The following is a 142,308-nucleotide window of genomic DNA, read 5'->3' as shown; positions in this document are numbered from 1 at the left end:
CCATCGCTCCAGAACCAGGTGCCCTCCTAGAAGATTAGAGTTCAATCAACATAATACAATTGACAGTAAGTTTTTCTTGTATATCTACTTTTAGATTTAGTATTATCAGTAATATACCTGTGCTGCATCGCAGCCTCCAAGCCATGCGAGAGGATACCCTGAAGTCTGCCTCTGTATCATAGTCTGAATCACGTGCTGCTCATCAAAGCTGTGCACTGATGCAAGGTTTCCACCCTGACTCTGACAATATTTCTACACAAGGGCAGAAAGATGTGCCACACAAATCATTCATTGCATATCAAGTCATACAAAGACACCAATTCAAACCATCCTCATTACCTCGGCATTGGCCCAGGTCATGGTAGATGGAACGTAGAGGAAACAGCGAATACTGTAACTCGTCCAACCAGGAGGACAAGATGGCATCAACTCTGCTATGCTGCTGGTGACTGAAAACAAATTCAGCAAAGAGCTGAACATGGGAGGCATCGAATCAGGTTGTATTAAAGGTAGGTGCTCAGCTTCTGACCGTACATAAACATGTAAAGCACCCATTATCCTGATAAATCCTGAGCTCCATCAGAGCAGTCAGAATACATTTGTTTCAGAAGCTAGAGATTTCCCTCTGTCCTGTCAAGTTTATAGCTGTAGCTTTTAGATTTGCTGCTTCAAGTATGCCACGATATTTGCTGCAGTGACATTACTGCACACATGGAAACATTTAAAATGACTGAAAGCTATGTAGGAATATCTTAACATCAGAGTAAAGCTCCCTTTAAATAGCAGGAAATATACTGCACCAGGCTTGTGTTGGTCACTTTCTGCTGCTTCCTCTGCAGCCACTGTAGGCTATGATAACATACTTTAATGTGTGAAATTGATGGAGTTACCTTTTAAACACTTTAAAGGGCATATCCTGAAATTATTAAGTCAATTTGCAGAAAGCATTTTTGTAAAATAAGAACAAAAACAAACTTGCCTTCTGGTCCTGAGTTTAAATCAGTCTCTCCTTCTGGATCAGCAAGAGGTTTGACATGAAACAAAGTGACTCATTTAATTTGCTGTTATACAATAATAGCACACAAACTGTGCTCTCGCTCTCTTTTCAGTTTAGAAGAGAATGAGATGTATTTTTAAGGAATTACTGATTGTTAAAGCTACAGTTACAGCTACAGTTCACCCCCCCCCCCCCCCCCCCCCCCCCCCAATGTAGATGGAAAGTCTGGCGCCACCGCAACTCTGGACAAGCTGTACGGAGCTATGTTTTATTTATTCAGTGATTCAGTAAAACAAGTGCCCATCTACTTCAGGAGAATGCTGCAACTGTGTTTTTCTGTGAAGCTCCAGAAATGTTTGGAGGACTACCAAACTTCAACGTGACTTTCCATCAGCATAAGGGTGAGCAGATAATGACTAAAATGTCATTTTTGGGTGAACTTTTCCTTCAGAGTCTTAGACAGATAAATATTATCTGAGGTTATTGTACTCACCAGCAGCTCTGGTCAGAGCCATCATGGCACAGACAAGTAGAGACACGGTCAGCATCTTCGTGTTCGAAGTGATGACTATCTTCAATGGAAAGAAACAGACGTGCTGTAATAGTTCTGACTTGAGGACAAGATGAGTGGTTGTTAGAGGAAGGATAGAGGACAGAGCAGAAGAATAGATGTAGCAGGTAAAACAAACCTTGTGGAGGATTGTCCTGTCGCCTTCCTCTGTGGATAAATACCAGCTCTTTTATACAGTTGCTTACGTAATTTATTTATTTCAGGTAGAAACCTTGACTCACCTCGGGTTATCTGTAAAGGCTTATCCAATTATTTGTTTCATCATATAACATCATTTCCCGCTCTTGTTTACTTTAAAGTGTGACCAAAGTTTAAGCAATGACATAGGCTTCTACGGAGTCCCAGACATGACAAAAAAATTTAATTGTGGCAACAATATAGCTATTACGTGCGCATGAAATACTAATTCGTGGCCACGAAATAGGTATAATGTGCACACGAAATACTAATTAATAATATTAATATCATTCCTGGCCAGCTGGGTAAGCAAATCAAGCACACCTTCTCTAGAAGCTGCAATAGCCGACGTGATGTCCTTAGCGTGAGTGTCTTTGCTTATTCTGTTCTCGTCACTATCTTGGGGGGGCAACTGAAGGCATGTGAAGTAGTTGTACACAGACATGAAACAAGTCAGATATAATAAAATAGACTAGATAATTAAGAAAGTACAGGAGCCCCCTCAGGAGCTGGTGTCCTCAGGTGAACCCCTCCGATTCTTGGATCAGAGCGTGGGAGGAGTCCTGAGGTCCTGCGTGCTGTCCTCAGTGTTTGCTCCTTGCACATGATGGAAAGTGCTCTGACCAGCAGTCCAATGGCTTGAGAGCAGACTTTGATGTTTGCAGAATTATGGAGTGGAACCAGCCGGTGATAGAGAAAGTGATGACACTCTCAATGAAGGAGAAATAAAATGTCCGTAGAATGTTCTTATCAACCCCAAAAAGTGTTGAGCTTCCTCAGGAGATACTGCCGCTGCTGGCATCTCCTGAGGATCTCGTCAGTGTTGGAGGCAAATTTAAGTGCAATTTCAAAAAATAGTACCCAGGTATTTGTATTCCTACACAAGCTCTACATTCCTCTTGTGGATCGTGCTGATGGCAGCTGCAGTCGGCATCTGCCTGCTGGAAAATGTCACCATGATCTCAAAAGGTCGACATACCAAATACTACGATATTCTGAAATTCATGGACATTTTTCTTAGTTTTTAACTTTTCACACAAATTTTAAACTCGTTATTCATAATGCAAATGAAATGAAATTTTGAAAAATGTTTTGAAACTAAGAAAATAAACATTTTTTACCTTAATTTCAGGTCAGTTAAGAACACATGCTACCAAACAATAATAATAAAACTAGTATTTGTTAAAAAACACCCATCATCAAATTGAAGCACGACAACAGGTTAAAATTGAAAAATAGAGAGCCGAGGTCAGTTTTGGTATCTGGAGAAAGACAAATCCTTTTTTCAATCCTGTATGAACTGTGTCATGAATCACACGTAGGATGTTTATCAATTTAAAACAGATATTTTTGTGAGTCAGTGAAGTTGCAGTTTGTTGTAATTAAAGTAAAATACCACCTTATTTTGCGATAAATCGCTCAGTGAACAACATCATCTTGTTCAATACACATAAAAAGATACAAAAAAAGATGAAAATCACAACATATCTACTTATTTTGACAAATGCAGTTATGTGAAACGAGAGTTCTTCGTGCACACTAAGATTGGGGAACAACTCTACAGCGTTTTAATTTACGGGTTTTAACCATTTAGCAGAACGACGTCACTAACATGATTGTGTAGTCTTAATAATGACTGATTTTCAGTCTGATATTTCATTCGTTTCATGACACACTTCTCAAGTTGGAAACTTATGATAGATCGATAGAATTACATTAATGATCCCAGACTGGGAAATTATTTTGTAACAGCAGCAGTGGGTCCTCAAATAAAACACTCTGTACATAACATAAATAGAAGGCAATATATACATATATACGTATTTATATATATATACATATATATGTATGTATATATACAGTGCACAGTATACTATAAACAATAATAATATATACAAACAAACAGTAGAGCGATCAGAGTTCTCTTGGTCAGGTGAGAGAGTTAATTTGTAATGAAATGGCTTGTGGCAGGAAAGATTTCCTGTGTCTGTTGCTACGACAGCGAAGCTGAAGCAGCCTTCCGGAGAAGGTGCTCTGCTGTCTGACCAGTGTGAGTTGGAGAGGGTGGAGAGGATTATCCATGATGGATAACAGTTTTTTCAGTGTCCTCCTCTCCACCACAGTCTCCAGAGTGTCCTGTTTACAGGCAATCACAGAGCCAGCCTTCCTGATCAGTTTGTTGAGTCTGTTGGTGTCGCTGGCTCCGATGCTGCTTCCCCAACAAACTACAGCAAAGAAAAGTACACTGTCCACCACAGACTGATAAAAGATCTCCAACATCTTACTGCACACGTTGAAGGATCTCAGCTTCCTCAGGAAGTAAAGTTGGTAATGTGTTAATGATGTTTGAATTGACAAACATCATATGTGTGATTAAAAGCCCCATTTTAATAAAATAATCACATTTAAAAATAGGTCCCATGATGGAAACCGGAAGGGGCGACACAACAACCGGAAGTCGTTGCGATTCTGTGCATCCAGGATTTTCTTCCGGCCGACAGCTTGAAAATGAATTCGAGCACAACAAAGCTGCAAGATATGTAAGGGATAATGCCCGACGTAAGATTCTTATGCAACGGAAACGTTGTTCACTCCTCCAGTAAATAGGACGGATCATAGATACGACTTGGCAACGGGAGATATTCTAGTCCGCTTAGCAATGAGCCAGAAAGCTAACGTTATGCTAGCAAGATTCAAAGTCAATTACATTGCGTACGGTTGACAAACAGTAAATATATTTCGACAGTATGCTAGCTAACACGATTAGCTAGCTAACCAGTCATGTCATTGTCCCCAAATCAATATCAAGATTTTCACGAACAAATGATCGGCCGTGTGTAACGTTACTGTGGCCGCAGCCTGAAGCAGAGAGCTGAACAGCCAACGGGATGTGAGATTATTCGCATATCAGTAAGTTTAGAAGGGAAGTGAACTTTCTGCAGCTTGTGTGTTACAGTCGCCACCCTGTGGTGTTCAGAGGATAAGACACTGAAGGACTGACGAACTGCACTCAGTGCTGGAAGTAAAATATTCAGATTTGATACGCCAGCTAGCGCATTAATTTACAGCGGTGAACAGTCAATTTGACTGGAACTACTTAGCAGGGTGTCCATATATCAGGGGTTAATGGACACCCTGCAGCCAATCAGAATCGAGTATTCCCCCAGACCATGGTATAAACACAAATAACGGAAGGTAGGAAAAAGAAAACGAAGTTATAACAACACAGAGTTAACCTGAACCCTATTTAGTACATGCTTGTGAATTCCGGACTTTCCTGAAGACGATCGTTAGTTAGTTTAGCCAATAGCTCTGTTTGGCTTGCAAGCGGTTCATATCATAGGTTTTAAAATTAAAGACTTTTTACATCACCACTGTTTTGTGCTTGTATTTCAGTGTGAAACTCAGATATATTGACATCCTTATGGCCAGTGACGGCTGGGCTCAGGCCTGTGAGTCGCATTAAACATGCTAACCTTAACTGCTAGCATGAAATGTATGTTGACCTACCTACCCACCGTTCATTACAGTGTGCTAGCAATAAATGGTACTTTGCAGCATTTAACACTCAACCTGTTTGTGATGGCTCGACCGGCTTTCTCACAACATCTGTATTGTGGATCCTTATCTCTGTTTAGATAAAGTTGGGATACTTTATCCTGCGTTCATGTCATATTTTATTGATAGTATCCTCGTTCTGACGAGAGAAGAGGTAATGCACAGAAGTACCAAGAAATGTAGATAAGACATTAAACTCTCATTTGATCAAGTGGTCTGATGGGATGTCCTAACGATGTGACGTCATGGCATTGTGCATAGAGTTCAGAAAGGATACTGGTGTCTTGAGACCATGCAGATGTGTAGTGGAAGTATTACCTGTTTGGGGAAAGGCGTTCCAAACCTTATTTTGGGGGTTGTTTTTGGGTTCAGTATCTCACCCAAGGACACTTCATTATGTAGGTGCAGGGCATCAAACCAGCAACCTTCTGATGAGTGGACGACTGATCTAATACCGGAGCCACAGCCGACTTGTGAGTGTGTGTCCCCATTTGTGTGCATGAGACTTCCTCCGAAGCAAATGCAAGTGCTAGCCAGATCAGGATCTTTAAGACGTGATGTGTTGGTGGTCATGAGAAAGAGTCTTTGTTCTGGGAAACACTACCACATTTGTCAACAAATAAAAGTTTCTTGTAGTTACTTTAAAAATTTTTGTGTGTTTTATGTAACAGCTGTTGCCAAACCTCAACAGTTTTCACCAGAAATGAGCAAGGAAAGAAAATGAATGAGCCTCTGCTTGTGCTGGATGTTTTCTTTAAACAGCAGTGACCTTGTTTTCTCTCTTTATCTGTGTGTAACCCACATGGTTACTAAACCCATTTATGTCATTTAGAAGAGTTTACATGCCCCACCACAAGGCTGCGCATCAGCCCTTGACTCATTGTCATGATCACACAGCGTGTGCTCACTCTGAGCCGAGACGCAGACCAGAGCAACCACCAAGTTACAAGCTGACGAGCCCTGGTGAGAAAATACAGTGTAGAAGCCACAAAATGATTATAAATCCCTTTGAATCATATAACCAACCAGTCGCTTGCTTATTAGGAACGAGTCTTGTGTGTTATTCTGGATAAGAGGAGCCGTTTCACCGTGTGAACCCTCTGAGAGAACTCCGGTAAGCGTGGCTGCTATATGCTAAGAGGTTGGGCCTCGTTGTTAGCTTGTAGATGTAGCTTGTTGTGTGAAAATGCCTTCTATTGAAATACTTTTCTTAAACCAATCGGAGCTACAGGAGTGTTTCCTAATGTTTGAACCCACCGTGGTACTCTCTGTATCATTGTGAACGATGTAAATTGACCATAAAAAGATTGCTAGCTAAGTTAGCGCGATGCTTACGCTAATCGCAAGTGGTGCTGCCACTACGCTAGCCAGGTATGATCTGCAATATGTAAAGTGAGTGCTAACATGTAGCTGGGTAAGCTAACATGCTGCTACTGTGATTTATGAGAGAAATAGAGACAGCAGACGATGATATTTGTGTTGATAAGATGTCAGTTTGTGATAATTAATGTTCTCTGATAACTGAGATGTAATGTAATGTGTTTATTGCACTGAAGTTGTTTAAATATTTATGTTGGTTAAAAAAAAGAGATTTAATACTGTTCATTCATGGTTAAAAAGGTTAAAGAGAGAAAATAAGTTGCAGTTAAAAAAATAAATAGTGATTAGAGGAGCTGTTTAAAAATATAAATAGTGCTTTGTGAAGATGAATAAGTGCATTTATGTTAAGATATAAGTATATGGTGTATCTGTCATGCTAAAATACTCATACTGTACTGTAAATGTATACAGACTCATTTAAGTTGATTTGAATACTGTATATCCTGCATCTGGGTATAGATATGGAAGCTATTTAGAGTGAAACGTGAAAGTAGAATGTCATGTGATTGAATAGAGAGTAATGGTTATGTTTCTACACTCTATGTGCAGATTGGTTTTTTATTTGCCAGAATAGGAATTGATTCAGATTCCGAGCCCGTGGAGGTTTGGTGGCGAGCTAGGAAGGACGAGCGACTCGGACGGAGTGGAGAGCGGTGTGGCCAGCCATGAGACCTACTCTGAGAACTCCAGACATCATCTCATTTCATTCGTTGATACAGATAAGAAAACAACACAAAATCTACCCGGGTAGTAGTACATGAACAGAACATTACATACACACCCCGCAGAACGGAACTGAACTATTAACTTCTAATATAGAAGAAAGGACACTTTTATTTGAACTTTTCCTTTACATTTTTCTTTATTTCTTTTGATGAAAGAGCTCTATTTGTTTTGTATTTTTTTCTTTTCTTTTCATACACTGCCAGAAATAGGCAGGTGAAAGCAATCAATTGTCAACTTTCAATTACTTGTTCCCTCATTTGAATAATTTAGAAGCCCAACTCCCCGAACCTAGAAAGAGTGTAAGTGTCAATAGTGTGTCTTCTAGTCAGGCTAAGGGCGCTACATGTGCTTTGTTGCTTTTGCCTCCTCTGTGTTTCTTACTAGTTAAAAGCAACAAGTGAAGGTGTGATTGTGTCTGATAGAAAGCACCTGAGGGGATAACTCCAGACAAGACCTTCCAGATGACGGAGTCGACCCATCCGTGAAGCTGAAGCCCAGTCCCACTCAATAACCCCTCCCTTTGTTTGTGGAGCGGGGAGCGGAGAGTGCGAAATATAGTCGGAGCGCAGAGCGGGTTTTAATCCAAAGGCCAGAGCGATGGTTCCGTTTCACTCCAGTTCCGTTCCGATACCGCTCTCCACGAGTCTAGGGCATACACAAGTCCACACAGATTCATGTGTGCCTTCAAGGGTTACAAGGCCTACATCAGAGGTCATTCGTTCAGAGATGGAGTTTGTAAAATATTTCATAGCAAGCAGAGAGGTCATATAGGTGCAACATCAGGAATTGCTCCCTCTTTTAAATTTGAGCGAGCTCGGAGCGATTTCACCAGAGCTGAATGAAATCTTAGGTGAGCGGAGAGCGGTCCTTGAGCGGAGCTGTCTGGTTTAACTTTGAGCGATGGAGCGAACACCCACGTAAGCGGGGAGCGGAAATTCTCGCCGCTCAGCTCCGCTCACATGCTCTAGTCCTCTACTGAGGGCTGTCGGGGAGCCATGCGGGATTGGTGTGCATGCTGACTCCTTGTGGATGACTCAACTGAAAGTCCAGCTAGGACTGACGCCGATAAATTACGCTCTTGCAGTTGGCCGCCGAGCTGCAAACATTTTTTAGCCAACTCCCAACACACCAGCTTCACCTCACGGTTCACACACTCACAGCTCCCTGAGTCACTTCTACATTGTCTTAATGATCACAGTGGCCAAAGAAGGGGAACAATAAAGCCAAATTGAGGAAATAAAATGCTCAGTGACGTGCAGTGAGAAGTCATTTATGTTCATAATAAGAGCAGGCTGTGCACAGACATGGGGGGACTTCTGTTGCTTTTCTATTTATAGTCTGACCCACTGGGCTTCAGTTATGTCATATACGCATTTAGGGAGAGAGCCTGTGTGCTGTTATGGGAAGTATGCTAACTTCAGAAACCTCCGGGGGAACAGAAGGTAAAAATAAGACGGTGGACTTCAATGTGTGTGTCTGGTTGTGTAGCAACTGTGACTGAAGACTGCAGGTCTGTTTAACTGGATTACTAAATGCAGACAGGTTAATCAATATCTAAAGGGCTTGGAGGGCGGTCCCTTTGTTTTATTCACCTGACCAAATTTAAAAAGCATGACCAGAAGTGAAAAGAATCGATTAAACCCTCAGTTGAATCTGTCTCCTACCTCTTCCAAAGGCAGAGGCAGCAACACCTGTTCAGAACAGAAACATCCAGCCTGTGGATGGACTCATCACACAAAGATGCTTCACTACAGGTGTGGTCGCTTGGAAAATGGCTTGGAAAAGCATGTTTTGGACAAAACAGCAAAAACTTAAAATATGCGTCATAAAAAGGCAAAAAAAAAACAAAACATCAACATCAGTTGCTCTTTCCTGTTCTTTGTCAGGTGAATTTACAGACCAGTAGCTCCAACCAAAACACCAGATTGTGTTTAGGACATCAGTTATTTCTCATCCTCAAATCTTTGTCTTGTGTCAAATTGAAGCATTAGCAAAGTATAAAAAGATTTCTGTTTTCGTACTGTGCCACAGTACAGAGTAAACAAAAGCCACAGCAACACACAAGCACTGCTGCTGCTTCAATCACATGTTTTCGACATGGATCAGATTTCAGCCCTCCTCGTTTTTATCCCTTTTCATAAACAATAACTCGGTCAAGTGTGATATTTTGTTAGATTCGTCGTTAGCAGATGGTTAAAGTTGTATCTCAGTCTCAACGTTTTCCATCATATCAATTATCGATGTTATAAATGTTCCTCTCTCACATGACTCCAGAGCTGATTGAAGATGCCCGAAGGAAACAAAGAACGAAACGTACAACTCTGACAATCACTGAAGGATGGAGATTCTCCTCCATCTCATGTGTTGTACCGAATGGTTTATATGTGTTTAATGTAGGGTTTGTCAGACTCACACACACTGTTTCTATTACATAATCTATCCCTCAAATGCTGAGCTAGCTTGCTGCAGTTAATCTGTCAGTGACTAGACGCCATTCCAGGCAAAATCTACAGTAATGAGATGTCTTTTTCTAACCTGCAGATGTGCTATGCTAAAACAGAAATCTTTTATATTTATATTTATACTTTTAAATGTTACATCAAGTCTCACATTTCAGCCCTCCTCGTTTGTATCCCTTTTCATAAACAATGACTCAGTGTCAAGTGTGATATTTTGTTAGATACGTCGTTAGCAGATGGTTAAAGTTGTTTCTCAGTGGCACTGCCTGCGTTACAACAACGTTTTTTCCATCATATCAATTATCAATATTATAAATGTTCCTCTGTGGAGACGCTGATGTAATCAAATTTCCTCTCACCTGACTCCAGAGCTGCTGGAAGATGCTGTTGTAATTAATGGTTTATGTGTGTTTATGTCTAATGTAGGGTTTGTCAGACTCACACACAGGGTTTTTTCAATGCTTGAGAACTTTAATTGTGTTAAAGACAAGAAAAAAAAAATCATCCTATCATACACCCATCTTCTGTGTTCATGATAGGTATGTGTCTCTGCCGTCCAAAGAGATGTCACAGATTTTTGGCGCAGACGAACGACCTTAAGTTGTCGCAAAGCTGATTGGCAAATTTCTTCCGATCTGTAAAATGAAAGAGTTATTTAGGGATAACTTGATAATAAATCAAAATTTATTTAATTCAATTACAGCTGGTGTTTGTTGTACAATAGACTGAAAGGTTTTGAGAGAAACTGGATCAACAAATGTGTCCTGATTGATCCGATCACAAAAGGAAAGCTTCAAGCTCTTCAATTCACAGCTGGCACTCAGATGACCTCTTGTGATCGGGGCGCACTTACACACTTGCTCTATATACATTCTGACACAGAAGAGAACAACTGCTGAATTAAGAGAGAAGTGTTTCAAACTATACATAAATTTACCTCCATAGTTATCAGGAGACAGTTTGCATTATCAACATTATCAGGCTGTCGTGTGGCCCAGAAGTTGAAACCAAAGTGTGTACCATCGCTCCAGAGCCAGGTACCCTCCAAGAAGATTAGAGTTCAATCAACATAATACAATTGACAGTATGTTTTTCTTTTATATCTACTTTTACATTTAGCAGAATCAGTAATATACCTGTGCCGCATCGCAGCCTCCAAGCCATGTGAGAGGATACATTAAAGTCTTCCTCTGTGTCATACTCTGAATCACGTTCTTCTCATCAGCTGTGCACTGATGCAAGGTTTCCACCCTGACTCTGACAATATTTCTACACAAGGGCAGAAAGAGGTGCCACAGAAATCAGTCATTACATATCAAGTCATACAAAGATACCAAACTGAAGAATATGCCAAAATCCAAACCATCCTGATTTCCTCAGCATCGGCCCAAGTCATGGTAGATGGAACCTACAGGAAACAGCGAATACTGTAACCAGTCCAACCATCAGGACAAGATGTCACCACCTCTGCTATGCTGCTGTTGACTGAAAACAAAAAACACGTGAGGCATCGAATCAGGTTGTATTAAAGGTAGGTGGTTTTCACCCATTATCCTGATAAATCCTGAGCTCCATCAGAGCAGTCAGAACACATTTGTTTCAGAAGCTAAAGAGTTTATAGTTTATAGCGGTAGCTTTTAGATTTGCTGCTTCAAGTGTGCCATGTATTTGCTGCAGCGACATTACTGAACACATGGAAACATTTAAAATGACTGAAAGCTATGTAGGAATATCTTCAAATCAGAGTAAAGCACCCTTTAAATAGCAGGAAATATACTGCACCAGGCTTTTGTTGGTCACTTTCTGCTGCTTAAATATTCATCAAGATGATAACTTACTTGGTGGAGTTACCTTTTAAACACTTTAAAGAGCATATCATGAAATTATTAAATCAGTTTGCTGAATGCAATTTTGTAAAAAATATGAACAAAAAACCAACTCATCTTCTGGTCCTGAGTTTACATCAGGCTCTCCTTTTGGAACAGCTGCAGGTTTGACACAAAACAAAGTGACTCATTTAATTTGCTGTTATCACTCTACGTACACAATAATAGCACACAAATTGTGGTCTCTCTCTTTTCAGCCCCAAGAGGGCAGTTTATCATGTTTAAACCAGCCAAGAGGGCAGTTAAGTGTGTTTTGCCAACCAAGAGGGCATTTTGGCATGCTTTTTTGGCTCCCAAGAGGGCACTTTAGCGCGCGTTTTGGCTCCCAAGAGGGCACTTTAGCGCGCGTTTTGGCGCCCAGGAGGGCACTTTAGCGCACGTTTTGGCTCCCAAGAGGGCACTTTAGCGCACGTTTTTCAACAATTGGGCCACAAGGGGGGGCCCAAATACTACGATATTCGAAGTGATGACTATCTTCAATAGAAAGAAACAGACGTGCTGTAATAGTTCTGACTTGAGGACAAGATGAGTGGTTGTTAGAGGAAGGATAGAGGACAGAGCAGAAGAAAAGATATAGCAGGTAAAACAAACCTTGTGGAGGATTGTCCTGTCGCCTTCCTCTGTGGATAAATACCAGCTCTTTTATACAGTTGCTTACGTAACTTATTTATTTCAGTTAGAAACCTTGACTCACCTCGGGTTATCTGTAAAGGCTTATCCAATTATTTGTTTCATCATATGTCATCATTTCCCGCTCTTGTTTACTTAAAAGTGTGACCAAAAAAACCCATCATCAAATTGAAGCATGACAACAGGTTGAAACCGAAAAATAGAGAGCCGAGGTCAGTTTTGGTGACTGGAGAAAGACAAATCCTTTTTTCAATCCTGTATGAATTGTGTCATGAATCACATGTATGATGTTTGTCAGTTTAAAAGATATTTTCTCAAGTCAGTGAAGTCGCAGTTTGTTGTAATTAAAGTAAAATACCACCTTATTTTGCGATAAATCGCTCAGTGAACGACATCGAATTGCTCAACACACATAAAAATATGAAAATCACAATAAATCTACTTATTTTGACAAATGCAGTTATGTGAAAGGAGAGTTCTTTGTGCACGCTAAGATTGGGGAGCAGCCTTACAACGTTTTAATCTACAGTTTTTAACCGTTTAGCAGAACGACATCATTAATGAGACTGTTAGCTGTGTAGTTTCATGACACTTCTCGAGTTGGAAACTTGTGTTTAAATTGACAAACATCATTTGTGTGACTAAAAGCACAATTTCAATGTTATAGCTGCTGTGCAGCGATGGGTCGGGTCCGGGCTATTTTTTGGCAAATTTAGGCAATTCTGAGCAACAAACAGGAGAATAGAAAGACAAGACAGTTGACAGCAATGTTCATTTTGGACGACTTGACGCTTGAACTCACAACTTCTGGAATCAAAGACTGTCATCTATCGCTCTGAGCTATTTGGCAAGTGGCGTTATAACAGTGGCTTCACAAATTGAGTAAGCCATTCACTGTTGTGCAGGCAGATTTGAAACCACTGTAAAAAATTCAGTTATCAAGACAAAAATCTGAAAATACACATATTGCAGCATGGAGATGTTGGTAATTTTTTTTAACAATTATTGATTTGCTCCATAAGTGAATAACTGATGTTTAAAAATGCTTCTTGCATTGACTGCAATTATTCACATGAGAGCAGAATTCAAAATGTTCTCAAAAATTCAGTTTTTTAGGTAAAATTCTTATATTTTCAAACATCATCTACCATGACTCTAAAAAATGTTCAATTTTTTTCATGAACATTGAAGATTTATTGATCAATTTGCAGGTAAATGTTTACAGTAGTGTTCACAGTCAAACATTTTCATGCACTGTAGGCAAAAATTGTGGGAGGAGATAGGTTTTTATAAGTTTTACAGTTTAAAAAAAAGAGTGATGGACTTCATAATTTTTAATAGGTTTAAATGTACAAACGTTTCTTTAGTATTGGGGCTACAGTTTGATGAAAGTGTGAAGTTCTAGCAGGTTGATTTGTTTTAACTTTAGACGCTTGCTGTAGCGCCACCATCAGGACTATGGACTTGGGTTTACAGCTGAAGTAATCTGGCATGAGACTGGACCTTTATGCAAAATTTGGTTAGCTTTCACCCATGGTCCAGTCCAAGCTATTTGTTTTTATTTAATTTAGAGGCTTGCTGTGATGCACCATCAGGACAATTGTCTTGTGTTTCATGTTAAGGACATCTGACATCTGTCATCATCGTCCTTGCTGGGTCTCGAACACACAACCCCTGACACCAAGAACCAGCTCCTAACTCACTCACAAAAATGGTCAAAATGTCAGAAATTCTGTTACCTAAACAAAAGTCTGATAAAACATAAATTGCATATTGACAGCATGGAATTGTTGATTTGTTTTCAACTCCAAGTGTTTTGCTTCATAAGAGAAAATCTGATGTTTAAAAATGCCAGTCTTACATTGACTCCAGTTGTTCCCATGAGAGCAGAATTCAAAATGTTCTCAAAAATTCAGTTTTTGAGATAAAATTCTGATATTTGCCAAACTTCATCAACCATGACTCCAAAATATTCTCAATTTTTTTCAGGAAGATTGAAAATGTATTTAGCAAGAATTTGATAGTATATGTTTACAGTAAGGGTCACGTCAGGATTAAGCAGGACCTTCCCACCCGCCAAATCATTCCCCAGGATGAAAAACCCTCCCCCCCACAGGAAACTCATCACTGACCCCGACAACAACCAGCCCGGTAACTAACTGAGTCCAGGTACATGGTGTGCAACGGAACCCCCACAGATTTCATGTCAAACCCACGAACTAGTACAGCTGACTCAGTTGAAGATGTTTCAGACAGGGGCAACACTCCTTTCAAAATAACAGACTGAGAAGCTGCACTGTCCCTCAAAATAACAACAGGAACTTTCAGTCCACCAGCAGTCAGCGAGACTGAACCCTTCATAATGAAAAGGCAAAAACACCTCATCAGGTTTCTCCGGAAGAGACTGTTCAGAAGGGGAGAGGGATGAACTGGACCTGCTGTGAAACTGACCCAGTGAGTGTTCGGTTTTCAACAGATTGACAGCTTTAGGAGACAAGTTTTTTTTGTTCAAAGCAAAACAGTAATCAACAGTATGACCACGCTTTTTACAAAAAAAACAAACCCTGTCACTCTCCTTAACCCTTGACGTCACACCCCCATCCAGACTCAACTTCTGTAACACAGGGGACCTGGGTGCAGAGAAACTGCTCCCCAGGGGAGGTTGCAGCCCATCATAACTGTCCCTATGTGTCAAAACGTACTCATCCGCAAGCACAGCAGCTTCAGACACATTCAGTGCCTTACGGTCATTGATGTGTGTCACAACCCGTGCAGGCAGGCAATTTTTAAAGTCTTCCACAAGCACCAAATCACGCAATTTATCAAAATCGGAAACTTGCAGAGAACTACACCAGAGATCAAACAACTTCTTTCTCACGGCCAAATTCCACGCATGTCTGGTCATCCGACTTTTTAAAAACGTCGGAACTTCTGACGATATGCCTCAGGCACCAACTCATACGCCCTCAGCACCGCCTTTTTAAACTTCCTCATAATCCAGGCTCAGCTCTGATGACAAAGACGCATAAGCATCCTGAGCTTTACCTGTGAACACGCACTGCAAAAGTAAGGTCCACACCTGTTTGGGCCACTTCAAGGTTTTAGCGACACGTTCAAGCAAGGTAAAATATTTATTAACATCTTTATCATTAAAAGACGGAACAAAACGGATGCATTTACAGACGTCAAAACCACTGACGGAGGAGTGAAATGGGGATGCGGTGGACTGCTGCAGCTCCAGCTCTTTCAGTCGAACCTGCCTTTTTGTTTCTTGCTCCATCTTCCTCATCTCCATCTCATTACTCAACTCCTTCTCTTTTAAATCTAAACGGCGCATCTCAATCTCCAACTACTTGAGACGAGCCGCTTGACCCACATCATAATCTGCACCCTTCACAGTCTCTTCACTCAGCAGAAGACCCTTTTTGGACAATACAGACGAGATTTCAGCTTTAATAGATTGTTTCTTCATTTGCTTTGTCACTGGAATTTCAAGGAAACTAGCCAGAGAAATTAAATGCTCTTTAGTACATGAGTGAAACTCCTCTAATGTGGGATGAGCGACAAATTTCTCGGCATTGAACTCCATAATGGCGCAAGAGAGAAAAAAAAAACACCAGCCAAACAAGAAAAAAAAACAGCACCCAAAAAAAACATGGTGCACGAGTGCGCAGCTTGGCAAACACACCAAAACACAGGTTGTACACACACTGCAAACCAAACAGTACTATGAATGATAGTGCCCACACACACATTACGACACGGCTTGAGCAAAACCAAACCAAGAACAAGCCAAAAAAAAAAAAACATGTGTCAGCAACAACAAAGGCACACCACAAAGTCACCCAGGTACGGCATATAAAACCTGTACAAAAAAAACACCGGCACTCGGTTGGACTCCACAAAAGAAGACCCAACATGGAACAGACGAGCCCCCAAATATGTTATGGCCCTGAATTAAACAAAACAAAGACTCGAACAAAAGAGGCCAGTAACAAATAAAGGATGCCGACTCAGCACAGTCAATATAAATGTGTTTAATTAAAGAAAGGAAAAAGGGCAGGAGTTCCTGGTCAAACTAAAAAAAAGAGAAAGAAGAGACCCCAGACCAGCCATGGCTGTCACATCCGGGGAATCCTCCCGACTAAGGCTGCCTAACAAAAGAAACAACTAACCTATTAAGAAAAAAAAACATAATGATACGAAAACAGGACTACCAGGAACTCAAACCCAAATTAAAACAACAAAGGAGAAAAACAGCAACAAGACTGTGAGGCCAGCACAGCCTCCCTCCTCCTGCAACACACCTGTAATGAGAGAGAGAGAGCCGCCCTGATACTGCCTCCTTTTATCTGTTCAGGTGATTGTCCACACCTGAGCTCAGGAAGGCAGAACAGGGTGGAGTCAGGAAACACACACACACACCCCTGGCCACACGTAACACTGAGTGATGGACTTCATAATTTGTAATGAGTTTAAGCGGACTAAAGTTTCAGCAGTATTGGGGCTACAGTTTGGTGAAAGTTTCAAAACTGTAGCATGTACTGTTGATTTTGTTGGTATTTTTAAATTTTTTTAATTTAAACGCTTATTGTGCCCCCCCCCCCCCCCAGGAGGAATATTGACATGTCCTTGGAATTAAGTAAATCTGGCATGGGGCCGGACATTTCTGTAAAGTTTGGTGAGTTTTCGCCCATGGGAAGTATGATTTCCTCGGAAGAAAGAAAGACGAAGAAAGAAAGAAAGAATTCCTAGGAATGCAATAAAATAAACAAATTTCGAATTGGTCGAATGATGGAAACCGGAAGGGACTTCAGCTAGTCTTCGAGCGACCGTGCTTTTACTCTGAAAGCTCGACACAACAACCGGAAGTCGTTGCGATACGTGCATCCGGAATTTTCTTCCGGCCGATAGCCCGAAGATGAATTCGACCATAACAAAGCTGCAAGATACACACAAATAACGGAAGGTAGGCAAAAGAAAACGAAGTTATAACAACACAGAGTTAACCTGAACCCTATTTAGTACGTGCTTGTGAATTCCGGACTTTCCTGAAGACGATCGTTAGCGGCTGCTAGCAAGAGCCCGAGAGGCTAGTTTAGCCATTAGCTTTGTTTGGCTTGCGAGCGGTTCATATCAAAGTTTATAAAATTCAATACAGACTTTTTACATCACTATTATTTTGTGTATGTATTTCAGTGTGAAACTCTATTAACAGCCTTATGGCCAGTGACGGCTGGGCTCAGGCCTGTGAGTTGTATTAAACATGCTAACCTTAACTGTTGGCGTGAAATGTAAATATTGACCTACCTACCCACCGTTCATTACAGTGTGCTAGCAATAAATGGTACTTTTCAGGATTTATCACTCAACCTGTTTGTGATGGCTCGACAGGCTTGCTCTCAAAATCCGTATGGTGGATCCTTATCTCTATTGTGATAGAGTTAGGATACTTTATCCTGCGTTCATGTCATATTTTATTGATAATATCCTGGTTCTGACTTAACATGTACTACCCAGGTCTCAAAGTATATTTGGTGATCCATCAGAGTTTTGGTTTTGTTTTTCTATCCCTCCAAGAGAACAACATCATTTGAGTTGACAGTCTCCCTTTCCTTTACCTTACCTTACCTTTCTGCTGACGTGAGAAAAGTACATCCAGCAAAGTCTGTAACACCAGAGAGAGTAGTTGTATAACACACATCCCGCCCCTTCTCTCCAAAAAGCCAGTAGTCTGCTTTGTCACAGCCATGTTTCACTGACATAGGTGGACAATTGAGATTCACAACAGTTTCAACTGATTTAGTGCGGCTGCAGACAGATTTATCAAACTAATAGGCATGGGAGAAGAGGTAATGCATGGGATTACCGAAAATGATGTGATGTCACATGGCACTGTGCATAAAGTTCTGAAAGGATACTCAGTGTTTCCCACAGGATTTTGTGAGACTGTCGTGGGTGGATGTTGGAACCTCCAGGGGGATTTTTTTTAACATTTTAAAGTTAAATGCATCAATCTGGTGCACTTTGAAAGCAAAATTAAGAGGCTAGATCTATGAAGAACTGTGTGCTCTTGTACACAGTTTAATCACAAACACATTGGTTGTATAGATACGAATGGTGAAAACACAAAATCAAGTAGAGCATACATCTGAGCCATCAAAGAAATAAAGCAAAAGTGGTTACCTGTGTTGAATTAGTTTATTTTTTAGTAAATTTTTTTTATAAATAATTAAACTGTAAGCTAAATTTTAATAAAAAATGAAATGGATTCGGAGGGTACATCATCAATTCATCATTAGTTGCAGCCTTAAGGGGAGACATGGCAGGCGAAAACATTTTGGACTATTTTGCTTCCAAAACATGTCTTCTTTCAGACTAGTGGAAAAAAACCATCCAAAATACACATTTATACAACTCTCCCTACATTCCACTCATGCCAACGATACACCGACAGCTTGGTCACTCACTGCTGCGAGCGCAATTTTTTACTTTCACTTTTGTTTTTGGAGCAGTTTGGTGCTTCTGGTCTGGATAGAGTGACCCCACCCAGTGCCCCCACTCAGAGGCAACCTACTCTTCGGGCTGTTTTTGAGCAGCATACAAAATATGTTCATTAATTAGTTAATTAATTAATATGTTATTGTTCTAAGATTTTCTATTAAAATAAAGTCAGTAATGACATTTTTTGCCTTCTCTTTTTATTTGAAAAAGTATCGAAAAGTATCTAAATACATGTTGGTACCGGTACCGATACCAAAATGTTGGTATCGAGACAACACTAGTCTGTATGTGAGAATTTAAGATAACTGTTAAGTCTTGACTGTGGAGGGCAGCATTACCCTCCTTTGCGTACAGCCTGCCGGAATTCTATTAGTAGAAGAAGAAGAATCTGGGTTGTTGTGATACTGATGTGCCTATGCTGTTTTGCTGAGACACACACAAAACGAAGTGAGTCATTTCATCTGCTGTTATCACTCTATGTACACAATAATAGGAACATAATCAATTCAAAAGGACTTTGACCCACAAACTATCCATGCTCTTCAACTCCAGCAAGTGTAAAAATCATTCAATCAATCATCTACTCACTACAATGTAGATGGAAAAGCTTAGTTCCATATAAATGCACGGATAATTTGTTGTTTGTCGTTAACGAAAAACAATATTGACCTTGAAGTTGGGAGCCTCATATAAGAAACAACACTTAAATCAAAAGCGGTAAAACGAGAGATCTCGCGTGGATAGTGGTTGCCGGAAGACAGGAGCGTTCCACATTAACTGTCCTCCATGTTACGTCACATTCAGAGATTAACACTTCTCGGAAAAAGCAACTGCTAACTTGAGCTGTTCAAAAACTTTTTTTCTTTTAACTCTGTGTACACTAACAATGTATATGAGTAGAGAAACTGGTGATACTACGAGCAAAGTTTAAACCAGTCTCTCCTTCTGGATGGAGATCCTTCTCCATCTCATGCTGTTGTAATTAATGGTTTATGTGTGTTTATGTCTAATGTAGTGTTTGTCAGACTCACACACAGGGTTTTTTCAATGCTTGAGAACTTTAATTGTGTTAAAGACAAGAAAAAACAATCATCCTATCATACACCCATCTTTTGTGTTCATGATTGGTATGTGTCTCTGCTGTCCAAAGAGGTGTCACAGCTTTTTGGCACAGACGAACGGCTCTCTGAAGTCACAACGGTGATCGTCAAATTTCCTCTCATCTGTAAAAAGAAAGAGGGAGTTATTTAGGGATAACTTGTTCATAAATAAAAATGTATTTAATGAAGCCAAGTATATGTAAGTGTAACGATTCATCACAGCTGGTCTTTGTTGTACAATAGACTGAAAGGTATTGAGAGCAACCAGATCAACACACGTCCTGATTGATCCGATCACAAAAGGAAAGCTTCAAGCTCTTCAATTCACAGCTCACATTCAGGTGACCTCTTATGATCGAAGCTCACTAACACACTTGATCTATATGCAAATATACGTTATATACGTTCTGAAACAACAAAAGAAATAATTTTATGTAGAACAACTGCTGAATTAAGAAAGAAGTATCTCACACTATACATACATTTACCTCCATAGTTCATTGAGAGACAGTGTTGTGCAAATAGAAAATTATCAGGCTGTCCTGGAGCCCAGTAGGTGAAATGAAAGGGTGTACCATCGCTCCAGAACCAGGTGCCCTCCTAGAAGATTAGAGTTCAATCAACATAATACAATAGACAGTATGGTTTTTTTTGTATATCTGCTTTTACATTTAGCAGTACCTGCATTGCATCGTAGCCTCCAAGCCATGTGCGGGGATACATGAAAGTCTGCCTCTGTATCATAGTCTGAATCGCGCGCTGCTCATCAAAGCTGTGCACTGATGCAAGGTTTCCACCCTGAGTCTGACAATGTTTCTACACAAGGACAGAAAGAGGTGCCACACAAGTCATTCATTACATATCAAGTCATACAAAGACACCAAATTGAAGAATATGCAAAAATCCAAACCATCCTCATTACCTCGGCATTGGCCCAGGACATGAGAGATGGAATGTAGAGGAAACAGCGATCATTGTAACCAGTCCAACCACCAGGACAAGATGGCACCACCTCTGCTGTGTTGCTGTTGCCTGAAAACAAATTCAGTAAAGAGCTGAACATGGGAGGCATCGAATCAGGTAAAAGTTTAAAGGTAGGTGGTTTTCAGCTTCTGGACCCTCGTACAGTAAAAATGTAAAGCACCCATTATCCTGATAAATCCTGAGCTCCATCAGAGCAGTCAAAACACATTTGTTTCAGAAGCTAGAGATTTCCTTTTGTCCTGTCAAGTTTATAGCTGTAGCTTTTAGATTTGCTGCTTCAAGTATGCCACGATATTTGCTGCAGTGACATAACTGCACACATAGAAACATTTAAAATGACTGAAAGCTATGTAGGAATATCTTAACACCAGAGTAAAGCACCCTTTAAGTAGCAGGAAATATACTGCACCAGACTTGTGTTGGTCACTTTCTGCTGCTTCCTCTGCAGCCACTGTAGGCATTGTTCTACTTGTTCTAAATATTCATCAAGAATATAACACACTTTAATGTGTGAAATTGGTTACTTTTTAAACACTTTTAAGAGCATACCATGAGATTATTAAGTCAATTTGCAGGATGCATTTTTGTAAAAATATGAACAAAAACCAACTCACCTTCTGGTCCTGCGTTTAAATCAGTCTCTCCTTCTGGAACAGCTGGAGGTTTGACACAAAACAAAGTGACTCATTTAATGTTTTTTGTTGTTATTTTGTTGATATCACTCTACGTACAGAATAATAGCACACAAACTATGGTCATACTCTTTTCAGTGAAGAAGAGAATGAGACATATTTACCTCCAGTCACAAAATAATCCCACTATGCTCATTTCAAAAGGGACTTTGACCTGCAAACTATCAAAACTCTCCAATGTCCAGCAACTGTAAGGGGGGGGGGGGAGACATTGACCGCTTTTTTAAGGAATTATTGATCGTTAAAGGTACAGTTCACCCCCCCCCCCCAATGTAGATGGAAAGTCTGGCAGCACCGCAACTCTGGACAAGCTGTACGGAGCTATGTTTTATTTATTCAGTGATTCAGTAAAACAAGTGCCCATCTACTTCAGGAGAATGCTGCAACTGTGTTTTTCTGTGTAGCTCCAGAAATGTTTGGAGGACTACCAAAATTCAACGTGACTTTCCATCAGCATAAGGGTGAGCAGATAATGACTAAAATGTCATTTTTGGGTCAACTTTTCCTTCAGAGTCTTAGACAGATAAATATTATCTGAGGTTATTGTACTCACCAGCAGCTCCGGTCAGAGCCATTATGGCACAGACAAGTAGAGACACGGTCAGCATCTTCGTGGTCGAGGTGATACAGATGTTCAGAGTGATGACTATCTTCAATGGAAAGAAACAGATGTGCTGTAATAGTTCTGATTTGAGGACAAGATGAGTGGTTGTTAGAGGAAGGAGAGAGGACAGAGCAGAAGAAAAGATGTTGGAGGTAAAGCAAACCTTGTGGAGGATTGTCCTGTCGCCTTCCTCTGTGGATAAATACCAGCTCTTTCATACAGTTGCTTATGTAATTCATTTATATAAACAAGTAAGACCTTAAACCACCTCAGGTTATCAGTAGAGAATTGTACACAGACACAAAACAAGTCAGATATAACAAAATCGGCTAAATAAATAAGAAAGTACAGGAGCCCCTCAAATGCTGGGAACAGAGCGTGGGAGGAGTCCTGAGGTCCTGCGTGCTGTCCTCAGTGTTTGCTCCTCGCACACGATGGAAAGTGCTCTGACCGGCAGTCCAATGGCTTTAGAGCAGACTTTGACTTTTGCAGACTTATAGAGTGCAACCAGCAGGTGATGGAGAAAGTGATGACACTCTCTATGAAGGAGAATTAAAATGTCTCATTAACCCCAAAAAGTGTTGATCTCCTCAGCATTGGAGGCAAATTCAAGCGCAATGTCAAAATTAGTGCCCAGATATTTGTATTCCTACACAAGCTCTAGATTCCTCCATGGATCATGTTGACGGCAGCAGCAGCCAGCTCCCTCTGCCTGCTGGAAAATGTCACCACCATCTCAAAAGGTCAATGTACCAAATACTAAGACATTCTGAAATTCATGGACTTTTTTTTAACTTTTCACTCAAATTGTTAAACTCGTCATTCAGAATGCAAATGAAATATACATTTTAAAAATGTTGCATTTGATACTAAGAAAATAAATAGTTGTTACCTTAATTTCAGGTCAGTTAAGAACACATGCTACCAAACAATCATAAAACTAGAATCTGTTCAAAAAACCCATCATCAAATTGAAGCATGACAACAGGCTGAAACCGCAAAATAGATAGCCAAGTCAGTTTTGGTGACTGAAGAAAGACAAATCCTTGTTTCAATCCTGTATGGATTGTGTCATGAATCACACATATTATGTTTGTCAGTTTAAAAGATATTTTTCAGGTCAATAAAGTCGCAGTTTGTTGTAATTTAAGTAAAATCCCGTCTTGTTTTGTGATAAATGGCACAGTGAACAACATCATCTTGCTCAGCACACATAAAAAGATACAAAAAAGATGAAAATCACAATAAATCTACTCATACTGACAAATGCAGTTATGTGAAAGGCGAGTTCTTCGTGTACGCTAGAGTGGGGAGCAGCTCTTCAACATTTTAATTTAGCAGAACGACATCTAATGAGACTGTTGGCTGTGTAGTTTCTAACAATTCTTGAGGTGGAAACTTGTGTTTAAATTGACAAACATCATTTGTGTGATTAAAAGCACAATTTCAATAAAATAATCAAATTTCAAATTGGTCCCATGATGGAAACCGGAAGAGACGGGACTTCAGCTAGTCTTCGAGCGACCGTGCTTTTACTCTGAAGGCTGGACACAACAACCGGAAGTCGTTGCGATACGTGCATCCGGGATTTTCCTCCGGCCGACAGCCCGAAGATGAATTCGAGCACAACAAAGCTGCAAGATATACACAAATAACGGAAGGTAGGAAAAAGAAAACGAAGTTATAACAACACCGAGTTTACCGGAACCCTATTTAGTACGTGCTTGTGAATTCCGGACTTTCCTGAAGACGATCGTTAGCGGCTGCTAGCAAGAGCCCGAGAGGCTAGTTTAGCCATTAGCTCTGTTTGGCTTGCGAGCGGTTCATATCAAAGTTTATAAAATTCAATACGGACTTTTTACATCAGTACTATTTTGTGTATGTATTTCATTGTGAAATACTATTACCAGCCTTATGGCCAATGACGGCTGGACTCAGGTCTGTGAGTTGTGTTAAACATGCTAACCGTAACTGCTAGCATGAAATGTAAATATTGACCTACCTACACACCGTTCATTACAGTGTGCTTGCAATACATGGTACTTTGCAGGATTTATCTCTCAACCTGTTTGTGATGGCTCGACAGGCTTGCTCTCAAAATCCGTCTGGTGGATCCTTATCTCTATTTTGATAGAGTTAGGATACTTTATTCTGCGTTCATGTCGTATTTTATTGATCGTATCCTGGTTCTGACTTTACACGTACTACCCAGGTCTCAAAGTATATTTGGTGATCCATCTGAGTTTTTGTTTTGTTTTTCTATCCCTCCAAGAGAACAACATAATTTGAGTTGACAGTCTCCCTTTCCTTTACCTTACCTTACCTTTCTGCTGTCGTGAGAAAAGTACATCCAGCGAAGTCTGTAACACCAGAGAGAGTAGTTGTACGACACACATCCCTCCCCTTCTCTCCAAAAAGCCACTAGTCTGCTTTGTCACAGCCGAACTTGGAATCATATTAGCTAATGGTGGTGTTTCGCTGACATAGGTGGACGATTGAGACTCACAAAAGTTTCAACTGATTTAGTGCGGCTGCAGACAGATTTATCAGACTAAGAGGCATGGGAGAAGAGGTCATGCAGGGGATTGCCAAGAATGATGTGACGTCATGGCATTGTGCATAGAGTTCAGAAAGGATACTGGTGTCTTGAAACCATGCAGATGTGTAGTGGAAGTATTACCTGTTTGGGAAAAAGCATTTCAAATCTCATTTTGGGGGTTGTTTTGGGTTCAGTATCTCACCCAAAGACACTTCAATATGTAGGTGCAGGGCATCAAACCAGCAACCTTCTGATGAGTGGACAACTGATCTAATACCGGAGCCACAGCCGACTTGTGAGTGTGTGTCCCCATTTGTGTGCATGAGACTTCCTCCGAAGCAAATGCAAGTGCTAGCCAGAGTGTTGGTGGTCATTTGAAAGAGTCTTTGTTCTGGGAAACACTACCGCATTTGTCAACAAATAAAAGTTTCTTGTAGTTACTTTAAAATGTTTGTGTGTTTTATGTAACAGCTGTTGCCAAACCTCAACAGTTTTCACCAGAAATGAGCGAGGAAAGAAAATGAATGAGCTTCTGCTTGTGCTTGATGTTTTTTTTTAAACAGCAGTGACCTTGTTTTCTCTCTTTATCTGTGCTTTGTTGCTTTTACCTCCTCTGTGTTTCTTACTAGTTAAAAGCAAGAAGTGAAGGCGTGATTGTGTCCGACAGAAAGCACCTGAGGGGATAACTCCAGACAAGACCTTCCAGATGAGGGAGTCGACCCATCCGTGAAGCTGAAGCCCTGTCCCAGTCAATAACCCCTCCCTTTGTTTCTTAACTTTTCAGCTTTGCATTGCGATCAGCATATTGTTCCCCTTCTCCTGCTCCGGACCCTCCTCGGGACCCCCCTCTAAGTAGAGGAGCCCTCTACTTAGAGGGAGCCACGCCGGATTGGTCTGCATGCTGCCTCCTTGTGGATGACTCAACTGAACGCCCAGCTAGGACCGACGCCGATAAATTACGCTTTTCCGAGCTGCAAACATTACAGCCAGCTCCCACCACATCAGCTTCCTACACACCTACAACACCACCCTTCTCAACTGCTTGGACCATCAATCTCCTTAACCTTCTCAATCTCCTAGAACACCATGTCCCATCACCTGTATGATCCCTTTGACTCTGAGAACCAAAGCTCTACCCAGGGGCAGTATGGACTCCACAGTCAACAGGCAGAGATGGACCCTCGGAGAGGAACTACTCGTCTTGGACCTGGGTCCAGCTTCAGTTCTTCTGGAACTTCCTCTGTGATGCCTAACAACTCCGGAGGAATGCTCCCATCTCTGATGTCTCAGTCAATGAGCTACAGGCCTGAACAGGGTAGGGCCATAATGGATGTGGACATAGAGAGGTCCATAGATATGCATATTAGTAGAGCCAGGGAGGAGTCAAGGGTTCCCAGTAATCCGGTGCAGCGGCCTATAGACCAGGACATTCGCTTTACCAGCACACAAAGAGATGAGTTTCGCTCCTCAAGTACCGGGATGACCTCCTACACAATGCCCTCGGCCTCTGCCTCTCTAGGACATAGACACTCAGATGTTGAAAGCAGCAGAGGCTCCATGGACTGGTCGAATTACAAAAGGCCCACCGCGGATGACTCTACGTTTTATTCGTCATCTGCTTCTTCTAACTATGCAGGTGGTAGTGACGGTAGGTTTCATGCCCCAAGTGAAAGAGAACGTGAAATGCAGCCCATTCCAGGGTTAGGTGGTTATGACTACCCAGGCCCAGACAAACCTGCGGCCCCGACAGAGTCCAGTCGACCTAAATACACCTCTCAATCAGCTGCTAACATCCTTATGCACTTTGGACTTGAAAAAGAAGACTTGGAACATCTCATCTCTTACCCTGAAGACCAGATCACCCCTGCCAACCTGCCATTCATCTTGCGCCAAATCCGTATCGAGAAGACTAAGAAGCCTACATCTGCAGGTCAGTCAAAACCGTACCCTGATCCCCAGCCCACCAGAAGTGTAGGTCAAAGTCACAGTTTGAGCACTTCTGGGGGGTCAGGGAGACGCCAGGAAGAAATCTCTTCAGCTGTTCTTCAGCCAAGTAAAGTGATTGACTACGGACATACTGGTAAATATTCAGGAGGGGTTGGAGATGAGATTGGAAAAACTGGTGGCAGCAGGGCTAACAGTGTTGGGAGTGGAGGGATGTTGCTGATGGACAATTATGACACTACCAGACACAGTCAAGAACCACTGCCAAAAATGACAGCAGAGGTGAAGAGCAGTTCCTTGGGTTCTTCCCGTCAGCAGGCAGGTTCTGTCCCCAGTACCAACTTTTCATACACTTCAATACTGAAATCTGTGGCTCCCCCAAGCCATGATCATACGACAAGATTGCAGATACAACCAAACCAGACCTCCCAAACAATCCCCAGCTCTTTCTCTCTGCCAAATAAAGACACAGACATCAGAGTTCTCAAGACAGAAGCCTCCATACCTGGTCCTTCGAAAGAACCAATGTCGGATCGCCAGTCAACATCAAAAACCCAGCCACCTGTCAATTTGCTCCGTGGTGTGCATCCCAGCCGAACTGGCCTAGTGCTCTTTGATAGTAATAACAAGAGTGGCACTAAGGATCAGAGTAAAACTCGAAGTCAAGGGTCAACAGTTGCTGAGCAGATGAAAAAGCAGCAGTCGCAGAAGCAGCCAATTCAGCAGAAGCCACCAGTGGAGCAACAATCAAAGCATCAGATGCACCAGGCACAGAAACAGCCAGCGGGGCAAATGATGTGGCCTCCAGCTTTTTCTGCAGCAAAATCAGTTCCTTCTGCTGCCGTTATCACCAACATCACTGATGCTCCACGTGCCATGCAACATTCGATGTTTATCCCTGGTGCCCCTCGTCCCATCGTTATTCCTCCAGCTCTGCCTCAGCTGATCCCGCCCCTGATGACCTTCAATCCAATGGTGCTGACAGCTTCTAACCAGAAGCCTTCAACCAAGGTGGCAGTCTCCAAGGGTCGTCCAACACCAGCCATGATGCATGACTATGCAGCCGCCTCGCCGAAAATCTTTCCACATACCTGTTCTCTGTGTAACAAAGAATGTACTCATATGAAGGTGAGTGGAAGAATGCATCCATTAGGAAACTGTCCGTTGGTTATTTCAATATCTAAAACTTTTGTTTTTTCTGTTTGTAAAATACCAATTTTAAATGGGTCATTTTTTGTTTTTCCACTCTGTTGTTTCACGCACAGGCATGAAAAACACTTGAACAAACAATCCATACACATGAATTATAGTTTGTAGAAACATGAGATCAAGGGGGCTGCCTCATAGTGACGCACCCCTAGCAGTAAGGGGTTCAATGCCTTGCATTGGCACTGCTCCAGCTACCAGACCACACTATGTGCTGACTGGACTGTGCTGGACTTGAAATGGCCTTCCACTGGTTTTCAAGCCAAGAAACCACAAGGATTTACGTAAAATATTTATTTGAATTATAATTCATCAGTAATTACTATGGAATGCTAATAAGAACCCCGTCACAAAATAAAAGCTGTGTGCCGTTTTTCAAAAACAAGTTTGGATGGCAAACTTTGTGAGAGTCTTGAAACATTTTGGAACAAACTAAATGTCATGCACCAAAATAGTTCCACAATGCTGATCACAGCTAATGGTTTAATGTTGTCTGGTCCAAGGAGACTGTGTCTGATACATTTGACTTGACTATCTTTAGACTTGCTTAGAAAATGATTGTCAAGTTTGAACAGATGAAATTGTTGGTTCCTAGTGGCCATCGGCAGATTTACAGCTCCTAATGTCTGTTGCGGCGTTGACAGTAACTGATGGGATGTGACCAACTCCTGAGACTGTTGTTAAAAAAGGAACCGGGGCTTTGAAGTCGTTATGAGGAAGAATCTGCATCTGAAGAGCTGGTGCATCACAGGATGATGGAAGATGGCTGCCTCCCTTTAAATCAGTTTTTTTTTTAACCTTTGTCTCACAGTATATTCAGTTGAATAATTTGAAAGAATTGTTCGTGAATATATAGTTTTTCTTTTTTCCCGCTTTTGGAGCTGTCAAGGATGCATTTTGTTACTTCATTTCTGGGAGTTGGTGTCACTAGCAGGGATTTCTTTTTTTTTTTTGGACCATCTGTTTTGGATTATTTTCCTCCTTTTGGAACAACAAATTCCTCCCCAGTTTCTACAAGTTCCTGCGTCTCCTCCAGGTGTCCCGGCCTGTGTGTTTTTGTCCTGATCCATACCTGTGACCTCTGCTGAGATGACCTTCGCCAAACCCAAAGAAAACCAGGGGATAGGCTACCACATAGGACTGAAAAACAAAACATTGTACTTTCAAGAAAAGCTTTTTGTTTTGATTTTGTGCTACCACTGTTTTTGTTACATTCCATAATGAAAACTTGTTGCCCTGAACTCAACTTGACTATAAAGTGACATGTAATTACAGAGGAGGATTTGTGTTATCAGTGACAAATGATAGTTGAGATGCTGACGCTGATGTCAGTTTTAAGGATATTGAGGCCTATTCTAAATGCTGTGTCTGTTCTGACTACTAGGATTGGATCTCCCACCAGAACACCAGCCTTCACCTTGAGAACTGCACACTCCTGCGAACAAGGTAAATCCTTTTATAGGAAAATTATTTGATTATCAATGTCCCTTTCTTCTTCTTTTCGGTGGAATCCAACCAGAATAATGTAGAGGAAACACTGGACAGAAAAAGAGAAGTTGCAGTACCATGAACTCTTTCTCAGGATTGTACTTGAACCATTGGTGTCACCTCTGCAGCACAGTGGCTGCGTAACTAACTATTAAGGGTATTAAATTGTGTTCCTTGAATGGTCTTTTTTTGAACCCCCATTATTCGGAGGCTAGTGGAACTTGTGCCAGAGTTTAAGGTTTTGTTTTTTTGTTTTTTTGAGAATGCATTTGTCAAGATAAACTACAGTCAAAAAGTATGAGATGACTAATTGTCGATTGTTTTATAGCTATAGCCTGTACAATCCCTTGTTGCCCTTCGACTTTAAAGACATCACCAAGGAAAACTGTTACACGACCCCCTGTCGTGTTGCAGACACCTTCAGCCTTTGTTGGAAAAGTATTGCCCCTTTGCTATTTTAATAAGTGTGTTTGAATTGACTTTTTCTACAGATACCCAGAGTGGGATGGTGAGATAACAACCAGGCCAAGGTAAATATTTTATGCTGGGAAGTCCTGCCACTTTTATCTTCAATGACAATTTAAATATTTATACAAGATGACTGTGTTCTCAGTGTCAAGAGAGATACAACAGATTTGCACAAAGTAAATCTGTCTATGTGAAAAGTAAGAAGAAAGAAGCCACACAATCTGGAATCTGAAGACCCCTGATCAAAACTTCTGGCAAACCAATTATTCAGTTGTCTGAGAGGTAGCTCGTTAATTGTGTCGTTAAAAAGTGATCAGGTGCTGTGACCCTACTCAAATTGCCTGTCATACAACAATTGGTCTGGCAGAAATGCAGCCTTGCTCTAAGATTGGTGTGGGTCACAGTCTCAAAGCTTAAATCTGTCTGAATCTGTTCGGTGTTTACCCCGATTTAGTTTAAACACACCAGTTTTCAGCCAGTTCCCTACTGATCATTTTTTTCCTTCCTGTTATCCACCTTTCTTTTTCTTGTCCATTGCCCTCTACAGGACTGCAGGTAAAGACACCAAGGCCTCAGCCTCAATCTCTGCACTGACCTCCCAGCATCGTCACCAGAGGAGCAGACATGACAGTAGTTCCCGCTCCCGTTCCCGCTCCCGTTCATCCAGCCCCCGACACAAACGTGGCTCGGAGCGTAGAAGGGAGAAACGCAGTAGCCGATCGCAATCGCCACGCACCTCCAGACACACTCGCAGGTCTGTCAAACATAAATTCTGTTCTTAGAAATAACATTGGTGAACAGAAGAGACATTTGTCACTACCCGTTTGTGAATTTATCAAAAATAAATTCAACAGAAACATCTGTTTCAACATAAACATGTATTTAGTCTCTTGGGATTTGTCACTTACCAATCTGAAAATCTAGACTTGGGTGGAATAGTTTGAATCTTTTAAGAAATTATTTTACCCATACTTCTTTCAGGTCCAGGTCTCGTTCTCATGACCGCCCGACCTCCTCCCGCTATCGCTCACGTTCAAGGAGCCCCGAGAGACGATTCTCGCCAAGAAGGAGAGATGAGAAACGGTCTTCACCAAGGAGAAATGATGACAAACAATCATCTCCCAGGCGGAGCCGTGAGAGACGATCGTCACCAAGGAGGAGCGACGACAGGCGATCGTCACCAAGGAGGAGTGACGACAGACGATCGCCACCAAGGAGGCGTGATGAAAGACGGTCGCCACCAAGGAGGCGTGAGGACAGACGATCGCCACCAAGGAAGAGCCGTGACAGCCGATCGCCACCAAGGAAGAGCCTTGACAGCCGATCGCCACCAAGGAAGAGCCGTGACAGCAGATCGCCAACAAGGAAGAGCCTTGACAGCAGATCGCCAACAAGGAAGAGCCGATCATCCACAGAGGGGTCATCTCCTCAACAAAGAAAGTCGAGCATTGCAGAACGACTGGCGAAGAATCTACTAGAAACATCAGGTTTGAAGATTACAAACATTTTAGGACCTCCAGGACCTGAGGAAAAACCTACTTTTAAAACCTACCTTATTAGTGAACTTATCAGCACCTGTGTATTATGGTTACATACTGTGTACAAATGCATGCCAAAAATACAAACTCTTTGATGTGTAGTTTTATATCTGATATTTAGGGAATACTTCCAACCACCAAACTGTGCAGTTTTGTATGATGTGTTCCATCTTCATCCCGCTAGCTGTCCAGTCTCTGTCAAAACGGTCTGACCTGGAGGCCATGGTTAAAACTCTGACTCCTGCCCTCCTGGCTGAAATTGCCAAGTTGGAATCCTCCTCTTCCTCTTCATCCTCCACAGCCAAGAAGGAGTCGTCTACAAACTCTAAAGCAAAGCCCAGCCTGCAGAAGGGCAAGGCAAGTTCTACTACCAAAAATTAAGGGTGGTGTGTGTGTGTAATTCTACATAGTTGACAGTATACATTATAAATTGTAAAAACATGCATTTTTCTCTTTCGTCCATCTGTGACGACCAACACTATATTCAGTCTAAGTTTGTGTTTTTCTCTCTCTTTCTTAATTCAGCCTGGTAAGTCTTCAGCTCCAACCATGGTGAGACTAGATGGGGTTGATAAATCACTCTCACACAGTGATATGGCTGCCCGTATTGGGCAGTTTGGAAAAACCAAGTCGATTGTAATGCTTCGGGCTGTAAAGCAGGTATGTATTTCATTCAGTTTGATGAATTAATTTACTACTAGCTTGATTATTAAATTGTGTAAAATGTCAAAAATGGCTGTCACCACTGAATTTCTGACATTTTTTTTAGCAAGAATTAGAGAAATTATAAAAGGATATACTATAATTTGTCCTACAGAAACAGGAACTGGAAAGATTACAAATAACTAATTCAGTCTGGTTTTTGCCTTACAATTGTTTGAGTAATGCAAAGACATGCGTATTTCTATGTTCATGTGTGCACATGTAGGTAAACGTGTGTTTTGAAAAGGAGGAAGACGCTAAGAAATTGAAGAGTGCAAAGAGCTTCAAATTGAAGGGATTTGTAATTACTGTTGCCGGAGAAAAGGTATAACACATTCCATCTTTCAGTATTAATATTGTGTCTGCTCTGGTGTTGTAATGCTGTCAAGTTAATTTAAAAAATTAAAATAAAATGTACTTTGTTTGCAGGAGACTGTTACTAAGGAGCAAAAGAAGCCTCCTCTGAAGTAAGATGTGTTTTACGTTCGTTGATCTCTTTTCCTTGTTTTGTCAATGTATTACTTTAAATATTCAGATGCTATCCGATTGGAAAATCATTCACAATCAAGAACATATAAAAACCTGCATATAACTCCATTTTGCTCACAGAAAACCTGCAACGTCCACCACAACTACCAAAACAGGCAAAGTCACCAGTCAGAAGATTGCAGCTAAAGGCTCAGTTAACGCCCTAACGACTGTCACAAAATCAAAAGCCTTGGTCTCCAAAGCCAAAACCATCTCAACCAAGCTCACTAATACATTAAAAGCAGGAAAACTGCCGGTGAAGGGAGGTGTGAAAAAGGTTGTGGTGAAGCAAAAAACATCCTCCGTATCAAAGTCCACAGGTCCTAAAAGTCAGCCTGTTGCTGGTCACTCCAAACAAAAACCTGTACCTGAAAAGTCTGGGACCAGTGTTAAAGAATCTGTTGTGGTGCCGAAAGAGACAGCGGAGGGTGATAAGCCAGCAAACAAGACTGTTGCTCAACCAAGTAAAGGCAAAGTCACCGAAGCGAAGGTTAGGGCCTCTAAAGCAGAAAAGGCCTCAACTACCCAAAAACCCCAAACCACAGCAGACAAGTTGGCTGCAGCAGGAGGTGCGGTAAAGGAAAAGGTTAAAGAAACATCTACAAAGGCTGGGAGTGTTCCTTCAGAATCTACAGCTCCAGAAAGTCGGCCCGATTTGGAAAGTTCCAAACCTAAAGAATCTGAAACTAAGGTCAAAGGAGATGTGGTGCTGCCAAATGACACAGAAACCGTGACAGATTTGGAACCTGAGCATCAAGCAAAACTTGACAAAACCAATGACACCAAGGATGTAGAACCAATGCAGCCTGGGGAAACAGGAGTTGAAGCGGCAGAGCCCATGGAAGTTGAGAGTGCAGTCGAGACCCAGCCATCAGAACAATCTGTCCAAGAGTCTTCTGAACAAGGACTAGAGACCAAAACAGAAGCTTCACAAATACAACAGCAGGCTGGAGGAAGCCCAACAGTCGAGGCAAAGCTGCCAGGTGGAGGCGTGCAGACAAAAACAATGCACAATGGTATGTTGGAGACCGGATGGATGGGCAGCCAGTGTTTGCATGTGGCATGTAATGATTGTAGAAAACTTCCAAACAACACATTTAGTTCCACTGAACATTACTTTTAAGTAAAGTAACTTCTGTTTATCCTTAACCTTAATTACTCAAAGTAATCTTAATTCAATCTGATTTTTGAAGACCCTGTGACGGACGAAGCACCAACCAAGGATTCCTCTGCTCCAACTGCTCCAGTGGTCAGCGAGCAGCCATCGGCAGCGTCGACACCGTCTTTGACTGAAGTTACTCCTCTGACTATCGGGGAAATGGTAGAAAAACACCTAAATACACATAGAATAGGTAAGACGTCCAAGAAAGAGACTGCATGTTTCCGTCACAAATGTCTGCGTGTGATCATGAATTTAACGCCTTTTTGTAAAAACATTTTCTTGGTCTCTCTTTCAGTGTGCCTCAAGTCACAAACCCTCTTCTCACCAAGAGTAGGTTCCTCTTAAATCCTTTGTATGAAGTAGTACAGTATTCACACATGTAGACTTCTTAATGTTATAGATTAAACTCTGAGTTAGGAGGTTGTCCTCAGCTTCTGCCATCAAATGATTAACAAATAATGATAAGAAAATACTGAACTGTCCTGATAAATGGTTGTTTGACATTAACACAACATGAGCATGAATACATGAATTGTTCCTGTTCCTTTATTTTTAATGTCAGACTAACCTTGACATTTATTGTCCTTACCTCTCTTTCTTTGCTTAATTTTTCCAGTTTTTCCAACTCCATAAGAAGCATGTGCTCATAACCAGACTGCCGAAGTATGAGGATGGTCTCTACACAGAGGAGGACGTTGCTGAACTGCTCGTTCCATATGGGTTTGAATATACTGATGAAAACATCAATATTGTTCCTCAAACACAAATGGTAGGCACCGGGTTATAAAACTGCCTTTTGGCCTTGCAACCTTACATTGGTTACACCAAACTGTGTAAAATTATTTTGAAGAAGCGGTTAAGAGGGGGAAATAAATGTTCTAATACATTCCAATCTGGTTTTCCCGTCAGGCCTTCATCCGGATGCCATCAATGGAGACTGTGCGCGACTTAATGACCAAAGTCAAGGAACAGAAAGGCATTGTGTTCAGAGGGTCGACAGCCCGTTTCAGTGTACTAGGAAGTGACATCGCGATGGCTCCGGTAACTCCATTTTTTTTTTTTCATCACTGAAAAACATGTATATTTGTTAACAAGGAGCAGGTTCTTACATTTCCCCAGAAAGCAAAACCTGTAGGACAGGGGTTGCAGGTTGGGAAACTAACAAAACAATGTACAAAACACAAAAAGGTTCAAAGTAAATTGGTCCCTTGTTGATGCTATAAAAATGATAAAAGGATAGGACCCAAAACCAAAGGTGACGTGGAAGTCACTGAAAAGTGGGGGTGGGGGAACAAAATGTATGGAAACTGGCCGAAAGAAGAATCCGGAACATACTCACCTCAGCTTTTCATGCAAACAGAAAAAGAAAACCAACTGATGGTGTTGACTGATCAGGGGAACTGCAACCTCCTTGTATAGCCTCCTAACTGACTGACTGCAGTCAGCTGAGGGAGAACACCACAGGTGCACCCAATCGCTCCTGACGGCCTCCGAAGTAGATCTCGGGGAAATCTCTGTTCACAACCAGACCGTGAGGAATCTGTCCATAACATTTGTCAAAACTGAAGACCCCGGCCCAAATAGCTAAATATTATTGTTTGTTTCTGTTGCAAGATGTCGCTGATCTCTATGGTTCAAAGTAGTTAATGTCCTCTGGGGATCATTAAAAAACACAAGGACAAGAAGGAGAAAACTGATGTGAAATTCATAGTTTCTCCAAAGTGTTTATAATCAGTCTTTCTTTAGAGTTCAATATTTAAAAGGCATCTTAAAATCCAAAAGCCCACACAAGCTCCATTTATATTCATGCTGTATGTATACAAAGACGCATTCTTTGATGCGCTAACGCTGCCTCCTCTCACATTTCTGTTTTAGCTTGGCTTTTACAAATTACTGATGAAGCTGATGAATTCCGTAAGTAATGTGCGCACGCACACACACAAACACACACACACAAACACACACACACACACACACACACAACACACACACACACACACACACACACACACACACACACACACACACACACACACACACACACACACACACTTCTCTAGTTAACTGCTTTGAATTTTGTGTCAGAAAAACGCCCCCTACTGTCAGATCTGATTTCCTGCATTTGTCTCACCAATATACTGTATATATATATATATATGTTCAATGGAAATAAAAGCCTGTTCAAAATGTATTTATTCTAATTAAATTACTTCCTGTTTTTGACACAGCCTGTCCATAATGATGGAACAAAAATAATCTTCATCAGTAACATTTCATCGAGCAACACCAGGGAGCTCAGAGAAACTCTGAAACAAATGGGTTCTGTCAAAAACTTCCTGCCTCTCCTCAACAAGGTATAAACAAACACTTTGAACATACAGGTACTTTTAAAAAAAAAAAAAGACTTTCTGTTAGTCTTACTAGTTGTGTGTGCGCTTGTGTGTTCCAGGTTTATATAGAATTCGACGGTGATCGCGATGCAGATCGGCTCGGAGTTTGGTACAGTTTCCTGAAACAATCCCCTGGACACAAAGTCCACAGGCTGGAAACACCGAACGGCACCTCTACATCGCTGCGTAAGTCGGCCTTATAACATATGAACAATGTACACATACGATAAGAAAAAAATAACAGCAAATTTACTTTTCAAAATATATTGAAATGGCTCTGTATTTATTTGTTGTTTGGGCAGCGCCAAAGCTTCCTGAGAACGCTGTGCCGGATGGCAAGGACGCAGTCGACGGAGCAACAATCCCACTGACCAAATTCGGAGTTCCGGAGGGCAGCATGTCACCGTTTTGGATCACGATGAAAACGAGTCCCTTCCTGTTCCCTACCGTGTCTCCTTGGTTCATCATCCCAGGTAAGAGAGACAGTTGCAGGTTCGATGCCGCCAAATGCATCATATTGTCTCATTCAGTGAGGTAACTGTGTCTGTGTTCATTTTTCTCTCCAAGAATACCTGACAGTCAGAGGAGAGAAGGACATCGAGGTAAAGTCTTTTCCTCTTTATTTACCTGCTTTAATTCTTGTTGTTCCGCTCAGTGTAGAAAACATTTAGTTAGCAGCCAGAGCCGACAGTCGCTTTCACTGGTAAAAATGACAAACGCTACCGAAAGCATCACACAAGTAGAAGTTCCAAACAATTTTTGATATCCATTGAGTGTGTACAGCTGTAATATCTGCATCAGGTTGGCTACGGTTGATTTAAAAACTGGGATTCAGTTTAAACTTGAAGTATTAAATGTTGTGTTTTAAAGGAGGCCAGTCGTGGTTCCATGTTCCCCACAATCATGCTGACCGGTTTACCAGAGGGAAACTACAAGCATGAGGACGTCGCCAGGCTGATCTGGCGGTATTTGCCAAAACACAGCCTCCACTCCCTGTACTACAACGTGACGGTGTTAACGCTGCAGAGGAGGGTGAGGAAAAGAAGCTGATGACCGTCACAGGCGCAGATATTTTAATTACACTGTTCTCAATCAAATCGAGCTGATGTTGTTTCTCCATTTCTATTGTTCCCCCTTTTTTAAACTCCAGGCTTTTGTGTTTTTCGCTGATTGGACTGCCTGCTGCAATTTCGCCCGAGATCACATCGAAAATCCTGTTTCTGTCCAAGGCTGCACACTCAGTGTCCACTTCGTCTTGCAACACATGGATCTTGAATCCAGTGAGGTACGAACACTGAGAGTCCTCTGAGTTTTAACACTGTGCCAGGAAAAAAAAAAACTACTTTAAGAACAGAATTCAAGGAAAAATCAAGATGAATTACTCTTTATTTTGTCATTAAAATGTTCAAACGGCAAATATAACATAAATGTATTTTTACAGCATCACTGGCAATTCATGATAACTGTAATCTCTTTGCAGGAGACGATGTACAAAACGCTGATGGAGTTGAGCAACGCTGTAAGTCAATCATTTATCTAAGTCTTTTGTTAAGAGAAAGCAGTTGTCTTCGCATCTTCAGGCCTTGACACCAACGATTTCTTGTTCTTCAGGGAGTTCCCGACCAAAACTCTCTGGAGGAGCGGCTGCTGTGTGTGGAGACTTCTGAGACGTCTGTCGAAATCACCAGGATGGTCATAGAAGTGGTGGCATCCATTGCGAGCTTTGTCAGCTTCCTGCCGCTCGCTAACAGGGTACAAGAACACAAACACCTGCACGTTTTATCCATCCCGCAGATATAGTTGAGTTCTGAAAACTTAGAACTGTGTTTGGATTTTCTTTCATTTAAAGCGAATTCGTTGCACCCCTTTTGCACACAACCAATTCACCTTCTTCATCTCTTCCTCTTCTTTGTCTTTTTACTCTCTTTGTCCACAACGGTCGCTCTACCTCAGATATGCATTGAGATGGCCGACTCCAGTGGAGTAACACAAGTGGTGGAGAAACACACCTCTTTCTCACCTGGCTCTCTAGTTTGGTATGCGTGTGTCTTATTATTGCTCACACCTCATGTATTTGATTTTTTCATCCAACCCCCTGTTCTTCACAACTCAACTGACTGATCCTTTTTTTCTTGTCTCTGTCCAGGAGTAAAGTTCTGCGTTTTGAGACGTGAGTATATCACTTTGTAGTTCATTCCTGAAAGACAAACAAGTTCATGACTATGATTATTATGATGGGTCCAGTGTTATATGATGGACGGGATACGCTCGAGGCCCCATGTCACCTTTCATTGGACAGATTTATGTGGACTATCAATGAGTTCAAGAGTTGCAACAATTGGTCCATTACTAGATTAATTCATTTACTAGAAAATAAATGGGCAACAATGTTTTGAATCTTAGTCACGCAGACAAAAATATTCTCTGGTTTGGTGGGTATGTCTGTTTTTAAATCATCATAAACTGAATGACATTGTTTTGGATCATTAAGTGGAATAAAAAACATGGATATTTGATCATAGTATGACTTGGAGGAAATTTGATGTACATCTTTCATTGTTTTAAAGACCAAATGATTAATATTAAGGGTAGCTACAAGTTGCAGCACTGAAGTTATTACAGGTTATTACAAAAGAGGGATTTTCATTTGATAAAATAACTCACTGCCATGTATTCGTTATAAACAAAAAGCAGCTCAATGGCGATATATGAGAACATCCCTCTATTTAATTTGCAATTAACAGTTCTTTTCTGTTTTTTTAACACTTTTATTTTAGTTTGAAGAGCCTAAAAGAGCGTCTGCAAGATGCTAGTGAGATCAACATTGAACCAGAACCCATCAGTGTCAGTGAAGCCAAGCCCTCAGATGTGGAACAGCAAACCCAGCTGCCTCCTTCTTCTCCTCCTCCTCCTGCTCTGGAAACCAGTGGTCCTGCTGAGGAGCCCGTCACAGCAGAACCAAGTGCAGCTGCCTCCATAGATGTAGCAATGGAGGGGGATGTTGAGAAACCAGGAAGTGAGATCACTGCAGACTCCGCGGATGTTCCCGAGGCAAGTGAAGAGGTAGAGCAGGTAAAGGTCGAGGAGGAGACACTAACAGGTGATGTGATCTCAGCCTCTGTGGTCAGCAGTGGGAACACAGTCCCTGCTGATTCCAGCCTTGAGCCCTCAGACACAGCGCACAAGCCTGAAGAAAACTTTGCAGAGTTTTCTCAGCTGAACGAGGACATTTTCGCGGCCCTGACGGCGGCAGTTCGCCAGCACAGACTCACCCGAGGGAGCAAGACACAGAGTGAGGAGGAGGTGAGGTTGATTTTATAGCTGTCCCATACAGTCACAGAGGTTTACTACGTTTTGAAAAGCTGCTGATTATAATTGTGAATGTTCATTTATTTCATGTGTCACTAATCCAGGATAACTGATTTATTTTTATGTTTAGGGCACCAGCGAAAACAACACAAGCTCCAAAGCTGAAGAGAAGCCTCAAAGAACGGTACATTGCTGTGATTTATATTCCAATAAACTTCGTAGTCCTTTTTATTGACTTACTTTAATCTTCTTTTCATCTGTCCAAGGAGACGATCCTGAGTGCCCTGATAATATGATTTTCTTTGAAAATGTTCCCTAGTCCTTTTCAGTAGTACTTGATTAACAATATCTTGCATTAAATTGATATGTGGACAGTTAATCAAACTACTTTTAAATAACCTAAATGACTTTGTTCTCTATCCAGGGTCAGGATGATTTTACAGATGATGTTTCTTCAGACGCCGACCTCCTAGATGAGCAAAATTTTGACCTGGACGATTTTGTCACTGTTGATGAAGTCGTTGATGAGGGGGAGGTTAAAAGCTCCGAGGCTCATCGCTCCCCCTCCTCATCCCCCTCGACAGCAAGAAGAGAGAGGCAAAGCTCAGGAGTGTCTTCTAGTGGCAAAAAGACCTCAACAAGGTCTTCGAAAGAATCCAAGAACTCATCCTCCTCATCAAAGTCAACTAAAGGCACAAGCTCCTCTGACTCCAGCACTGGGTCGCCGAAAAAGTCGAAGGGCTCATCTGAGCCCCATAAATCCCCCACAAAAACCTTGTCCTCTGCCAGTGTCAGTAAGTCCTCCTCCTCCTCCTCTTCTCGACGATCCACTGAAATCTCATGCTCACCTGGTCAGAAAACACAACCGAGCAAGACAAAATCTCCAGCAAAATCGTCAAGTACTGCATCCTCTGGTCGCAGTACCCGCTCATCTTCTGCTGCACATGAAAGGGAAAAGACAACATCAGCCACAACTGTCGAGGCTTCAATAGAGACGCATCCAGAGCTGCTTAGAGAGGCAAAAGACTCAGAGGGTGCAGTGGCAAAGTCTGACCACACAGTGTCAGCAGAGGGCAGTGCTGCAAAAACTGTTGAGTCAGAGACAAAAATAGAAACATCAGAGATGCATCCACCTTCACAAGGACATGGGGAAGAGTCGAGCCAAGCCCAGAGTCTGGAGATTGATGTTAATATCAGTACACGGAAGAAAGGAAAACGGGAAGGGAATGAAGATGATGTTGACAAACACACCGAGGAGGAGGACGACTGTGAAAACTACCAAATCCTTGATTCAACTGATCAGACTGATAAACAGATGGATGATGGGGACCGAGACGGCAGCTCCGAAACCCATCTAGCTGTACCTGAGGAAGGCCAGACTTTGCGTGAGGAAAGTTATCAGGTGTTGGACAGTGTCGATGATAAAGGCAAAGCTCGACCAGAGGACAACAGTGAAATGGAAATGGACGGTTCTTTCCAAGTGTTAGACAGTGTTGCCAAAGACCAAGCAGCAACAGGTGGAGAGGACAGCCATCCGGTCCAAGATGATGGTTCCACAGTAAAGGGACAGTCTGAGGAAAATACAGTGCCAGTAGTCGACAAATCTCTTGAGAAATCTGCAGTCACAGATGCAGTTGGTAAAGAACAGCAGACAGCTGACGAAGATAATATCCAACCATTAGATACAGGTTGCAAACCAGCTCAAAGGGGTGAGGGAGACGGGAAGAACAGAAATGAAAAAGGAGATTCCAAAGATTTGGAAAATCCTGCTGCAGATGAGCCTTTTCAAGGCAGTGACAACAAAGAAGAAGATACTGAGCAAGAAACGTTTGAGATATTGGACTCAATTGATGATCAGACTGCAACAGAAGATGGCAGCCAAAAACTTGAAACTGGCATTGACCAGATATCTAAGGAAGACATTTGTCCCATAGAACAAGAGGACACATTCCAGGTAATTGATTCTTTGGAAGATCAGCCAACGACTACAGAGAATGAGCCAGAGACAGACAACAAGGAAAAAAGGACCAGGAAAGTGGAGGCAACTGCCAGAAAAGATGGACCTACAAGGAGGAGTGGCCGCACAAACACAGCACCTAAAACTGAAGAGAAGGAGAAATCTCCAAAGAAACAGAACAAGGCGGTTAAAAAATCTGAGACACGGACAAAGATGGACACCACTGCAGGAGTCTCTGAAAAAGACAAAGAGGTCAAAGAGGCCTCTGAGGAGATGATGTATGAGATAGTAGATTCTGTTGAAGACGAACCGGTTCAAGATGTGGCCATCCCAGAAAGGTCTAGTCGAAGAAGGAGTGCGAGAGGGAAGACGGAGGATAAAATATCATCAAAACCTACAGAAGTGTCTGAAAGACCTGTCAGAGACGAAGAGGCTACATACGAGATTTTAGACTCTGTGGAGGAAGAGACTGCTGAGGAGGAACCAGCAGTCACCACAAGAACTACGAGAGGAAGAAGGGAAAGAACAAGTAAGAAAGATGCTTCCAACGAGAAAACAACCAAAGAGGACACCCCAACGAGAAGGAGGCACAGTCCTGCTGGTCAGTCACAGGAACGAAGGGAAGAAACGCCAAAGAAAGAGGAGAAAGCCTCTCCAACAAAGAAGAGTGGCATAAAAGAGGCCAGTGAGGACGATGGTACCTATGAAATATTGGACTCTGTGGAGGACGAGGTTGTGAAGGATGATCGGCCCGCTAGAGGGAGAAAAGGAAGAAGGGGAAGACCAAAGAAAGAAGTTAAAACAGCTGAAAAAGATGTCACAGTAAAGAAAGGCGACAGAGATGCATCTGAAAAAGTGGCGGAGGAAGAAGAGGCAACATATCAGATTGTAGATTCTGTGGAGGACACCACCGACGGTCAGCCCACATCAGGACACTCCAGTAAAAAAGACCTTTCTAAAAATGATAACAAGCAAACTACGAGCAGTGCATCATTCCCAGGATCAACCAGTAATGAGGAGGAGGAAGAGCCCATGTATCAGATTGTAGATTCTCTGGAAGAAGAGGAAGAAGAGCCGACTGCCACAGAGGTGCCGAAGACACAAAGCAATGAAGAGCCGTCAACTGAGAAAGGAGACACCCCAACACACGGTACAAAAGCTCCGGTAGCATCTGGAAAACCGATGGTCAAGGAGGACTGTCTGAACGAGGCAGTTGTAAAAGAGGATCCACCTGCTGCAGAAGAGGAGAGCACATCCAAAACAGAAATTAAGAAAGAGGACAAATCTCCTCAAAAGTCCCAAAGTGATACTGAGCTACCGGAGGTGGAAAACAAACAAAAATCAGCAGAGAAAAACGACACGACGAGCACTCTGGTGAACCTGGACGAAGTGAGCGAGGATGAGGAGGATTACCCCGACGACACAGCAGAGGAGGATGAGCTGAGGAAGAGGCAAGACGCCACAAGAGGGAGGCAGATCACCAAGGAGAAGGAAACGAGGACGACCAGGGAGAGGGAGGAGAGGGAGCGAAGGAGCAGCAGCAGCAGCAAAGGAGGAGGTAGCAGCTGTGGACGAACAAGGAGGTCCAAGGAGAGGGGGAGGGAAAATGAGGAGAAGGTGGAGGTTGACACCAAGGACCTGGTGACTCTGGATGAGGTGGGGTCAGATGAGGCCGGCGAGGAAAGACCTCCAGAGAGCCGAGAGAGGGAACAGGAGATCACGGAGGGAGAGCTGCAGACACTCGTCACTCTGGATGAGTTCGTAGACGAAGAGGAGGATGTTAAAGTGGAGCAAACTACGCCGGAGTCCCGCCCACTCCTCCAGGAGGACGAATCGGTGGACTCCTTCAACCCAGAGGTAAAGATTCAGATCTGAGCACTTCAACATTTTATTTTACTCCATGGGGAAACTGACTGAGAAGTACTGTAAAACCCAAACAAACAGAGAAATACTGATGATGAAGATCTCTTGTGTCTGTGTTTAGACTTTAGTGACTTTAGATGAAGCAGGCGGTGATGAGGAAGAGAAGCCCGACGAAGAGCAAGCGGAGGAAACCTCAAGATCTGCAAAACGCAAACATGATGACGACACAGGTGTGTTATTCTGTCAACACATAATACAATACACTTCCAACATACGTTAACATACATACATATACCTACAAGAGAACCAGTGATACCTGGTTTTATTAATTGTGTAATGTTAAACCATTGAACTTTTTACCCAGCAGATACTTTGTCTTGTGAAAGCAGGAAAAGCACAAGTGTTAGTAAAGATATTGATTCCATTAAGTGCTCCAGGATGTCTTGTCAGTGAGTGCAGGGTTTACATTAGCTGGCATACTCTGGCTCTTTACCGGAATCACGTGTGGTCCACCAAGAAATATGCCAAATAAATTCCTGAATACTTCATTCAATAACATATTGTTTGACACATAATATATTTTGCCACAACAACTCAAAGATAAGCTTAGGTAACGCAAAAGATTTCTTCCAGGTAAAACCAAAATATACATACACGAGATTCAACATCCTGCCGGTGCGTTCCTTAGTGGGGGTTTTGAATCTAATGCCACGTATGAAAATGCGCCCGTCCACACTGCAAAAGCTTTTTAAGGAGAGTAACATGAGCTCAAGGCATCAACCTGGGCTCGTAGGACCCCAAGTCCAATCCATGGAGGCCCTACTGTGGATCCAATTGGTTCTAACCCATCAAGGCATGGACACGGGATCTCTGGGGGTGTCCTGTGGTGTCTGGCAATTGCTGTGACTCCTTGTGAGTCCCGTGGGTTGTGATGTGGGGCCCTTAGATGAATTTTGCATGACAGGTCCACACCTTGAGCTCTTTCACGATTCTCACGCCATTCCTGAGCAGCTTTTGTGGTGTCATCGATCTTGGGATCCATATGAACGCCCACAGGTTTCCCAGCAGAACATTTGCTTTTTCTGTGTTGGCAGGTGGGAATTCTGCTGTGGAATGAGGAACATTTCTGCAGGATATTGTCTGAAAATGTCCTTTATTTTTCCTTTTTCAGAGGAAAGTATGAACTTTGTGACAGTAGATGAGGTGGGAGAGGAGGAGGAGGAGGAGGAGAAGGAAACGGTTACAACCAGGACAAGAGGTCGACCCAGGAAGAGAACCAGACCGGCCCCCGGTAACATAAACACATATTAATCTTTGATACGATCATGTCATTACCCTAAATCGAATCTATAGACACCAAAAGGTATGAATTTGCAGTTTTCTTCTGGTTTGTTTACGCAACCACTTTATTGTCTTTAACCACAGTGAGAAAATCTGCCCGAGGCAAAAAAGTGAGCGCAAAAGACATCATAGAAGAAGAAGAGCAGGCGCTTGATGCCTCCTCGTCATCGGACAAAAATCCATCTTCGTTGTTAAGCGACGTTCCACCAGAGGTCCAGAAGAAAGAGGAGGAGGTGGAAGCAGCGAGACAAGCCGACATCAGTGCCTCCTCTGCTGGGCAGGAGACGCAGCCACAGCTCCCTGAAGTCCAAACTCCTGAGGAATGTGTGGAGGAAGGAGAGGAAGAGAAGGAAGGATTGAGCAGGGCGGACACTAAAGGTACGGAGAGCTGAAAGAGGGAGCGACTGAGGTCATTTCAATCTAAAGTTGCTGTGTGGTCGTCAGGGCATTGATCACTTATTGATTATTACATGTTTCGTTCTCTTCTTTAGCTGTGAGTAAACGCAGGAGGGAGCTCGTCGGACCTGAAGCTAAGAGAGCTCGTTCTCAGTCTCCATGTGTCTCTGCTGACTTCAAACTGCCGCCGTTCAAACCCAACAACCCCCTCGGTGAGACACACACTTTAACATACTCCCAGATATTTGAAAAAAAGACACAAGATGCAAATATTTTGTTTTCTCCTGTTTCACTCTCACTGTCTCCCTCTACAGGTCAGGAGTTTGTGGTCCCTAAATCAGGGTATTTCTGCAACCTCTGCTCTGTTTTCTACCTGAACGAGAGCACGGCCAAGGACGCACACTGCAGCAGCCAGAGACACTACAACAACCTGGAGGTACGCACACACACCTGCACGACATTTAAACACACAAGAACACGCAGTTGGCCTCACGTTGTTTTGTGTTCTCCCTCTTCTGTTTTCAGAAACATTATAAAAAGCTGGAACAGGAACCATCCAGAAGTTCTCAAGGCTCCGTTTCGGATTGATCCTGACTTTTCACCTACTGATTTTTGTGAACTGTACAAAGCTTAGAAACTCAATGAATTGCTTTCTGTGCTACAGTGATACCTGATCAGTATTTTAGCATGAATTGTCTCAGTGGGATTCAGCGCACATTTACAAGTCACAAGTGTGGAAGAAGGCAGGTGACATCGCTGGTGAAATGAAAACATCTGATCTGTACGAATTAAGGAGGCAGAAATGTCACATTTCAATGTTATCTGTATGTATATATGTCGGGAACTCCTCATATCCATGTTTGCTATCGTGTGTGTTTTGTTATCCCTTCGGTTCTCATGAATTATTCAATTAAATAATAGTAAAAAAGAACTTTTAAAAAAAACCAGAAATGTCTCAGTTCTTTCATGACTGAAGAATCAGCGCCACCAGCTGTTCATCTCAGAAATGGCTGCGACATAATGCTTCAGGGAAACTCTGACCGTTAACGTTACATCACCAGTGCTGTTTATCGACCTTCTTACAGGTTTCAGACCATTCTGATATTCCTCACCTCTGTCTATCAGAATGGCCCACCACTATCAAAGCAGTTAAAGGTAGCAATGATGGGGACATGAGTGTCTTGACCACTGTCTTCGCAGACTGACCCTGGTGGGGAAGGTAGTGAGGTACCATGTAGACATAGCTGGGCTCACCTCCATGTACAGTTGCTGGTTCTGGACCCAAACTCCTGAAGAAAGGCTCGTTTTCCAGAGTTGTCCAGGGAGAGAGGCGCAGGACAATCCTTACCCCGGCTGAATGCTGCAAGGTTGGCAGCAAGTCCCCAAGAAGAACAATAAAGTCACCAGATAGAACACTTTCCAGGACGCCAACCAAGGACTCCAAGAGGACCGGGTACACTGAGCTGCTGTTTGGTGCGTAAGAACATCAGTTAGAGCCTTGGGAGTAATGGCCTGCTTGTTCTGAACCTGAATGGTGCTTTATTACTGGACTTTGGTGCTTGTCACAGAATGTTCATAACGAAAAGTATGTTTGAGCATAAGGATTTTTCTTAAATGGAACCAGACCACCTTAGGCCAAAAGTCAGTGTTTGACTTTGTGGTTGGATCATTAGATCTTGGACACCACGTGGTGGTGAGTTGGACCAGATGGCGAGGGAGGCTGCCGGACAGACACGGTGAACTGGGTACGTCGGGCCAAAGACCCAGTCCGTCTTCAGCTTTCACCTCTGGAAGAATTTTTCACTAACCCCAGAGGATGGTGGGAGCGTGTAATCCAAAGGGAGCCATGTTTAAAGCCTCGATTGTGGAAGCGACTGCTTGGAGGTGCGGTCAGAGGTCACTGCTCCTAAGAACCTGCTGGTGGACATTAGTGGTGAGGGAAGCCGTCAAGCTGAAGCAGGAGTTTACAGGCTTGGTTGTCCCATTGGTCTTTGAAGGCAGCATAGAGAAGCCCTGGAGGTCGCTGAAGCAAAAACCCAGATGTGGGAGGAGTTTGGTGAGGCTGTGGAGACGGACTTTCACCTCCAGGGAGTTCTAGCTTTGAGAAAGACGTACCTCTTGTTACGACCCTAGAGGTCAAATGTTTGTCTGTCTTTTAATAACCCTCTTTTTACCTGAGTGAGAGGGTGTGTGTGTGATTGGGTGCAGGTGTGTTTGAGTGGTTGCAGGTTGCCCAGGGAGCTGATTGGTTCCTGCCTGACAACAAGAGTTTAAAGGCAGGCTCTGCCCAGTTCCTGTGGACTCTCCTCCATTGACCCAGACTGCCAGCATGCATGATTGTTGAAAATGTGTTTGTTTTGAATAAAACTATGTTAAAACGCTTGCTGCTGGTGGTGTTTGGGGAACAGGAAGAGGGGAGTCTCAATTTCTTGTTGCGCCAGGGTTTCCCCTTTGGTCGTAACACTCTATAAAAGTAAATTTTCAGAGGTAGGTCAGTTCAGTTGGATTACATGTTTAAAGGATCAGGTTACTGTTATTATGTTATTGTATAATTTATATCATTCATACAAAAAAAGGCCCAACAATTAGTATATTTTAACCAAATATTCAAACTTTATTTGCACATTTCTTTACATAATTTTCTCACATAGAAAATAAAATAAAGAGATCCTCATGATCTATTCATATTAGATATCTTTTAACAGATACAAATCTCTGTGGTCTTCACCTGTAAAACGCAACAGTCATAAAAAACATTACAAAATCAGTCAAAGTCAACATGTTTGTTGTGAGGGGTCGTTATTTTTGAGATTTTCAGTTGAACTCTAAAATAAATAAAGAAAACATTCATGCAGAAACAGAACATACTGAGCAGCTCATTTCTGGCACGTGTGGTTCAATAAATCAACTGTTTTTTTAGGCATATGTTGTTGTAACCAACTTTAGCAGAACTGTAACAATACTGTAATAAAACCTGCATGAATTTATTCAGATTTTAATTTTTCACATTTTCAACAAAAATATTTAAAATTCAGTCGATGTAGTCTGGATCAATCACAAACGGAACTTCTTGTCAAACTTGTTTTTCTTGCTCTTTGTTGTTCCTGTTGAAGCTTCTGATAATGTTTCTGAAAACAGAAGAGGGAGAACACAAACAACGTGAGGCCAACTGTGTGTTCTTGTGTGTTTAAATGTCGTGCAGGTGTGTGTGCGTACCTTCAGGTTGTCGTAGTGTCGCCGGCTGCTGCAGTGTGCGTCCTTGGCGGTGCTCTCAGTCAGGTAGAAAACAGAGCACAGGTTACAGAAATACCCTGATTTAGGGACCACAAACTCCTGACCTGAAGAGGGAGACAGTGAGAGTGAGACAGGAGGAAACAAAACATTTGCATTTTGCGTTTTCGAATAAAACTGACGGCCCTTTTTTTTAATGACGATAACGAGACGATGACAAGATAAACATGGCCCTTTGATGACCAAAACATAACGAGACGTGTGTGAGTTTTCGTTGACGAGATGAGAATGGACGTAAATGTTAGTGGATGGTCTGTCAGACGTTCAAAATGCGTGACATTTCTGCTGTCTTCGTTGTCCGCTTGTTGTAGCCGTAAGCTAGGAACGGTCGCTACTTTCACATTAAAAGCCCCCCGCTAAGAACCCAGTTCTAAACTCCAATGGGGTGCAATGTAAAGCTCTTATTTTGAAGACAAATTCGTTGTCACTGTTCACTGCCCAACTTCGAGCTTCATGTCACGTCACATGTTTACGCCTACCCCCACATATATGGACGTATTTTAAATATAATCCATAAGTATTGGAGAGTGCTGTTGGACAGAAACCTTTTATCTCCATATTTCAACTTTTCAACATTTTTTCCAACATATTTCAACTGTTTTTTTCATGAATTGATGCTCTACTTCATCATAGAAGAGTGTCACACATAAGTTGTGAAAATAGCAGATCTACAAGGTCAACACATTTCAACACACTGTAAGCTTGTAGATCTTATGTGACCTAAATTAATCTATTAAAAGACTTTTGTTTTTTTAACTAAAACTGACTAAAGCCTGTTTGAGTGTGACTACAACTGGACTAAAACTATCATATATAGAAATTACTAAAATTTGACTAGACTAAATCTAAAATGGACTGCCAAAAACAACACTGGTGTGTGTGTCTCACCTCGAGGATTGTTGGACTTGATTGCCGGCAGTTTGAAGTCAGCAGAGACACAAGGAGACTGAGAACGAGATCTCTTTGCTTCAAGTCCGACAAGCTCCCTCCTGCCTTTACTCACAGCTACAGAAGAGAACAAAGCAACAATCCATAAATCATTGAAGCTCTGACGACCACACGGTAAGATCGGATCACAAATAAAGGACCTCAGTCGCTCCTTCTGTCCTTGTACCTTTAATGTCCGTCCTGCTCCTCCTGTCCTCCACACATTCCTCCAGTGTCTGGTTCTCAGCCTGGCCTGCTGCTTCCTCCTCCTCCTCCTCCTTCTTCTTCTTCTTCTTCTGGACGTAACTTGACAACATAGACGGATCCAATGACAAGGAGGCATCGAGTGACGTGGTCAGTGGTTCATCAGTTGGTTCCTTTTCGCTCACTTTCTTCCCTCTGTTGGATTTTCTCACTGTGGTGAAAGACATTGAATTGGTAACCCAGAATTTTACTTGATGATAAGATCATATGAAATATGTTTGTGTGTTTTACCAGGAGTCGGTCTGGTTCTCTTCTTGGCTTGGCCTCTTGTCTTGGTTGTTACATCCTTCTTTTCCTCCTCTTCCTCCACCTCTCCCACCTCGTCTACTGTCACAAACTTCATGCTTTCCTCTAAAACAGGATAAATGAAACAAAAACAGATGTTTTCAGATGTTTGTGTGGTCTTGCTGGCCTCAGCTGCACCACTGGTTTTTTCTTTTGTTGTTTTTTTTTTTAATAAAACTTTTCCGGGAACTTCTGCTTTGCGTTCGACATTTCCGACTTGCGTCAACTGTGGTCACATTTTTTTGAGTAGCAGAATGAAATGCTCCACATTACTAAACAATCGTGCGTCCCAAGACAAAAAGCCAGAATCACAAGACTTACTTGAATGGAGCCATCATCAAAATGACTGTTTACACCTGCGAGTATAAAACTAACACACCTGTTTAAGTATATTTTTCTGTGTAGACAGAATAACACACACCTCTGTCATCATCAGGTTTAGCAGATCTTGAGGTTTCCTCCGCTTGCTCTTCGTCAGGCTTCTCTTCCTCATCACCGCCTGCTTCATCTAAAGTCACCAAAGTCTAAATACAGACACAAGAGATGATCAGTATCGGTGTTTCTCTTTTTGGGTCTCACAGTACTTCACTGTAATTCCCCCATGGCACAATAAAACGTTGAAGTGTTCAGATCTGAATCTTTACCTCTGGGTTGAAGGAGTCCACTGATTCGTCCTCCTGGAGGAGTGGGCGGGTCTCCGGCGTAGTTTGCTCCACTTTAACATCCTCCTCTTCTTCTTTTTCTTCTTCTACGAACTCATCCAGAGTAACGAATGTCTGCAGCTCTCCCTCCGTGATCTCCCGTTCCCTCTCTCGGCTCTCTGGAGGTCTTTCCCCGCAGGCCTCATCTGACCCCACCTCATCCAGAGTCACCAGGTCCTTGGTGTCAACCTCCACCTTCTCCTCATTTTCCCTCCCCCTCTCCTTGGACCTCCTTGTTCGTCCACAGCTGCTACCTCCTCCTTTGCTGCTGCTGCTCCTTCGCTCCTTCTCCTCCCTCTCCCTGGTCCTCATTTCCTTCTCCTTGGTGATCTGCTTCTCTCTTGTGGCGATTTGCCTCTTCCTCAGCTCTTCCTCCTCTGCTGTGTCGTCAGGGTAATCCTCCTCATCCTCGCTCACTTCGTCCAGGTTCTCGAGAGTGCTCGCTATGTCATTTCTCTCGGTTGATTTTTGTTTGTTTTCTGCTTCTGGTATCTCAGTATCACTTTGGGACGTTGAAGGTGATTTGTCCTCTTTCTTGATGTCTGTACGCTTCTCATTTCTAGAACCAGACTCGTCAGAAACTGGTAAATGATCTTTTCCCTCCGCTGAATGGCCCTCCTTATTGGTCACTCTTTCGAATGATTCCTCAGCTGTCGCACCACGTGTTGGCTTGTCTCCTTTTACAGCTGATTCTTCTTCTTTTGCTTCATTGTCATTATCCTTCCTCTCTCTATCAGACTGCTGTTCTTCATCGTCTTCCACAGAATCTACAATCTGATACATGGGCTCTTCTTCTTCATTTCTGGCTGACACTGAGAGATATCCTTTACTAGAACTCTCAGAGTGTCCTGATGTGGGCTGACCGTCGGTGGTGTCCTCCACAGAATCAACAATCTGATATGTTGCCTCTTCTTCCTCCGCCACTTTTTCAGATGCATCTCTGTCGCCTTTCTTTACTGTGACGTTGTCTTTTTCAGCTGTTTTAACTTCTTTCTTTGGTCTTCCCCTTCTTCCTTTTCGTCCTCTAGCGGGCCGATCATCCTTCACAACCTCGTCCTCCACAGAGTCCAATATTTCAAAGGTACCATCGTCCTCACTGGCCTCTTTTATGCCACTCTTCTTTGTTGGAGAGGCTTTCTCCTCTTTCTTTGGCGTTTCTTCCCTTCGTTCCTGTGACTGACCAGCAGGACTGTGCCTCCTTCTCGTTGGGGTGTCCTCTTTGGTTGTTTTCTCGTTGGAAGCATCTTTCTTACTTGTTCTTTCCCTTCTTCCTCTCGTAGTTCTTGTGGTGACGGCTGGTTCCTCCTCAGCAGTCTCTTCCTCCACAGAGTCTAAAATCTCGTATGTAGCCTCTTCGTCTCTGACGGGTCTTTCAGACACTTCTGTAGGTTTTGATGATATTTTATCCTCCGTCTTCCCTCTCGCACTCCTTCTTCGTCTAGACCTTTCTGGGATGGCGGCATGTTGAACTGGTTCGTCTTCAACAGAATCTACTATCTCATACATCATCTCCTCAGTGGCCTCTTTGACCTCTTTGTCTTTTTCAGAGACTCCTGCAGTGGTGTCCATCTTTGTCCGTGTCTCATTTTTTTTAACCACCCTGTCTTGTTTCTTTGGAGATTTTCTCCTTCTCTTCAGTTTTAGGTGCTGTGTTTGTGCGGCCACTCCTCCTTGTAGGTCCATCTTTTCTGGCAGTTGCCTCCACTTTCCTGGTCCTTTTTTCCTTGTTGTCTGTCTCTGTCTCATTCTCTGTAGTCGTTGGCTGATCTTCAAAAGAATCAATTACCTGGAATGTGTCCTCTTGTTCTAAAGGACTAATGTCTTCTTTGGATTTCTGTTCAAAGGGAGCTTCAGGTTGTTGGTGGTCATTGTCTGTTGCAGTCTGATCATCAATTGAATCCAATATCTCAAAGGTTTCCCGGTCGATATCAATGTCGGCATATTCAAAATTGTCTTTATTGTCACCATCTTCATTTGGGAGATGACCATGAGAATTTTCCACATCTTCAGGGATTTCTCTTTGGTTTCTATTCTTTCCATGTTCTTTCTCCTTTTGAGCTTGTTTGCTATCTGTGTCTAACACTTGGAAATTATCTTTGCCATTTGTCTCCTTATCTTTACCTACTGCATCTTTAACTGTAGATTTGTCGACTACCGGACCAGCAGCTTCCTCAGACCGACCCTTTACTGTGGAACCATCATCTTGGACCGGATGGCTGTCCTCTTGACCTGTTGCTGCTTGGTCTTCGGTAAAACTGTCTAGCACTTGGAAAGAACCGTCCATTTCCATTTCATTCTCATCTTCTGGGCAGGCTCTGCCTTTATCGTTGACACTGTCCAAGTCCTGATAGCTTTGCTCATGCAATGTCTGGCCTTCCTCAGGTACAGCTGGATGGGTTTCAGAGCTGCAGCCTCTGTCCCCATCATCCATCTGTTCTTCTGTCTGATCATCGAGTGAATCAAGGATTAGATAGTTTTCAAAATCATCGTCCTCTTCCTCCTCCTCTGTGTGTTTGCCAGCATCATCTTCATTCACTTCCTCTTTGCTTTTCCTCTGTTCTTTGGGTGTATTAACATCAACATCAACATTAACCTCCAGACTCTGGGTTTGGCTCAACTCTTCCCCGTGTGCCTGTGACGATGGATGCATCTCTGCTGATGTTTCTACTTTTGTCTCTGACTCGACAGTTTTTGCAGCACTGCCCTCTGCTGACACTCTGTGGTCAGACTTTGCCACTGCACCCTCAGTGGAAGGTGAGTGAGTAAAACAACTAGAAGATGTGGTATTTGATGCTTGGATTGGAGACTTTGTCTCGTTCTGTTGTGTTTTCTGACCAGGGGAGGAAGATGTTCCAGTAGATTGTGGAGAAGACGAGGAGGAGGGCTCACTGACACTAGTGGAGATCTGTTCACCAGCAGGTGGCCTCTCTATTCTTGCTCTGGAGGTTGGGCAGGAGCTATGAGGCTCAGGGCTCAAGACTCTTCTGTGACCATCAAATACATCAGTGACAGAGTCATTCATGATGGATTTTTTCTCATCAAAACGGCAGGTATCAGGAAGACCATCACCTGTAAAGTCTACTTGACCCTGAATGGAGAACAAAGAATGAATCAATGACTGAAACAACATCCAATTGCTTAATTGCATGCAAGTGTGAGGAATCTGCTTTTCTACCATCTTCCCAATGATCAGAGGTGTAACTGCTGCATCTGTTGACTCGGCTGTGACGGATGAGTCCTTGGCTAGTATTAAAAAAAAAAAAATGAAGGATGTTTTCCAACTGTTATACAAATTCAAGAATTTTCAATTTGAATGCAATTTTAAATTCGTCTGACAGGACAAATGGACTGAAGGATCAAGTGTTCAATCATAGCTTGAGAACATTTTACTTAATAAGCTACTGGGATTTTATGTAAAATAATTTCAAATTGAATAACAACACTTTCTACATTATATAATACGGCACATTCTTGTGTGTTTCCTATGACATAGACTTACGTAGTGATGTGGTATTGTAACTGTCTGGTATTTTCAGCCTGACGACTCGGTGTCTACAGGGTTGTTTAAGGAGACTGTACCGAACACTAAACCGATCAGCATCATGAATGGACTCAAACTCTATAAACACCTGGAACGCACAAGCACACACATATGTGACAGGTGAGATTAACAGGAAGTATTTTTAAAAGCAACTTAAACATTTGTACTTGTGGTTGTTTATACCTTGTTGAGGAGAGGCAGGTAGTTCCTGACGGAGCCAAAGTTTTTCAGGGCTTTCCTGATGTTCTCGGCCTCTCTCTTTAAAATGTTGTTGATTACGACTACTTTCTCTCCATCGTCAACCACAGGCTGCATCCAGAACAGGAAGTGAACATCAAAACCAACAAATCAACAAGAGGACAGACTCTCAATGTCATGGCTTAATTTAGAACCAAAGTAGAAAAAGTGGAAAATGGAGATGTAACAAAATTTGAAGCATTTTTTATTGTTTAATGAGGAGGAATCAAGTGGGTGTGAGCATTACTTACAGACTTCATCAGCTCCATCAGGGATTTATAAAACCCAAGCTAAAACAGAAACATAAGAGTTAATAAATAAGCATGTTTTTCTGGAAAGTTTTAGCTGTTTTCCATCAGTATAAACAGTGTTGTGTGCATCCTTACTGGCGTCTCTGCACTGAAGCTGGATACAACACGGAAATGGATTTTAGACCCTTTGAAAAACATGCCATTTTTCCCCTTGACTTCCATTATTTTGTGCACAGCCTCTGCTGTTGGCATCTGGACGAAGGCCTGAGAATTAAACAAAGGATTAATGCAGCTTTGTATGTACTTGTTTTATCATTTCACATCTTTCAATGTGGTTAAATAAGTCTGGTGAGCGTCACATACACACAAAATCTATATAAAACAAAAAATCTCAAAATAAATGATTCAAGGGATTTAAAAAAAATAACTTAAAAACAAATTCAAATGTTACATAGCTCGTCTTTACAATAGTGTATTTATAACCTGGTGCTTACCACGCATGACTGAGGAACAACATAGATGTTGTCAGTTTTACGTCGAAACCCCAACGGAACGAGCAGCTTGGTGATGTTATCCTCTGTGTAGTAGCCATCTTGGTACTTCGGCAGTCCAGTTATGAGCAACAACTTCTTGTCATTCATAAAAGACTGGTTGAAAATAAAGACAGAGAGGGAGAAGAATAGTAGTGTTAGCTGCAGGTCTGACAGTACTGAGTGAAACTGCCTCCTGCAGTACAATCTGATGTCGGTACCATGTTACATCTGTCAAAAGCCCACAGTCACATACAAAAACATTTAACTGTCTATGACAGACAAGAAAAGGTATTTGGGACGTAACCATTTATTAAGGCCCCCACACACCGCCCAGACTCAAACCAACGGCAAACTTCCTTTATCCAACCACTCTGTTGCCTCTCATCTGACCCGTTCGGCAGAAAAGTGGCATTGAACACACCGCTGTGACGGCTACCAACTCCAGAGTAGCGTGTACGCTCTGCGCTTGCACAAGATGCAATAAGCCTCCTTAAGGGTGGCGCTAGTCTCACGCCAGTAATCCAAAACGTGAAAACAGGAAATGATGGAACGGAGTGCAAAGAAAAATAAAGGGCACACCATAGAGTTCAGTGGCGCATACAGTATTCCACCCCTCCCACACACTGCGCTGATTCGCTAGCGCATCGCCAATCAGAGTATCCAATGGCTCAAATGGCCAACAGCCAACGTTCTCAGATTTCACCAGCTGAATCGGAGCAGACGCTGTCCACGCGGTTCCAAAATCTTCCAATGCAGCTGAACAAACTGAACAGATTTGTTCCCGAACTCATCCGAGTCTCCCCAAACACTTCAGATGGCCAACGGTTGGCCTGGTGTGTTTCAGGCTTTATGCATCATTGGAGGAAATGAATGATAGTAGGTCTTGTTCTCATTTATAAAAACAGACTCCGAGTTCAAGTCATATCTTTACAAAAGCTACATGGGTAAATACTCCAGTAGTTCATATAGGTGATTTGAATAAACCTACTTTTTGGTCGTGGTTGTTTTCCCAGTCGAGGCACTCTGTGACGGAGAGACAAAGAAAATGTAAAAAGAAAAGAAAGATACAGATAGATGTATAACCACAGTCTCTGACTTGGATTTCTTACCTATTCTGTTTGGATCCAGGTGTTTTTCTACCATCTCCCCAACAGTCAGGGCGGTAACTGCAGTCGCTGCTGGTTGCTTTTCGCTCACTGCTACAGCTTTTGGCTCAGTTATGACAGATTCATCCTTTGCTGATGCTGCATCCGTTTGACTCTTTGTTGAAGTCTCAGGACCTACAAAAGATCAAATTTGATCAAGAATAATGACAGTATTTTATTTTATCAGTCTTCCCTCTCCCAACACTTACATGTTAATGTACAGCTGCTGTCTGGTGTTTTCAGCCTATGGACTTCATAACCAAACTCTTGTTGGACTGGACTGTACAAAACTAGAAACCGATCAGCATCTTGAACAGACTCAAATTCTATAAACACCTGAAACACACAAGCACACACATACATGTCAAGTAAGAGTAAGAGGAAGTCTGTTTCAATGCCACTTAAACACATGTGGTTTTTACTACCTTGTTGAGGAGAGGCAGGTAGTTCCTGACAGCGCCAGCATCTTTCAGAGTTTTCCTGATGTCCTTGGCCTCTTTATCTAAAATGTTGTTGATTACGACTACTTTCTCTCCATCATCAACCACAGGCTGCATCCAGAACAGGAAGTGAACATCAAAACCAACAAATCAACAAGAGGACAGACTCTCAATGTCACGGCTTGATTTAAAATCAAAGTAGAAAAAGTGGAAAATGGAGATGCAACAACATTTAAAGCAATTTTTTATTTTTTAATGAGGAGGAATCAAGTGGGTGTGAGCATTACTTACAGACTTCATCAGCTCCATCAGGGATTTATAAAACCCAAGCTAAAACAGAAACATAAGAGTAGGCAGTGTTAAAACACCAAGACAGCATATTTTTCCAAACTCAGTATGTGAAATGTGTGTCTCTTTTAGTGTTAAAAAACTACAATCTGTTTTCCATCAGTATAAACAGTGTTGTGTGCATCCTTACTGGCGTCTCTGCACTGAAGCTGGATACAACACGGAAATGAATTTTAGACCCTTTGAAAAACATGCCATTTTTCCCCTTGACTTCCATTATTTTGTGCACAGCCTCTGCTGTTGGCATCTGGACGAAGGCCTGAGAATAAAACAAAGGATTAATGCAGCTTTGTATGTACTTGTTTTATCATTTCACATCTTTCAATGTGGTTAAATAAGTCTGGTGAGCGTCACATACACACAAAATCTATATAAAACAAAAATCTCAAATAAATGATTCAAGGGATGTTTAGTGATTTTTAAAAATGACCAAACAAGTTACAATGTTACATAGGTCGCCTTTACAATAGTGTATTTATAACCTGGTGCTTACCACGCATGACTGAGGAACAACATAGATGTTATCAGTTTTACGTCTAAACCCCAACGGAACGAGCAGCTTGGTGATGTTATCCTCTGTGTAGTAGCCATCTTGGTACTTCGGCAGTCCAGTTATGAGCAACAACTTCTTGTCATTCATAAAAGACTGGTTGAAAATAAAGACAGAGAGGAAGAAGAATAGTAGTGTTAGCTGCAGGTCTGACAATACTGAGTGAAACTGCCTCCTGCAGTACAATCTGATGTCGGTACCATCGCAGTTTTAGTGTGCTACATCTGTCAAAAGCCCACAATAACATACAAAAACATTTAAGTGTCTATGACAGACAAAAAAAAATATTTGAGATGTAACCATTTATTAAGGGTTTTACAATGCTTTTTTATGCATCATTGGAGGAAACGAATGATAGTAGGTCTTGTTCTCATTTTATAAAAACAAACTCTGAGTTCAATTCATATCTTTACAAAAGCTACATGTGTAAATACTCTAGCAGTTCACACAGGTGATTTGAGGAAACCTACTTTTCGGGCGTGGTAGTTTTTCCAGTTGAGGCACTCTGTAAAAGAGAGACATAAAGAGACGAAAGACAAATGAGAAAAGATACAGATAGACGTATAACCACAGTCTCTGAATTGGATTTCTTACCTATTCTGTTTGGATCCAGGTGTTTTTCTACCATCTCCCCAACAGTCAGGGTGGTAACTGCAGTCGCTGCTGGTTGCTTTTCGCTCACTGCTGCAGCTTTTGGCTCAGTTGTGAGAGATTCATCCTTTGCTGATGCTGCATCTGTTTGACTCTTCATTGTAGTCTCAGGATCTACAAAAGATCAAATTTGATTAAGAATAATGACAGTATTTTATTTTATTAGTGTTCCTTCTCCCTCTTCCAACACTTACATGTTAATGTACAGCTGCTGTCTGGTGTTTTCAGCCTATGGACTTCATGTCCAAACTCTTGTTGGACTGGACTGTACCAAACTTGAAACCGATCAGCATCTTGAACAGACTCAAATTCAATAAACACCTGAAACACACAAGCACACACATACATGACAAGCAAGAGGAAGAGGAAGTCTGTTTTAACGCCACTTAAACACATGTGTTTTTTACTACCTTGTTGAGGAGAGGCAGGTAGTTCCTCAAAGAAAACATCTCTTTCAAAGTTTCTCTGAGGTTCCTGATGTCACCCGACGAAATGTTGTTGATGAAGATTGTTCTCGGACCATCATCAACCAACGGCTGCATCAAGGACAGGAAGTGAAACACCCAAACCAAAGAGTTAACAATAGGACACAGACACAAACAACTGCACTGCTTGTTACACATACATATGTAGGTATGTATGGATGGATCTAGATCTGTCTATAGAGATTCAACACTGGTTTTCCTCCTCACCCCTAACGTGCAGAGATTTCCACAGATTTTTTGACGTTTTTAATTCCTTTAGGAAACTAAATATTTATTGACAAAATGGCAAAATTCGAAGCAATGCGCAACAGGAAACGGAGAAAAAGAAAGAGGGATTGACATGTAGGGCTACAGGCTGGAGACTGGACCCTGGACCGCAGCGACGAGGACACAGCCTCTGCGCATTGGACAGGTTCAATCAACCGGACCACCAGGGCAACCAAAGAAACACTGTTCTAAGAACTGTTCTTAAAAACCAGTATGCATTAGGAACCAACAGATTCACAGAGGATGTCATATCTGCTGCCTTCCACTCAGTATGTACACACTTTGAGAATAAGGAACGTGTTTAAAAACCATTCAAAACACTTTCATCTAACAACCCTAGGTTATGACTAGGGTTGTTAAATGAAAAATCAATAAACAATTTACCATTATGTTAGAAATTGGAGATCTATTACTTGGTAGTAAGCACGTGTGTGTTGGTGTGTGTACTACTTACAGACTTCATCAGCTTCATCAGCGATTTGTAAAAACCAAGCTAAAACAGAAACAGAGTAGGTATTGTTAAAATGTAAAGATACTGGTGAGGGGAGATACAATACAGGTCAAAATCAGCTTTACACAATCAGCTCCTCCATGTTTTTAACTCGAAATGTTAAGCTCTGCGTTTGTTGGCTCTTGAACTTAATGGACATCTATAAAAATCTATCAGTTAAAATAGTGCCCACAGTGTACACACTCACCGGTTTCATTTCAAAGCCTTGGCTTAGAACACGGAAACGGAGTTGAAACCCTTTGAAAAAAACGTTTTTCTTATCTGCATCCCGTACGTCATGTTCTACCATTTCTGTCGACATCTTGACGAAGGCCTGAGAGGAAAACCAGAAACAAACATGAGTTCCTTTAATTTAATCTTTAAACATCCCTTTTAACCACATCCTTTATGTGGTTAAATTCAGTCTCCTAAGGGTATCAAGACGTGATTTCGCAAGGCAATGAAACTTTAAAAAAAAAAATTCAAGGACTTAACACTGGATTATTAAACCAAACTAATGCAGATTTATAAAATGGTGTGTACCAGTCTTTTCTGAGGAACGACATAGATTTTGTCATATTCATATTTAAATCCCAGTGGAATGAGCAGTTTGGCAAGGTCATCCTCCGTGTAGTAGCCATCATTATACGCCGGCAGTCCACATATGAGAAACTCTTGATCTCGAAGATGATAAAACTGCAAAAAATTAAGAAAAAAAGCAGACCAATGGGTCACATTAATGAGGACTAATGATGGTTTCAGTTAGTGTGATTCAAGTGCATGTATAAACAGCATTTACACACCTTGTAAACTCTTGATTTCTATTTTTATCTTTATCAACACACTTGTTAACAAAAGTTAAATCAGGAAAATACAAAACTTTAAAATACTCAAAACAGTTTGAGAATTATTTTACAGAATTATCTCCAACATTAATTTATATCTTTCCGGAAACTTCATGTATAAATACTGTCGAACTTCGTACAAGTGATCGGACTTACATTTGGAGGGAAGGAGAGGTTGAAGGACGCTGTAGAAGAGAGAAATGGAATGTGTAAAGAGAAAAAAAAGAAAGAGAACTTAAAAATTATGATCAAGTTATGACATTTGTGACAAACAGTCTCTTTCTTGGATTTCTTACGTATCATTTGTAGAGACAGGTGTTTTTCTAGCATCTCCCCAATGGTCAGGCTCGCTGGTGCTACCTCCATTTGGGTCTTATCTGCAGTCACAAGATCTTTAAAGAAAGATGAACAGAAGTACTTCTTAATTTGGAATAATGTTCTGTGTAACTGAACGTGTTTGTTTGTAATGACAGGATTGTAAGTTAGATGGCGGAGCTATAAATAATCTCATGGAAACACAATTTTTTTTACAAGTTTAGTGAAGAAATTAAACAACCCTGATTCCAAAACAATTGTGACATTCTGATTAAGATGTTAAACATGTTTTACAATCCTCACATGCCATATCTAAATTGACTTTGTCATTAATCCAGCTTCCAACATACCATTTTGCTTCGTTTTTGTTGCTGTTGACAGGGTCTCACTGGTTGTCGGTCGAGTCCCACAAGGTTTGTCTACTGAATGTTCTGGCACAGCACCTGTAGTTGATGGTTTTTCGACCATCGCCCCAATGGTCAGGCTCGCTGGTGCTGCATCCATTTGTGTCTTCACTGCAGTCACAGCATCTTTAAAGAAGATGAACATAAGTACTTCTTAATTGAGAATAATGTTCTATGTAACTGAAAGTGTTGTTTGTAATGACAGGCTTGCGGGTTAGATGGAGGAGCTGTAAATAAACCTATGGAAACACAATATTTTTACAAGTTTAGTGTTTTTCAATTGAAATAGAAATTAAATAACCCTAATTCCAAAACAATTGGGACATTCTGAATAAGATGTTAAATATGTTGTACAACCCTCTCATGCAACATTTAAACTAACTTTTTCATTTATCCAACTTCCAACCTACCATTTTGCTTCATTTTTATTGCTGTCAACAGGATCTCACTGGTTGTCGGTCGAGTCCCACAAGGTTTGTCTACTGAATTTTCTGGTATAGAACCTGTAGTTAATGGTTTTTCTAACATCTCCCCGATGGTCAGGCTTGCTGGTGCTGCATCCATTTGGGTCTTCACTGCAGTCACAGGATCTTTAAAGAAGGTGAAACGTTAATTTGGAATAATGTTCTGTGCAACTGAATGTGTTGTTTGTAATGACAGGCTTGCAGGTTAGATGGAGCAACTGTAAACAATCCTATGGAAAAAAATGTTTATACAAGTTTAGTGCTTTTCAATTGAAATAGAAATTAAACAATCCTGATTCCAAAACAATTGGGACATTCTGTTTAGGATGTTATACATGTTTTACAATCCTCACATGCCACATTTAAACTGACTTTGTCATCCATCAAGCTTCCAACATACCATTTTGCGTCATTTTTGTTTCTGTTGACAGGGTCTCACTGATTGTCGGTTGAATCACACAAGGTTTGTGTTCTGAATGTTCTGGTACGGCACCTGTAGATGAAAGTTTTTCTACCATCTCCCCAATGGTCAGACTCGCTGGTGCTGCATCCATTTGGGTCTTCACTGCAGTCACAGCATCTTTTATGGAGATGAAATGAAGTACTTCTTAATTTGGAATAATGTTCGGTGTAACTGAACGTGTTGTTTGTAATGACAGGCTTGCAGATAAGATGGAGGAGCTGTAAATAATCCTATTTAAACATAATTATTTCACAAGTTAGAAATAGAAATTAAACAATCCTGATTCCAAAACAATTGGGACATTCTGACTAAGATGTTAAACATGTTTTACAATCCTCACATGCCACATTTAAACTGACTTTGTCATCCATCCAGCTTCCAACATACCATTTTGCTTCATTTTTGTTTCTGTCGACAAGGTCTCACTGGTTGTCGGTCGAATCCCACAAGGTTTGTCTTCTGAATTTTCTGGTGAGGCGCCTGAAGTTGATGGTTTTTCTAGCACTTTCCCAATGGTCAGGCTCACTGGTGCTTCATCCATTTGGGTCTTCACTGCAGTCACAGTATCTTTAAAGAAGATGAACAGAAGTACTTCGTAATTTGGAATAATGTTCTGTGTAACTGAATGTGTTGTTTGTAATGACAGGCTTGCAGGTAAGATGGAGGCGCTGTAAATAATCTATGGAAACACAATATTTTATACAAGTTTAGTGCTTTTCAATTGAAATAGAAATTAAACAATCTTGATTCCAAAACAAGAGGGACATTCTGATCAAGATGTTAAACATGTTTTACAATCATCACATTTAAACTGACTTTGTCATTCAGTTTCCAACATACCATTTTGCGTCATTTTTGTTTCTGTGAACAGGGTCTCACCGGTTGTCGGTTGAATCACACAAGGTTTGTCCCCTTTGCCATGAGCACCACTTCCAACTTCAAGCTGCAAAGTTTCTGCGTCTTCAGCATCATTGGCTTTGTCATGTTTTGCTAGATAATTAGGTTCAAAAACTGTCACCAAATTTTGGAACTGTCTTGCTTTCACCGTTTGAGATATCCGTTTTGTTAAGATCTTTTTCGCTTTGAGGCCCAAGACTTGTGAGTTAATGACAGCCGTTCGTGCTTTAACTGAGCCTACAGTTGGAATCTTCTGAGTGGTAGGTTTCCATGTTGTAGCTGTTTGGGCTCCAGAGGGTGAAGGTCTTGGTGAACTGTAAAGTTGAGGCACGTTAGGTGTAGGGAGAAGAACCTTTCTAGAGGGAAAGGCGGATGGGACGGCTCCGACACGTTTTCTGTGAACATAATAGAGTTATATTGGTCATGATCAATGTAAAAGATGAAAAGTCCAGGCCCCAGTTTTAATGTTTTTATAAATTCTTGCCTATATGATCAAACCCTCCTAGGACAATTTTTCTTCAATGCGTTTTCCTTTACAGGGAATGGACAGAATATTTTGTACAAAAAGGTAGTGATAAAATCTCTCTTTGTGTATTTCTGGACAATACATGAAATTGCAGAGGTGTTTTTAATATTGTGTCGATCCCCTGTCAGAAATTATAGCCAATTCTGAATATATGAATTGAGGTTTCTTCTTCTTACTGAGCATGCAAATTAAGAAAGCAATTGAATATTTATACTGATACATTGCCATACAAGATACAGTACAATGAACCAGTCGCTGTTAAAAAGAGGTCTGTGTGAAACATAATCTTACTTTTTAGGAGGCCTCTTCATAGAAACAGTCAACTATAAACAAACAAATTGAGATATGTTGTGTTAGATTAATCAGATAATTGACAGCTTTACCACACTACCACACTACAACAGACAATCAGACAACCTAAACAAAAATAGAGGGAAAAACACAAACTTAGACCAAATAAAACTACTGTAACGGGTTGTGTTCTAAAGTTGTGAGGAAGAGAAATATGTAACGTGTTTAAAATGTCCTTACAATTAAATATAATTGGATGTTTAGGCTTTAATCAAAGCTTTCTGTGGATACATTTATTCATTCATCCATCCATTTAAAAATGACAGGAGAAAGACAGTTTACAAGATGATAAAACGGTTGCCAAATTTCCTGATATACAGGTACACAAACACCAACCTTAGTTTTTGTGGCAGAACTTGCCTCACTCTTCTTCTTCAGGCCGGGCTTTCCTTTAGAGGGCTTTGCAGTACACTTTTTCTTGGCTGTAGAGGAGGAAGAGGAGGACTTCATCTTGGCGAGCTCCGCAAGTAAAGCAGGGGCCAGAGTTTTGACCATGGTCTCCAGGTCAGACTGTGTTGACAGAGAACGGACAGCTAGGGAGACCGAGAAGAAAAAGGTGTCAGAAAAATTGCATTTTGGTGGTTTCATACCAAGTCTCTATCATAGGAGGAACAAGACCAAGGAGAACAATCTTTGTATATAACAAACAATCATACAACGTAGTGAAACTGGTTCTCTCATTCTCATCACTGGGCAGTCATTGTACAGCATGCAGAGGATAACCACGCGAGCATGGGGGGAAGTCGTAAACTCCATATATAAAGGCTTTGCCCAAGCCAGGATTCGAACCACCAGGACCGTCTTGCTGTTAGGCAACACTGCAAACCAATGCGCCACCAAATATTGCAGAATATTCAACTGTTAAACTCCTTCATGTTGGCAATCGTTTTAGGCAAATGTCAGCCTTGGTAGTGGCCCCCCCAAGCAGGACAATGTGCCTTGCCACATGATAAAAACTGCTCAGGAAAAGCCTGAGGAACATTACAGAGCTCACAGTGTGGACCTGGTCTCCAAATGCCCCAGATCTCAATAGGTTCAAGCACCCAGAACAAGTTCAAACCATGGAGGCCCTGCCATGCAACCCACAGGACTCAAAGGATCTGCCACCAACACCCTGGTGCCACAAAACTCAGGACACAGCAGGGGTCTTGTGTTAATGCCTCAGAGCGAAGTATGATCTACAGTGGAACCTCCAAGGATTGGACATCTAGCAAAAGCCAAGATGCCAGTCCACGTTGATGACTTGAGCTATTTGTCAAATCCAGTTCCATGTACTTTGGTGTCACTGTGTTTGGGTCGAACTTGACTGACAGGTGGCAACCACATAAATGCCAGGAACCAAGGTTTCCCAGCAAAACATTGCATTGTCTGATAATGATCTAATATATTCCCTTCAACTGTCAGTAGTAATGTTAGGGCTGATCATTATATAACAAGTGCAGATATGATTAGAAAGATGAAAAGAAGATTAAAAGCATGAAGGTCTTAAAGTGATTGCAATTTCTCAAACCTGATTTCTTCAGTAGTTTCTTAGCCAGTATTTTTGCACTGTTTGACTTCTTTTGTTGAGGGGTAGATCCTTTTCTGGATGATTGGCTCTCACGGCTCCCCCTTGGTGGTGAATTTCTCTCTTCACTCCTCCTTGGTGGAAATCGTCTCTGGGTAACCCTCCTTGGTGGCGATCGTCGCTCGTTGACTGTCCTTGGTGGCGATCGTCTCTCATCAACCCTCCTTGGTGGCGATCGTCTCTCCTCACCCCTCCTTGGTGGCGATCGTCTCTCCTCACCCCTCCTTGGTGGCGATCGTCTCTCCTCACCCCTCCTTGGTGGCGATCGTCTCTCCTCACCCCTCCTTGTTGGCGATCGTCTCTCCTCACCCCTCCTTGGTGGCGACCATCTCTTCTCATATCTCCTTTGGGATGATCGCCTCTCATCTTTTCTCTTCGGTGAGGATCTTCTTTCAGAGCTCCTTGAACGTGACTGATAGTGGAAAGAGGTCAGGTCATCATACCAAGGGGAGTGAGAACGAGAACGAGACCGAGACCTGGTGAAAGTATGGTTACAAGCATTTTACAATTTAATTAACTTGTTACCGATAATTTCAAAACCTGGTGGTGAGAGGTATCTGTTCTTCTCACCTATGTAATTCCTCATAACAGAATTTATGTGTGACAGACCTGCGCTTGTATCTGGAACTTTGCGGCGATCGTGATGGGCTACTGCGTCTCTCCCTTCTACCCTCCAAGGCATGGTGGTGCGGGGGGCTGGACGAGCGGGAGTGAGAATCAGAATGGGAGCGAGAGTGACTCCCATGCCTTGTTTTAGGCCGACGATGCTGGCCAGTCGATGCAGAGGTCGAGGTTGAGAGCTTGGCATCTTTACCTGCAGTCCTAAAAAGAGCAATGCACAAAAAAATATGATATAAAACTTAAGTTTGCCTTAAATCAGACCGATAATACCGTCTTTGAACGGTCACTGGACATAACTAATATAGAGGTCCATCAACTTATCTCCATTGTGTATGAGTATGAAGGTGGCCAATTCTGGTCATGCTTAAAAGGCAGATTCAAAAAGGGCAGTCTGCTTTTACACAACGTGCAAAATTTATATAAACAGTGTCTCCAAAAGAAATTTACCTGGGCACAACTGCTATCTCCCCATCCCAGTCAGGGTATCTGTGGAAAAAAGAACAATACAAACCAAACTTATAAAAGAGCAAAGAAGCCGCATTCTGTTGTGAAAGTCAAAAACAGTAGTATTTGGATGATGCTTTTAAAAGTCAATAACAAGACATAAGAGAAATTGTATCATTCTGCAGAACTTGACTAAAAAATTCGAAAGTTCTGCTACATTATTTATTTTATTTTTGTTTGTGTGCCAATCTGAACTTTTTCTCAGCTTGACTGAACAAGTTCAAATGTTAAATGTCATTTTAAAAAAGTCTGTTAAATGTTAAAAGTCTTGAATAAAGACATTGGTTTAAGAAAGCATCTGTCTGTACTATTGTCACTGTGACTGTACTATTGCATAATCATATTGGTGCAAAATCTATGCACAATCCAAAGCCTGTTTTCATTCCAGCTCAAAAACTCACTATATCGGTTGCATATCGGCTATCGGTGATTGCACCCCCTTTAATATCGGCTATCGTTATCGGGCCAAAAAATCCCTATTGGTCGGACACTACTAAAAAACAACAGGAGATTTCTTGAAGAACACACTCAAACATTTTATGATGTCTGTGGCATTTTCCACTAGCCTTCCAACAATAGGGGTTTTAATAGACAATGAGCTATGCCATCACTTTTTCTGTCCAGTGATTCCAAAACAGTATTTTGGCACATCCATGGTGGGCAATTCCCCAACAGTATTACATTGAATATAAAAAAGTAATTCTGATAAACAAAATCTATAAAAGAGAAAGTTATAAACAAAAAGACTGACTGTTTTCGAAGACGGGTGCAGCTCTCAAGGTGAAGGTTGGTGTTCTGGTGGGAGATCCAATCCTAAAAGTCAGAATCACAGACAAAGCATTTAGATAGGCCTCATTGTTATCAACACTGCCACCAGCTTCAGTATCTCAACTACTGTTTGTAATTGACAACACGGACATTATATTCTACATTACAGAAGCCTTGAAAGTTCCTTTAATCTTGAAAGCACAACACAACACATTTCTTTAAATCTTCAACCAACAGCATTCATCCAAAAACAAACAACTTTCGCCCCAAGTAAGGAGCAGATGGGAAAAAAGTTCAATCTTCATGGCTTTGCTGTTGTAAAAACACATATAGCATGTGTACAAAATCACACAGGTGACACAGTACATGGTCAACTCCTTCCTCTGTAATCACAGCTGACTTTATAGTCAACTTGAGTTCAAGGGTAACAAGTCCTTATCATGAAATATAAGCAATACAAGAGTGCTAGTTACAGACATCCAAACATTCTTTCTGCAGAGGTGAAAGGTATGGATAGGGACAAAAAGCTGAGACGTGGAGTATACTCATGAGGATAAAAAAAAGTAGGGAGAGGAGGAAAAAAAATGTGTGTTTGTTTTTGTTTTTTTTAATCCACAAATATGTTAAAGTTATTGTCCCAAAAGGGGGAAAATAATCAACAGGTCATAAAAATACAAAATCTCTGCTGAGTCTAGAGTAATTTTAGTAGTGAATAAAGTTCCTTGTTGGGACACAAAAGCACATTAGAATACGCAAAACAAAGTTTGTAATAATATTACAACAAAAATATAGCTACTGTTATACATTAAACTAATTAAAGTAACAAAATGCACCCTCGACAGCTCTGACGGGTGATAAAATATACAAAATTATACATTCACTTAACAATTATATATAAAAAAAAATCAACCTGAATATACATTGTGGGACAAACTCCCCCCCACCCCCAAAGAAAAAACTGGGCCCGAAGCGTAGTAGCCATCTTCTGTCATCCTCTGCTGCACAAGTTTTTCAGATTTGCTGATTCTTCCTTGTCACGTCTTCAGAGCGCTTGGGTCAGTTCTCAGTAACATTCACAGAAATTAACAGCATTTCATCATTTTATACTGCCACAGTCATTAAGCATCGTAAATCTCACATTAGCCATTACACATCAATGATTTCTTCAGGTGAACTAGACAATGGTTTTCTAGACAGGTTTGAAATCATTCAATTCAAATGTAAATCAGTCTCTGTAATCCTGAATTACAAACTGAATATCAGAAACATATGGTTTGTAACAAAATGTTTACAGTCTCTCACAAAGTTTACCATCAAAGCTTGTTTTGATTTGTAACTTAAATAAAGTGACAGGCTCCTTACAAGAATTTCACAACTAATCACTGATCCAACAGAAAACAGAGTATTTTACCCAAATCTTTTTAAATAGGTTATTGAACACTTTTGGGGCAGCAGTAGTTCAGTCTATGGGGACATGGCATGGGAACCAGCTTTTAGCCGGCTTAAGTCAAGGTCAAACTAGTCAGTATGGAGTCTGGAGCTGGGGCTGGAGATCCCCTTACTGCACGGAAATCCGTAAAAGTTCCTGTTTGTCCATGTTCAAGTGAAAAAAAAATGTAATCTCCAAAGAGGGGTTAACAAAAGTAAGCCGTTTTTGTTGGATTTTTAAAGAACATTAAATGAATGTTGTACGATTACATCTCCACGAAATAAAAAACAAAACACTTAAAATTGACACTTTATAATCAAAAAGAATAACAATTTATATATTGAAAGAAACAGATAAAGCTAAAGAGAACAGAGTGCATTCTTCCACTCACCTTCATTTGAGTACAATCTTTGTAACACAGAGAACAGGTATGTGGAAAGATTCTTGGTGAGGCAGCTGCATAGTCCTGCATCATGGCCAGTGTTGGCAGACCCTTGAAGACTGCCACGTTTGCTGGAGGCTGCCAGTGAGAAGTGGGCATCGTAGTGTGATTGAAGCTCATCTGGGCTGAGATTGGCTGAGGCAGAACTGGTGGAATAACAATGTGGCGAGGACCACCTGGGATAAACACCGGATGTTGCATGGCCCGTGTGGCATCGGTGATGCCAGGTACGCTAGCAACAGGAGGAACTGATTTGACCGCAGAAAAAACTGGAGGCCACATCACTTGTCCTGCCTGTGAAACTAGCTGCTGCAGTGCCTGCTGCTTCTGTTGCTTTGATTTTTCATCCACTGGTTGCTTCTGCATCTGCTGCTGACTTTGCCGCTTTTTCATATGCTCCTGACTCTGCTGCTTTTTCATCTGCTCAGCGAATTTTGAACCATGACTTCGGGTTTTACTCTGATCTTTAGTGCCACTGTTGGCATTACTGCCAATGAGCACAAGGCCAGGTCGGCAGGGATCCACACCACGGAGTAGATTGGTGGGTGGTTGGGTTTTCACCACTGACTGTTGATCAGACGTTGATTCTTTCGAAGTAACAGGTTTGGAAGCTTCAGACCTGACAACTCTGAGGTCCGTGTCTTTCTTTGGCACAGAGAATAGCTTGAGGAGTGTTTGGAGGGGCTGGCTTGGTTGGGTCTGCAATTGTTTGGTCTGATCATGGCTTGGGGTACCACCAAAGCTCAGTGCTGAACTGTCTGAAGAGCTGCTGACAACAGAACTTGCCTGATGACAGGAAGAACCCAAGGCACTGCTTTTCACTTCGGTTGTATGTTTTTGTAGGGGTCCTCGACTGTTTTTGCTAGTATCACAAGTGTCCATCAGCAACATATTTCCACCCCCACCACTGTTTGCTTTACTGTCAGTCCGTCCAATCTCATTTCCAGCCCCTCCTGTATATCTGCCAGTATGTCCATAGTCAATCACTTTAGTTGGCTTGAGAACAGCCGACGTGATTTTTTTCAGGCGCATCGCTGACTCCCCAGAAGTGCTCAAAGTGTGACTGTCCATTCCACACACACTTCTGGTGGACTGGGGTACAGGGTAAGGTTTTGACTGCCCTGCAGTTGTAGCCCTCTTGGCCTTCTGGATACGGATTTGTCGCAAAATGTATGGCATGTTCTCTCGAGTCATCTGGTCATCAGGGTAGGAGATGAGATGTTCCAAGTCCTCTTTTTCAAGCCCAAAGTTTTGAATGATGTTAACAGCGGATTCAGATGTGTACTTGGGTTTACTGGACTCTGCAGGGGCCGCAAGTTTGTCTGGCACTGGACAGTCTTCAACACCTAATCCCGGAATGGACTGTAAATCATGCTTGGATGATGAATACAATTTAGAGTCATCAGCAGTTGGCTTTTGGTAGTTCAACAACCAGTCCCAGGAGCTTCTGCCACTTTCAACATCAGAAGGTCTATGTCCTAGAGAGGAAGATGATGAGGACATCGGGTGGGAGGTCATCCTTGTACTTGAGGAGCCAAACTCATTCCTTTGAAGGCCGGTACAACCAGTGCCCTCATCTATGGACTGATGCATGGGTTTGCCAAGAGGCTTCACCTCCTGTCTGGCCCTGCTAATATGCATCTCAATAGTTCTTTCTCTATTCTCATCCATTCTGGCCCGTCTCTGGTCAGGTCCATAGTTCATCAACTGAGACATCGGTGATGAGAAAATTCCTCTGGTGTTGTCAGGAATAGTAGAAGAAAGTCCGGAAGAACTGAAACTGGACTCAGGTCCGAGACGAGGGGATGCCCTCCAAGGGTTCGATTCCACCTGAGGACCTTGGAGTTCATACTGCCCCTCAGGAGAACTTTGGTTCTCAGCCTCAAAGGGGTCATACAGTTGATGGGACATTGTGTTTGCTGTCTGCAGTAGGTTAAGGAGACTGATGGCTGAGGAGCTGGGGGGTCAGAGGTGTTGTAGGTTTTTTGGGGAGCAGTTGTCTAGTAGCTGCCAACAACGAGAGCTGCCAACAGTGAGAGCTGCCAACAGCGAGAGTGTTTTTGATTTGCGTCAGTGCTAACTGGGCTTTCAGTTGAGCCAGCCACAAGGAGACAGCTTGTTGACTTATCAGGAGCAAACTCCCTAGAAGCCCTCCGAGTAGATGGCTTGTTAGTTGCCCTAGAACAGGAGAAGAGGCACAATGCTCCGATCGCAAAGAAAAGCTGAAAAGTCAAAAAACAAAGGAAGGGGTTATTAGATCTCAGATTCTATGATGGGTAAAATCCATTATGTGGAAGGTTGTGTCTTGAGATTCTTCTCTGCTGCCTCCTGTGAATACACATTCAGATTCTTGTATTGAACCTCGTGGTCTTCACTAGCAAGAAAGAAAAAAACAGAAGAGGCAAAAGCAACAAAGTACAGATAAAGAGATAACAACAATGCCTTGCAACAGCAACAGGCTAGTCATGCAAAATAAAGTGCAACTTAAGTGTAAGGTCTGATATAAAACACCCAAGTGAAAATGTATGTAGGTGTTAGGGTAAGCAACACATCTCAAATACCACTGTCAGAAATAATAGCTACCTTGTCGGCAATGAACAGATCAGCCCTCTGTTTCACTGCCCCGATATATCTTCTCCAATCTCTCAGCTGTTGGCAGCGATGGAAGCTTGCACACCAGCCTAACAAACCTAACTGCTCACAGAAGCCAACTTCCTCCACAGAGTTTACCAGGAAACATATCTCCTGTCACCATTTTCCTGATGACCTAGCTAACTTTCTCTACCCTTGTGGAATCACAGCTAGGAGTGTCACAGTTTTAATTTTAAACTGAACATCTACTAGACTAATCTTACATTTTTTTATCACTAACATCAAAAGTAGGATCAGCAATTGTTACAGTATGTTTTTTATCTTCAAGCCTACCTACTTGCACACATCCAATGCAAATCTGAAAACAAGAACTTGAAAGAGGACACTGCTAGCTTACCTGTAGCTTTACAATAGTAGCACCTTACAGACACCAATCTTGTGTGAACGAAGGTGATCAACTGATACTAGAAGTAAATCCAACAGCAGTCATTTCCGAGGAGTGACATTAGCATGTCTACCCTGGCTAGCTTGATTTTTAACAATTCTTTATCTTTGAATCCTACATGCCTAACCACACTGATTGGCAGTGTAATGGGCTGGTCACTGGGATCAGCTGCTGACACTATCTCCCCTTGGCTTTTGTTAATATTAACCTAAACCCAAATCTGCAAAAGACAAAGGGGATTAAGTGAATCTTTTTTTGTAAATCACCTTTTTAAAAGTAGCCTAACAGAGCTCAGAGATTACTTTTTAACTTTAGGGATGAAAAAGTGGATTTATCTTTACTCCTGTTTATCGAGCTGACTGCAGCAGCGACCAACTGAGATGAGTGTGTTTTGTAATGTTGACTGCTGACAGGAGCAGGAAGGAAAAAGTGCTTTACTTCGTGAAGGTAATATTAAAGTGAGGGAAAGCAGAGAGAGAACCAGAGTCTCTGCCGACTGCTGACTTCAGTCAGAGTCTGACCTGAATTCAAACACTCATCTTAATTTTACGAGCATTACAACACAAAAGAATTTGCGGACAAACTCAAGCAAGTAAGACACCAAAATCCCTTCGCTGGTTGTGAACACACCATTTAATAAACCACCATTGCAGATGGAAATCTATTTGATGTGACTCAGGCACAGATGCTCAAGGACAACGTAATGTTTTAAAGTTTAATTTATTTTACATTCAGTCTTGTTTGCCCACTTCTTCTTTCTTTGACTCTCTCTCGAAGAAGTAATAGCGAAAGACGACTGAGTGAAATGCGCTGGTTACCTTGAACATTGATAGTAATGAAAGTAAACAACTCAACAAAACATTTATATATATGCACACACACACAGAAAATATTGCATTCGTCAGTTGTTCGATATTTTAATTTTAAAAAATCTTACGTATTTCATAATTGAAAAGGGGAAATATGTAAGAAATGGCCACCTGTTAAATAGATACACAAAACAATCAAAGGATTTTCTAACTACTACTTACTACTTCTAACTATAGCTGCATTAGCTAGTTAGCTCAGTTAGCCATGCAGATAGCTGCCCAGACTGCGAATTAGATCGATAGCACAGGTGCTTTGAACTAGGTGGTTAGCATACACTTCAGTAGATATCTCTGTGACATAGTACACAGCCATCCTGATAACGTCATAACTGTTATTTGCATTCTGTTGATAATCTGAAGTAATTTTGGGATGTTTTTAACAACAAATTCTTACATATTGCACCTTGCGAAATCCCTATCCTCAAGTCAGAAACAGGAAATCATGATAAATAAAATATAACATGTGTGGAATAAAATGTACACATGGCGATGTGTTCCACTCGCTTACATATCCATTAGGGATCGACCGATATGGATTTCTTAGGGCCGATGCCGATACCGATTTTTTTTTATATTTGGAGCCGATACTACTTTTGCTCCCTCATTTTACATCATAAAAATTACACAATGATGATAACAAACGTTAAGAGTCTCAATTTTAAAAAAAAGGAACATTTATTGAAATTAAAAAAGGTGAGGTAGAACAAGAACAAGTAGGCTAAACAATATAACAAATATTAAAAACAGGTGAGGTAGAACAGTGCTGTGTAAAATGCTGCCACACTGGATTGGTTTTCTGATTTGCCATTTCTTGCAGCATCTCCAGCAACACGGAGCTGCCTGTGGACGCATGTCTGTAAATAATGCCGGATCGGCGAACACAGCAGCCCACATCGGCCGATGCCGATACACGTAAAGAACACAAAAATCGGCCGATGTATCGGTCCATCACTAGTATCCATGTCCACCCTGCTATTGTTATTAAACACATAACACGCTGACCTCAATTTGTCTTAAAAAATGTACAACTCAACAACGCTTAACACATCTTGACTTAAAGGAGACCTTAAAGACACTTTTTTTTCCCTTTTCTTCAAAGTTTAATGTAGGTTTTTGTGCATATAAAGTCTGCACAGAAAACACTGCTCCTGAGAAGCCTCGACAGTAGCACCACCTTTAATTCTGTGACCTTGTGACATCATGAAGATATCTCTGCCATAAGCACTACGTAGTTGCTGCTTATGTTCGACAGACTGGAACTAACAGATATAAATTGTCACAACAAGCGTGTTCGCAGGATTTTTCCAAGAAATACTGAGACTGTTCCAAGAGGACTGGAGAAGGGCTTGATTTTAACTTATTGTATTCTAAACAATACTAAGGAAGTACATTTCAAAATTTTACATAAAATGACAATGAGAATAAAATGTAAAACAACTGAAATCTTCTGGAGAGACCTTGAATCTCATATTTTTGAGCCTACTAACATTGTGTAACCTCTTGACCTTGAAGATAGTGTTGGTCACTATTATAATCAAGATAATAGCAATCCTGAGTATGTGATCAACTGCATCAACATTTTCACTCACAAACAAAAATTCCCCACATCGCTTCCCAAATTTTCACTTTAAGTACTAAATCGTTTACCCTAAAACCTGTCTAATCATATCTTTACTGATCTATAAATGTACTCATTTGTTTTAAATTATCTTTTGAACATATATGTATTTGTATTCTCCTGATTTGATGTTGTTTATGTTGCGTTATTTTCTCTTTTTGCATACGCTACTGTTTGCGTTTCCTGAAATCTTTGTAAGTTGTTCTTTTTCAATCAAACATTTTTTAAAAAGTAGGATTTGTGACAAAAAATGCAGCTGGGGCTAAAGGTCATCTCAGACAGAGTGAGATTAAAGAGAAGTATGATAAAACGGATGTGTTTTTGATAGGGCTTCCAAAGTTAACGCTCTGTAGCAAAATCAGGAAGCGATTGAGCAATAACGTTGTGGATGACAGAAAAAAAACAAACCTCATAGAGAAGAAACTTATCAAGGGAAGGGTCTTTTTAATGGCAAGTTCAGCTTCAAATACCTGCCAGATGGCTCTCTCAACAAGAACAAAGTTATTTGCATTTACTATCGATGAGAAATGAGTCACCACCAGAGTATGTCCAGTCTCAAATACCACTTGTTGGCAGACCACACTGTACAGTTTGTAACGGAGACGACTGGACAACTGCTCATGAGACAAACTTCATTTTTTGAGATATTCTGGAGAATGTTCTGGACAGGATTTGTCATTGTTTTGGATTGTTGCAATAATAATAACATACATTCCCATAAAGTAAGAATAACTGTCCACTCCCATGTTGATACAAGTGTTAAAAACCTTAACAACATTTAGAGCAGATATTAGGATAACAGATATAAGCTAAGTTTGTCTCCTGTGACCAAAGATGTAATGAGTGTAATTTGTCTTGTTTTCTCAGCTGACAGATTTTCTTTCCATAACAATGCAGATTACAACATGCTGTGCTGATAAATGTGGTACCAAAATCTGGTAAATCAGTGCTTTTTAACAGATTTGCAGCTTGAAACGTGGTGTAGCTGTATGAGAACAGCCACAGACCTGAGCCATGACTGACAACATCACACAATAACACAATGTCACAATAACACACAAGCAAAAAATCCTCAAAATGCTGTGAGAAGTGTGTTTTAGCAGCTCGCTGGTCAAACACTGGCTAAACTAACTTCATGTGCTAACTCCTAGCCTGGTGCTAACAAAGTCTTCAGAAATTGCCCGGTTAAAACTAACAATTAGAGCAGTTATCAACGTATTAAGTGCGTCACATTCCGCTCCGTGTTTTATAACGACATGTTTGTTACATACCTTCCGTTATTCGTGTGTTATCTTGCAGCTCTGAGGAGCTGTAAGTCATCTTCGTGCTGCAGCCAGGAGGCCATCTTCTCACATCAACAGAGCAGCGAAGACTTCCGGTGTACGGGTCCGCCCTTCAGAGTAAAAGCACGATTCATTGATTCAGTGTCACACTGAAACCAGTCTTGTGCTCAGATCTTCTGGTTGGAGGCAATTTTGTTAACATCAAGCCACATTTTGTAAATAATATCACCTGCACTCCCCCAGTCATTTCTGAAATGTTAAGTTTAATATGCATTTATTGTCTATTTAAAATGCAAATTTTGTTTGTTTAGTTTGTTTTTACCAAGGGATTTGTTGATTTCACTCCATGAAACAAAAAATATTATCCACAAAATGTTGTCCTCTTAATGTTGTTAGACATCATTAGACACCATTCTTACTGCTGTCTGAGACCCACTGTTCTAAAACTTTTATTGTATTATTGTAGTATAACGCAATCATAGCAGGTAGTTATCATCAAAATCCTAATCAGAAATAGAATACTTCATTAATCCCCGGGGGGGAATTGTTTTGGTTCCAGATGCTCCGTGCTAAGTAGAAATAGAAATATAGCATGAATGGAAACAAGAGATAAAGAGAAAGATATAAATAAAATATTAGACAATAAAATAAAATAATAAAGAAGACAATCTCAGGTATTCAATATATACATAAAAACATATATATATATATCTATGATATATATATATATGTTTATATATAGCCATTTGAGTCCGATCATCAGAGGGATGAGCTGCAGTATTGCCTGCAACTTCGACAGCAGTTAGTGGTAAATGATAACTGGTAATTATTGCTGTGATGTCAAAGGAAATAATCAAGTGTGAAGAAATCACAATGGATGATTGAAATATGTATTACTCTTGTCAGGCGTGTTCGTTTGTTTGAGAGGTGAAAGTAGACAAACTAATAGAGCAGACAGACTACGACATACTGTTAACTATTTATTAGGAAGAATTGTATTATTAAGCAAAAAGCTTGATCAAGGAGTTTCTCTGTTTGAAAAATCGCAGGCAGCAAAGCCAAGCAACCAATCGCCCAGAAAAAGATGAAGAATTTCAGCATGTAATGCATTATATATTGCTGTTACAATGTATGTGTTGAATTGTCATTGGTCAATCATATAGATAGGATGAATACTATTATTGGACAATCAAGTAAATAAGGTGGGGAGAATCCGTGGTTTGGACTTTAGCCCTCCCATTGGTGGTGCACAAACTGGTCCCAGTTTCTTGGCACACAAATCCTGATTCCTGGAGACATCACCCTGTTGAAAAAACAATATGTCCCTGGCCTAATCTGCCTGTCCTCCATATCTGCCTTTGTTTACGGTGCCTTCACTGTTGCATACGCACAAGGGATTTGGGAGGTGATATCGCTGGCACCATTTGATTGAATGAAGAATGAAATCATGTAACCAAATAAACAACTTCTATTCTATTATTTAAAAAAAAAAATGCAGTGCAAAGAGTAATGGAACATACTGGGATATATAAAGAGGGAAACTTGGTTCTTTAGAAGACTAAGGTCAGAGTTACTAAAAGCTAACTGTGTATTCTCAGGAAAGCACCAGTCTTTTTTTTAATTACCAAGGACAGAGAGGAGCTATTGGCTTCAGGCACGGCTGTGCGCAGCTGTTGTTATGAGAAAGAAGAAGAAGGGGAGTTCCAGGGGAATATGCCTGTGTCAGCAGAGGTGAGGAGGAGTAAGGATTGGATGAGACTATGAAACAATGACAGGAGGGGGTATTTCCACTCCAAGTTTTTGGGCTCAGAAAGAAGACATTTAATGTTTAGTGGAGGTCTGTTGTTCATGGACATTGTCCGTGTATGACCTTGTGTGACTTTTGACACTTTGAACAAATAAGAAACAAGAAGACTTTACACGACACTATACTTTTGAAAATATTTGATTTTTCTCATTTAGATCACATTGGTGTCTCTCTCAAAAACCACTGCACAAATGAAGCTACAAAATACTCGGTCTATATATACTGTATTGTAATACAGTGTTGGTAGAAGAAAGTTTAATGCAATAAAAACATCAAATGCAATAACGTAATTGCACTTGAGGTAATGAAACTGGGTGGTGGGTAAGTGTGTCCACAGACGGCAAACTTATCATCTTAAAATACTGTTTCTTGGCCCCCAGCATGGACAAATTGCTCTTCATGTTTGCGTCAATAGTTTCAATGATAAAAATGACTGAAGACTTTTGACTTATGGCTTGAATGAGACACTTAGGTGATCCGAGGAATGAGGATATATAGAATTCACGTCATATTATTCAAATCAATCCTGATGTTGGTATAAAAGCTTTTACTTTACTCACACAGAATAAATTCAGTAAATTACAAGAGCTATCAGAATTAGCCAGCTACGCGTCTTTAGACCATTTTTAGTGTGTACTAGACAAAATGGTGTTTAGTGATACTTTGCTTAATTCACAGACATGATTGTTTATGTTGCTTTTATTTGGTATTTCCACATTTTATTGTTTTTTTGTCCTTCCCACTCAACAGACTAGTTTATTTATTTGGTGTTATTTCACTTTTTCCTCTTTCTTAGTTATTCTGAGCTGCTCACAAACTCAGTGGGAAAACTAGATGATTATACTTATACTAAACCGTGCCACAACAACCAGCGAAGGTATCCCAGATTAGCTGTCAGTGCTGCCATTTAACTGTAAAACCATTAGCCCTTGAAGCTAACATTAGCGAGCATACTAGTGTTGACGAAATAATGACTAAGTCTTCCCAGTCATCCAGAGTTGCTGAACGCTCTGCTTTTGCTTTACTTTTTGAAACTACGGCCAGTTTTTGCACCAAGCAAATCTCCGCTTTGTTTACTTCTGCTTCCCCATGAGATCGTGTGAGGTGGTGCATTGCTACCTATGGTATGCTAACCTAAGCTATAGTGTAGTGCACCGAAGCCACAATGTTCAATCAAAATGTGTCACAATTGCAAAAAGTTCAACACAACAGACAACAAAAGGATGCGATGAAGAAAGTTCCTACAAACATACAGTTGTTTCTTTATTAAACAAATAAAACAACTTCGAACTCTTAATTTTGAACATACATTTCTTATGTACATAGTAAAAACACAAGAAGTGATCCAAATGATCTATTCGTATTAGTTATCTTTAAACAGATACATAACTCTGTGGTTCTTATTTGTCAAACACGACAGACAAAAAAAATGACAAAAAACGAAGTCATAAAATGTTTTAACAGTGGTAAGTATGATGGTAGTATAACAACATGAGCGTCTTGTTACAAGTAATGTCAAAATGATTGTCAGTATGGCTGTACTCGACACTGTGAGTATGAGCAGCTTGTTTTATATAATTGGAAATTTAACTTCAGCAAGTAGGCACAATGACAAACATGGCTCATTATTCTCACAGTTCCAGATGTTTCTCTTGTTGCGCTTCTCTTGTAAACATTATTTATGTTTAATGAAAATCAGTAGATGAAGTGGGGATCAATCAGAAACGGAGCCTTTTGAACTTTATGATGGTTCCTGTTCCAGCTTCTGATAATGTTTCTGAAAACAGAAGAGGGAGAACGGAAAACAACGTGAGGCCAACTGTGTGTTTAAAAGGGCGTGCAGGTGTGTGTGCGTACCTCCAGGTTGTTGTAGTGTCTCTGGCTGCTGCAGTGTGCGTCCTTGGCCGTGCTCTCGTTCAGGTAGAAAACAGAGCACAGGTTGCAGAAATACCCTAATTTAGGGACAACAAACTCCTGACCTGTAGACGAAGACAGTGAGAGTGGAACAGGAGAAAAACACATTGGCATCTTGTGTCCTTTTTTAAATAAATGGGAGTATGTTAAGTGTGTGTCTCACCGAGGGGGTTGTTGGGTTTGAACGGCGGCAGTTTGTAGTCAGCAGAGACACATGGAGACCGAGAACGAGATCTCTTAGCTTCAGGTCCGACAAGCTCCTTCTTCTGCTTACGCACAGCTAAAGAAGAGATAGACAACAACAACAACATTTATTAAAACAATTTTTATCAAAATTGGAAATTATCCTATATGTAGCCCTAATTATAACAAAGGTATCTACAAATTGATTCACTTCGGAGACACTTTGTAGAAAAATGCACTTCTGTAGAGCTCCTTGTGGATGGTACGCTTAAAGTGAAGAATAAATTGTTGTTGTTGAAATTACCTCAGTCACTCCTCCTTTAGCTCTCTTTACCTTTAATGTCCGTCCTGCTCAATCCTTCCATCTCTTCCTCTCCTTCCTCAACACATTCCTCCAGTGTCTGGTTCTCAGGGTGCTCCAGCTGCATCTCCTGCCCAGCAGAGGAGGCATCGATGTCAGCCTGTCTCGCTGCTCCCACCTGCCCCCCTCTCTTCTGGACCTCCAGTGGAACATCACTTGACAACGTAGACGGATCTTTGTGAAATGATGAGGAGGTACTGAGTGAAGACGGGGCATCAACTGCTTCCTTTTCTTCAATTCTCTCCTCTTTTTTCCCCCTGGTTGATTTTCTCACTGTGGTAAAAGACAATCAACTGGGTGAGTAAACACATAAGAAGAAAACTGCATATAATTAATAATCTTGAAGTAACTGAACTGAATCTGGAAGGGGTCCATCATTGGAAAACAAAACAGTAAAGCCAATTTCAATAAATCTTAAAAAATTATCTTTTTTCAGTTTTGGACATAGCAATAAGAATTTGGTATGACATTACTGTGATTAATGTATAGTTTTTTGTGTTACCAGGGGTCTGTCTGGTTCTCTTCTTGGCTTGGCTTCTTGTCCTGGATGTTACCACTTCCTTTTCCTCCACCTCTCCCACCTCGTCTACTGTCACAAAGTTCATAATTTCCTCTAAGACAGGACAAAAACAAAAAGTCCACAAACATCAACACAGATATGTCGAAATATTTAAGATATATGGAAGGAAAAATGACATTTTTAGACCCAGGAAGAAGTGCTGGATTGGAAGAAAAGGCTTTCTTCAAAACTTGAAGCAGAAAAAAGCCTGGGTGAAACTAATGATTATGATAACTGCATTCCATTTAGGTGAATTAGTTCAAAGGCTGTCAGTTTACTCCAGACTGTTATTCAATATTTCAGAAGCCATATACTGCCAATGGGATCTAATGATAGTTAATGTTCTTTGGTCTTCTACTGTAAAATTATTTGGAGTAAAGCAGCTGTCCTACTGATAAATCCTGAGCTCCATCAGAGCTGTCTAAGAATATATAAAATATTTAGGAAGCGAGGTGCTTATTTCTGTTCCTCTGTCCGGTCATGTTCATAACTACAGATTTTAGTTTTGCTGCTTGAATGTGCCATGATGTTTGCTGTTGTGATATTACTGCAATTTCTTAATGACAGGAAGTAGCCATTGGACATGTTAACCTGTCTATGTTGACGTATCTTACTATCTGAATAATGCGTCCTTTCAATAGCAAGAAAAATACTGCACTGCTGACTCGGATCAGATTTTTGTTGGTCTATGGCGCAGTTGCCTTCTGCAACCTCAAGATGGCATTTCGTCATCAGTGCGCCTAACCACACTTAATTTTAAGAGCGATGTAGTCATGGGCACAAAGTTTGGGGCAAGTACATTTGCTGCCAACACAAAGTGGATGCTGGGCTTGAAAATGACAGCTATCTTGGTCAGAAATCAGTAATGACACTTGCACTTTGCCAATTATAGCATAAATTCTGAATACTGACCTGTGTCATCATCATCATTATCATGTTCGCGTTTTGAGGATCTTGAGGTTTTCTCCACTTGATCTTCATGGGGCTTCTCTTCTTCATCACTGCCTGCTTCATCTAAAGTCACCAAAGTCTAAGGACAGATAAAAGTGATCTTCAGCATCAGTGTTTCTCTGTTTGTTTAAATTTTATAGTGCTTTACTGTAAGTTTCCCCATGGGAAAAAAAAAAGTTGTTTAATCTTGATCTTTACCTCTGGGTTGAGGGAGCCCACCGATTCGTCCTCCTGGTCCTCTTCTTCTTCTTCTTCTACGAACTCATCTAGAGTGACGAATGTCTGCAACTCTCCCTCCGATAACTCCCTATCCCTGTCTTGGCTCTCCAGAGCTCTTTTCTCTCCAGTCTTATCTGCCCCCAACTCATCCAGTGTCACCAGCTCCCTAGTGTCAAACTCCACCTTCTCCTCGTTTTCCCTCCACCTCTCCTTGGACCTCCTGGTACGTCCACCACTGCTGACTCCTCCTCTGCTGCTGACCAAGTTCCTTTGCCCCCTCTCTTCTCTCCCCCTGGTCCCTCTCCTTTCTTTTGCAATCTGCTTCTCATTTGTGGCAGCTTGCCTCTTCCTCAGTTCTTCCTCCTCTGCCGTGTCATCAGGGAATTCCTCCTTGCTCACTTTGTCCAGGTTTACCAGAGTGCTCATTGTGTCACTTTTCTCTGGTGGCTTTTGTATATTTTTCCCTTCCAGTGTCTCTGTATCACACTTGGACTTTGTACGTGATTGGTTGTATTTAATATCTTTCTGGGTTGTACTATCCTCTTTTCTTGAATCATACTTCTCTGTGGCAGATGGGTCAACATAGACCTCCTCTAAATCCTTTTCAGGCCCTTCCAAAGCTTTTGTATCATGTGTTGCCGTTTCTCCTTTTTCAGTTGATTCCCCTTCTTTTGCCTCATTTTTAGCATTTTCCTCCCCTCCTTTATCAGACACCTCTGTGGCAGTCGGTTCTTCTTCATCATCTTCCAGCCAATCCACAATCTGATACAAGGGCTCTTTCTTCTCCTCATTTCTGGGTGATCCTGCAACAGTTACACTGTTCTTGTTTTGTTCGTCATCATTTTTGGCAATGTTCTGTTTTCTTGCACTCTCAGACTGTCCTAGAAACCGATCATCAACCATCTCATCCTCCACAGAATCAAGAATCTGATATGTGTCCTCTTCTTCCTCAGCCATTTTTTCAGATGTGTCTCCGTCACCCTTCTTTATTGTTATGTTGTCTTTTTCTTTTTGAACCTCTGTCTTTGGTCTTCCCCTTCTTCCTTTTTGTCTTGTAGCAGGCTGATCATCCTTGATGAACTTTGTGGATTCCACTATGTCATAGGTAGGATCGTTCTCACTAACAACAATGTCACTCTTCTTTGTTGGTGTGCCGCCTTTTGGAGAGCCTTTCTCCTCTTTCTTTGGAGTTTTTTCTCTTTGCTCCTGTGATTCTCTGGTGGGAGTGTTCCTCCTTGTTGCTGTGTCCTCTTTTGCTGTTTCCTCATTTGAAGCATCTTTCTTACTTGTTCTCTCCCTTCCTCTTGTAGATCTTGTTGTGACGGTCGGTTTATCATTGGTATTCTCTTCCTCTACAGAGTCAGGTCTTTCAGACACTTCTGTCTTCTTCCCTCTGGCACTCCTTCTTCGACCAGGCTTTTCTGGGGTAATGGCTTCTTGAACCGGATCATATTCAACAGAATCTACTATCTCATCCATCATCTCCTCTGTGGCCTCTTTGACCTCGTTGTCTTTTTCAGAGACTCCTGCACTGGTGTCCATCTTTGTCCGTGTCTCATATTTTTTAACCACCCTGTCTTGTTTCTTTGGAGATTTCTCCTTTTCTTCAGTTTTAGGTGCTGTGTTTGTGCGGCCACTCCTCCTTGTTGGTCCATCTTTTCTAGCAGTTGTCTCCCCTTTCCTGATCCTTTCTTCCTCTTTGTCCGTCTCTGGCTCATCCTCTGTAGTTGTTGACTGCTCCTCCAAAGAATCAATTACCTGGAATGTGTCCTCTTGTTCTATGGGACTAATGTCTTGTTTAGATATCTGGTCAATGCCAGTTTCAAATTTTTGGCTTTCATTTTCTGTTGCAGTCTGATCATCAATTGAGTCCAATATTTCAAATGTTTCTTGTTCAGTATCTTCAAATTCAGGATCTTTTAAATTGTCTTTGTTATCATGGTCTTGACAAGGCTCACCTGCAGCAGGATTTTCCATATCTTTGAAATCTTCTACTGCATCTTCAACTGTAGATTTTTCATGAGATTTATCGACTACGGTACCAGCAGATTCCTCAGACAGACCCTTTACTGTGGAACCATCATCTTGGACCGGATGGCTGTCCTCTTGACCTGTTGCTGCTTGGTCTTCGGTAACACTGTCTAGCACTTGGAAAGAACCGTCCATTTCCATTTCATTATCTTCTTCTGGGCAGGCTCTGCCTTCATTGTTGACACTGTCCAAGTCCTGATAGCTTTGCTCATGCAATGTATGGCCTTCCCCAGGTACAGCTAGATGGGTTTTAGAGCTGCAGCCTCTGTCCCCATCATCCATCTGTTTATCCGTCTGATCATCGAGTAAATCAAGGATTAGATCGTTTTCAACATCGTCCTCTTCCTCTGTGCGTTTGGGTGTATTGACTTCAACATCAACATTAACCTCCAGACTCTGGGTCTCTTCCCCGTGTCCCTGTGACAATGGATGCATCTCTGATGATGTTTCTACTTTTGTCTCTGACTCAATAGTTTTTGCAGCAATGCCCTCTGCTGACACTTTGTGGTCAGACTTTGCCACTGCGCCCTCTGTGGCTTTTGCCTCTTCTCCAAGTGGCTCCAGATGAGTCTCTATTGATGCCTCGACAGCTGGTGATGTTGTTAACTTTTCCTTTTCATGTTCAGCAGAGGATGACCGGGTACTACAACCAGAGGATGTGGTATTTGATGCTTTGGCTTGAGACTTTGTCCCATTCTGTAGCATTTTCTGATGAGGGGAGGAAGATGTTTCAGTAGACAGTGGAGAAGAAAAGGAGGATGGCTCACTGACTCTGGGGGAAATCTGTTCGCTAGCAGGTGGCAAACCTGAGCTTTGCCTCTCTAATCTCTCTCTGGAGGTTGAAAAGGAACCATAAGGCTCAGAGTCATTCATGCTGGAATTTCCCTCATCAAAAAGGTAGGCGAAAGGAAGACTGGAAGAAACACTGTCATCTGTAAAGTCAGGCTGACCGTGGATAAAGAACAAAGAAGTAAATCAACATTTAAACAATGAGTCATTTGGATTATTAATCAGCATTATATATGTTAGATTTGGGCAAGACAATTGTTAACCAATTAATGTATTGACTACAAGAACAAGGGAGAATTGTCATAGAGAAGATCAGGATTGATCATTCTCCTGTTATAGCCAACCCTCCCTAGTTTAATTTCGTATAAAGGAAAACTACATGTGTCAATACTGTCGTAATTCATACAAATGTTTTGAAGGAAACTTACTTTAGGTCTGGTGAGGTTTTGCCTGTTGAAGCAGACTGTGAATGAGAGAAAAAGAAAATGTAAACGAAAAAGAAGAGGGTAAAATTTTGATCACGTATCATTTTTGACAAACACTGTCTTAGATTTCTTACCTCTTCTGTCTTGATACATGTGCTTTTCTACCATCTTCTCAGTCGTCAGAAGACGTACTGCAGTTGAGGATGGTGTGGAGGTTGCCGATTGCGGCTTGGTAACTTTTGCAACTGTAGATGAATCCTTGGTTGATTCTGCATTCTGTTGTGTCTTCACTGCAGTCACAGGACCTTAAAAAGATAATATTTAAAAACCCTTCCCATATATATATATATATATATATATATGTATATATATATATATATATATATATATATATATATATATATATATATATATATATATATATACATATATATATATGTATATATGTATATATACACATATGTACATATATATATATATATATATGTATATACACACAAACACATATACACACACACACACACACAAACCCAAATATACACACAGACTTACGCAGTGATATGTAGCCCCAGCTTGTATTTTGCAGTCCATGGATTTTGTATCCAGGTGGTGGTTTCTGGAGATCGTACCAAGCTCTAAATTGATTTGCATCGGCAGCCTCTTCAAATTCTACAAATAACTTGAACACATAAACGCATGCACACACACACACACACACACACACACACACACACACACACACACACACACACACACACACACACACACGGCAGGCAAGGCAAGGCAAGTTTATTTGTATAGCACATTTCAGACACAATCCTGCTTGCAGGATCATAAACATGTATACGTGTGCTTGTTTATACCTTGTTCATGAGAGGCAGGTAGTTCCTGACAGGAACAAATGGTTTCAAAGTTTCCTTGAGGTACCTGAACTCACTTGGTGAGATGTTACTGATGAGGATTGTTCTTGCTCGACTATCCTGCACAGACTGCATCAAAAACAGGAAGTGAACATGCAAACCAAAAAGTTAAGAGATGGACAGAGAGACATGACCACATGTCATGGATGCAATTAATTATTTTTGAACAGTTTTTCATAATAAAGTGTCCATCAGTGTTGGTAGTTTCCAGAAAAGTCCAAGTGTAGCCTCCAAAATGGAGATGGATTACTTTCACCAACAAAATGTAAAGCGGTTTACTAGTAATGAGGGATTTTTGTGTGTGTGCGTGTGTGTGTGTGTGTGTGTGTGTGTGTGTGTGTGTGTATACTTACAAACTTCACCAGGCTCATCACTGTTTTATAGAACAGGAGCTAAAACAGAAACATCAGAACAGGCAGAGTTAAAATGTGCTTTTCCAAAATACACTACACTCACCTCTCAGGTGATAAAACGCACTCTGAAATATTATTTTTTCCATAACTGAATAAACGAGCTGCTCTTAGAGGAAAATTAGGTCCCCAGAACATTGTTTGAAGCTAGAAAGTTGGCAGGGTCTGCCACATATAAACAAGTAAAACAGCATGAAATTGTGTTGTCCTTTAAGGTACATTTTATTACTCAGTCATGAATGATTAGTTTGTGTATTTTGTTTGTTTAGACATAACGAATGAATGTTTCTTACCCAAAACTACATGACACTTTTAAATACAGGTGATACAGTTACAAACCAATCTGCCTGGTTAAATAAGCATCAATGTCTTTTGTGTGAATTTTTTATGTTCACTTCTTTGGGGGATCAAAAAATCCATGGATAAAACAGTGTCATGTACTACTTACCGGTGTTACTGTAATGCCGCCAGCTAAAACATCAAAAACCAGTTCAGACCCTTTCAGTGAAATCCCATCCGTCTTGCAGTGAAGCATAATGGAGCGTAAATGCTCCACTGTTGGCATCCAGAAGAGGGCCTGAGGGGGAAACGAGAGTTACAGATGTAACTAAGGTTCTGTGAATTCTGGATGACCGCCAGAGACAGTATGAAATGCCTGGATAAGCATCACACGCATGCGTAGATCGAGTCACAATACCAATAAAGTCATGTGACCTGGGTGACGCAAGCAACCTGATAAAGGGGGCAGGTACCTAGTGATAGTCTCCTACAGAATCTTCTTGTCAATATTCCGCGTGGCAATGAACTCTGGCGGTCATCCAGAATTCATAGAACCTTAGTTACATCTGTAACTCTCATTCTATTTCATTCTTCCTGACTGCCAGAGACGGTATGAAATACCTGTATGACCTATACCAACAAAGTCATGAGGAATTCGCACTCACTGAGATTCAGACCGAAGGAACAGACAAGACAGCTGTCACAACAGGAAGGAGAATGGCCACATAAACTCTACTGTAGAAACGGGCAAAGGTACAGGAAGAAGCCCACGCAGTTGTAGCACAGATGTTATTCAGTGGAACACCCTTCAAATGACATTTCACTGTAGTGATCTGAAGGCCCCTGAGCCTGTATGCAAGAGATGTGGTATCAACAGAGAGAGCCTCTGTTTAGACAAGGCATAGCCCTTCCTATGCCCCCCTTGACAGACAAACAGAGCATCAGACTTATGAAAACTAGCAGAAACCTCTTTGTACTGTTTCAGAGCGCAAACAGGACAAAGAATGGTGGCATTAGGAGGTAGTCCCTGACTCTGGGGCAAAAGCCGAAAAAACTGGTGGGTTGTTAACATGAAAAGCAGAAAGCCTCTTAGGGAGGAAAGAGGGGTTGGGCCACAAAGTAACACCCAATCCATCAGAGTTCCACCCCGCAAACAGCCACTGGGAACAAACAGGACAAATCCCATGAAGGCACCCAAACAACATGTGGAGGGCACAAACGGATAGCACCTTTAAGAAACCTGCCCACCAGAGCATGTGACCCCACAGATCGACCATCCACAAAGGCATGTCGAGCAGAGATAGCAGCAACATACACCTTTATAGTAGAGGCAGAGAGCCCTTTATCCAGCAGCGTCTGCAGGTATTTGAAAAGTACAGGTACAGAGCAATGCTGTGGGTCCACATTCTGACTGCCACACCAACCAGAGAAGAGTTTCCACCTGTTGGCGTACAGCAGCCTAGTCGAGGATGCGCAAGCACTGATTACGGTCTGGACAACAGCCTGATCACGAAAATTCAAAATAATGAGTCTGGCCCTTCAGGAGCCAGACATGCAACTGCAGGCGCTCTGGGTGAGGATGCCAAATGCTCCCCCCCAACTGTGACAGGAGATCCTGCCTCAGTGGGAGAGGCCAAGACACACCGCCGGATAAGAGGAAACCATACCCTCCTGGGCCAGTAGGGAGCTACCAGCAACACTGTGTGATTGCACCTGTCTATCCTGTGAAGTGTCAGTGTCAGTAGTGGGATCGGAGGACAGGCATACAGCAGGCGGTCTGGCCAGGAGTGTGCCAGGGCATTCTGCCCCAATGGGCTGGTCAGTTCCGATAGGGAAAACCACAGCGAGCAGCAAGCATCACTGAGGCCCTGTGCCTGAGCATCTGCGTCAGTAGTCTGGAGAGACTGTAAGAGAGCCGGAACCAAGTGGGAAAGGGAGTTACCAATAAGCCCCATCCGAGCCGCTATATCATAGCTCTTGGTAAGGAGGTCATCAGTGATCCTACACTGTGGGCGCGGACAACGGGCATCGGGTCTAAGGGCTTCATCTGGAGACACTATCAGAGAAGCGATTGAAGCATCAATGGCAGGTATCTGATCTAGACCACATTGGGCGGCGTCTTTCGTGGCAGCCAAAGCCCTGCAGTCACTCAGCAGGTGAAGGAAAGCCTTGGGGTCCGGCCAACACCTCTGAAGTTCATTGATGTATGGCTCAGAGGGTGGAAGCCTCTACAGGGGCAGCATCCAACCCGAGCCATGAGAAGGCCAACTGAACAGCCTGTTTAACTGTGGAAAGACTGGCCTCAGCATCCCCAAAGGAGTCTGCAACCGATCCATGAGAGTTCCAACCGGTAAGTTGTGGTTTCGAGGCTACTGGTGTAGGCGGCTAGCTAATACAAACAACAACCTGTGCACTAAGGCAAGAAGATGAAAAAGAGACGATCACTGGGTACCTGCCCCCTTTATCAGGTTGCTTGCGTCACCCAGGTCACATGACTTTGTTGGTATTATGTCTCAATCTGCGCATGCGCGTGATGCTTATCCAGGCATTTCATACCATCTCTGGTGGTCAAGAAGAAAGAAACAGAACCAGAAATAATCTATCTATTGCAACTTTTATTCAATGTGGTTATAATAAGTCTCATATGGCACCGAGGCACAAATTGTCTCAATGACAATGTATTACAACTTTGTGATGCGTATTGCAGATTACAACCTGGTGCCTACCATGCACATCTGAGGAAGGACATAGATGCTGTCAATTGTGTATTTAAACCCAAATGGAATGAGCAGTTTGGCAATGTCCTCCTCTGTGTAGCAGCCATCGTAGTACTTCGGCAATCCGGTTACCATCATCTGCTTCATTCCATATTGGGAATACTGGAATAGATTTTTTTTTTTTTTTTTAAAGAAAAAAAAAGGGGGGTTAATAATTGGTGCTAGACCTGAGAGCAAATTTGAGTGGAGCTGCTGAGCCTGACAAAATCACAAGTTGAGCACTAAAACTATGCACAAACCAGACAGTCATCTGCATTACTGACCACTTTATGTATTGGTTTTCACAATTGAAAATGTCACAGCATATATACAGAAATGCAAAAACAAATTTTTTCAACCCCAACCCCCCACCCCAGGGGACAAGCAGAAAAAATAAAAGAGGGCTCGCAGGTAGTCGAGTGGTTAGAGCGCACGCAACGTATGCAGTGGACCCCAGTATGCCTCAAAAAAATCTTTAAAGAAAAAAATAGAGGAAATGAATGGACCTTGTATCAATGACAAGAACAATAAAAAAAAACAGACAAAAAACAAAACAAACAATAAAAAAAACGGTGCGTGTGAGAGAACAAACGTGGTCTATATAGATGAGCTATAGGACAAAACCTCATGTTTGTTCGAGAAGATGTGTAATAAAAGGTTGCCTTATCCTGCTGAAATTATTATTAGAACATTGTAAAGCCAGTCTAATCTTTTCTAGCTTCAGGAGTTGAAGGGTATCTTTAACCCAATGTTTGTAGGAGGGCGGGGCAGCCTGCTTCCAATTAAGTCAAATTATTCTTCTCGCTAAGAGGGTGACAAAAGCAATGTGATCAGATTGTGCCCTAAAAAGATGATCATCCTCTCAATGAATACCAAATATGGCTGTGAGAGGGTTCGGATGTATTTGTGTTTTAAATATCTTGGATAGGGCATCGAATAGAGAGGACCAGTAACCTGAGAGTCTCGAACAAAATCAGAATGTATGAGCTAATGTTGCAGGTGAAAAATTGCATCTATTACATAATGTATCCATAACTGGATAAATCTTTGCGATTCTGGCTTTAGACAAGTGCAGTCTGTGTGCAACTTTTAATTGAAGTAGGCCATGTTTGGCACAAATTGATGAGGACTGTATTCTTGAAAATATGTGTGACCATTCATCATCTGTAATTTGTAAGTTCAGATCAGCCTGCCATGCTTTTCTCAATGCATGAAGAGATACCTACTGTATGGATGAGAGTTTCGTATATATAGCAGATATTATGCCCTTGTTAGATGGAGCTGTTGGAAACAAAGTATCCATGGGCTGTTGTTCAGGGATTGCAGGATATGATCGTGTTTGGTTACAAATCCAATCCCGGATTTGTAGAAATCTTAAAAAATATTATTTTGGTTATCAAATTTAGCTCTAAACTTGTCAAATGAGGCAAAAGTACCTGCTATGTTCAGATCTTTACATGAGACAATACCTTTCTCGAGCCAGACTAAGAAAGAGTCATGTTCAAGTGAGGGGGGAAACTGATGGTTTGCCACGATTGGGGCACAAAGCAAGCCAGCCTGCCAGCCAAAGTGTTTTCGCACCTGAGCCCATATACGTAGAGATTGATAGACTAGTGGGGCAGTAGATGCACGGCGTGGTGTGATATACATTGCCGAATACAACAAGGCTGGAAGGGATAATGGGAGGCTTGCATCAGGCTCCATTTGGACCCAAGCAGGGGCTTTATTGTTAGCATGGGTTTGAAGCCAATCAGCCAAGGCTCTCAGGTTACTCACCCAGTAGTATAATTGGAAATGGGGTAAAGCCATCCCACCCACAGATTTGGGTCTTTGTAAAAATTCTTTACGGATACGAGGTGGTTTCTTTTTCCAAATTAAGTCAGAGATAATCTTATTGAGATTAATGTTAAAAGAAAGATTTGTTGATAAAGATTGGTGTAGTTTGGAACGGGTATAAGAATTTGGGTAGTACGTTCATTTTATTAGGTTTATCCTGCCAGCTAATGAGATAGGAAGTGTAGACCATCTGTCAAGAGCCATTTTTGTGCGCTCCAAAAGAGTAGCAAAATTAAGTTTAAAGAGGTCTGAAATTTTCTGAGTTACAACTATACCCAGGTACGTGAATTTATCAGTAGACATCTTAAAACGACAGTAAAATGATCTAGTGTAGTCATAATATGCGGTAAAGTATTCTGGGGATCAGTGATATATAACAATAATTCATTAGCATATAACAATAACTTATGTTCCTATTACTGACATTTTTTACATATTACCGTTACAGGATAAAGGAAGATAGCCACCTTTATCCCTGTTCCTTAACAGTATGTATGAAGTGGACAGTGGAGGACACAATGAACTCCAAACAAATCCAGAGGCACCCTGTTCAAGGCTTCTTTTCATTTTTTTGTAATATTTTAGTTTATTATTCATTATTCTGGTGTTATACTGTCCCCTCTGGATTCATTTTGAGGATGTATTTCACAGGTGGACAATTCTTAAATATTGCAACTTTTAATTATATGCATATATGTATGATGTATGTGTATGAAAAAACGGTGTACAAACTGACAGTGTTATTAAGCTTCAAACAAGTGATTTGAGGAATCTTACTTTGGGTGAGAGGTAGTTTTGACTTTTGAGGCGCACTGTGGAAGAGAATGAAAATGTTAAAAAATAAGGGAGTGAAACTGTAAAATTAAGATTGAGACATTTGTGACAGTATAGTGGAGACACCATTCTCAATCTTGGATTTCTTACCGATTTTACTTATATCCAGATGCTTTTCTAACATCTCCCCAGCAGTCAGAGAGGTGTCTGCAGTTGCCAGTTGTTGCTCACTCACTGCTACACCTTTTGGCATACTCAGTTTTTGCAGTTTGTGTCCAGCGTCAGATTGTATCATTTGGTATGTATTGTACCAAACTTGAAACCGATCAGCATGCAGAACAGTCTCAAATTCAATAAACACCTGGAACACACAAGCACACACATCTGTAACATGTAGGACTAACAGGATGTCTGTTTTAAAGCCACTTAAACAAACGTACAGCTTTTTAAAAATACCTTGTTGAGGAGAGGCAGGTAGTTCCTGAGAGAAAAGATATTACCCATCGCTTTTCTGAGGTCCCTGGTGTATCTTGGAGAAACGTTGTTGATGAAGAACGTTCTCAGTCCATCATAAACGACAGGCTGTATCCAAGAAGAGGGAGTGAAACACCCAAACCAAAAAGTTAACAAGATGACACAAACACACACAACTGCTGCAAAGTTTCAATACAACCCTGAATCCAATCAAGGAAGGTGTGTGCATTACTTACAGAGTTCAATATCTCCATCAGTCTTTTATAAAACCCAGGCTAAAAGAGAAACATCAAAGAAAGCAGTGTTAAATGAAAATGCACATATCCACACGCAATTTTTAGTTATAGAAGGGACAGAGAAGTCCGCCCCTTGCATGATTTTCACTTTAAATTTAAAGTTATTGGGTGATAAGTTTCTGAGGTTTTGAACAAACTGAACATTTATATAAATCGATCAGTAAAAAAAGTGTCATGCACATGCTCACCAGTTTCATGTCGATGGTGCGCAGAACACGGCAACAGAGAGTACACGATTTAAAAACCAAGGGATCTGTTTTGATGGCATTCAATATGTCACGCACAGCCACGGATGACGGCATCTGGATGAAGGCCTGGGAGGATAACCAGAAACAAGAATGAATTATTTCTTTTGAAATAGAATTTTATATCTTTTAATGTGGTTAAAATATGTTTTAGATAAGAAAGATATATATGAAATAATGAATATGCAAGAATCTCACAATAAGTCTTAAAAAAAAGGGCAGCTCAGCTGCAAGTTAAGAGTTAGGTGTGATTTCACGAGTTAAAAAACTTAAACTGTTGCATAACTCGTCTTTGGTATAAGAAAAGAAATATGACATTAAGGTTGTAGGGGAAATCATCTAATGTCGCTTATTATTTTGAAAGGTTTATAACAATTGTACATGTAACATCATTATGTAAAGTGAAATCTCATGTCTGTTGACTAACAACATGAGCTTTGTCTTGTGATAGTTATGTTGTTACAGAGTATGAATGGATGGATTCATGTATTGTATGTATGATGTATGTGTATGAAAAAACTATACAGTATAATGCGCTGTGAAAATTAACATAAAGGAACTTAGGTAAGGAGCTCACCCTGAAGGGGGTTGGTGAAGCCTCTTCTGTGCATAAATGTCTTGACCTTAGGTTGACGCTAACAGTGTGTAAGAAGTTTTATGTGCATCATGAGGTGGATGTTGAGATGACTCAAATAACGCTTTATTATTGTGGGTTATCATAAAGGATGAGGAGAGACTGCCTCTCTTCTATCATCTATGCACTGCTGATGTGTGGCTCTCGCTGGCAAGCAATAAAAAACTTCTAGAAAATAAATATTGTGCTAAAATTGGTGTTTTGCCATCTCTCATCTGCACTAGATAAGCGACATCTCAGAATAAATTGCTCTGATCAGAGACAAAACAAGAAACATTGGATGGATTAACAAACCAGACTAATGCAGACATGTATAATTGTTCCTACCATGCCTGTCTGGGGAATAACAAAGATGTTGCTGTTGTTGTTGGAGTTATATTTTAACCCGAATGGAATGAGCAGTGTGGCAACGTCATCCTCCGTGTAGCAGCCTTCATTATACGCTGGCAGTCCACTTAGAAGCAACTGCGACTTATCAAGTCGAAAAAACTGGAAAAATTAAGAAAAAAAAGAGAGAGAAGGGTGATAATAATGAGGGGTACTGATGTTTTATGTTAGTTTGTCATTAGAAATTAGGACAAGTGCACCTATGAACAGCATTTGTACCAAAATAAACTCTTTGTTCATTGGCACAATTAAGTTTATAAGTATGTTACCTCTATAAAGATATCTGCGTATCAGAACCTTTAGGGAGGAAAACAAGATCCTGGTTTCCATTGATTGTTCTTTTGTATTCAAAGTAGTATTGACCAATCCATGTTTGTGAGGGCTTTTGGACCCATGGATTATTTAGCTTCTCTAGCTCTTGTTTTCAAATGGACTACTTCAAATACAATCCAGTTGTAGATGTCGTCTTTTTACTCCAACTCAATTCTTAAGCCTCAAGTTGCGGATCAGACTGCAACCAACGCCGAGCACATGGAGGAGGTTGTCTTACTCTGCAAATATCTTGTCCATCTATCAGTTGGCTAAACTGGAATCCCTGAAACATTTGCTGTTGCCTCCAGAGGCTAAATCGTAATAAGATAAAAGCCAATAGGTGACCAGACTGAAGAATGTGTCACATCTCCTGATACATCTTCATGTATAAATACTGTAGTACTTCATGCAAGTGATTTGTCTCACATTTGGAGAGAAGAAGAATTTCCTGTCGTAGGACGCTGTGGAAGACAAAGAATATGTAAAGATGAACGTTAGAAAAGTTTCATGAAATTATAATTACATGCAGACATTTGTGACAGTCTCTTTCTTAGATTTCTTACGTATCATAGGTAGAAACAGGTGTTGTTCTATCTTCTCCCCAATGGTCAGGCTGGTAGACATGGCAGGTTTTTTGTGAACGTAACATTGGTAAAACAGGGAAGAAAATTACAAAATAGAGAGTCAATGTCATAGTTTGAATGGTAACGGTCGTAAAATGTCACTTTGTGTAAGTATTTTGACTATATCAAATTGCGCAGAGTTTTTGAAAATTGTTTACATTTCTTGTACACATTCACCGATTTTCTGTCACAGTGTTAATCCTCAAAAAGTGTAGTCAAATCTGTATACATGAACTATATGTTAGAGAGATCCTTATCTGAGGACAAATTGTAAAATACTTTTTTCTGCAATAAGGACACAAATTTGGGCAGCAACTTAATATTTATAGTTATACATTGACAAAACAAGAAAAAATGATCCATGGCTGTTAAAACAGGTCTGTGTGAAACATATCTTACTTCTGAGGAGGCTTCATTTGCACATTAGAAACAGTCTCCTACAAACAAAGAAATTGAGATGTGTCATGTTAGATGTAAGGGATAATGCCCGACGAGGTGTCCATAAACAGGAGTAAATGGACGACGCAGAGGCCTTTAACTCCTGTTTATGGACACCTTGAAGGACATTATCCCGCTTATACCATGGTCACTTGCCAAAGAAAAGAAATTCGGACCATTGATTTACATTTTCATGCGTTTTACAATCAAAATATAAAGTTTTTCACAAGCCCTAACTTAGTTTCCCTGGTAACGCCTGAGGGTTTGACTAATACCTGGAACAGTCATTACTCTCCTGTAAGATTCTTATGCAACGGAGCCTTTGTCACCCCTCCAGTAAATAGGACGGATCATAGATACAACTTGGCAACAGGAGATATTCTAGTCCACTCAGCGATGAGAAAGAAAGCTAACGTTATGCTAGCAAGAAGTCAATAACATTGCATACGGTTGACAAACAGTAAATATAATTTGACAGTATGCTAGCTAACACGATTAGCTAGCTAACCAGTCATGTCATTGTCCCCAAATCAATAGCAAGATTTTCACAAACAAAGGACCGGCCGTGTGTAACGTTACTGTGGCCGCCGCCTGAAGTAGAGAGTTGAACAGCGAACGGGATGTGAGATTATTCGCGTATCAGTAAGTTTAGAGGGGAAGTGTACTTTCTGCAGCTTGTGTGTTACAGTTGCCACCCTGTGGTGTTCAGAGGATAAGACACTGAAGGACTGACGGACTGCACTCAGTGTTGGAAATATAATATTCAGATTTGATATGCCAGCTAGCACATTGATTTACAGCGGTGAACAGACAATTTGACTGGAACTACTTAGTAGGTGTCCATATATCAGGGGTTAATGGACACCCTGCAGCCAATCAGAATTGAGTATTCCCCCAGACCATGGTATAATAATGTAATAATTGACAGCCTGACCACACTACAGCAGACAAATGGTTGTGTGGCTTAAGGCTAAACCGTCATAAGATAAGACTTTCATAAGACTTTCATGTATAAATACTGCAGTACTTCATGCAAATGATTTGTCTTACATTTGGAGAGAAAAAGCATATCCTGGGGAAGGAAGCTGTGGAAGAGAGGCAAAAAATGTGTAAAGATGAACGTGAGAAAAGTTTCCTGAACGTTATGATCACATGCAGACATTTGTGACAGTCTCTTTCTTAGATTTCTTACGTATCATATGTAGAAACTGGTGTTGTTCCATCTTCTCCCCGATGGTCAGGCCGGCTGCTGCTGCTGCGTCCATTTCTGTGTTTACTGCAGTCACAGGATCTTAAAAGAAGATGAACAAAATACATTTTTTAAATCTTAAACTTATGATGTGTAATTGAACATGTTGCTTTAATAAGAGGCCAGCAGGTTAGATTGACGAGCTTCAAATAATCCAGTGTTAACACAAGGTTTTACTAAATTATCTTTAAATTGAACAACTTTCAACAGTTGGGATGTTTTGTTTTAACAGTTCTGTGATGTTAAATACTCTCAACAATCCTCATATGCCACATTTAAACTGAACTTCGCCATCCATCCAGTTTCCAACATACCGCTTTGGTTCATTTCTGTTGACAGGGTCTCACTGGTTGTTGGTCGAATCATACAAGGTATGTATGCTGAATTTTCTAGAACGGCACCTGTAGTTGGTGGTCTGTCTCCTTTGCCATCAACACAACGTCCAACTTCCACGGGCTCTACTGCTTCTACTCGTGTTCTAGCTGTTTGGGCTCCAGACGATGAAAGTTCGGGTGAACAGGAAAATGTAGGCACATTAGGTGTAGGGAGAAGAACCGTTCTAGAGGTAGAGGTGGTTGTGATGGACATGGTAGGTTTTCTGTGAACATAACAGAGTAACGTTGGTAAAGCAGGGAAGAAAATTACAAAATAGAAAGTCAAGGTCACAGTCTGAATGGCAACAGCCGTAAAATCTCCCTTTGTGTAAGTACTTTAACTATATCAAATGGCGCAGGGTTTGAAATTTTTTTTTTAATTTCTTGTACACATTCACAGATGTTCTGTCAGAGTGTTAATCCTGAAAATCCCAAATAGTAAATATAGTGAAATTTGTATAAATGAACTATATATTGCTTATATAAGTGTTTTATTTGCGGACCCACTACTGCTGTAACAAAATAATTTCCCAGTCTGGGATCATTAAAGTAATTCTATCTATCTATCTATCTATTAGAGAGATACTTATCTGAGGAGAATTTGTGAGAAACTATCTTCTGCATTAAGGACACAAATTTAGGCTGCAACTTAAATCATGATAAATGGCTGTTAAAAGAGGTCTGTGTGAAACATATCTTACTTCTGAGGAGGCTTCATTTGCACATTAGAAACAGTCTCCTACAAACAAACAAATTGAGATTTGTTGTGTTAGATTAATGTGATAATTGACAGCCTGACCACACTACAGCAGACAAATGGTTGTGTGTATGTTTACCAGGAAAATACAGAAAGAGAAATACCTCTTCTCTGACAACATTGATTGTCAATCATTTTACATCAAAGCCCTTTATGCTCTTCAGTTTCCATCTATCAGCTGGCTATAATGGAATCCCTGAAACATTGGCCATTGCCTCCAGAGGCTAAACTGTCATAAGATTGAAGCCAATAGGTGACCAGACTGACAAATGTGTCACATCTCATGAAACCTTTCATTTGTATCTTCATGAAAACTTCATGTATAAATACTGTAGTACTTCATGCAAGTGATTTGTCTTACATTTGGAGAGGAGAAGCATTTCCTGGGGAAGGACACTGTGGAAGAGAGGCAAAGAATGTGTAAAGATGAACGTGAGAAAAGTTTCATGAACATTATGATCACATGCAGACGTCATAAGAGGCCTGTAGGTTAGATTGATGAGCTTCAAATAACCCAATGTAAACACAAGGTTTTACAAAATTATGTTTAAATTTGACAACTCTGATTCAGCAGTTGGGATGTTGTGTTTAACAGTTCTATGATGTTAAATACTCTCAACAATCCTCACATGCCACATTTAAACTGACTTCGCCATCCATCCAGTTCCAACATACCACTTTGGATCATTTCTGTTGACAGGGTCTCACTGGTTGTTGGTCGAATTGCACAAGGTTTGTCTGCTGAATTTTCTAGAATGGCACCTGTAGTTGGTGGTCTTTCTCCTTCTCCATCAACACAACATCCAACTTCCATGGGCTCTACTGCTTCTACTTGTGTTGTAGCTGTTTGGGCTCCAGACGGTGAAGGTTCGGGTGAACAGGAAAGTGAAGGCACGTTAGGTGTGGGGAGAAGAACCGTTCTAGAGGTAGACGTGGTCGTGATGGACATGGTAGGTTTTCTGTGAACATAAAGCAGGGAAGAAAATTACAAAATAGAGAGTCAAGGTCATAGTTTGAATGGTAACAGCCGTTAAATCTCCCTTTGTGTAAGTACTTTAACTATATCAAATTGCGCAGGGTTTTAAAAAAACCTTTCAATTTCTTATACTCATTCACATATGTTCTGTCACAGCATTAATCCTCAGAAAAGTACATAAAGTCAAATATGTATAAATGAACTATATGTTAGAGAGATCCGTTTCTTAAGACAAATTGTAAAAACCTTTACTGCATTAAGGACACACATTGTTCTGTCACATTACATACTGACAGAACAAGAAATAATGATACATGGCTGTTAAAAGAGGTCTGTGTGAAACATATCTTACTTCTGAGGAGGCTCCATTTGCACATTAGAAACAGTCTCCTACAAACAAACAAATTGAGATTTATTGTGTTAGATTGATGTGATAATTGACAGCCTGACCACACTACAGCAGACAAATGGTTGTGTGTATGTTTACCAGGAAAAGACAGAAAGAGAAATACCTCTTCTCTGACAACATTGATTGTCAATCCTTTCACATCAAAGCCCTTTACGCTCTTCATTTTCTCAGCATCTTCCTCTTTCTCGAAACACACAATCGCCTAGATTTGCACACAGAACATACAAATTCACATATATTCGCTTTACTACAACCATCAAGAATAAAGTCCATTCAGAAAACAAAACGAAATGAGCTTATGTTAGAATACAATGGTTGAAAAATTAATGTGAATTAATGTTGATGCAAAAAAGCATCAAATTCTAAAATGCGGATGCTTCAACAGCTAAATTAAAACATTAAGACATCTGTGTATTATGAAAAGCAATGGTATTACCAAATGTAGACCGGGGTAGCAAAAACATATTGTCTCTTCACATTCTGGCCACATACCTGCAGTTTGGTCCGAAACAGTACAACTGACTTCGTTTTTCCAAAGTGCTCCACAGCAGTGACCACATCGTTGTGAGAGAGAGAACTATTAATCCCTTCTAGCCTCACCATGGTTGGAGGTGAAGACTTACCAGTCTGAACAAAAACAGGAGGGAAAACACAAACTTACCAAATAACTCTGAAAGTGGTTGTCCTTCAAATCATCTGTCCTCTAAGATGTATGTAGCAATGAGGTTTAATGTGAAGTTTAGGTGTTAATAAAAGCTTTATGTGGATAAGGTTTAGAAGAGAAGACTGAGATGAATACACAAAAAGGCAAGAAGAAAGAAATTGTTTACCAGATGTTAAGAGTGTTGCCAAATTTCCCTCGTACACATATACACACACACAAACCAACCAAGTAGTTGTGGCAGAACTTGCCTCACTGCTCTGCAGACTGGGCTTTCCTTTAGAGGGATTTTTAGTTGACATCTCCTTTGCTGAAGAGGAAGATGAGGAAGAGGAGGACTTCATCTTGGCTAGCTCAGCCAGTAAGACAGGAGCCAGAGTTTTAACCACAGCCTCCAGGTCAGACTGTGTTGCCAGAGACTGGGAAGCTAGCGGGACCAAGATAACAAGTGTCAGACAAAAACTGCAGCTCTTAGGTAGTTGCAAAGTCTCATGCAGTGTCCATTATAAGACGAAGAAAAGAATAGTTAGTTTTGTTGCCATTAAGTGTCCACGATGTACCACCGACAAAAACTGCCAAGGAATGGCCCAATGATTATGACAGATAGTTTGAGGTATTGACCTGGCCTCCGAATTCCCCAAATCTCAATCTGATCCAAGCATCCAGAACAAGTCCAATCAATGGAGGCCACACCTTGCAACTAACAGGACTCAAAGGATCTGCCATCAAAACTCTGGTGTCAGATACCTCAGGACACCCCAGAGGTCCTGTGTCCACGCCTCGATGTACACATGCCAAGTCAGATCCACAGTGGGTCCTCCCTTGACTTGTTCCTAGGAAGTCAAACAAATGCTTGACCTGCCCGGGATCTGGGGAATTTGGAGACCAAGTTGATGCCTTGAGCTTCATGTTCCTCAGGATATCCCTGAGCAGTTTTTGCAGTGCGTGTGTGTGTGGGTAGAGGGCACTGCCATCGGCAAGCATTGTTGCCATGAGGGACTGTATTTGTTCTGCAGTGGACTTTGGGTGGTGTCAAGTGGCATCTCCATTAATGCCAGGAGCTAAGGTTTCCTAGCAGAACACTGCAGTGTCAGAAGGTGATCAATGATATTTTCATCACCTGTCAGTTGCAATGTTGTTGCTGATCAGTGTATAATAGGAGCAGGTTTGATCAGTAACAAGATGCATCTTTAAATGTGTTCTTGACATAAATCTAGCATTTAGTATTTAGTGTCTAGTATCTCTCAAACCTGATGTTTCCAGTAGTTTCTGGGCCAGTCTTCCTGCACTGCTTGACTTTTTTTGTTGAGAGGATGACCCTTCTGCGGATGACTGGCTCTCATGGTTCCTCCTTGGTGCCGATCGTCTGCTGTCCATCCTCCTTGATGGTGATAGTCTCACATCATATCTCCTTGGTGACAGTTGTCTTTCATGGCTTCTTCTGGTAGATGATCGTCTGCTGTCCATCCTCCTCGATGGTGATAGTCTCCCATCATATCTCCTTGGTGACAGTTGTCTTTCATAGCTTCTTCTTGTAGATGATCGTCTTTCATCTCTCCTCCTAGGCGAAGATCGTCTCTCAGAGCTCCTCAGTCGTGACCGATGGGGAAAGGTGGTTTGGCGGTCATACCGTGGGGAGCGAGAACGAGCCCGGAACCTGATGAAGGCATGGTTAAAATAATTTGATGAATCAAATAATTCAATCATGTTTGTTATTAATAATTTCACAATCTTGTGGTGAGAGGTATCTGTTCTGTTCACCTATGTTACTCCTCATACCAGAATTCATGTGTGACTGACCTGCGAGTGTATCTGGAACTATGTGGTGATCGTGACCAACTACTGCGCTTCTCCCTTTTACGCTCCGAAGCATGGTGGTAGCGGGGGCTGGACGATGTTGAGGGTTTGTCATCTTTACCTATAGTCCTGAACAGAGCAATGGGCGGGAAATGCATAGATGAATGACAAGAAAGGGAAAATCTGTAACAATCAGCAGTGTACTGGCTGAAACAGGTGTGTTTGCTTTGTGTCTGAAACAAATCCAGTAAGACACTGTATGAATTTTTAAAGATTCTTGTTTGGATATTATTGCAGTAATACTTAGGACATGGACACGACGAATGTTGTGGCCCATCATTTCCTTTGTTTGAGCATTAAAGTGTCAGGGTCTGGTTAATAACAGATTAAACGTTCAGTGTGTGTTAACACAATAAGCAAAATCGATAAAAACGTATTGTCTGCTTCAGAAATTTACCTGGGCCCAAGTAAAATCTCACCATCCCAATCAGGGTATCTGTGGGGGAAAAAACAAAACAATTCAAACACACCTATTACTATTGCAATAAGGCGACACTTTGACAAAAGGTTTCCGTGTTGTTTTAGATTGTCAAAATGTGGTTATATTTAAGAATTGTATGGGTTCAGCAGTCTATGACTATAAAACAATAAGGGAGTGTAAAGGTAACCTTAAAAAACACTGTCAAATATTTCATGACGTCTGTCCCAAGTTCCAGTAGACTTCAAGCAATGGGGACTAAAGGAAGATCATCTATGCCATTTGCAATGAGCTATACTATCACTTTTTCTAACCAGTTTTCCTCAACAGTATTTTGGCACTTCCATGGTGGGCAATTCCCCAACAGCATTATATCGAAAATCATAAAAATAACTCGACCTAGACACAAGACCTTTAAAAGGGCAGAGTTAGAAGAAAAAAGACTGACTGTTTTAGCAGAAGTGTGCAGCTCTCAAGGTGATGGCTGGTGTTCTGGTGGGAGACCCAATCCTAATAGTAAGAACAACAGAAACACAGCTTAAAAACAGGCCTCATTAACATTAAAACTGCCAAGCGCTTCAGTGTCTCAACTGTGATTGTCTGACAGTACAGATATATTCTATCCAACATTACAGCAGCATTAAAAAGGTTACATAGATTACGTGTTCACAAGAGCAAAATATAACAGGTTTCTTGAAATCTTTAGCCAAGGGCAGTCATCCAAAAATCAGGACCAACAGTTGAATAACGGCTTTGTTATCTGTGTAAACATATATCATATGGACAAAAATCACGATTCTCTGTAATTACTACTGGCATTATAGGTAACTTGGGTTGGGGTTACAAGTCTCTTTCATGAAACATTAACAGATTACAACAATCAACACAAAAAACAAAAGATCTTCTTGATAACACGATGTCTGGTTCTTCAGTCTTGCGTGGTATCCAAAGTGTCTTGAGATATCATTCACCTCAGCAGAGGTCAAAGGTATGGATCAGGATAAAAACACAAGGTGAGACATCATATCATGAAGATATGAAAAACTGGGATGGGAAGAAAGCTCTTCTATTTTGTTAATCAGCAAAAATGCTAAATTTATCGTCCAGATGGTCAAAAAATGTATAACTGCTGAATGCGTGGTTCATGAAGTATGACGATGGCCGGTAACTTTGGGCCCAAAGTATTCTTGAAGACTGGAGTTCTTTGTTGGGACAGAAAATTACAACAAAATACACAAAAAGGGGAGCTGTGCTCCATAATATTACAAAAAGTGATACCTATGATTATATTGTTTAAAAATGCTTTAACTAAATAGACACTGTTGGAAAAACGCCAAAAAACGAGAAGGGAAACCTTCATTTTATCATCTCCTGAGTCTTTGACACTCTTGATTCCTTTTTCAACAACAGTCTCTGGAGATGGCTCCATCTTATCAATTTACATCAGCAATGCAACAGACATTAGGCATTGATTTTAACTAGAATATGATGTTCATAGCAAGTTTAAAGTCAATTAATTGTAAATAAATATAAATCAGACAAAGTAACCTTCAATAACAGACTGCAGCACATAACATTTAGTTTGCTTTGAAAAAACTGTATTTACATTCCTGAATATATTGGGGACATAGTATATACATATATTAAATATAAAAATAATGTTTAGTTCTCACTCTTGTCATTTCCTTTTTATTGGGACATATTGGTTTCAGAAAACGGGTGCATACTGAAAGTACATCATCAGGAAACAGATGTCTTCCTGTAATCAAATCATAATTGTTTTGATGATGTACATTCAAACTAAGTTACAAGCTGCAGTCTTTGCATTTTTCCTGAATAATACTTTATCTACAACAAAAGTAACACTTCTGGGGTGCAGTAGCTCTGTCTGAGGGCTTGGCTTTGTCCAGTTAGAGTCCAGTAGCCCAGTTAGTGTGAAGTGTAGACTGGAGAGCTGTCAGCGCAAGTCACTGAACCCCAAACTGCCTGGGGCACCTAACCATATGGTGGTGCGTTGTTCTGACATCTCTCTATAGATTAAAACAGGTCCTGATGTCCTGTTTAAACTCATGTTTTTCAAGTCAAAAAATGTTTGTTCTTCTTAGACTTTCAAAAACATTTTAAACCCTTCACTATATCCACACAAACTCAAAACAATTAAAAAAAAATTTTTTACAATCAAAAAGAAATATTTTAATTACTGAAAGCAAAGGCATCCAAATTCCGAAAAGGCGACAGAAAAGAGTGCATTCTTCCACTCACCTTCATATGAATACATTCTTTGTTACACAGAGAACAGGTATGTGGAAAGATTCTTGGTGAGGCAACTGCATAGTCCTGCATCATGTCCAGTGTTGGCAGACCCTTGAATACTGCCACCTTTGCTGGAGGCTGCCAGTGAGAAGTCGGCAATGTTGTGTGATTGAAGCTCATCGGCTGTTGCATGGCCTTTGAGGCATCTATGATGTTGGGTATGACAACAGCAGATGGAACTGATTTTGCAACAGAAAAAACTGGAGGCCACATCACTTGCCCCTTCTGCTTTTGCTCCTTCTGTTGCTTTGATTGTTGCTCCACTGGCTGCTTCTGCTTTTTCATCTGCTCAGCAACTGTTGATCCTTGACTTCGAATTTTACTCTGATCCTTAGCACCACTGTTGTTATTACTGCCAATGAGCACTAGGCCAGGTCTGACAGAATGCACAACACTGAGCAGATTGGCATGTGGTTGGGTTTTTAACGTTGACTGGCGATCTGAAGTTGGTTCTTTCAAAGGACCAAATTTGGAGTCCTCTGTTTTGACAACTCTGTCTGTGTCGTTCTTTGGCACAGAAAGAAGGCTGAGGAACGTTTGGGAGGTCTGCAATTGTTCGGTCTGATCATGGCTTGGGGGAGCCACATATTTCAGTGCTGAACTGTCTGAAGAGCTGAGAGTGGTAACAGAAGTCGCCTGGTGACGGAAAGAACCCAAGGAACTGGTTTTCACCTCAGCTGTATGTTTTTGTAGAGGTCCTCGTCTGTTTGTGCTAGTATCACAAGTGTCCATCAGCAACATACCTCCACCCCGCCCACTGTTAGCCTTGCTGCACCTAGTCAGTTCAATCTCATCTCCAACCCCTCCTGTATATTTGCCAGTATGTCCATAGTCAATCACTTTACTTGGCTGGTAGGTCATCCTTGTACTTGAGGAGCAAAACTCATTCCTTTGAAGGCCGGTACAACTAGTGCCCTCATCTATGGATTCATGCATTGGTTTGCGGACAGGCTTCACCTCCTCTCTGGCTCTACTAATGTGCATCTCAATAGTTTTTTCTCTATTCTCATCCATACTGGACCTTCTCTGGTCAGACCCATGGCTCATCGACTGAGACATCGGCGATGAGGACGTTCCTCTGTTGTTCTCAGGAGTAGCAGAAGAAGGTCTGGAAGAACTCAAACTGGTCTCAGGTCCGAGACAAGGGGATGCCCTCCAAGGGTTCGATTCTACCTGTGGACCTTGGAGTTCATACTGCCCCTCAGGAGAACTTTGGTTCTCAGCCTCAAAGGGGTCATACAGTTGAAGGGACATTGTGTTTGCTGTCTGCAGAAGGTTAAGGAGATTGATGGCTGAGGAGCGGGGGGTCGGAGGTGTTGTAGGTTTTTTAGGGAGCAGGTGTGTTGTAGCTGGCTTTAAAGGTTGCTGCCAACAGCGAGAGCTGCGTCAGTGCTAACTGGGCTTTCAGTTGAGCCAGCCACAAGGAGACAGCCTGTTGACCAATCAGGAGCAAACTCCCTGGAAGCCCTCCAAGTAGACGGCTTGTTAAATGCCCTAGAACAGGAAAAGTGGCAGAATGCTCCAATAGCAAAGACAATCTGAAAAGTCAAAAAACAACTTAAGGGGGGGGGCGTTTAGCTCAGTTGGTAGAGCAGGCGTCCCATGCACAGAGGCTTTGTCCTCGCTGCAGCGGCTCCGGGTTCAAATCCCTGACTTGGGCCCTTTGCTGTGTGTCACTCCCCTTCTCTCTCATCCTGTTTCTTGTTGTATCTTCAGCTGTTCTATCAATAAAGGCATAAAGGCCAAAAAAAACAAAACAAAGGAAGAGGTTATTAGATCTCAGCTTCTCCAAAATCCATTATGTGGAAGGCTGTGTCTTGAGATTCCTCTCTGCTGCCACCTGTGGATACACATTCACATTCTTTTATTGCACCTCCTGGTCTTCACTAGCAAGAAAGAAAAATCAGAGAAGGCAAAAGCAACAGTAGTACTGATTAGTACAGATAAAGAGATAACAATATACCCTGCAATCTATTGGACTAAGCTTACGTTTTTTATTACTAAAATCAAAAGTAGGATCAGCTACCTACTTGCACACATCCAATGCAAATCTGAAAACAAGAACTTGAAAGAGGACACTGCTAGCTTACCAGTAGCTTTACAGTAGTAGTACCAATCTTTTGTGAACGAAGGTGATCAACTGACTGATACCAGAGGTAAATCCAACAGCAGTCATTTCTGAGGAGTGACATTAGCATGTCTACCCTGGCTAGTTTGATTTTTAACAATTCTTTATCTTTGAATCCTACATGCCTAACCACACTGATTGGCAGTGTAATGGGCTGGTCACTGGGATCAGCCGCTGACACTATCTCCCCTTGGCTTTTGTTAATATTAACCTAAACCCAAAACTACAAAAAGACAAAAGGGATTAAGTCAAGCTTTTGTTGTAAATTACCTTTATCTTTTTAAAGTAGTTTAATAGAGCTCAGAGATTACTTTTTAACTTCAGGGATAAAACAGTGGATTTATCTTCACTCCTGTCTATCGAGCTGACTATGGCAGTGACCAACTGAAGTGAGTGAGTTTTGTAATGTTGACTGCTGAGAGGAGCAGGAAGGAAAAAGTGCTCTGCTGACTGCTGACTTCAGTCAGAGTCTGATCTGGATTTAAACACTCAGATATATTGTGCGATAATTGTATAATTTTGTGAGCATAAGATTTGGCGGACAAACTCAAGCAAGTAAGTAGGGATGGGAATCGAGAACTGGTTCTTCTTCAGAACCAGCGCCCAGTGAATCGATTCCTTGAAACCGTTAGCATGCCAGCTTAACGATTGCGCTCGTTGCAAATGTGTAGTGACGTCACACACACGCTGTGCTGTTTTGGTTCAGAACAGAGCAAACATGGCGTCAAGGCGGAAGCGCTCTAAAATTTGGTTATATTTCACGTGAAAAGACAACAATACGGTCACTTGCAGCACTTGTAAAGTTTCCATTTCATCAAAAGGGGGAACTACATCCAGTATGCAGAAACATTTGGCCACACATTTGCAGGACTGTTGCGTGTTTGATACACTACTACTTAGTGACGCAAGTAAGTCAAGCAGCAGCAGAAGTAATGGGATGCCATCTGTTATTAATGCCAAAGGTAACTTTAAACTCTCCAGGCAGGACAGGCCCTGTCTACTTAGTTAATGTGAGCACCATTTCATTGTGTAATCTTTTACTAGACGAATAATCTCCATTGTCATTGTCTTTAGATGATGTCTTTAGATGATGTTGACGGCCGGAGTCTGGCTGGCTCAGAGGCTGCAGCAGCTCTCGTGCACCTCTAGCTGCTCCGTTCACAGAGGCAGGGTTACTCAGGTAAGGCACTTTTAAGGCAAACACTAGCGTGCCATAGTATACTGGTTGAGAAACACTGCCCTAGGCTATGGGTCCCTGGACTTTACTTTGAGAAGTAGCTCACCTACTTTTAGGTTTGTTGTGAGGTTGCTACACATAATTTGTGTATACTCTGTGCTGTGTCTTCTGATCAGATATTAAAGCCAGTTTATAAAAACGTAATTGAAGAAATTGTAGCGAAAGATGACTGAGTGAAATACGCTGGTTACCTTGAACATTGGTAGAAAGTACACAACTCAACAAAACATTTCTCTATACACACACACACACACACACACACATAAAGAGAAAAAATTGCAGTCGTCAGTTGTTGGATATTCAAATAAAAAAAAAATCTTATATATTTTATATCTAAAGGTGCAATATGTAAGAAATGGCCACCTGTTAAATAGATACACAACAATCAAAGGATTTTTTAACTACCACTTACTACTATAGTGACCGAGACCTGAACTGTAGTGACCGAGATCTGAACTCATACCACCATGCTCAGAGAGCCCAGCTGTTCTCTTTGGAGCAGTTGGAAATCACCCTGCAGTCCCAGCTAAGCCCTGTACTGTACAGGGAAAAGTTCAAATTAAAGATGTTATTGCCCCTGTAAGAATAAACAAAAACAAAGTGATGCCAGGTGCCTAGCAGGGCCCAAGGGAGGGAGGGGCCTGGGTGCAACACCTGTGGCTCTTAAAAAAAACCCATACTAAGATGGGCATTTCAATAATTGGAAAAGCTAATAAAAAAATAACAAAAGCTAATAGTGGAGAGGCTGTATTGATCATGGTAAAAGAAGGAAGATCCAGGGGCGTAGAAAACCCATGGACCAAATGTATATAAGCTGGGTGATCAGAATAGGACTTAAAGGGATATTCCGGTGTATTCCCAAGTGCGACCTAACAGGCAGGAGAGTAACGGTGGACCTCCTACCTGTTCCTACCACTCGGGGATCGTCACTTTTTGTCTGCCATGACGGCGGCGTGCCGGAGGTGCTACTGCTAACGTGAGTTGACCAAAAACGTTCTTTTTAGTAAACTCTGTGTACACAAACAATGTTCTTAATGCTCATGTTCATGGGTAGAGATCCTGGTGATACTACGAGCAAAGTTTCATGTTGTGTCGAGCCTTCTTAGTGTTTTAAAAATAGAGATTTTGATGCTAGCGTCAGAGTGCCCCTGCACCCCATTGAAAATTTGCTTGCCCGAAAACAAAATTACCGTAAATCTTAAAAGTGCCTAATTTGTCATAATTACGCTTTTACACGAAGGTTTGACTCATATATAATCACAAAAAAAGCTTTGGTTGCTGTTTAGCGAGGGTTTTGGGGGCTATTGTATTTTAAACAGGGCAAAGAAAGTACATTTCAAAATGTTACATAAAATATTGTAGTGCAAAAACTTCTTGTCTAAATTAGAAATTAAACTGTCTTGCTGACTATACAAACACTCACAGGTGGAGTCCTAAATCAAGGGTGAAACAGCTGGTCTTCAGGTCAAAGGCATTTACTCCCACAGTAGGATACTTGCAGTGAACTCTCCTGGGATGAACTGGCTTCTCTGTCTGATTCTCCAGCTTATATACAATTCTGGTCCGGGGGTTTCTACACCCCTGGATCCTCCTTCCTTTTGGCCTGATCCATACCTTTATCCACTATTAACTTCCATATTTGGAACAACTTCTAAAAAAAGCCTTAAAAAGAGAGCCAGACACCCCACTTTCAGCCCCCTCCCTCCTCTGGGCCTTGGGTGTCATCTGGCAATAGCCATCTTTTATTCATTTCATACATAGCAATTATAATGTCCATATACAGTAATTGTGACTCCAGTATACTTCTTGGGGATTCCTTCTCCAGTGTTTTATGCAATGCAGGCCTCTTGGGTACTTTCCTCATGCTTACAGAGAACTGCTGAACACTTCTAAATATGGTGATGTCACTGCAGCTCAGATCTTAGACACTACAATATAACCTGGTACTTTCTTGTTGATAAGTTTACAGATATGTTAATGACTTGTACCTTTTGTCAAAAAAGTATAGAAACAATCTCGTAACTTGTTTGACTGTTAAATAACCAAATCTCGTGTTTTTGAGCCTAATAACATTGTGTACTGTCTTAACCTTAAAGATATTGTTGGTCACTATTATAATTCAGATGATAGCAATCTTGAGTATGTGATCAACGGCATCAACATTTTCACTCACAAACAAAAATTCCCCACATCGCTTCCCAAATTTTGACTTTTAGTACTAAACCATTTATCCTGAAACCTGTCTAATCTTTATTGATCTACAAATTATCCATTTGTTTTAAATTATCTTTTGAACATATATGCATTCATATTCTCCTGATTTGATGTTGATTAGGTTGCAGTATTTTAGTTTTTGCATGTGCTACTGTTTGTGTTTCCTGAATTCTTTGTAAGTTGTTGTTTTGTCAATAAGAAGGTTGAAAATAAAAAAAAAAGGATTGTGACAAAAAATGCATTGCCAAGTTCTGCTTCATTTTTGAGCATGCAGTATCTTTGAGGTTCTTCTGGAGAATATTCTGGACAGGATTTGTCATTGTTTTGGATTGTTGCAATGATAATAAACATACATTTGCATAAAGAAAGTATAATTGTCTGCTCTTGTGTTGATACGCGTGTTAAAAACCTTAACAATATAATATACATTTAGAGCAGATATTAACAGAAATCAGCTTAATTTGTCTCCTGTGACCAAAGATGTAATGAGTGTAAAGAGTCTTCTCAGCTGACACATTTTCTTTCTATAACAATGGAGATTACAGCATGCGGTGTTGATTAATGTGACCAAAATCAGGTAAATAAGTTATATTTAACAGATTTGAAGCTTGAAACGTGGTGTAGCTGTTTGAGAACAGCCACAGACCTGAGCCACGACTGACAACATCACACAATAACACAATGTCACAATAACACACAAGCACAAGATTTTCAAAATGTTGTGAGAATGTTTGTTTTAGCTGCTCGCAGGTCAAACACTGGCTAAACTAACTTTATCCTAAAGAAGTCTTCAGAAAAGTCCCAGTTAAAACTAACATACAAAGCAGATATCAATGTAATAAGTGCGTCACATTCCGCTCCGTGTTTCATAACAACATATTTGTTACATACCTTCCTTATCTTGCAGCTCTGAGGAGCTGGAAGTCATATTCGTGCTGCAGTCAGGAGGCCATCTTCTCACATCAACACTCGACACTAGGGGTGGGCGGATCGATCCAAATATTGATAGTATCGATACCAAGGTGAGTATTGATATCGGATCGATACTAGCCTGACGACAGTGATATTTTTGTTGCAGTTTCTCCTCTATGAGTTCAGTAAATCACTCGTATTTCTTCACAGAGTTTGTGTGTGAGCTCAGAGTCTCTCTCAGTCCTTATAAGCAGCGCTCCTCTCCACCTCCCCTCCGCCTGGGCTGCCTGCCAGAGCAGAGACAGACTGGCGACTGGCGGACAGGAAGAGGAGTGCTGTTTGGAGTTATTTCACAGTTTCAGATAGAGAAACTGCTACCTGTTACGTACGCTGGAAAGCATTACGTTTCTGTGGCAACACCGCTAACTTGTATGCACATTTAAAAGCAGTACACCCCAAAGTTGACGCTGGGCTGCAAAGCAAACGGAGGGAGGAGAAGGAGGAGGGAGCTCCCCAAACCAGACCCCTGACACAGAGATAGACGTCACTGACAGAGACATTTCAACAAAAACCTCGACAGAATCCAGGTAGCAATTTCTAGACTAGAAGTAAACGTTATTTCCGGCATAAATTAATGTTGTTAGTGGAATTGGTAGTCAGAGATGTCATTTTAGCAGATTGATTAAACTATCATCATATATTCAGACAGTTAATGTCAATATTAAAGTGAAACTCTCGCCAAAAAGCAACCAAAGCTTTATTCGTGATTGAATTTGGTTCAAGCTTTCGTGTAAAAGCATAATTACGACGAAAGAGGCACTTTTAAGATTTACCGTAGTTTCGTTTTTTCGGGCAAGCTAATTTTCAATGGGGTGCAGGGGCACTTTTATGATAGCCTCAAAATCTCTATTTTTAAAACACTAAGGAGGCTCGACACAACATGAAACTTTACTCGTAGTATCACCAGGGTCTCTACACATGAACACGAGCATTGAGAACATTGTTTGTGTACGCAGAGTTTACTAAAAAGAAGGTTTTTGGACAACTTTTTGGAGCTGGATCTTCGGCGCGCCGCCGTCGAGGCAGACAAAAAGTGTCAATCCTCAAGTGCAACCTAACAGGTAGGAGGTCCACCATTACTCTCCTGCCTGTTAGGTCGCACGCACTCGTTCTCAGTGCTCGTGTTCATGTGTAGAGACACTGCCATGCACCAGCAGGGTCTGTAGGGTCTCCATGCTGCCCATGACTCCCCTTAATAAACACACTGCTCATGAACCTACACGCACATCGTTCATTGCTCAATAAATTATGATGTCTGCCACACTGTGATGCTATGATATTGCACAACACATATAGATTGTCTTTTCGCATCTTTTCCTATTATCTCCCACTGTTAAAAGACTTGCACATATCCTGTTGACAAATGAGATGGTCAGAAGCGTTAGTCCCTTTTATGAGGGGCTAATACATGGAGAGCAAAGCCAGGGTATGAGAGAGAACCTCGAAGAGGCCTCGAAGGCCAGCGATATCACCCCCCAAATCCCTTGTGCGTATGCGACAGTGAAGGCGCCGTAAACAAAGGCAGATATGGAGGACAGGCAGATGAGGCCAGGGACATATTGTTTCTTCAACAGGGTGACGTCTCCAGGAATCAGGATTCGTGTGCCAAGAAACTGGGACCAGTTTGTGCACCACCAATGGGAGGGCTAAAGTCTAAACCACGGATTCTCCCCACCTTTTTTACTTGATTGTCCAATAATAACATTCATCTTATCTATATGGATGACCAATGACAATTCAATACATTGTAACAGCAATTTATAATGCATTGCACACTGAAATTGTTCATCTTTTTCTGGGCGATTGGTTGCAGCTAACAGTGTTGCCGCCTAGGGCTCTGCTGCCTGTGATTTTTCAAACAGAGAAAGTCCTTGATCAAGCTTTTTGCTTTTGCTTAATGATACAATTCTTCTTAATAAATAGTTAACAGTCCGTCGTGGTCTGTCTTCTCTATTAGTCTACTTTCACCTCTCAAACAAACAAACACACCTGACAGGACAGAGAGACAATCTGCACAACCTTAGGTTGCAAGCTCCAAGGAGTGACATCAGCAGAGTTCTCTACGGAAGTTGAGCTATGCAAGATAGAGTGGAGGCAGATCAACTGGTTATAACTGCCGTGATGTTAAAGGGAAAAATCAAGTGTGAAGAAATCACAATGGATGATTGAAATATGTATTACTCTTGTCAGGCGTGTTCGTTTGTTTGAGAGGTGAAAGTAGACAAACTAATAGAGCAGACAGACTACGACATACTGTTAACTATTTATTAAGAAGAATTGTATCATTAAGCAAAAAGCTTGATCAAGGACTTTCTCTGTTTGAAAGAATCGCAGGTGGCAAAGCCAAGCAACCAATCGCCCAGAAAAAGTTCAAAAAATTTCAGCATGTAATGCATTATATATTGCTGTCACAGTGTTTACTCTGCAGCATTTGATTGAATCACTGTAACTGCAGATTGAAGAATGAAATCATGTAACCAAATAAACAACTCTTCTATTATTTTTTTTACATGCAGTGCAAAGAGTAATGGAACATACTGGGATATATAAAGAGGGAAACTTGGTTCTTTCAAAGACTAAGGTCAGAGTTACTAAAAGGTAACTGTGTATTCTCAGGAAATGCACCAGTCTTTTTTTTATTACCAAGGACAGAGAGGAGCTACTGGTGTCAGGCACGGCTGTGTGCAGCTGTTGTTATGAGGAAGAAGAAGAGGGGGAGTTCCAGGGGAATATGCCTGTGTCAGCAGAGGTGAGGAAGAGTAAGGATTGGATGAGACTATGAAACAATGACAGGAGGGGGTATTTCCACTCCAAGTTTTTGGGCTCAGAGAGAAGACATTTAATGTTTAGTGGAGGTCTGTTGTTCATGGACATTGTCCGTGTATGACCTTGTGTGACTTTTGACACTTTGAACAAATAAGAAACAAGAAGACTTTACACGAAACTATAATTTTTTAAAATATTTGATTTTTCTCATTGGTGTCTCTCTCAAAAACCACTGCACAAATGATCAAAGCTACTAAATGCTCGGTCTATATAAAGTGTATTGTGATACAGTGATAGTAGAAGAAATGCAATAAAAACATCAAATGCAATAACATAATTGCACTTGAGGTAATGAAACTGGGTGGTGGGTATGTGTGTCCACAGACGGCAAACTTATCATCTTAAAATACTGTTTCTTGGCCCCCAGCATGGACAAATTGCTCTTCATGTTTGCATCAATAGTTTCAATGATTAAAATGACTTAAGACTTTTGATTGATGGCTTGAATGAGACACTTAGGTGATCCGAGGAATGAGGATATATAGAATTCACGTCATATTATTCAAATCAATCCTGATGTTGGTATAAAAGCTTTTACTTTACTCACACAGAATAAATTCAGTAAATTACAAGAGCTATCAGAATTAGCCAGCTACGCGTCTTTAGACCAATTTTAGTGTGTACTAGACAAAATGGTGTTTAGTGATACTTTGCTTAATTCACAGACATGATTGTTTATGTTGTTTTTATTTGGTATTTCCACATTTTATTGTTTATTTATTGGGTATTATTTCACTTTTTTTCACTTTCTTAGTTGTTCTGAGCTGCTCACAAACTCAGTGGGAAAACTAGATGATTATACTTATATTAAACCGTGCCACAACAACCAGCGAAGGTATCCCAGATTAGCTGTCAGTGCTGCCATTTAACTGTAAAACCATTAGCCCTTGAAGCTAACATTAGCGAGCATACTAGTGTTACCGGAATAATGACTAAGTCTTCCCAGTCATCCAGAGTTGCTGAACCAGCCTTGCCTCCGCAGATTCTTTTATCAACATACTACACGTCGACACCTTTGATGAAGAGAGCCCAGAAACTATACGCCAAAGCCACAATGTTCAATCAAAATGTGTCACAATTGCAAAAAGTTCAACACAACACACAACAAATGGATGCGATGAAGAAAGTTCCTACAAACATACAGTTGTTTCTTTATTAAACAAATAAAACAACTTCGAACTCTTAATTTTGAACATACATTTCTTATGTACATAGTAAAAACACAAGAAGTGATCCAAATGATCTATTCATATTTGGTTATCTTTAAACAGATACATAACTCTGTGGTTCTTATTTGTCAAACACGATAGACAAAAGAACATGACAAAAAACAAAGTCATTAAATGTTTTAACAGTGGTAAGTATAATGGTAGTATAACAACACGAGCGTCTTTTTACAAGTAATGTCAAAATGATTGTCAGTATGGCTGTACTCAACACTTGGTACTCAAATGTGAGTATGAGCAGCTTGTTTTATATAATTGGAAATTTAACTTCAGCAAGTAGTCACAATGACAAACATGGCTCATTATTTTCACAGTTCTAGATGTTTCTCTTGTTGCGCTTAATCTTTAAGCATTTTTTACAAGAATGAAAATCCTTTAGAACTTTATGATGGTTCCTGTTCCAGCTTCTGATAATGTTTCTGAAAACAGAAGAGGGAGAACACAAAACAACGTGAGGCCAACTGTGTGTTCTTGTGTGTTTAAATGTCGTGCAGGTGTTTGTGCGTACCTTCAGGTTGTCAAAGTGTCTCCGGCTGCTGCAGTGTGCGTCCTTTGCGGTGCTCTCGTTCAGGTAGAAAACAGAGCACAGGTTGCAGAAATACCCTGATTTAGGGACCACAAACTCCTGACCTGTAGATGGAGACAGTGAGAGTGAAACAAGTGTGAAGAACATTAACATCTTTTGTCTTTTCTAAATAAAATGTGTGTGTGTTAGTGTGTGTGTCTCACCGAGGGGATTGTTGGGTTTGAATGTCAGCAGTTTGAAATCGGCAGCGACACATGGAGACCGAGAACGAGACCTCTTTGCTTCAGGTCCGACAAGCTCCCTCTTCCGCTTACGCACAGCTAAAGAAGAGATGGAAACAACACATAAATAATCTAAGCTCTGACGATCGAACATTAAGATTTGATAAAAGCTGACCTAATCATTAATCCCAAACAACATCAATTTGAGCAATATTTCAAGCAATATTAACAAGTTCCAGCTTCTCATATGTGGGAATTTTAGTTTTTTTCTGTCATAAGAAACGCATTTTGGGAGGTTTAAGGATTTTTTTTTTAAATCAATAATAGAAATGATCTTATATGTAGCCCCAATTGTAACAAAGGTTTTTACATATTGATTCGCTTTGGAGACACTTTATAGAAAAATGCACTTCCGTTGAGCTTAAACTAAAGAATAAAATGTCAGGCACTCCTTCTTTCAGCTCTCTTTACCTTTAATGTCCGTCCTGCTCCATCCCTCCTTCTCTTCCTCTCCTTCCTCAACACATTCCTCCAGTGTCTGGTTCTCAGGGTGCTCCAGCTGCATCTCCTGCCCAGCAGAGGAGGCATCGATGTCAGCCTGTCTCGCTGCTCCCACCTGCCCGCCTCTCTTCTGGACCTCCAGTGGAACATCACTTGACAACGTAGACGGATCTTTGTGAAATGATGAGGAGGTACTGAGTGAAGACGGTGCATCAACTGCTTCCTTTTCTTCAACTCTCTCCTCTTTTTTCCCTCTGGTTGATTTTCTCACTGTGGTAAAAGACAATCAACTGGGTGAGTAAACACATAAGAAGAAAACTGCATATAATTAATAATTAAGTAACTGAATTGAATCTGCAAGGGGTCCATCATTGGAAAACAGTAAAGCCAATGTCAATAAATGTTTAAAAATGATTATTTTTTCAGGTTTGATTGTCTAGCGATAAGACTTTGGTATGACATTACTATGATTAATGTAGTTTTGTGTGTTACCAGGGGTCTGTCTGGTTCTCTTCTTGGCTTGGCTTCTTGTCCTGGTTGTTACCACTTCCTTTTCCTCTTCCTCCTCCTCCTCTTCCTCCACCTCTCCCACCTCGTCTACTGTCACAAAGTTCATACTTTCCTCTAAAACAGGACAAAAACAAAAAGTCCACGAACATCAACACAGATATATAAAAATATTTAAGAGATATGGTTGGAAAAATATCATTTTTAGACCCAGGAAAAAGTGCTGGATTGGAAGAAAAGGCTTACTGAAGACTTACTTCAAAACTTGAAGCAGAAAAAAGCCTGGGTGAAACTAATAATAATGATAACTGCATTCCATTTAGGTGAATCAGTTCAGTCAGTCCATCAGTCAGTTTACTCCAGACTGTTATTCAATATTGCAGAAGCCATTTCGAATAACCATGGGATCTAATATTAGTTAATGTTCTGTGAAATTATTTGGAGTAAAGCAGCTGTCCTACTGATAAATCCTGAGCTCCATCAGAGCTGTCTAAGAATATATAAAATATTTAGGAAGCGAGGTGCTTATTTCTGTTCCTCTGTTCGGTCATGTTCATAACTACAGATTTAGTTTTGCTGCTTGAATGTGCCATGATGTTTGCTGTTGTGATATTACTGCAAATTCTAAACTATGGGAAGCAGCCTCTGTAATCATTGGAGATGACTGCGCGTACATTGTTGAGCTGTCTATGTTGCCACATCTTACTATCTGAATAATGCGTCCTTCCAATAGCATTTGTTGGTCTATGGCGCAGTTGCCTTCTGCAACCTCAAGATGGCATTTCGTCATCAGTTCGCCTAACCACACTTAATTTTAAGAACGATGTAGTCATGGGCACAAAGTTGGGGGCAAGTACATTTGCTACCAACACAATGTGGATGCTGGGCTTGAAAATGACAGCTATCTTGGTCAGAAACCAGTAATGACACTTGCACTTTGCCACTTATAGTATAAATTCAAGTGTATTTTTCAATGTACTGACAGAATACTGACCTGTGTCATCATCATCATCATGTTCGCGTTTTGCAGATCTTGAGGTTTTCTCCACTTGATCTTCATCGGGCTTCTCTTCTTCATCACTGCCTGCTTCATCTAAAGTCACCAAAGTCTAAGGACAGATAAAAGTGATCTTCAGCATCAGTGTTTCTCTGTTTGTTTGGGTTTTATAGTGCTTTACTGTAAGAAAAAAAGTTGTTTAATGTCAATCTTTACCTCTGGGTTGAGGGAGTCCACTGATTCGTCCTCCTGGAGTAGTGAGCCGGGCTCTGGCAGAGTTTTCTCCACTTTCAGGTCTTCTTCTTCTTCTACAAACTCATCCAGAGTGACGAATGTCTGCAACTCTCCCTCCGATAACTCCCCATCCCTGTCTTGGCTCTCCAGAGCTCTTTTCTCTCCAGTCTTATCTGCCCCCAACTCATCCAGTGTCACCAGCTCCTTAGTGACAAACTCCACCTTCTCCTCGTTTTCCCTCCACCTCTCCTTGGACCTCCTGGTACGTCCACCACTGCTGACTCCTCCTCTGCTGCTGACCAAGTCCCTTTGCCCCCTCTCTTCTCTCCCCCTGGTCCCTCTCCCTTCCTTTGCAATCTGCTTCTCTTTTGTGGCGGCTTGCCTCTTCCTCACTTCTTCCTCCTCTGCTGTGTCATCAGGGAGTTCCTCCTCGCTCACTTCGTCCAGGTTTACCAGAGTGCTCATTGTGTCACTTTCCTCAGTTGGTTGTTGTGTTTTTTTCCCTTCCAGTGAATCTGTATCACGTTGTGTACTATCCTCTTTTCTTGAATCATACTTCTCTGTGGTAGATGGGTCAACACCTAAATGCTTTTCAGGCCCTTCCAAAGCTTTCGTACCATGTGTTGCCGTTTCAATTGATTCCCCTTCTTCTGCCTCATTTTTAGCATTTTCCTCCCCTCCTTTATCAGACACCTCTGTGGCAGTCAGCTCTTCTTCATCATCTTCCAGCCAATCCACAATCTGATACAAGGGCTCTTCCTCCTCCTCCTCCTCCTCATTTCTGGGTGATCCTGCAACAGTTACACTGTTTTTGGTTTGTTCGTCATCATTTTTGGCAGTGTTCTGTTTTCTTGCACTCTCAGACTGTCCTAGAAACCGATCATCAACCATCTCATCCTCCACAGAATCAAGAATCTGATATGTGTCCTCTTCTTCCTCAGCCATTTTTTCAGATGTGTCTCCGTCCCCCTTCTTTATTGTTATGTTGTCTTTTACTTTATGAACCTCCTTCTTTGGTCTTCCCCTTCTTCCTTTTTGTCTTGTAGCAGGCTGATCATCCTTAATGACCTTGGCGGATTCCACTATGTCATAGGTAGGATCGTTCTCACTAACAACAATGTCACTCTTCTTTGTTGGTGTGCCGCCTTTTGGAGAGCCTTTCTCCTCTTTCTTTGGAGTTTTTTCTCTTTGTTCCTGTGATTCTCTGGCAGGAGTGTTTCTCCTTGTTGCTGTGTCCTCTTTTTTTGATTTCTCATTTGAAGCATCTTTCTTACTTGTTCTCTCCCTTCCTCTTGTAGATCTTGTTGTGATGGTCGGTTTATCATTGGTATTCTCTTCCTTTACAGAGTCAGGTCTTTCAGACACTTCTGTCTTCTTCCCTCTTGCACTCCTTCTTCGACCAGGCTTTTCTGGGGTAATGGCTTCTTGAACCGGATCATGTTCAACAGAATCTACTATCTCATACATCATCTCCTCAGTGGCCTCTTTGACCTCTTTGTCTTTTTCAGAGACTCCTGCACTGGTGTCCATCTTTGTCCGTGTCTCATATTTTCTAACCACCCTGTCTTGTTTCTTTGGAGATTTTTCCTTTTCTTCAGTTTTAGGTGCTGTGTTTGTGCGGCCACTCCTCCTTGTAGGTCCATCTTTTCTAGCAGTTGCCTCCACTTTCCTGGTCCTTTCTTCCTCTTTGTCTGTCTCTGGCTCATTCTCTGTAGTCGTCGGCTGATCCTCCAAAGAATCAATTACCTGGAATGTGTCCTCTTGTTCTATGGAACTAATGTCTTGTTTAGATATCTGGTCAATGCCAGTTTCAAGTTTTTGGCTGTCATCTTCTGTTGCAGTCTGATCATCAATTGAGTCCAATATCTCAAATGTTTCTTGTTCAGTATCTTCATTGTCAAGGTCTTTTAAATTGTCTTTGTTATCATGGTCTTGACAAGGCTCATCTACAGCAGGATTTTCCATATCTTTGAAATCTTCTACTGCATCTTCAACTGTAGATTTTTCATGAGATTTGTCGACTACGGTACCAGCAGCTTCCTCAGACAGACCCTTTACTGTGGAACCATCATCTTGGACCGGATGGCTGTCCTCTTGACCTGTAGCTGCTTGGTCTTCGGTAACACTGTCTAACACTTGGAAAGAACCATTCATTTCCATTTCATTATCATCTTCTGGGCAGGCTCTGCCTTCATTGTTGACACTGTCCAAGTCCTGATAGCTTTGCTCATGCAAAGTCTGGCCTTCCTCAGGTACAGCTGGATGGGTTTCAGAGCTGCAGCCCGTGTCCCCATCATCCATCTGTTTATCTGTCTGATCATCGAGTGAATCAAGGATTAGATAGTTTTCAACATCATCCTCTTCCTCTGTGTGTATGGCAACATCATCTTCATTCACTTCCTCTTTGCTTATCCTCTGATCTTTGGGTGTATTGACTTCAACATCAACATTAACCTCCAGACTCTGGGTCTCTTCCCAGTGTCCCTGTGACAATGGATGCATCTCTGCTGATGTTTCTACTTTTGTCTCTGACTCGACCGTTTTTGCAGCACTGCCCTCTGCTGACACTTTGTGGTCAGACTTTGCCACTGCGTCCTCTTTTGCTTCTCCTCGAAGTGGCTCCAGATGAGTCTCCATTGATGCCTCAACTGCTGGTGCCGTTTTTAACTTTTCCTTTTCATGCTCAGCAGAGGATGAACGGGCACTAAAACCAGAGGATGTGGTATTGGATCCTTTGTCTTGAGACTTTGTCCCACTCTGAAGCATTTTCTGACCAAGTGAGGAAGATGTTTCAGTAGACAGTGGAGAAGAAAAGGAGCAGGGCTCACTGACACTGGGGGAGATCTGTTCGCTAGCAGGCGGCACACCTGAGCTTTGCCTCTCTAAACTCTCTCTGGAAGTTGAAGAGGAACCATGAGGCTCAGGGCTCGAGTCTTTCACATCATCATTCAATTTATCGTCAGTGACCGAGTCATTCATGCTGGAATTTCCCTCATCAAAAAGGCAGGCAATAGGAAGACTGGAAGTAACACTGTCATCTGTAAAGTCAAGCTGACCGTGGATAAAGAACAAAGAAATATATCAACATTTAAACAATAAGTCAGTTGGATTATTAATCAGCATAATATATGTTAGATTTGGGCAAGACAATTGTTAACCAATTAATCTATTGACTACAAATGTTAAATTAAGAAAGACTGGTGAAAAGGTAGAATTGTCACACAGAAAATAATCAGGATTGAGGGTGTTATTCTCCTGTTATAGCCAACCCTCCCTAGTTTAATTTCGTACAAGGAAAACTACATGTGTCAATACTGTCGTAATTCATACAAGTGTTTTCAAGGAAACTTACTTTAGGTCTGGTGAAGTTTTGCCTGTTGAAGCAGACTGTGAACGAGAGAAAAAGAAAATGTAAATGAAAAAGAAGACAGTAAAATTTGAATCACATATAATTCTTGACAAACACTGTCTTGGATTTCTTACCTATTCTGTCTTGATCCATGTGCTTTTCTACCATCTCCTCAGTCGTCAGAAGAGGTACTGCAGTTGAGGATGGTGTGGAGGTTGCCGGTTGAGGCTTGAAAACTTCTGCAAATGTTGAGGAATCCTTGGATGATCCTGCATACCATTGTGTCCTTACTGCAGTCACAGGACCTTAAAAAGACAAAATGTAAACATTTCAAAGTATTTTGAAAGATGGTCGTCATCTACCCTTCCTCCTGTATACAGGGTTCGTACACATTTTTCAAGGTCAAATTCAAGCACTTTTCAAGCACTTTCAAGGGTCATTTTAAAGATTTTCCAGCACCTTACTGCTGGGGTAAAATACGTATCTAAAGGAATATATATACTTGTGATTTTTTTCTTCACTTTTTATCACAATTATGTACATTGTATTATGCTGTAAACATCTAAAATTATATTCTATAATAGCAAAAACTTCAGAAATTAATTATCCAGTCTGATCCCAATTTTGTAAAAGACACAGAGTTATAATGTCAAGCACTTTCAAGCACTTAAACTAAAATCCAAGCACTTTTCAGACCTTGAAAACACAACATTGAAATTCAAGCACTTTCAAGGATTTCAAGCACCCGTACGAACCCTGTGTATATATATACACATACATGCATATATTCACAAAATAAATTACGGTGTCAAATATGCAGAGGCTTACGTTGTGATATGTTGCTTCGGCATTTGCTTGGTTTGTGCAGCACATGGATTTTGTATCCAGGTGGTGGTTTCTGGAGATCGTACCAGCCTCCAAACCGATTTGCGTCAGCAGCCTCTTCAAATTCTACAAATAACTTGAACCCATAAGCGCGCGTGTACACACACACACACACACACACACACACACACACACACACGTAACAGGTTAGACCAATACAAGTCTTTTAAAGGTAAGGCAAGACAACTCTCAAAGTGCTTTACAGGATCATAAAAATAACATTAAAAGACATTCAAAACTGCATATGAAAAACATTTAAAAACAAGTACATTACAAATGTCATTTAAAGCCACTTTAACATACATACATGTGCTTGTTTATACCTTGTTCATGAGAGGCAGGTAGTTCCTGACACGAACAAATGGTTTCAAAGTTTCCTTGAGGTACCTGACCTCACTTGGTGAGATGTTACTGATGAGGATTGTTCTTGCTCCATTATCCTGCACAGACTGCATCAAAAACAGGAAGTGAACGTGCAAACCAAAAAGTTAAGAGATGGACAGAGAGACATGACCACATGTCATGGATGCCATTAATTATTTTTGAATGGTTTTTCATAAAGAAGTGTCCATGAGTGTTGGTAGTTTCCAGAAAAGTGCTAGTGTAGCTTGAGATGGATTACTTTTACCAACAAAATCTAAAGCAGTTTACTAATAATGATGGATTTTGTGTGTGTGTGTGTGGGTGTGTGTGTGTGTGTAAATACTTACAAACCTCACCAGCTTCATTACTGTTTTATAGAACCCGAGCTAAAACAGAAACATCAGAAGAGGCAGAGTATTTCAGTATTTACAATATTAATGAGGTGATAAAACGAACTCTGAAATATAATTTTTTTCCATAACTGAATAAATAAGCTGCTCTCAGAGGAAAATAAGGTCCCCAGAACGTTGTTTGAAGCTAGAAAGGTGGCAGGGTCTACCACATATAAACAGTATGAAATGTTGTTGTCCTTTAAGGTACATTTGATTACTCAGTCATGAACAATTAGTTTGTGTATTTTGTTTGTTTAGGCATAACTAATTAATGTTTCATACCCAAAACTACATGACACTTTTAAATACAGGTGATACAGTTACAACCAATCTGCCAGTTTAACTAAACATCAATGTCTTTTGTGTGAAATTTCTATGTTTGCTATTTTTTGGGGTAAAAAAATCCATGAATAAAACTGTGTCATGTACTACTTACCGGTGTCATTGCAATGCCACCAGCTACAACATCAAAAAACAGTTTAGACCCTTTCAGTGAAATCCCGTCCTTCTTGCAGTGAAGCATTATGGAGCGCAAATTCTGCACTGTTGGCATCCGGAAGAGGGCCTGAGAGGAAAACCAGAAAAAAAATCTATTTCAACTTTTATTCAATGTGGTTATAATAAGTCTCATATGGCACCGAGGCACCAATTGTCTAGATAACAATGTATCACAACTTTGTGATGCGTATTGCAGATTACAACCTGGTGCCTACCATGCACATCTGAGGAAGGACATAGATGCTGTTGTCTGTGTATTCGAACCCAAATGGAGTGAGCAGTTTGACAATGTCCTCCTCTGTGTAGCAGCCATCGTAGTACGTCGGCAGTTTGGTTACCATCATCTGCTTCAATCCATGTTGGGAATACTGGAAAAGATTAAAAAAAGAAAAAAGAAAGGGGTTAATAATTAGGGCTGGACCTGAATATTCAACTAATCGTTGGCTGCGTATTTGCGTCTTATTTGTTGTTGTTTTTTCTCTCATGTAGGCTATACATGGCATGGTGTTTCCCACACATCAACTTCATGTAGGCAGGCCACCCAAGAATATTAATGGCCACTACAGTATTTTTTTAGAAGTAGATGCCATCCATGATTGAACACAGAGCGAGATATTAACCAGTATCAGCCGTGATATCACCCTTCTCCTGTAAATGCACACCATCCAGAGGCGCCCTGTTCAAGGCTTCTTTTCATTTTTTTGTGTCTATCTTAGTTTATTATTCATTATTCTGGTAATATGCTGTCCCCTCTGGATGCGTTTTGAGGATGAATTACACAGGTGGACAATTCTTACATACTGCACCTATTAAATATATGTATATATGTGCGATGTATGTGTATGAAAAAAGGGGGTACAAACTGACAGTGTTATTAGAGCTTCAAACAAGTGATTTGAGGAATCTTACTTTGGGTGAGAGGTAGTTTTGACTTTTGAGGCGCACTGTGGAAGAGAAAGAAATGAGAAAGAAAATGTTAAATAAGGGAGTGAGGCTGTAAAATTAAGATGGCATGCAGACATTTGTGACAGTATAGTGTAGACAATAGTCTCTCTCTTGGATTTCTTACCGATTCTACTCAGATCCAGTTGCTTTTCTAACATCTCCCCAGTAGTTAAAGAGGTGTTTTCAGTTGCCAGTTGTTGCTCACTCTCTGCTACACCTTTTGGCATTCTTAGCTTTTCAAGTTTGTATCCAGCGCCAGATTGTACCCTTTGGTGTAAACTGTACCAAACTTGAAACCGATCAGCATGCAGAACAGTCTCAAATTCAATAAACACCTGGAACACACAAGCACACACATCTGTAACATCTAAGACTAACAGGATGTCTGTTTTAAAGCCACTTAAACAGATGTACAGCCTTTTAAAAATACCTTGTTGAGGAGAGGCAGGTAGTTCCTGAGAGAAAAGATATTACCCATCGCTTTTCTGAGGTCCCTGGTGTAACTTGGAGAAACGTTGTTGATGAAGAACGTTCTCAGTCCATCATCAACGACAGGCTGTATCGGAGAACAGGGAGTGGAACACCCAAACCAAAAAGTTAACAAATTACACAAACATACACAACTGCTGCAAAGTTTCAATACAACCCTGAATCCAATCAAGGGTGGTGTGTGCATTACTTACAGAGTTCAATATCTCCATCAGTCTTTTATAAAACCCAGCCTAAAAGTGGGGACAGAGAAGTCCAGGTGAAAATCACTTTCAACCAATCTGCCCCTTGCATGTTTTTCACTTTAAATTTAAAGTTATTGAGTTATTAGTTTCTGAGGTCTTGAACATACTGAACATTTATATAAATCCATCAATAAGAGAAAGTGTCATGCACATGCTCACCGGTGTCATGTCGATGTTGCACAGAACACGGCAACCGAGAGTACACGATTTAAAAACCAAGGGATTTGTTTTGAAGGAATTCAATACGTTACGCACAGCCCCTGCTGAATGCATCCGGACGAAGGCCTGGGAGGAAAAACAAGAATGAATTATTTCGATTCAATCTTGCCAAGCATTTTTGAAATAGAATTCTAAATAGTTCAATGTGGTTCAAATCTGTTTTAGATCAGAAAGTACAGAGACTTCTTTGAATGAATATGCAACAATCTCACAATAAGTCTTTAAAAAAAGGGCATCTCAACTGCAAGTTAAGAGTTCGGTGTGATTTCACAAGTTAAAAAACTTAAAATGTTGCATAACTCATCTTTGGTATATGAAAAGAAATATGACATTACGGTTGTAGGGAAAATTATCTAATGCCGCTTATCATTTTGACAACAAATGTAGATGTAACATCATTATGTATGTAAAGTGAAACCTCATGTCTAGTGACTAACAACATGAGCTTTGTCTTGTGATCTCTTCCGTGTATAAATGTCTAGACCTTAGGTTGACGCATGACACACAACAATGGTTGAAGTGTAAAAAGTAAAAAGTTTTATGTGCATCATGAGGTGGATATTGAGATGACTGGAATAATGCTTAATTATTATGGGTTATCATAAAGGATGAGGAGAGACTGCCTCTCTTCTGTCATTATCTTTGCACTGCTGATTTGTGGCTCTCGTTGGCGAGCAACAAAAAACTTATGGAAAAGAAATAATGTGTCAAACTTGGTGTTTTGACCAATTCTCATCTGCACTAGACAAGCTACGTCTCTGAATTAATTGCTCTGGTCAAAGACGACACAAGAAACACTGAATGGATTAACAAACCAGACTAATGCAGACTTGTACACACACTTGTTCCTACCATGCCTGTCTGGGGAATAACAAAGATGTTGCTGGTGTTGGTGGACTTGTATCTTAACCCAAATGGAATGAGCAGTCTGGCAACTTCATCCTCCGTGTAGCAGCCTTCAGAATACGTCGGCAGTCCACTTAGAAGCAACTGCTTCTTATCAAGTCGAAAAAACTGGAAAAATTAAGAGAAAAAGAGAGCGAGAGAGAGAGAAGGATGAAAATAATGAGGGGTAGTGATGGTTCAAGTTGGTTTGTCATTAGAAATTAAGACAAGTGCAGGTATGAGCAGCATTTATACCCAAATAAACTCTTTGTTAGTTGTGTATTTTTATCAACACACTTATAAAGAATGGCCGAAGCAAAACAAATTCTGCAGTGTGAATTTGGGTGGTTTTAAATTACATTCAAGACTCTTTAAGACCTTTAGCAGTAACCTCTATAAAGAGATATCTGTGTATCAGAACCTTTAGGGAGGGAAACAAAATTCTGGTTTCCATTGAATTTTCTTTTGTATTCAAAGTAGTATTGACCAATCCATGTTTGTGAGGGCTTTTGGTTGCATGCAGCTAAAATGCAATCTTGTGACCCATGGATGATTTAGCCTTACTAGCAGTTGTTTTCAAAAACAATCTAGTCATAGATGTCGTCTTTTCACTCCAACTCAATCCTTGCGCCTCAAGTTTTTTATCAGACTGCAACCAACGACAACTGGAATCCCTGAAACATTGGCCGTTGCCTCCAGAGGCTAAACCATCATAAGATTAAAGCCAATATAAAAACTGATTCAGTACCTCACACGATTCATATGGAAAACATAGGAACAATGGGATACAGTTTAGGTTGCCGAAATGGACACAGCATAAGCATAAACTCCTGCATTGTGTAGTAACTTGCACCAAAAACAAGGTAACTGACGATGTCCATGTATGTGCATGGAGGTAAATGATCCAGGTCTCTCTGCCATTACGCTGCAGGGAGCTCGTATGGGTCGATATTTTGGATGTCCGAGAGCTTCTCCAAATACCGCTGTTATGTGCTTGGTGTGAGCTTGTTCCTGTAAGATCCCTTTTCTTTCGCCTTATCTTTTTGCATTGCTTTACTTTCTTCCTTTTCTTTCTCATATTCGTAGATCCGTCTCTGTCCCGCCGAAATAATAAATGCGCAGAAATTAAAGAGCTCTGGACTGTTTAGTCGCGCCTCTGTGAAGTTCTGCAGGCGTTGCCCCTGACAACCGATAGCGTCTCCTACCATCATGGCCGACCGGCTCAGACCCATAGGTGACCAGACCGACGAATGTGTCACATCTCCTGAAACGTTTTATTTGTATCGTCATGAAAACTTCATGTATAAATACTGTAGTACTTAATGCAAGTGATTTGACTTACATTTGGAGAGAAGAAGTATTTCCTGTCAAAGGAAGCTGCGGAAGAGAGACAAAGAACGTGTAAAGATGAACGCGAGAAAAGCTTCATGAACATTATGATTACATGCAGACATCTGTGCCAGTCTCTTTCGTGGATTTCTTACGTATCATATGTAGAAACAGGTGTTGTTCTAACTTCTCCCCAATGGTCAGAGCGGCTGCAGCTGCTGCGTCCATTTGTGTGTTTACTTCAGTCACAGGATCTTTAAAGAAGATGAACAATATACTTTTTTTTAATTTTAAACTTATGATCTGTAATTGAACATGTTACTTTAATAAGAGGCCTGCAGGTTGGATTGATGAGCTTGAAATAATCCAATGTAAACACAAGGTTTTACTAAATTATGTTTAAATTAAACAACTTTCAACAGTTGGGATGTTGTGTTTAACATTTCTATGATGTTAAATACTCTCAACAATCCTCACATGCCACATTTAAACTGACTTCGCCATCCATCCAGCTTCCAACATACCACTTTGGTTCATTTCTGTTGACAGGGTCTCACTGGTTGTTGGTCGAATCGCACAAGGTTTGTCTGCTGAATTTTCTAGAACGGCACCTGTAGTTGGTGGTCTGTCTCCTTTGCCATCAACACAATGTCCAACTTCCATGGGCTCTGCTGCTTCTACTCGTGTTGTAGCTGTTTGGACTCCAGACGGTGAAAGTTCGGGTGAACAGGAAAATGTAGGCACGTTAGGGAGAAGAACTGTTCTAGAGGTAGACGTGGTTGTGATGGACATGGTAGGTTTTCTGTGAACGTAACAGAGTAACGTTGGTAAAGCAGGGAAGAAAATTACAAAATAGAGAGTCAATATCATAGTTTGAATGGTAACAGTTGTAAAATCTGCCTTTGTGTAAGTATTTTCACTATATCAAATTGCGCAAGGTTTTTAAAAATTGTTAAAATTTCTTGTACACCATCGATTTTCTGTCACAGCGTTAATCCTCAAAAAGTAAATACAAGAATTATAGTCAAATCTGTATAAATTAACTATATGTTAGAGAAATCCTTATCTGAGGACAAATTGTAAAATACTTTTTTCTGCATTAAGGACACACATTTAGGCAGCAACTTAATATTTATAGTTACATATTGACAAAACAAGAAATAATGATTAATGGCTGTTAAAAAGAGGTCCGAGTGAAACACATCTTACTTCTGAGGAGGCTTCATTTGCACATTAGAAACAGTCTCCTACAAACAAACAAATTGAGATTTATTGTGTTAGACTGATGTAATAATTGACAGCCTGACCACACTACAGCAGACAAATGGTTGTGTGTATGTTTACCAGGAAAAGACAAAAAGAGAAATACCTCTTCTCTGACAACATTGATTGTCAATCCTTTCACATCAAAGCCCTTTACGCTCTTCATTTTCTTAGCATCTTCCTCTTTCTCGAAACACACGATTGCCTACATTTGCACACAGAACATACCAATACACATATATTTGCATTACTACAACCATCAAGAATAAAGTCCATTCAGAAAAAGAAAATATGAGCTTATGTTGGAAAACAATGGTTCAAATATGAATGTGAATGAACGTTGATGCAAAAAAGCATCACATTCTAAAATGCGGATGCTTCAACGGCTAAATAAAGACATTAAGACATCTGAGTATTATGAAAAGGCAATGGTATTACCAAATGTAGACCGGGGTAGCAAAAACATATTGTCTCTTCACATTCTGGCCACATACCTGCAGTTTGGTCCGAAACAGTACAACTGACTTCGTTTTTCCAAAGTGCTCCACAGCAGTGACCACATCGTTGTGAGAGAGAGAACTATTAATCCCTTCTAGCCTCACCATGGTTGGAGGTGAAGACTTACCAGTCTGAACAAAAACAGGAGGGAAAAACACGAACTTACCAAATAACTCTAAGATGTATGTAGCAATGAGGTTTAATTTGAAGTTTAGGTGTTGATCAAAGCTATATGTGGAAGGTTTAGAAAAGAAGAATGAGATTCATACACAAAAAGGAAGAAGAAAGAAATTGTTTACCAGATGTTAAGAGTGTTGCCAAGTTTCCCTCGTACACATATACACACACACAAACCAACCTTAGTTATTGTGGCAGAACTTGCCTCACTGCTCTGCAGGATGGGCTTTCCTTTAGAGGGCTTTGTAGTCGACATCTTCTTTGCTGAAGAGGAAGATAAGGAAGAGGAGGACTTCATCTTGGCTAGCTCAGCCAGTAAGGCAGGAGCCAGAGTTTTAACCACAGCCTCCAGGTCAGACTGTGTTGCCAGAGACTGGGAAGCTAGCAGGACCAAGATAACAAGAGTGTCAGACAAAAACTGCAGCACTTTGGTGGTTGCAAAGTCTCACGCAGTGTCCATTATCAGACAAAGAAAAGAATAGTTACTTATGTTGACAAAAACTGCCAAGGAATGGCCCAACGATTGTGACAGATAGTTTGAGGTATTGACCTGGCCTCCAAGTTCCCCAAATCTCAATCTGATCAAGTATCCAGAACAAGTCCAATCTATGGAGGCCACACCTCGCAACCAACAGGACTCAAAGGGTCTGCCACCCCAGAGGTCTTGTGTCCATGCCTCGATGTACACATGCCAAGTCAGATCCACAGTGGGTCCTCCCCTGACTTGTTCCAGCAAGTCAAACACGTGCTTGACCTGCCCGGGATCTGTTAAATTTGGAGACCAAGTTTATGCCTTGAGCTCTGTCATGTTCCTCAGGCCATTCCTGAGCAGTTTTTGCAGTGTGTGTGTGTGTGTGTGTTTGTGTGTGTGTGGGTAGAGGGCACTGCCATTGGCAAGCATTGTTGCCATGGGGGACTGTATTGGTTCTGCAGTGGTCTTTAGGTGGTGCATGTCAAGTGGCATCTCCATGAATGCCAGGAGCTAAGGTTTCGCAGCAGGACAATGCAGTGTCAGAAGATGATCAATGATATTTCCATCACCTGTCATTTGCAATGTTGTGGCTGATCAGTGTATAATAGGAGCAGGTTTGATCAGTAACTAGATGCATTGTTAAATGTGTTCTTTACATAAATGTGGAGGTCTTAAGAAGGTTAGAATTTCTCAAACCTGATGATGTTTCCAGTAGTTTCTGAACCAGTCTTCCTGCACTGCTTGACTTTTTTTGTTGAGGGGATGGCCCTTCTGCGGATGATTGGCTCTCACGGTTCCTCCTTGGTGGCGATCGTCTGCTGTCCATCCTCCTTGATGGTGATAGTCTCCCATCAAATCTCCTAGGTGACCGTGACCGATAGGGAAAGGTGGTTGGGCGGTCATACCGTGGGGAGCGAGAACGAGACCGGGACCTGGGTTAAAATAATTTTATGAATCAAGAAATTAAATCATGCTTGTCATTCATAATTTCCCAATCTGGTGGTGAGAGGTATCTGTTCTGTTCACCTATGTTACTCCTCATGAATTCATTCATGTGTGACTGACCTGCGAGTGTATCTGGAACTATGTGGTGATCGTGACCGACTACTGCGCTTCTCCCTTCTACGCTCCGAGGCATGGTGGTAGCGGGGGCTGGACGATGTTGAGGGTTTGGCATCTTTACCTATAGTCCTGAACAGAGCAATGGGCGGGAAATGCATAGATGAATGACAAGAAAGGGAAAAACTGCAACAATCAGCAGGGTACTAGCTGAAACAGGTGTGGTTGCTTTGTTTGTGAAACAAATCCAGGAAGACACTTTATGAAGACACTGTATAAATTTTTAAAGAATCAGCCATGAAGTTGCGACCCTGGTCACATTTTTGAAAGAGGGCTGGATTTGTCCGAGATTGGGTATTGTTTTGACAGGCAGTTTGCAGCGGGGTCAGAAGTGATCGACTGCCTTAAAGTATAGGACTTTGTTAAGCCTGAAATCCATCAAAGATCTGCTATCAACTTTGGTGACCTTGATTGGATATTATTGCAGTAATACTTAGGACATGGACATGGCCAATTCTGTGGCCCATCATTTCCTTTGTTTGAGCATTAAAGTGTCAGGGTCTGGTTAGTAGCAGATTAAACGTTCAGTGTGAGTTAACACAATAAGCAAGATCAATAAAAATACAGTGTCTGCTTCAGAAATTTACCTGGGCCCAAGTGCAATCTCACCATCCCAATCAGGGTATCTGTGGGGGAAAAAAATATTGCAATGAAGCCACATTGACAAAAAGCCAAAGGTCTCTATGTTGTGGTAGATTGTCAAAATGTGGTTATATTTAAGAATTGTATGGGTTCAGCAGTCTATATCTATAAAAAAAGAACTGGAGGTAACCTTAAAAAAACACTGTCAAATATTTGATGAAGTCTGTCCCAAGTTCCAGTGGACTTCCAGCAATGGGGACTAAATGAAGATCATCTACGCCATTTGCTATACTATCACTTTTTCTAACCAGTTTTCCTCAACAGTATTTTGGCACTTCCATGGTGGGCAATTCCCCAACAGTATTCAAATAAACAGTAAATAGAAAATCATAAAAATAACTCCAATAAACAAGACCTTTAAAAGGGCAGAGTTAGAAGAAAAAATACTGACTGTTTTCGAAGAAGTGTGCAGCTCTCAAGGTGATGGCTGGTGTTCTGGTGGGAGACCCAATCCTAATAGTAAGAACAACAGAAACACAGCTTATAAACAGGCCTCATTAACATTAAAAATGCCAAGCGCTTAAGTATCTCAACTGTGATTGTCTGAAAGTACAGATATATTCTATCCAACATTACAGCAGCTTTAAAAAAGTTCCACAGATTATGTGCTCACAAGAACAAAATATAACAGGTGTCTTGAAATCTTCAGCCAAGGGCTGTCATCCAAAAATCAGGACCAACAGTTGAATAACGGCTTTGTTATCTGTGTAAACATGTATCATATGGACAAAAATCACGATTCTCTGTAATTACTACTGACATCATGGGTAACTTGAGTTGGGGTTACAAGTCTTTTTCGTGAAATATTAACAGATTACATCGGAATGCCAGTAAAAGACAACAAGGCAAAAAACAAAAGATCTTGATAACACGATGTCTGGTTCTTCAGTCTTGTGTGGTATCCAAAGTGTCTTGCGATATCGTTCACCTCAGCAGAGGTCAAAGGTATTGATCAGGATCAAAACACAAGGTGAGACATCATATCATGAAGATATGAAAAACTTGGATGAGAAGGAAGCTCTTCTATTTTAATTGGCAAAAATGTGAAATTTATCGTCCAGATGGTCAAAAAAATGTATAACTGCTGAATGCGTGGTTCATGAAGTATGACGATGGCCGGTAACTTTGGGCCCGAAGTATTCTTGATGATTTCTTTGTTGGGACAGAAAATTACAACAAAATAGACAAAAAAGGGGAGCTGTGCTCCATAATATCACAAAAAGTGATACTTTTGAGTATATTGTTTAAAAATGCTTTAACTAAATAGACAAAGTTGGACAAACGGCAAAAAAAAAAAACAAGAAGTGAAACCTTCATTTCATCATCTTCTGAGTCTTTGACAGTCTTGGTTCCTTTTTCAACAACAGTCTCTGGAGATGGTCCCATCTTATCAATATACATCAGCAATGCAACAGACATTAGGCATTGGAAATCTGGCATTAGCCATTACACACCAATTACTTCATCTGTTTTAACTAGATAATGATGTTCATAGCAAGTTTAAAGACAATTAGTAGTAAATAAATATAAATCAGACATAGAAACCTTCAACAACAGACTGCAGCACATAACATTTAGGTTTTTTTTAAAATATTGTGTATTTGCATGAATATATTGGGGACATAGTGTTTAGATATATTAAGAAAAAAATAATGTTTAGTTCTCACTCTTCATTTCCTTTTTATTTGGAGATATTGGTTTCAGAAAACAAGTGCGTACTGAAAGTACATTAACAGGAAACAGATGTCTTCCTGTAATCAAATTATAATTGTTTTGAAGATGAAGTTTCAGTTTTGTTTCAATTAAACTCCTTCGAACATACAAGATGCAGTCTTTGCATTTTTCCTGAAGAATACTTTATCTATAGCAAAAGTAACACTTCTGGGGTGCAGCAGCTCTGTTTGAGGGCTTAGCTTTGTCCTGTTAGAGTCCAGTACAGACCAGTTGGAGCTGAAGCTGGAGAGATGTCAGAGCAGGTCACTGAACCCCAAACTGCCTGGGGCACCTAACCATATGGTGGTGCGTTGTTCTGACATCTCTCCATAGATTAAAACAGGTCCTGGAGTCCTGTTTGAGCTCATGTTTTTGAAGTGCAAAAAATGTTCATATTAGACTTTCAAAAACAACAACAATTAAAATTGGTATTTTACAATCAAAAAGAAATATTCTAATTACTGAAATCAAAGGCATCAAAATTCTGAAAAGGCGACAGAACAGAGTGCATTCTTCCACTCACCTTCATTTGAGTAAATTCTTTGTTACACAGAGAACAGGTATGTGGAAAGATTCTTGGTGAGGCAGCTGCATAGTCCTGCATCATGTCCAGTGTTGGCAGACCCTTGAATACTGCCACCTTTGCTGGAGGCTGCCAGTGAGAAGTTGGCAGTGTAGTGTGATTGAAGCTCATCGACTGTTGCATGGACTTTGAGGCATCTATGATGTTGGGTATGACAACAGCAGATGGAACTGATTTTGCAACAGAAAAAACTGGAGGCCACATCACTTGCCCCTTCTGCTTCTGCTCCTTCTGTTGTTTTGATTGTTGCTCCGCTGGCTGCTTCTGCTTTTTCATCTGCACAGCAACTGTTGACCCTTGACTTCGAATTTTACTCTGATCCTTAGCACAACTGTTATTATTACTGCCAATGAGCACTAGGCCAGGTCTGCCAGGATGCACACCATGGAGCAGATTGGCATGTGGTTGGGCTTTTGACGTCGACTGGCGATCTAACAATGGTTCTTTCAAAGGACCAGGTTTGGAGGCTCCTGTTTTGACAACTCTGATGCTTGTGTCGTTCTTTGGCACAGAAAAAAGGCTGAGGAGTGTTTGGGAGGTCTGCAATCGTTTCGTCTGATCATGGCTTGGGGGAGCCACATATTTCAGCGCTGAACTGTCTGAAGAGCTGAGAGTGGTAACAGAAGTCGCTTGGTGACGGGAAGAACCAAAGGAACTGGTTTTCACCTCAGCTGTATGTTTTTGTAGAGGTCCTCGACTGTTTTTGCTAGTATCACAAGTGTCCATCAGCAACATACCTCCACCCCGCCCACTGTTAGCCTTGCTGCACCTAGTCAGTCCAATCTCATCTCCAACCCCTCCTGTATATTTGCCAGTATGTCCATAGTCAATCACTTTACTTGGCTGAAGAACAGCTGATGCGATTTCTTCTTGGCGCATCCCTGACCCCCAAGGAGTACTCAAACTGTGACTATCCATTTGACCGACATTTCTGGTGGGCTGGGGATCAGGGTACGGTTTTGACTGACATGCAGTTGTAGCCCTCGTGTCCTTCTGGATACGGATTTGGCGTAAAATGAATGGCAGGTTCTCAGGTGTCATCTGGTCATCAGGGTAGGCGATGAGATGCTCCAAGTCCTCTTTTTCAAGTCCAAAGCGCTGAAGGATGTTGGCAGCGGATTCAGATGTATACTTGGGTTGACTGGACACTGTAGGGGCCACAAGTTTGTCTGAGTCTGGACAGTCATAATCACCTAACCCTGGAATGGACTGCATATTGTGATCAGATGATGAAGAAAATTCAGTGTCATCAGCAGTGGGCTTTTTGTAGTTTGACAACCAATCCCAGGAGCTTTTGCCACTTCCCACATCTGACTGTCTATGTCCCAAAGAGGCAGAGGCTGACGACATTGGGTGTGAGTCCATCCTTGTATCTGAGGAGCGAAACTGATCCCTTTGAAGGCCTGTACAATGAGTTTCCTCATCTATAGGGTGATGCATGGGTTTGCCAAAACAACTCTCCTCTCTGGCTTTGCTAATATGCATCTCTATAGATTTTTTTATATTCTCCTCCATTAGGGCCCTACTCTGTTCAGACCCATAGTTCATTGACTGAGACATCGGCGTTGAGAAGATTCCTCCAGTGTTGTCAGGAATTGCAGAGGACGCTCCGGAAGAACTGAAGCTGGACCCAGGTCCAAGATAAGATGATGCCATCCCAGGGTCCCTTTCTGCCTGTGTAGTGGATAATCCATACTGCCCCTGGGCAGAACTTTGGTTCCTAGAGTCAAAGGGGTTATGTAGGTGACGGGACATGTTTACAATCTTCAGAAGGTTAAGGAGATTGATGGCAGCAGCAGTTGGGGAAGGAGGTGTTGTAGGTATGTAGGGAGCAGGTGTGTTGGAGTTGCCTTTAAAGGTTGCTGCTCGCCTGCCAAAAGCGAGAACGTTGTTGATCTGCGTCACTGCTAACTGGGCTTTCAGTTGAGCCAGCCGCAAGGAGGCAGCCTGCTGACCAATCAGGAGCGAGCTCCCTGGCAGTGCTCCTAGTAGAGGGCTTGTTAGTTGCCCTAGAGCAGAAGTGGCACAATGCTCCGATAGCAAAGAAAAGCTGAAAAATCAAAAAACAAAGGAAGGGGTTATTGATTGGCAATAGATCTCAGCTTCTTATGGGTAAAGTCCATTATGTGGAAGGTTGTGTCACGAGATGTCCACTCTGCTGCCTCCTGTTGGATACACACTCACATTCATTTATTTCAGTTCCTGGTCTTCACTAGCAAGAAAGGAAAAACTAACGGAGAGACAAAAAGCAACAAAGCACAGATAAAGACAAAAAACAAGATAACTGCTGTTAAAGCTTCAACAGACAATAATACTTCTTTATAATTCATTTTCCATTTCACACCCAATTGATCACGCTTGAAAACACTGCTTAATGCTGTTGGGGAATCATAGACAGTCTTCATAAGAATAAACTTTCAATACTCTAAATTTAAAATAATTTATTGGGTTAGAGGTTCAGTAGTGTGATAAAGTATAAAATTACAGAGTTGGTTCGCATGCTTTACAATGTGATGGAACAGTAGAAGAAAGTCCTTAACCTCAGAAACCTATAAGATCACAGAAGATCGTAGAAGATCCAAGAAGAGCAGTAGGGTTCTGGCTATTGCATTCCAAAACTTTTCAGGGACTACCATTCCCCTTCCATCGAATTTAACAAAAAGACAATTATGCAGATTATGAGATAGTAACTCATATCATAAGATACAGTGTTGAATTCAATTTTCCCCTCAAGGCTTCCACTCATTACAGACAAAGTGTCCTGCTCAGCTGCTCAGAGCCAGCCAGCCAGCTTTGGGGGAAAACCAGACTTTCTGGAGGAATAAACACCCAAAGTTACATCAGATAATGCTCTGATCAGGAGCAGAGCCGGTGAAAATTTCTTTGTAACATTTGGAATTAAAAAGTGGATTTACTGTCAATGCTGATTTGAGGTTTATCAACCTTATCAACCTGACTGCAGCAGTGATCCCCGGAGGTGAGCACCATTGGCAGGTATTTATGTTCTGTAATGCTATCTGGAGCTGGAGGGGAAATTTACTTTACTTCATCAAAGTTTTATTTATGTCACGTATAGTTTCATTTGCTGACTCCCTTCTTCTTTCTTTGACCCTCTCTAAGAAGATACAGTGACAGGCGGCCAAATGATACACACCATTACCTTGAGTAAACTCGAGGATTTCTCTGGGTTTGAACATTGTTGGAATCATTTGGGATATTGTACACAACTCAAGAAAATATATAACAACTTGGGAGTCCTTTTATATCCGAATGCAGAAATTTTACATATTGTATCATTAAAAATGGCTATTTTGTGTCAGAAACAGTAAAAGATGATAAATAAAATACCATGAGTATGAAATGAAACCATCAAACTTATCATAGGATTGAGTCAACACCAAGTCTAATTACAGTGTTATTTATTGCTGAAATACTTCCATTAAATATGTTATGTTTTCCATTTTCCATTTCTAATTTCATTGGAAACTTACATCTTTCAGAAAATGTACATGAATTTCTAAATATGCTTATGGATAACAACCCCAAACACACTTTAAAGCTTTGCAGGAACTACCTGAAGACCAAAAATGACCTAGGAGTTCTGACTGTCATGGACTTTTCTCCACAATCACCTGAACTTCAACCCCATTGAACATGTATGGGGATACTTGAAGACTGAGAAAGCCAAACAAGAAGCTTCATGGAATACTGTCAAATAATGCCGGGAAAACATGAGTCATCAGGTTTGGCAAAAACTTGTGGAGTCCATGCCAGGTCAAGTGCATGCTGTCATTAAAGCAAAAAAGGGGACCTGGCAAATACAATATATTCAGAAACTCATGTACATTTTTTCAAAGATTCAACTTTTTACTCAAACTGTTCAACACTACCAGTATTTTGTAGGCATAGACAGATTAACAGGGCAATTATTGAGCATTTTCAGATTATCGGTATCTGTGAAAATGGAAATATTCAAGTACAGTCCCTCAAAATTGTACTTGTGTTTATCTAGACTCACCGGATAGTCGTCTTTTCTATTCCTCACTAAGTCAGAGGGGAGAAGCTCTGCAGTAACTTTCCACTCATTTGTTTTTTAAACAGATAACCATCTATGGTGTGGATATAATCGGTGGGAAGGTTCGGAAGTAATTGGCTTGGCAGTACACTGTGTTGTTACGTTGTTCCTCCTCGATCAAGTTGGTATAAACTACCTAAACTTAAGTCATCATTGGTGTCTCTTGAGTCTTCTTCATCTCTCCTGAATGGTCAAACGAGCCGGAATTGCACAACCTCAACTAAATAAACAAACTCTCTTCTCTTTCTGAGTTTGGATTTCTTCTCCAAAACTACAGAGTGCCCCTTTAAAAAACAGTACTTTAAGAGTTAAGACTTGCAAATAACTATGAGCTGATTTCTAATTATCGGTATTCGCCCTGTAAAAGCCACATTTGTTGACCTCCAGTATTTTGACTTGTGGGTTTCCATTTACATCAAATCACTGTGATTATTAAGCAACTGACACAACATGGTGACACATGTCAGCACCATGTCAGTAGGCTAACACATGATGCTGGTTTTTCCAGGAGGGGTTAGACGTCTTGAAACCACTCAACATGTCTTGGTCTAACATGGAGGAACAAAAACGCCTCAGAAGTGAGAATAAACCTTCATTTTCCAGCTGCGTCACATCAGCACACTCAGCAACAACAGAGCAGACTGGTGCTCGTTAATGACTGACCGAGGAGTTCAGTTAATATTGATCAGGTTTGAAGGTCTTCTACACGGCGGTGTGGCTGTCAGAGACCTGCCACAGGCCTGAGACGAAGCGTCCGTGGTGTTAACATTAACTACATCCCAGATTTACGATAAACATACAAGCACAAACTCTCCAATCCGGTCGGGAGTCTGTCATGTCTCACTAGCTAAACTAACTTTACCTGCTCCTCCTAGCAAGTGCTACCGGAAGTCTTGAGGAAGACCGGCTTAAAAACAGACATTTAGAGCAACTATTAACGTTTTAAGTACGTAATGTTTCGTTTTAATATCATACGTGTGTCATACCTGGCGTTACTTGTGTTTATCTCGGCGCTTAGATGAGCTGAAACTCATCTCCGAGCTGCGGTCAGGATACTGACATGCAGCCATCTTCACACCCGCGAAGCAAAACGGTGAAAACTTCCGGTGTGGGCGGCCGGCCTTCAGAGTAAAAGCACGGGCGTTTGGATACAATATGAGAAAGGAGGGATTGATTGATTGATGGACTGACTGATTGATATCTGAATAAATACTAATACTGATATCAGTATAGCTGTGAGATTATTTTGTTTGCATTAAAATAGAATTAAAGTACTAAATGAAAGTACATTTATTGTCCAGGTTTATGCTTGTTTTTAAAGTGGCACTATGTAGTTTTAGAGACGAAATTCAAACTCAGTAATGATAAAAAACCTCAGAAATATTAATATTTGAAGTGAGTGAATGTAAGTGAATATACAAGCTGTTCTCTGAGGAAAAAACACTGTTTGAACACAGAAAGGTGGCAGAGTCCACCACATATAAACAAAGTAAAACAGTATGAAGTGGTGTTTAAGTTTAAGGTCAGTTTGTTTATTCGGTCGTGAAAACAAAGAGAGTTTGTTTATTTCGTTTGTTTAGGCATAAAAAAAATCAATCAGTCAATGTTTCTCTTTTGATATAATGTAAATAAAATATAAACTGTTTTCTTTTATCGATAAGTGTATATACTATAAAACTGTTACTGTAAATAAAAATATATTGAAGGTAATATATAATAAATAAATACATGTTAATAATCTAGACTCTCTCATCTCATTTTCTTCTACAGATAAGCGGAAGAAAATGAGATGAGAGAGAATCTAGTTATACTAACATATTAGTTAATTGCCACAAAAGTACTAAGAAAAATTAAAGTAATAACAAGTTTGGAAAAACCTTTAATATGAAAATATTTGGAAGCCAATGCCTAAGAAAGGAAAGAAATCTAATATGTTCACGATTAAAGTGATGACGAAGTGTTTCTGTAGCTTATTTTACTTCCTTTTTACATGGAAAGGGGAAAAAATGGCAGAAGTAAATGTGCCTCATCGGGATTGTACCACACAGTGGCGCTGTTCTCACAGGAATTAAGTTGATCTGGTATTAATTTCTCTATAAACATATCTGAATATTTGCTACACATAGTGTGCAGTAAGTTTTTAAGAGCTTTTTCTCTGAAACAGCTGCTTGTTGTAGCTGAAAACGTCACTTTAAGCTGTGAGAGTGAAGCAAAACAGTTAAGTTGTGCAATAGATTCAGGTGATTGTTTTTCTGTGGCTACAAATTTCATGTAGTCAGATTGTTTTCATACATTCTTAACAACTTCCCAAGTTCCTCTGCACATGGAATATAATAAATCCTCCGCGGACGTTATGTGATACTTTAAATAAATGTTTGAGGTGATCTGAAAAGTTCTCATGACCACAAATATAAACACATGAAAACTTCCCATCAATTTCTGGCCACCTGAATGTATATCAGATAGTAACACGAGCCTTAAAAAGAAGGTGGTGAACTTTCCTGCTGCAAATAAAAACATGAATCAGCTGGGATTTGGTTGAGCTTAGAAAGCCAACGTCGACAGCCAATCACGTTCGAGAAACACTTCCAGACTCCCCAATTAGATCCAGCAAAACACAACAGGACACACTCGGAGCCAGCCAATGAGCTCTCAGTCTCTGATGATAAACAGTTATTGACTTTACAGACTGTTGAATCAACAGTTTATCAAAAGGTGATGATGAATATTTTCATTAAAGGATCATTCTCTGTTGGGTATCGCAGCAAATTAATAATATATCCCCTTTATCCCCTCCCCCGGACCACAGGGCTTAACACCTGACCACGACACAACAGCTGACTGGCAGCACCCCGTGTGTGTGTGTGAGTGAGTGTGTGTGTAGGAGTGTGTGTCTATGTGAGTCTGGGAGGCGGGGTCGAGCCAGAAGATGTTCGGTTTTATTTTCGGCTGTCATCGCTGTCCTGACACAGGTCTGGTCTCATGGCGGTGACCTCATCATGGAGCACACACACACACACACAATACTAGACTGCCCAGTTGTCAGAATAAATGTTTCTTCAAACCACAAATAAATTGAAACTTTACATTTTAATTTTTAGTTTCATGTTGTGACAGAAATAGAGATTTTGTTTTGACTTGAAATACCCGGTTCTGTCAGCACAAACTCAGCTGAAAAATGTCCCGATGACTTGTCAAAACTATGCCACAATCACAGCTGGAAAATTCCCAGACATCTCGTTAAAAATACGCAGTGTTGTAATAAAGACAGCTGGGAACGTCTTGTGTCCCCACAAAATATCAGGGTTTATTTCTATCAAATATGGCTTTTTGTTAAAGATATCCAGTTGTTCCCACAAACACAGCTGGAAAATGTCCCGACGTCATGTTAGAAATATCAGGTTTTGATGCCATGAATACAGCTGTAAAATGTCCCCAAACGTAATTTTAAATACCAAGTTCTGTCACCACAAACATGGCTGAAATATGTCCTCGCTATTTGGTAAAAATATCAGGTGTTGGTGCTACAAACACTTCAGGAAACATCCTGAATTCTTGTTAAAAATATTCTCTTTTTTGCTACAAGCACAGCTGGAAAATGTCCCAGTGCAGGGTTCAAATCTGACATTTTCCTTTGTTGCATGTCACTCCCTTTCTTCCCATTTCCTGTCAGCCTAACAAGATGTCCTGTCAAATAAAGCCATGAAAAGGCAAGAAACATAATTCAAGAATGGAAAATGTCCCGACTGTTGCTGAAATTACCTGTTTTTCTTCAATTGAAGTGATCTTGAACCATGGAGGTGTTGCACTGAGTACATATAATCTGAATGTAACATGCTACATATTGTAGAAATGTTGATTAAGATACGTGTGAAACATATTAATTCAGTTTGTGGTCTGATGACTGGTCATCAGATTTCCATACATCTGACATGGCAACTTGATCACATCAGAATGTAAATACTATGATCTATGACTGAGGACTAACACTATGTTACCTGTTTACGCTCTTATGTGAGCCATTCATCTGTAT

At 41.0% G+C, this 142,308-nt stretch overlaps 7 protein-coding genes across 14 annotated transcripts in view; 1 reads left to right on the top strand and 6 right to left on the bottom strand.

Annotated features, from left to right (window-relative positions):
- LOC115589123 (type-2 ice-structuring protein-like) overlaps positions 1-1,699 on the bottom strand; it is a 2,336-nt gene extending 637 nt beyond the window's left edge. The window contains exons 1-6 of one of the 3 annotated variants that reach the window (XM_030429850.1): positions 1,687-1,699; positions 1,491-1,565; positions 980-1,012; positions 340-449; positions 118-252; positions 1-26 (exon numbers count right to left, since the gene is read on the bottom strand). The exon at positions 1-26 is cut by the window's left edge and continues 83 nt beyond it. In XM_030429850.1, the coding sequence (XP_030285710.1) occupies positions 1-26; positions 118-252; positions 340-449; positions 980-1,012; positions 1,491-1,545 (359 nt within the window). In that variant the 5' untranslated portion in view covers positions 1,546-1,565; positions 1,687-1,699. The other 2 variants (XM_030429849.1, XM_030429848.1) reach the window with 2 other exon arrangements.
- Positions 1-24,739, bottom strand: part of LOC115589121 (type-2 ice-structuring protein-like) — a 53,555-nt gene extending 28,816 nt beyond the window's left edge. For both annotated transcript variants that reach the window (XM_030429841.1, XM_030429842.1), the window contains exon 1: positions 24,592-24,739. In XM_030429841.1, coding sequence (XP_030285701.1) covers positions 24,592-24,724 — 133 coding nt within the window. In that variant the 5' untranslated portion in view covers positions 24,725-24,739. The remainder of the gene's footprint in view (positions 1-24,591) is intronic.
- Positions 19,928-22,661, bottom strand: LOC115589122 (galactose-specific lectin nattectin-like). Of its 3 annotated transcripts, none has more exons than XM_030429845.1 (7): positions 22,432-22,661; positions 22,218-22,349; positions 21,587-21,628; positions 20,911-21,020; positions 20,670-20,804; positions 20,477-20,588; positions 19,928-20,111 (listed from the first exon to the last, which is right to left on the bottom strand). In XM_030429845.1, the coding sequence occupies exons 1-7, from the start codon at positions 22,505-22,507 to the stop codon at positions 20,044-20,046; spliced, it is 675 nt and encodes a 224-aa protein (XP_030285705.1). In that variant the 5' UTR covers positions 22,508-22,661; the 3' UTR covers positions 19,928-20,043. The 3 variants fall into 3 exon arrangements, with proteins under 3 accessions (XP_030285705.1, XP_030285707.1, XP_030285706.1); XM_030429847.1 differs by having other exon boundaries at positions 22,218-22,314; positions 22,432-22,651; XM_030429846.1 differs by having other exon boundaries at positions 22,218-22,310; positions 22,432-22,643.
- LOC115589118 (uncharacterized) lies at positions 23,789-46,044 on the top strand. 3 transcript variants are annotated; one of them, XM_030429839.1, is made up of 36 exons: positions 23,789-23,929; positions 25,592-27,879; positions 29,342-29,403; positions 29,937-29,975; positions 30,461-30,667; positions 30,895-31,400; positions 31,636-31,808; positions 31,977-32,111; positions 32,380-32,478; positions 32,583-32,620; positions 32,763-33,697; positions 33,875-34,033; positions 34,139-34,173; positions 34,460-34,612; positions 34,753-34,884; positions 35,719-35,757; positions 36,072-36,197; positions 36,293-36,419; positions 36,536-36,706; positions 36,801-36,835; positions 37,104-37,265; positions 37,384-37,518; positions 37,714-37,752; positions 37,845-37,985; positions 38,187-38,269; positions 38,380-38,403; positions 39,011-39,100; positions 39,149-39,536; positions 39,673-39,726; positions 39,967-43,356; positions 43,484-43,592; positions 44,534-44,653; positions 44,788-45,081; positions 45,195-45,311; positions 45,414-45,535; positions 45,625-46,044. In XM_030429839.1, the coding sequence occupies exons 2-36, from the start codon at positions 25,894-25,896 to the stop codon at positions 45,685-45,687; spliced, it is 10,488 nt and encodes a 3,495-aa protein (XP_030285699.1). In that variant the 5' UTR covers positions 23,789-23,929; positions 25,592-25,893; the 3' UTR covers positions 45,688-46,044. The 3 variants fall into 3 exon arrangements, with proteins under 3 accessions (XP_030285699.1, XP_030285697.1, XP_030285698.1); XM_030429838.1 differs by adding an exon at positions 25,032-25,102 and having other exon boundaries at positions 23,832-23,929; positions 39,011-39,536; XM_030429837.1 differs by having other exon boundaries at positions 39,011-39,536.
- A 1,644-nt stretch (positions 46,045-47,688) lies between these two features.
- On the bottom strand, positions 47,689-75,991 carry LOC115589127 (uncharacterized). Its single transcript, XM_030429853.1, is given in 42 exon segments — positions 47,689-48,227; positions 48,316-48,437; positions 49,279-49,395; positions 49,505-49,732; positions 49,813-49,932; positions 50,288-50,390; positions 50,511-52,195; positions 52,197-53,810; positions 54,067-54,196; positions 54,292-54,417; positions 54,597-54,635; positions 54,732-54,860; positions 55,091-55,243; positions 56,118-56,152; positions 56,239-56,409; positions 56,484-56,610; positions 56,700-56,825; positions 57,006-57,044; positions 57,193-57,321; positions 57,556-57,708; positions 58,083-58,117; positions 58,207-58,377; positions 58,458-58,584; positions 58,674-58,799; positions 59,470-59,508; positions 59,714-59,839; positions 60,049-60,201; positions 60,507-60,535; positions 60,647-60,742; positions 61,016-61,195; positions 61,480-61,659; positions 61,934-62,113; positions 62,384-62,563; positions 62,837-63,288; positions 63,711-63,742; positions 64,107-64,303; positions 65,281-65,813; positions 65,947-66,159; positions 66,406-66,444; positions 67,214-67,275; positions 69,051-71,323; positions 75,897-75,991. Coding segments are annotated over 41 exon segments (10,536 nt in total). The 5' UTR covers positions 71,013-71,323; positions 75,897-75,991; the 3' UTR covers positions 47,689-48,149.
- Positions 75,992-78,953: 2,962 nt separating this feature from the next.
- LOC115589125 (uncharacterized) lies at positions 78,954-111,307 on the bottom strand. Its single transcript, XM_030429852.1, has 39 exons — positions 111,016-111,307; positions 104,495-106,385; positions 102,681-102,742; positions 102,212-102,250; positions 101,758-101,883; positions 101,208-101,614; positions 100,209-100,384; positions 99,789-99,923; positions 99,400-99,498; positions 99,240-99,277; positions 98,587-98,870; positions 98,273-98,307; positions 97,856-97,893; positions 97,095-97,378; positions 96,724-96,822; positions 96,582-96,616; positions 95,493-95,530; positions 95,034-95,083; positions 94,897-94,931; positions 94,099-94,260; positions 93,081-93,206; positions 92,833-92,871; positions 92,579-92,704; positions 92,273-92,483; positions 92,126-92,160; positions 89,483-89,635; positions 86,926-87,054; positions 86,421-86,459; positions 86,011-86,136; positions 85,700-85,826; positions 85,282-85,452; positions 85,151-85,185; positions 81,882-84,878; positions 81,645-81,762; positions 80,676-80,786; positions 80,147-80,446; positions 79,793-79,909; positions 79,573-79,694; positions 78,954-79,492 (listed from the first exon to the last, which is right to left on the bottom strand). Exons 2-39 carry the CDS (start codon positions 105,797-105,799, stop codon positions 79,457-79,459), a joined length of 8,565 nt encoding a protein of 2,854 aa, XP_030285712.1. The 5' UTR covers positions 105,800-106,385; positions 111,016-111,307; the 3' UTR covers positions 78,954-79,456.
- A 3,742-nt stretch (positions 111,308-115,049) lies between these two features.
- On the bottom strand, positions 115,050-139,369 carry LOC115589120 (uncharacterized). Its single transcript, XM_030429840.1, has 33 exons — positions 139,262-139,369; positions 134,141-136,250; positions 132,296-132,357; positions 131,850-131,888; positions 131,209-131,334; positions 130,840-131,075; positions 129,853-130,052; positions 129,491-129,625; positions 129,103-129,201; positions 128,943-128,980; positions 128,258-128,535; positions 127,889-127,987; positions 127,747-127,781; positions 126,372-126,533; positions 125,460-125,585; positions 125,250-125,288; positions 124,997-125,122; positions 124,691-124,901; positions 124,531-124,565; positions 123,837-123,989; positions 123,560-123,688; positions 123,079-123,117; positions 122,692-122,817; positions 122,312-122,444; positions 121,618-121,788; positions 121,487-121,521; positions 118,117-121,185; positions 117,898-118,012; positions 116,889-117,020; positions 116,367-116,666; positions 115,878-115,994; positions 115,657-115,778; positions 115,050-115,567 (listed from the first exon to the last, which is right to left on the bottom strand). Exons 2-33 carry the CDS (start codon positions 135,953-135,955, stop codon positions 115,532-115,534), a joined length of 8,538 nt encoding a protein of 2,845 aa, XP_030285700.1. The 5' UTR covers positions 135,956-136,250; positions 139,262-139,369; the 3' UTR covers positions 115,050-115,531.
- Positions 139,370-142,308: the final 2,939 nt, after the last annotated feature.

This window comes from Sparus aurata, chromosome 10, assembly GCF_900880675.1.
Source record: "Sparus aurata chromosome 10, fSpaAur1.1, whole genome shotgun sequence".
Classification (NCBI taxonomy): Eukaryota; Metazoa; Chordata; class Actinopteri; order Spariformes; family Sparidae; genus Sparus; species Sparus aurata.
Note: the sequence above shows the minus strand (reverse complement) of the source record. Positions and strands in the feature narration are given on the sequence as shown.

What these genes read in the sequence shown, in the direction of transcription:
- LOC115589122 (XM_030429845.1), bottom strand. Translation starts at nt 22,507, where the DNA reads ATGAATTACATAAGCAACTGTATGAAAGAGCTGGTATTTATCCACAGA. An exon ending in ACAGGACAATCCTCCACAAG is followed by an intron (nt 22,350 to 22,431) that starts GTTTGCTTTACC and finishes TCCTCAAATCAG; the next exon opens with AACTATTACAGCACATCTGT. An exon ending in GAGGCTACGATGCAATGCAG is followed by an intron (nt 20,589 to 20,669) that starts GTACTGCTAAAT and finishes CTAATCTTCTAG; the next exon opens with GAGGGCACCTGGTTCTGGAG.
- LOC115589118 (XM_030429837.1), top strand. Translation starts at nt 25,894, where the DNA reads ATGTCCCATCACCTGTATGATCCCTTTGACTCTGAGAACCAAAGCTCT. An exon ending in GACAAAAACAATGCACAATG is followed by an intron (nt 33,698 to 33,874) that starts GTATGTTGGAGA and finishes TGATTTTTGAAG; the next exon opens with ACCCTGTGACGGACGAAGCA. An exon ending in TCCTGCCTCTCCTCAACAAG is followed by an intron (nt 36,198 to 36,292) that starts GTATAAACAAAC and finishes TGTGTGTTCCAG; the next exon opens with GTTTATATAGAATTCGACGG.
- LOC115589125 (XM_030429852.1), bottom strand. Translation starts at nt 105,799, where the DNA reads ATGTCCCTTCAACTGTATGACCCCTTTGAGGCTGAGAACCAAAGTTCT. An exon ending in GAGATTTTACTTGGGCCCAG is followed by an intron (nt 101,884 to 102,211) that starts GTAAATTTCTGA and finishes TGCTCTGTTCAG; the next exon opens with GACTATAGGTAAAGATGACA. An exon ending in AATTCTTCTTCTCTCCAAAT is followed by an intron (nt 94,261 to 94,896) that starts GTGAGACAAATC and finishes TAATTTTTCCAG; the next exon opens with TTTTTTCGACTTGATAAGTC.
- LOC115589120 (XM_030429840.1), bottom strand. Translation starts at nt 135,955, where the DNA reads ATGTCCCGTCACCTACATAACCCCTTTGACTCTAGGAACCAAAGTTCT. An exon ending in CCTGTTTCTACATATGATAC is followed by an intron (nt 127,782 to 127,888) that starts GTAAGAAATCCA and finishes TCTCTTCCGCAG; the next exon opens with CTTCCTTTGACAGGAAATAC. An exon ending in TTATTCCCCAGACAGGCATG is followed by an intron (nt 125,586 to 126,371) that starts GTAGGAACAAGT and finishes TTTTCCTCCCAG; the next exon opens with GCCTTCGTCCGGATGCATTC.